Source organism: Apteryx mantelli, chromosome 17, assembly GCF_036417845.1.
Source record: "Apteryx mantelli isolate bAptMan1 chromosome 17, bAptMan1.hap1, whole genome shotgun sequence".
Classification (NCBI taxonomy): domain Eukaryota; kingdom Metazoa; phylum Chordata; class Aves; order Apterygiformes; family Apterygidae; genus Apteryx; species Apteryx mantelli.
The window spans coordinates 16,744,481-16,870,873 of record NC_089994.1 but is presented as its reverse complement, the minus strand read 5'-3'; the positions used below and the strand labels follow the sequence as shown (position 1 = coordinate 16,870,873).

General features: G+C 49.0%; 5 protein-coding genes and 1 long non-coding RNA gene across 8 annotated transcripts; 2 read left to right on the top strand and 4 right to left on the bottom strand.

Annotated features, from left to right (window-relative positions):
* Positions 1–254: 254 nt before the first annotated feature.
* Positions 255–21,450, bottom strand: BCL7A (BAF chromatin remodeling complex subunit BCL7A). The gene is made up of 6 exons (XM_067307077.1): positions 21,155–21,450; positions 13,050–13,131; positions 9,409–9,505; positions 7,821–7,988; positions 4,811–4,932; positions 255–3,837 (listed from the first exon to the last, which is right to left on the bottom strand). Exons 1-6 carry the CDS (start codon positions 21,244–21,246, stop codon positions 3,766–3,768), a joined length of 633 nt encoding a protein of 210 aa, XP_067163178.1. The 5' UTR covers positions 21,247–21,450; the 3' UTR covers positions 255–3,765.
* A 209-nt stretch (positions 21,451–21,659) lies between these two features.
* On the bottom strand, positions 21,660–40,042 carry CFAP251 (cilia and flagella associated protein 251). Its single transcript, XM_067307342.1, has 21 exons — positions 39,932–40,042; positions 38,930–39,016; positions 38,704–38,844; positions 38,457–38,566; positions 37,909–38,017; positions 37,430–37,510; positions 37,143–37,220; positions 36,812–36,856; positions 36,383–36,600; positions 35,587–35,772; positions 33,991–34,238; positions 33,750–33,898; positions 33,049–33,222; positions 32,571–32,755; positions 31,950–32,064; positions 31,580–31,743; positions 29,519–29,609; positions 29,169–29,312; positions 25,896–26,124; positions 24,556–24,657; positions 21,660–23,617 (listed from the first exon to the last, which is right to left on the bottom strand). Exons 1-21 carry the CDS (start codon positions 40,040–40,042, stop codon positions 23,466–23,468), a joined length of 2,919 nt encoding a protein of 972 aa, XP_067163443.1. The 3' UTR covers positions 21,660–23,465.
* Positions 40,043–42,713: 2,671 nt separating this feature from the next.
* Positions 42,714–47,309, bottom strand: PSMD9 (proteasome 26S subunit, non-ATPase 9). Its single transcript, XM_067307100.1, has 6 exons — positions 47,148–47,309; positions 46,311–46,413; positions 45,191–45,384; positions 44,544–44,645; positions 43,896–43,984; positions 42,714–43,549 (listed from the first exon to the last, which is right to left on the bottom strand). Exons 1-6 carry the CDS (start codon positions 47,259–47,261, stop codon positions 43,522–43,524), a joined length of 630 nt encoding a protein of 209 aa, XP_067163201.1. The 5' UTR covers positions 47,262–47,309; the 3' UTR covers positions 42,714–43,521.
* Positions 47,310–50,905: 3,596 nt separating this feature from the next.
* Positions 50,906–54,616, top strand: HPD (4-hydroxyphenylpyruvate dioxygenase). The gene is made up of 10 exons (XM_067306985.1): positions 50,906–50,920; positions 51,019–51,101; positions 51,444–51,533; positions 51,754–51,857; positions 52,251–52,328; positions 52,506–52,668; positions 53,059–53,130; positions 53,486–53,608; positions 53,788–53,904; positions 54,079–54,616. Exons 2-10 carry the CDS (start codon positions 51,021–51,023, stop codon positions 54,187–54,189), a joined length of 939 nt encoding a protein of 312 aa, XP_067163086.1. The 5' UTR covers positions 50,906–50,920; positions 51,019–51,020; the 3' UTR covers positions 54,190–54,616.
* Positions 54,617–59,975: 5,359 nt separating this feature from the next.
* SETD1B (SET domain containing 1B, histone lysine methyltransferase) lies at positions 59,976–111,964 on the bottom strand. Of its 2 annotated transcripts, none has more exons than XM_067306733.1 (18): positions 111,764–111,964; positions 111,326–111,480; positions 110,768–110,866; positions 109,998–110,268; positions 106,677–106,789; positions 102,595–103,770; positions 81,068–81,835; positions 75,134–75,304; positions 74,142–74,229; positions 72,889–73,106; positions 72,501–72,645; positions 71,337–71,804; positions 68,030–69,589; positions 65,429–65,595; positions 64,759–64,890; positions 63,736–63,855; positions 63,193–63,330; positions 59,976–62,488 (listed from the first exon to the last, which is right to left on the bottom strand). In XM_067306733.1, the coding sequence occupies exons 1-18, from the start codon at positions 111,834–111,836 to the stop codon at positions 62,315–62,317; spliced, it is 6,036 nt and encodes a 2,011-aa protein (XP_067162834.1). In that variant the 5' UTR covers positions 111,837–111,964; the 3' UTR covers positions 59,976–62,314. The 2 variants fall into 2 exon arrangements, with proteins under 2 accessions (XP_067162834.1, XP_067162835.1); XM_067306734.1 differs by lacking the exon at positions 111,764–111,964 and adding an exon at positions 111,622–111,632.
* A 730-nt stretch (positions 111,965–112,694) lies between these two features.
* LOC106495699 (uncharacterized) lies at positions 112,695–126,136 on the top strand. 2 transcript variants are annotated; one of them, XR_001294484.2, is made up of 2 exons: positions 112,695–113,858; positions 124,478–126,136. It is a non-coding gene; the product is annotated as an uncharacterized lncRNA (long non-coding RNA). The 2 variants fall into 2 exon arrangements; XR_001294483.2 differs by lacking the exon at positions 112,695–113,858 and adding an exon at positions 115,286–115,993.
* The last annotated feature ends 257 nt before the right edge of the window (positions 126,137–126,393 follow it).

Sequence of the window (126,393 nt, the reverse complement as noted above, 5' to 3'; positions counted from 1 at the left end):
TGTAGGTTCCTGTAAATACATTGGCCTTATTTATTACTTTGTTATTCTTTTTTTTTTTGGGGGGGGGGGGGCACAAAGTCCTGCTAAAAGGATACCAAGACAACATTGGTCCTTTGAAGTGAACCGTTTTACACATTACCAAATGAGACACCATAGAATGCACATTTAAAAAGACTATTCATAAAAACTGAAATTTATTTTAATTTTAAAAAACAAACTGAGATTGTTTCTTGATAAAAATTATTCACACAGCATTCATGTCGTGATTTTTTATTTTATTTTTGAAATGAAACCATTGTACATTGTACAAACCATAACTACCGATGGAATAAATAAGTGAAAAATTATACTGCTGTACAACACACACACACACAAATCATAAGATGGAAAACGATTAGGTATTGAAGAAAACAAAATTCTTTACACCTTCTAACAGGCCCTTAGATATAAAGAACATTCCAAAACATGACGATGTTTATGTATGAAGATAGCCACCCAAAACCAATATTTTTATACTGCCTTGTTGATCATTTTTTGTTGTTTTTTAAGTGCCAGCACTTTTTGGAATGTTTAACAACTACTTTCCCAAGCATAAAAATTCCAAGGAATAGTTCTGCTATAAAATGTTTGGCTGAGTAAATCGCTTATTCGGAAGGCCTTCCCACATGTTCCACCAACTCAGCTAATTTACTTGCTTGCTTCTAGTTTCTTTTGCTTTTGTAAATGAAGCTCCAACATTCAGCATTGTAGCAAGGAAGCACTTCTTGATATTTGCACTATTTCTAAAACATTAGCTGTATGAGAACTTTCAGTCATCTTGAAGAAAATTACATCTCTCCTTCTGCTCCACGTCTCAATGCTTTCAATAAACCCTTTTACAGTGAGTTCATAAAACAAGTTTCTGGTAAAGACAGGTCCAAGCCAAAAAAGCTGGATTTAGATCTGGTTTCAAACCTTACGTAGGTTTGAATCCAGTGTTCTGGTTTGGTCCCATCTGTACTTTCTGGCATTAAAATGTGTTTAATCACATCCATTGGCCCATAAATGTTATCAGGCACTTCAAGAAAAGACTAATAACAGTCTTATACACTATTTTGGATTTCTTCATACCAGATAATGTCAAAGTCTCTTCTCTTAGAGACTGACAATAACAGGTTTAAGGAACCCAAATCTATCTGCTTGTTCAGTTGTCTGTTGTCACTAGAATCTCTGGTTAAAAAAAAAGTTCTGAACATACTTTGTATAAGCTGTAAATAAAGCATTACTATTTTAGAAACAAAGCCTCTAGGAATATGGTTATGATGTCTTGTTTTTTAAGCCACAGAACAATGAACAATTCTGAGCAGAAGCCACAGGAGAGAAAAGGAAATTTATAATTAAACCTGTTGATGTCAATAATGCCAATAAATGCTTCTATCTAATGAAAAATTTGAGGTATTTTAGTGCTATTTATATATTTTATTTCTTCCTAAAGTACAGGAATTAGTTCCTAAACCAAAAGTCTATTTACTCCCTTGGAAACACCTACAAAATAAAAAAAAAAAAGCTTGCTGCGATGCACCTGAAGATAGTGATTAGTAAACATGACTACTTTTCAAAGGTGGCATCAGATTAACTTTATCATTAAAAATAAGAAAAAGCTAGTAAATCAAAAATATTTGTAAGTTTGAATCTTTCTAAATTTGCCCATTTAATATATCAATAGAATTTCTCACAAAATATCACTTAAATCTGAATGTAATATACATACAAATCAATTGTCATTGACCAGTTATCCACATTTTAGGCATACACACAATTCAAGAGAGAATTCTACCATTTCATTGCATATATTGTGCAAATATTTTTTGGCTCCTCATTTCCTTATTTTCAGAATGTTAATGGACTTCATGATCAGACCAGAAATCCCAAAAACTTATTAGGGAGCACACTGCTTTCATGAATGATTTGCAATCCAATTTTATTTAGTTAAAATCCAAAAAGTTTATTTCAACATAAAGAAGAAGCTCCGAAACTGAGTGTTGTATATTGTTTGGAGTTTAATCCTACAAACATTTTATGGAAGGTCAGTATTGGCTCCCCAGTCCTCCCTCCATTCCCTCCCCTGACTTCCCCATTGTTTTTCATAATAAAAATGGTAATTGCAAACGCAAGGCAGTAGTAAGTGCAAGCCATTTTCACTATTGGAGAATTCAGAAATAAATAAGCTTAATGAAGAGCTAATTATGAAAATGTATCAACTGGAAGCAGTTTTTTCATTTAAAAAAGTATTTACAGTTCTTAGCTTACAAACTATATGCAACCATTTTCATAGCTATGAGATCATAATTTAAATTACAAGTTCCATCTCCCAAAGTGAAGACAGACTAAGGGCCCAATCCAGCAATATGCATGTGTGTGTGTATGTGCGCGCACACATAAAGAGTTTTCAAGTGAGAAATAAGTGCTTCCCACCGACATCAGGTATTTATAACTGGGTGCCCACCCTGGAAGTACAAAGCCCGCTGTAAGATCAAGCCCTTATGACCTTTGCAGATGGCTCTGCACCTCTAAATGCCACAAATTTGAAGGGAGTTGCACATGCTCAGCGCCTTTCAACCAAGTTTAGCATAAGCATACTTCAACATAATTGAAAAAGAAAAGCATTTCTACCAATGATGCAGAAACTATGGAAACAACAAGGCTTATTTACGAGACTTGCTGAAAGGAAAAGAAAATCCCAAATACAGTATTGACCTGGAACATAGAAGTAAACATCTTATAATGAAACAGTACAATAAAATCCAGTTCAGTGAAAACCTGATATCAAAAAAGACCAATTGAAAATAAATTCACTGTGCATCAATCCCTTTGATCCTATTTATGTACATAGTGGAACTCTTCTGTAAAGAAAGTTGTACCCAGTACAGAGATCTGGACCTAATACGTAAGTATTTTAACTGTTGTGTTATAGTATATATTCAGATCTGGACTATAAATGGTAAACAGATGTTAACTTCTGATGAAGTTAAGTATTTAGAAGACCAAATTTACAGTTGCGAATGCCATGCATTCAATAAAAGATCTCCACTATAGCTGCTAAAATAAAATATCAAGCTCTTTTTTCTCCTTGGACTCCAAGAGTGAAAATGGCTTCCTGATCTGTATTTGTTAAAATTTAAGCACCAGGGATTTAAAATAAAAAAAGCAAAAAAACAAAAAAACAAAAAACCAAAAAACTCCAAACCAAAAAAAACCCAAACAACCAATCAAAAAACCTTACTACATGGCATTAATACAAACATAGGCCACTTTGCAAAGGAGACTGTTGCAAAACAACTTTTAAAAGTTAGCACTGTTTTCAGAACACAAGGCACAAAACAAAAGCAGACATCACGCCAGAACAATGAACTTCACATGAAAGCTAATAACTGACCTGTACCATCCTTAAATATCTTACATTGTTAAATAGAGAAATGAAAAAAAAATACAGCAGCAACATAATTGTAATTTTGACTTTAGAAACAGTGCGTAGACCCCTCCTGAGTTGTTTACTCCAACCATTTCAGAGACAGTAACTTAAAAGTTCTCAATGTTTGTTTCACAGGAAAAAGTTTTCAGTGTCTGAGAAGTTAAACCTTTGTTAGGCTTTCTTGGATTTTTGCTTGGTAACTTGAAAAGTTAGGAGTTCTGTCCTCATCCAAGAGAAGATGCTTAAGTAAGGTTGTTCTATAATTAAGCCCACTGATGTACCTTACATAAAAACTGACCAGAAAAATCTATAGTCTAAATCTCTTCAACATTTTGTTGGGAAGCCTCTACTTTCATCTTTTTAGAAGGTGGCACTCCTTCAGAGTCCTTAACAGGGGGGAAAAAGAAAAACAATCATGTTATCATTGCACTGAATCTCAGGTGCCATAAACATCAAACAAGAAGCAAGAGCAAATTCCCTGGTGTGTCATTTGTAAAATACAAATGATCCCTGGATATGAGAATGACGTGACAAGTCAATTTGCTTCCTGATATCACTCCTCTATTTCCACCTTCCCTCAACTTCTTTACACTTGTCATCTACTGACAAAGGGCTAAATTCTAGTGAATATTCCAAATGCAGCAGCCTTGATGCATGGTTATGCCTGGACTTCCCTTAGCTCCACACTCGAGCATAGCAAGTGCATGTGAATTTGTTCCAGCTGTAGCCAAAGCCATCCCTACAGGACAGAATGTGCAAGGTTTGGAAAGAGCAAGGAGTGCACTGAAACAAGCCAACCATCCAGAAGGAAAACCAATGGACTGATCAGGGCTTATTTGAGGATTCCAGTGTGAGGGGAACACTACAAGAATAGTCTCTCTCTCCACCCAGAATTTTTCAGTATTCCAGGAAGTGCACGTTCACTGAATTAACAAACACCCACTTTTCTAACTGCTATATATATTTACTTTTATGGAAGATATTTTACTTCTGAATGATCCTCTAAAGGCCTTTCCAGTAGGTTAGGTCCAAAAAACTCATTAGTAACATTAAATTTTAGTATTTCCTTACAAAACTAACACGGACTAGTATAGGCAACCTGAAAAGTAAACCAGATCAATCTAGTGTTACTGTTCAAGTTGAGTGAAATGCAAGAAGCCAACAAAATGAACCATAAGAACAGATACATACATATACATTTAATAGTCTACAATGTCCATTTAATACTCTACCACTGCTTTATTGTCATCACCTTAGGAAAGGAGCCTAAATGTACAAGTGGCCTCCTTACGTTTGCCTTTTAAGAAAAAATGTTCTCTTCCAAATTCCAAATAATCGGGCTTTTGCACTTAAGGTTACCTGAGAGTTTTTAGATGCCTCTGTGATTATATCATTTTCTCCAGAGGACTGAATTTCTGCTTTCTCTGAACTATTCATGGAATTTTCCATTGAAGACTGTGAATTCTGTTCATCAGAGGTATCTGAAATTTCAAGAAATCATTTTAAACAAACAAATGAAAGAGCTCAGCAGGAGCTTTTAGGATGTTTTCTCACTAGCAACATCCCAAACACAAAAATTTCACTCATCAGTAACCCATTAACGATAACATATGTAACAACACTGTAAGTTGTAACAAAGCTCAAACTCCAAAGCCAAAACCACAGGCTGCTGCCACTCGAGTGGCATGACTTCGCCTTCATGCTACCAGCAGGATACAATTGCCGGGATGGGTCCCTAGAGGGAGCTAAGCTCACGCGTGCCCTGTGTCACAAACTATCGCAATGCTATTTGCAAACAAGTTTCAACACAAACTTTGTAAAAGGGCTGAACTCTACGAAACTTGCTTCGAACCAGAAGTAAGAGGCAGCTACAGAAATCGCCAAATTGTGACAACAAAGGGACCTAGAACTTTGTGGCTAAGGAGATGGAATAAAATTATCTGAATTGAAATTCAGCCATATATTTAAAATCCACTTTTTCCCTTGCCACTACTTTGAGGTTAGCATTTAGAAATTCAGCAGGCCAGCCTAACCAGTAAGGGTGTAGGTCTGGTGCACGTGTGTGGAGAAGTTTTCCAGCTTGCTATAGTTCTTACCTGCTTCCAGTTTTTCTCCCCCCCCCCCTTTTTTTTTTTTTAAATCCTTTCCTTCTATCCCTCTAAAAACATGATTTACACTGCAGGACTCAGGGTTAAAGCACTCAATCCACTTTAAGGGAGAACAGGGGGACTCAAAAAGTCTTTACTGGTTAAATTTCACTGGAAGTTGAACACACTATGCTGAGACACAGATACATCAAAAAAATCTGGTACAAAACCAGTTATATTTCTTTCTGTATCCACACGAACAACAGTATAAAGACTGGAACTCACTCGTCCCTCCACCCCCTTCGACTCATTTAAAGATCTTTCTGACTTGAGTGAATTCTCAGAAGTATATGCATAGAGTCAGAGTTTATGCAGTGATCTCTTCCCATGTCCCTGACCCAGATAACTAATAAATTTATTCTAGAGGAAGAAAGACGCAAGATTAAGGTTGTTGGGTTTGGGGGTTTTTCTTCAATACCTGTGGTCAGAGAAGATGGCATAATGAGCAAGTGGTGTATATTTTTGTGGAATACTGCATAAAAAGCCTCACAAGTATTTTTGGAAGTTTCTGTGAACTTAACAAAGCGAACCCTACAGCAAGCAGTCTCAAACATCAGATTTAAGAAACTCTGGCAGAATGAGCTTCCCCTCCATGTCCCACCAGAACACACCTCCATACTGACTAAAGAAACAACTCTCACAAGTCAGAAGAAATTTGAATTTCTGTTGTGCGTGTCTCAGCCTATGCAGCAATTTGAGCTCGGAGGAGTCTGTGCTGTGCACTTCTCCCCATGACAAGAACAGACCTAGAGCAATTCCCACAACGGACAGCTCAGAGCTGCTGTTCCTCTTCCACTTGCTACTGCCTGCTACTCAAACTGCTACCGACCTTTGGGTAAAAGGATCCAGACTTGAAACCGGGAAGCCCAGAGCTATTCCAATGCCTGCAATGACTTGTTAACATAGATGCAATGAAATCTTTTTGCTGTTTTCTACTAAAAAAATCCACATGAGGTGTTTATGACCACTCAAACTGCACCTTAACTTTGAGGAACCTTCCTGATGTCAGTGTAGTAATGTAAGATGCACAAGGTCATTAACCCTATCCAGCTGAATAACGTCACAATTCAAAGGGTTTGATCAAACATCGCTTCTGGTAGATGAAGAATTATCTAATAAGTGTAAAAACACAGCATATAGTCATATTGATAAGGGGTATTTTTTGTCATTACTTCTTCACTTCATTTTATAGTAAATGGCTCTGGAACTAATCCAGAGAACCTGGTATGATTTTCCCTGAATCTAAATTTAGTCACAGGAGCATGTATGCTATGCAACAACCTTATACAAACACATTCAGACAATATTAAACCTAGGAGGAAACCCTTACAGGGTTTCTGATATATTTCAATTTGGTGATAATTCAGTTGTCAAATTTTAACCCCAATTAAGAATGACATCATGTAACCAAGATAAAAGGTCTAAACTTAAATATGTTAGTGGATCTGCTAAGCTAAGAATGGAATCAGTAGGACATAATTTAATTGCTTTGCTATGGGAAGAATTCTGCAATCAAATTATTAGAATGGTGTTAAGGACATCTTTTATCTGTTATAATAGGACGAAGAAACTTATCTTGTAAAGAATATAAATACAGAGCATGTTCCAATTACCCAAAATACCACTTAAAGAGCAAGGTTTAGCACAATCTCTTAAGCCCCATATACTTTAACCTGTGAAGAACTGCAGTAAAATATTCTAACTCCTTTAGAAAATTAGGACCGAATTCAGAGCTTTTGAGTAAGTAACTAGCTGGGCTAAGGAGGAGAAAAAAAGAAAAAAAGCTTAAATTGTAGTCTACACAATTAAAAAAAAAATCATTGCCAAGTATCTCACCTCCATTTTACTTTCATGCTAGGTAATGAATACTCCCAGATCTACCAAAATAACACTTCCCAGGATTTGTGTGTGATTAGATGGTAACAGCAGATTTTAAATGATTTCTTTTTTAAAGACTGAGATTATGATAGCGACAAACTGAGTATTTTGTTTGATTCCTCTCTAAAAAGACCTTGAATGTCGATCTGACCTCTCTTGTTCTATGGAAGGATCACTGGGAGGCAAAAGAGGCTTGGCCCATTTTCATAGAAACGTTGAGAATTCAGAAGCCATTTCTTTCAAACTGTTATTATTCAGTCTTTAAAATGGATAGGTAGATAAAATACATCAGAACTAAAGGATAACTTTTGCGTTCAACTTTGAGGACAGTCTTTTCAGCTTACCTTCTGAACCAGGCTGCTCCTTTGCTTCTGTCTGAGTTTCGTCGGACTTTACTTCAGTGCCATCTGCTTGTGTTGTCAAATTCTGTTCTGGTGCTGGACTTGAATTACTACTGTTTTCTTGTTTTATTGGAGAAGCATCAGCTATTGAGCTCTGGTTGCTATTGTCATCTGTTAAGAAAAGAGTTAAAAACAAGACACTCTATTTTAATAAGATCTGAATAAAAAGGACACCTTAATTCTTCCATATTTTAATTTTTCATGTATTATTCCCAGATAATGTAGGCCATAGTCTAGCTTGTTGGAGAGCTGAGGAAATCCAGAAGCATTTAGACTAATACTATGTTTAAACTTTTTCTGTACCACCACCACAATGATTTCTGCCCTTGCAGCCTATGCTATAATACTGGTGTTTTCAAGTCAGAACATTATTAGTTAAATTACATGCTAGGCATGCAAGCTGATCTACCTCACTTTGCGGCTGTATAATCATTACATCCAAAGGACTACAGGAACACATAAGCTGGTGATGGGACCATCCCTTTTCAGAGCAGGCTGAAGTCAGATCAAATTAAGCTTATCATGAAACTGTACAGTTTGGCTTAAAAATACAAATGATAAACTATAAAAAAAGAAAGTATTATATTCACTTCACAGATGGGGGAACAAGAGTTAAGAAAATTAAATAATCTGACCGAGGCAAAAGTTAATAAACTTGCAACACAGATCAAAAATTAATCCAGATCTGTGAATATCCTGCTCAATCCTTTAATCGCAAGGCCATACTCGCTACGAACACTGCAAAAGCCAACCACGAGGCAATAAAAATGCAAATAAAGCTGAAACAAAAAATTTACATCCCACCGAAAAGTGATCCTCTATAATCAGCTCAACTACTGCCACATTCTCAGCCGTAATTGCTATCCAAACACCTAGAAGCTAAAAAATTAAAATAGAGCTGAGCTGTGAAGGCTCCTCTGTAATAAATACCATGTTAACATTCAACAGTTCACACTTTTTTATTTTCTTAATTGATCTAATAGTGCCTGGCTCTGGCAAGCAAAAAATGTTTTCTTAACCCGTTAATTTCAGCAAGCTGAAAACTTCCCAGCAGCAGGAAGATGCAGCAGAACCACAGCTTGCGTTCTTAGCACTGACAGACGACTTCTGTCCTGACTCACCTGCAGCTGTTGAGAATGAATTCTAATACAGTCCAACAAGTACAAAGGCAGCGCAAACAATGGCAGTTTGGGGAGGGGGTGTCCTCCCCTCCCCGAAACAGCAAGCTCTACAACGTTACTACTTCACTTAGGTAAGCGTATGGCATTCTGGATGGTAGATATATGTATTTTTTTCATATTCAGCTCCAGAAACAACTTGCTTTCACACACAGCCCAAATGAAAATGGCATTTAGCAACTGCTAAGACATCTACAAAATAGAAGTCTAAGGCACCAAATGAATATCTGCTGTCATTCTCACTTTGGCTCACTCATGGTGCTGTCCATATATGAGTAATGGAGAATCTGACATGGTTAGCTTATACTTTCATAGTATAACAGGGTAATTGGGGCTGACCTTCTCCCACTCACCATGCATGTCCATCATCCCTGGAGAGGAGCTGTTTTCTGGAGTGGTAACTTCAGAGCCACATTTTTCATCTTTGCCTTTTTTCTTATTCTTATTTTTCTGAGAAAAAAAACAAGTACCCAAACAAATTAGATGATCACTAGGAAGAAAAATTCACGTTTCAATATAAAACTCTTCCTACTCATTACTTTGTAAGCATCTCACTTAACTTTCAAGTGAGAAATAAACCCAAGAACCACTGCAGCTATCAAGAATGCATTAGTCCCAATGATCACAGGGACATTTTTGTAATTGCATTCTTTGTGAGTATCACAAAGCACTAGAATATCTAGGTTTTTATCCAGAAATTCTAGTAATGGTTAGCACTTGAACATGTTTTTCATCTTCAAACCACTGCACCGTTTTCGTAAGACTACAACAGTCTCAGCGCTATCCCTCCTTCTACAGCTGTGGAATCCGAGGCACGATGACCGAGTGCCTTGCTGAAACCGAGTTAGAGAATTTGGGAGGTGCATGCGGCTAACTGTGCTCAGGCCAAAGAGCTACCAAGGCAAAGTCAAAAGAATCCCTGCTACAACAATTAAAGGGAAGAACATCACTGACCACAGATTCAGGAAACTATCTGATTTCTGAGCTCACACTTCTGCTCACTGTATGGTATGTATATTATGTATATTAACTCCCAGCTACAAAACTTGGTATACTCTCTCTTCTTTATCAGGAAGCTTGTAGAATGCACCTAGAAAGTATGCATGAGTGCAAAACAGGAATGATGAGAGAGATCTAGGATTTTAACACTAAGACAACAGCTATTTACCTCTTTCTCAATGACCGAGACTGCAGAGACCTCTTCCTTCCCTACACCTAATGCTGTTTATTCATTAAAACTAAAGGATGGATGAAGAAGAAAAATCAGACTGGCCTACAACAAAGAGCATAAAAAAGGACAGTCCTACATGAACAATAGGTCATAACATGCTCGTGACCAAAACAACAGTACAAACTGCAAGCATTAAAACAAAGGAAGAGACGGTGGCATCCATCACGTGGAAAATCTGTGTCTGCTAAGAGATGCAGCATTTTCAATTAAGAGGTGACGTAATCGGTCTCATAGGAGAAAGAGCCAGCTGCACTGCTTTTGGAGGATCCTGCATGCCTGCTGAGAAGACAATTAAGAGCCTGACTCTAGGAGGAATGCTCAGCAACCCATCTATTCAGATAAGACAATGCCCTCCAACAAGGGAAGGAAATAAAACCAGTCAAATATAGTCTAAGACTGCAGAAGAAATTCAACAAGTGAGATCCGGAAGGATTTTTCCCTCTATCTAGAATATATTATTTGACTTTTTTTAATTGCATTTTTACTTCTGAGAGAACAAATAAAATAACTCAGATTTTATTCCCATATATGGAACTGAGGTGAAAGCATATGGAGTTCTTTAACCTTGCAAAACTAAAATTCAGAGGGAACATAATTTCTCTCAGTGAACAACAACTTTTTTTTTTTTTTTTGTAAAGTGAAAGGCTACTTTTGGCACAAGAGAAATATTGATAAAATGAATGCAAGCAATTTAAGCTGAGATTAAAAAAAAAAAAAAAAAAAAAAAGAAGCTTAGCTATCAAAGCCATGATGTTCCATAATAGCCTTCCAAAACTAGTAGGAGGAAAGAGCCCACCTAACTAATTCTAGTTTTAAAAAAAGGTCAAAGTGGCTTAGGAAGAACATGCAGGAGGGAAGAAGAATCTAATCCACCGAAATTGAGCAGAGGAAAAGACTCCATTCCCCTATTCTAGTAAAAAGCAAGCATTCTCCACCTGCTCTTGTATACACAGATGAAGTCAGGTATAAAAGGATGCCCATAACCAAACAGCCAAGATGACCACTACCTGGTATTTATTTGTTAAATATATTCAGATTATTTTTGATGAGAACTTCCAGAGCCTACAGACAAACCTTATGACATCAAGTCTGCAGCATTTGCAGCAGCACAATAGCTTCTACTTGTAACAAGCAGAATGTGACTGTAGGATGCTAAAGTAACTGGTTTTGAAGGAATGTCCTAAGTTCAGCAAATTTGGGGCCTAAACCTAAAAATGATGGCTCAAATACTGCAATTAAACTCCGCACATACAGACCTTTATATAAACCCATGCTTCTTAAGAGAGAAGCTGACTTTAGGATTGGTAGCAGTCACTTTGAAAATTAATCCAAAAACCTCACTAGAAATTTGTTTTCAAAGTTCCATGGTATCCATCATGTAAGCATAGCTTGACTGTAGGAAAATAATTTTCAGAAATCCTTAAAATAGCAACCCACAAGCCTAAATATCCTAAAATCATGTAAATAGCACAGCCTTTTCCCCCTGTGTATCATAAATAATAAAATCAAGACCAAACATTTGAGAACTAGACAGAATGAACAAACTTCTGTTAGGAAACCAGGAAAGGTTTCCCAATTCACAAGCTTTGAAGGAACACAAGAGGTTCGCCATGACTCCCAGAATCAAGAAAATGTTTGGCACAACCAAAGGCACAGAAAGAAACAAACTCCGCCTGAAACAACCCTATTCAAAAATAGGTCCTGAACATGAACTTTGAATAAGGCAAGTCCGTGACACCAACTCTTCTGAAAACTATTATTTTACACATTTATTAACCGAGAAGTGTTCTTCCAAATAGGGCTTAGTTCACATTTCAAATAAAGTAAAACCACAGGACAGCCCAAGGAAAGAGTACCAAGCTAAGGATATATACCCAATTGTGTCATTAATTTACTGTTGCATCACCAATTAATATTCTCTCTATAACAATTTCTCCATTTATAAAACAGGAATAACATTGATAACTAAAGCTGAAAACAATGTGCAGGTGCTGTCAACTTTGATTTTTATACTTGCTGTTCTTACGCCACACGACTGTGTCATGGGAAATAAACAGTACTTCCCCAATGCACATTAAGAGTGTAAATACGACACACACACAAAACATTTACCATGAGAAAACAGACATTACAATAGAAGCATCTGCTCCACTGCTTGAGTTGGACATCTTAAGCAATATAGATGATCTCACAGTTCCACAGGATTTTCCTAGCCTTACTTCAATGTTTTGTGCCGCTTTTTGAGCAAAATGGCAGTGGTGCTTCATGATGCACAGATAGAAGAATGCATTCTCTGAACAGTTTCATAGCAACTACTTTCCTCTAAAGCATCAGGCAGAAAAAAGGAAACTGTAATTTATATATATATATAAAAATATATACATATAAATATATATGTATAAATTAAATATTTATACAAATATATTTATATAAATATAAACACACATATATTTCCATTATTATGTTGGGAAAAAGTTTCGAAATCAATTGCAAATAAACTACAAAAATTCTACGTTTCAAGTCCAGCGTTTAATAGTTACCTAAGAATTGATCCAACTTGACTCAGGGAAGACTGCCACCTACTAAACCATCAACATCACTTTCTGTGAAGATCAACATTTCCCCTAGAGCTCTCATACTCAAATGCTGGCAAGATCCACACCAGTCTTAACTTAAAGGCTCAAAAAGGAGCATATTTCTTTCAACCTTCCCTAAAAATGATTCTCTACATCTTGAAAAAGCAAGACATTGCAGGATACTTACATCATCGACTTTAGGCTCTGTTACTGGTACCCATTTGTAAATCCTTAGGGATGTGTCGCCAACTGTCACCCACTTCTTCTCCCTATAAAATTATAATGCAGGAGAAGTTAAAGTTAAACTTCATATTCAAAATAAAGTGATCTACTATCGTAAGTTGTCAAGGATTTAAATAGGCTATTAGGTAGGATGATCTCTATTACATCGTCTTTAGTGCTGTACTGTGCAAATTGCTCTTTGCATTTCAAAAATTTGTTAGAGCACTGCTAACTTGCAGAATTCTGAGGGCTGTTACGTGTCTAGGTGAGTAACTGCAGTAGCAGTAATGAGATCTGGATTAAAGGTACAGTTAAGAAGAACAGCTATTCAAAATGCAGATTTAAGGCTTACAGTTTTCACTCAACTTTCTAGAGAGAAGAAGAGTTTTTAGACAGACCAGCATGTTTTGGTTGTCATGAAGCTGTTTAATGGTATTAGAAATCTAAACGCACTTTGACCATCTGAGGTTTATTTTTAGATAGAAATCTGCTGTTAGCAATTTAACATTCACTCAACGCTCCTGTCAGACAGTTCTGAAATTTTAGCCTTAGAACCAACAGCCTTATTGGTAGCAGCACGTGCTGCGATGCGGAACTGAGGTCCAGGAGAGCCTAGCTCCCTCGGACGGGGAAGGCCGAGGGGGCTGTGGGAGAGGGAAGCAGCGTAACCTGCGGCACTCGGGGCAGCCCGGCCGGCCAGCCGTCAAGTCGGGACACCGACGAGTCGTGAAGGAAATCTGGCCGGCGGGTGTCACTACATCAGGGGATCATGCGGCCACAGAGTGCAGAGATGGGAAGGAGGCTGAACGCCGAGTTGAGGGATGAATTCCTTGAGCTCTTTATGTCAGAACATTAAAGCAAGGTCCATAATGCCAGAGAAATTTCACCCAGTTTCTGTGATCAGTTTTCAGGTCACAGATTACCACTGCTGGTTCCTGGGTTTGCAATATAGCTCTGCAAATGGATCAATTAAAAGTTAACGACACAGACCAATTCCATTAACTATTCAGGAACATCTGAAATTAATTTGGCATGAGATCTCAAAATAAGCATTTTTGTTATTTCTTTTTTTTAAAAACACATTTAAATAATAGATTTGGAATCTAGTTACGAATTAAAAAAAAAAAAGGTTCTTTGCAGGATGGGAGAAGCTGGATGTGACTCCAAATACATATGTGATATCTTCGTTTTTAGAAAGAGTTTCCAGAGTCAAAAGCAGCCACATTGTACAAATGTCACAAAACACCTTCCTGATCACTTGTTTTAGCTACTAAAGCCAATCTTATTTGTTTTCCCTTTAGAGGAGACACTTTCCTGTTAAAAAAAAAAAAAAAAGGCAATTTGATAAGCTTTGGATCTGTCCACAAGGACGTTTTAATTAAAAGTATATAACTATTTCAGATTCATTTCTTTCCCACTGCACTTCCTGGAGCACAGTTTTTCTGAATGTGTTTAGATTCATCCATTTAGGTACACTAGATAGCTAAAGTATGTCAAAAAACAATTTTATGCTAATTTGGAGCTCTATTGCTAGACATGATAAAAATGACAGTGGAGATGAGGGCATGTAAATAATGAAAGCAGACTTAATTGTGAGGAGATGATCATGACATAATTTTTTTCTTTTCTTTTTTTTTTTTTTAAATGGATACAAGACAAACTAAACTTATTTCTAGTTAGGAAAACCTTTGAAATTATGGAAATAGAACCAGCTGGGGAATTTTGTTTTGGGAGGGGGGAGGTGAATAAATGTTTTAAAATCAAGATTTTAGTCTTTTCCTACAGCAAAATATTACTTAGAGATGCTGCACTGGAAAACCAAAAGTTCAAGATACCTGTTAGCATCTCAAAGCAGCCTCACACAGCATCTTCACTGGACAGACTGTAGAACACAGGAGGAAACCTATATTAGTAACTTTTTCTTTCTAGTATTAAAGTTAGCCCTGACATTTTAATTCTTTTGAGCTTCTTAAGTACCCCTTTAAATTTTGATAATCTTCAGCTGTAGGGATTTTTTTTTCCTGATTTCAATACACAGTATTTCAGACAACAATGGGAATAAGGATATTTTTGATGGAAGTACACCAACATCCCAGTCCTGCAAGCACTTATGGTTAAAAAGAAAACCCAACATTGAACTGCTACTATTCAAATATTTCTTACATATGTAAGCATTTGCAGTATTGAAACTTTAAGACCATAAAAGCATTAATAAGAAAGCAGAAGACAAGCTCCTCTAAAACTCTTAATAAAATCACTGGCAGCATAAACAGAAATTTGTTAACGAAGAAATGTAATGGAGTTTCAGACATTTAAGATCAACAGGGTAAAATAACTTCAGAATTTAAGAGGTTTATTGCAAATGAAGCTTAAAATATTATCTGTAGTATTTACTGCCTTTCTGTTTCAAAAAAGTCCACAAAAAATAAAAATAAAAAAAACACAGTTCTACTCTGAACCCTCACTTTTTTTTTTTTCTTCCCCCCCCCCCCCCCCCCCCCCCGCTTCTTTTGTGCAAAGTCACGACCCCAATCTGCTGTTCAGGGACGTTCCTTTTTATTTAGTTAGAATCGACAATTTATTTATGCTGCCCATAACACTAAGTTTGCTAAAAGCTGCACAAACTACAAAATATTCTAGTTGACCAAATGCCAGAGTCGGAACAAGGAACTCTGGAGCTCTCGTGTGAAACCCTGGTTGGATTCTCCACGTCTCCCTGTCTGCAAAATGGATCTGCTGTTGAATCCACTCATCTTGAGACGCTGACCAGAATCCCACCCCAGGAAAGGCTGTTCCACCTTTGCTAGGCGATCACTAGGCAATACTTTTTATTGCACTGTACCCTGTCACACTGCACAAGGTGATCTCTGTATTGACTGGTGGACTGGAAGAGGCAGAGGAACACCATCAACCTGAGAGCTATTCAGGCTAAGCATCTGGCAATTACCAAATTCAGTTGCCCGTGTCTACCTGACAAACTCCATAGCTCGCTCGCTCTCTCTCTCAAAAAAAAAAAACATTTTCCTGGTTTTAAACCTGTTCTTCCATAAATGACCCAAGCATAACAAAAGGGAAATGTCAAAACACAAAATATATACAATACTTCTCAGTATGGAAGATTAAAACCAAGAAAATGAAATGATCTTAAATATTTTAATTATAATAAATTCAGAAACTAGTCAATGCAACAGAAAAAAAGCCTTACATTTATCTGAAATTGTGTTAAAGCATTCTTACATTTTGAACCACACCATTTTAAGGACAATCAAGGATATGTACGGTAAGCATTAATATCAACACTTTTTTAGTTCTTATGCCTGAGGCATACTATTACCCTAGAACTTACATAATTATATACTAAATTCCCCCTTTTAAATAACCCAAGATCTTAAGTATATTTATATTTTGAATAATAACACTAAAGCTCCAGAGCTGAGCATCAAATTCCGTGTATAAAAGTAATATACTGGTGAGCAAACACAACAGTGTATATTACACTTATACATAAAGTGTCAAGGCAGCTTTTGCAGCAGCAGCAGCGAGTGCTAGAAACATTCGATGGCAGGGAAACAGAAAGCCTTTACTGCCAATATATTATCATTCAAGAAGAGGCTTTCGCGCTTGTTTGGCTTTTTACCATGACTCCCATTTATCATAGTGATTTGCAGTTACACGAGGATTGGCTCCCACATACCCCATCTTCCGTTGATGATCACGAAGTGACGTCATAATGCTGAATTTATCACATCACACTCACTTGCATTGCAACAGAGTTTGGTGAAAATCACAGAATTATGACCTCCCTGTGGGATCAAGCAAAGGAGAAAGGGGAATGGGAAAGAAAATGCCATTATTATACACACAAAGTGCTGTCAGATGCAGAAAAATTTTTTTTTGTTTGAAATGTAGGCTTGCTTTTCAGAGCACGCCTATTGCTATTAGATGTTTGTCTAGCGACTAACATGAAGCAGCCCCAAATATATATGGCATCTCTGGATCATGCTGCAAATACAATAAAATATAATGTAGCATTAAAATGAATGGAAAAGACTAGTGGTTAAGGACAACTCTCTCTTGCAGTTTATTTAAGTACGTTGCATTACAAGAGTCCCCTTTAGCTTACACATGCCAGCATGTTTTTAAGCAAGTTCTGCTAGGTTCCACATTGCAACAAGCACCTTTTCTTACAGTAACGAGAAACATGGCTTTACATATGATAAAACTCCTCCTTTACATGCATCCAACTTTCACTGAAGTCAGAGAGCATGTCCTGGCTCAAAAAGAAATAATTATGAGCCAGAAAAACTATCTTGCAATTCAACCATGATAACTGTGTTTGGATAACTACAATAATTCAAAGTAGTTCCTCTGCGTACACTAGAAGATTTTTAATGTCAGTCACCACTACATGAAGTATAATCTTAGCAGAAAACCAAACGCAGCCAATGTCTTAACAATCATTAGCCTGACTAAAGTAGAGGGACAATCTGGTAGCACCAGTCAGTCTTTTCTAAAGACATCATGTTAAGAAGTTCTATGTCTTAACTACTTTTCAGATTGAAAATCTATTGCAAGAAGGAAGCATGAGCAGCAAAACCTGCAGAAGCTCAACCTCAGAGCATTACATACCATACAAAAATATTTTACGAAGTCTGAAAGGAGACAATGAACAGAAAAGCCACAGTCGCATTGCCTAGAAACTCTGCTCCCTAACTAGCCACAGCTAGAGATCCCAGCCAGTGTTATCTGGGAAGGTAACATGAGCTCACTGCCTATGGTCATTTTGCTCCTCAACTTTTACACAACACGCTTTGTTTTAAGCTACATCCCAGTCAAGCCTGCTTCAACAGCTGATTCTCTTCCATAATAAATATTTAGCACTTTAGTAACTACCTCCATCAGGTCTCCAAGTTCACTTCTTTATGAAGTGCTACCACTATCCCTACATTACTGCTTTGATAAACGGGGGAGAAAAAGGTAAAATGACTTATGTAAAGACACTGCAATTCAATGACAAGGCAACAGAATAAGATTTCCTCATTCCTGGTGCATTCCCCGGATCAGGACACCTATCCCAGTCGGCCACACCGTGCTTCTATCCTTAATGTTTGCACGGATGTCCAAAAGTTCAGAAACCCTAGGTACCCAGGCAAATTATTTCACTGCCTCCTAAGACATCGAGCTACGTACACTTGTAGGCCGCCCACTACGTTTTTTCCAGTAAAACTCTGCATTTTCTATAATTTAATAAATCTGACTTTTATTTAAAAAAGAGCATTTCCATTATTTCGTAATGCTGGCTGAGAACACAACAGTTTTTGCCCCTTTCTTCTTGGGAGCCTACTTAGAATCTACACGTACTTGTCAATGAAACAAAAAATAATCCCATACTGTTTATAATTCATTCAGTTAAATTTAACTCGGATGATTTTTTAATAGACTGGAAGAAATGTGACAACTATTGTTAAGAAAAAGTAGGTCTACACTCTTAGCCGTGGAAATACAGCATTCTGCCACATAAATACAACACAATCATGTATTTTGTAGGATACGTACTAGGTGTTTTCTAAAATAGATGCTCATTCGTGAGAGTGATTTAAACAAAGGAGATTAGTTTTACTCTTGAGATTTATGCAACAGCAACAACTTTATCGTTTACTACTATAAGCTAAGCTCCAGTAATATCAAAAGTGCTAGGCAAGATCAAACACGCATGACGATGGGTACCTGCTTCAAAGGATGGATTTGTGTCTAAGAAAGAATTTCTATTTTCTATGGGACAAACCTGTACTGACGGAAAGTCACTTCAAGTAGGCAGGCACATACGCATGGCAATACAGGCATACAACAATATTCCACAGCAAGGCTGCGCGCACCTTCACGCGCTGTTGGAGGTGCTGGCCAACATGCACCGGAGCCACTGTCAGTTCAGAGAGGTTTGCAACACGGTCTGTCCCGCTCCTGTCTGCGGTCCAGAAGCGCAGCGCTCAACACGTACAAGCCTCAGAGAATCCTATCCTATGAAACACTGTACACAAGGTATTTTAATCCTCAGTGGCTGCATTTCCACAGAAAAGCTGTGGATGGCAACAAATTGCTCCTATTATGCAAATGAAACTGCACACTGAAAATTGCCTATGTGGCTCTTCATAAGATGTAGGAATTGCTAGTGTATAAAGTTCAATTCCACAAGACAAGTCTTCTCAAAACATTTGAGCCACAAAACACAGAATCCCTCTTGCTAATTTTCAAATGTACTTGACTGCAAGCGAGCAGGGAAAAAAAATCATGAGATTTATCAGCAAATTATGATTCCTTTAAAACTATGAAAAATGGTTTGTGTAAATATTTGCAAGACGCACACGCAAAAAGCAATATGAATACTTCTGACAGCAATCAGAAGAAACACTTTGCATGATTCTGTACAGTAACCTTTTCAAACAAGCTCTCTCTCAGGAGGGTTAAAACGTACAAAATCTATTTATACCCTAAGATTTCTGTTTTATAGGGGAAGCCATAGCAACTGACATGATGGCAGAAAGCTCTTGCCAAGAAAAAAAAATTAGACGTTTTGTTGAATGGCCAAGCTCCTGCCTCTACTCTTCTCTGAAATCCACCAACTAGGATTCAAAGGAAACATGCTGCACTCATGAATGAAATATCTACAAATAAAATAGTCCCACACATCCAACAATGCTACTCTTTGATAAAAAGTACTGTCCCATCGCTATATAGTTTTGATCCTTCATAGCTGGCCAAAAAGCCAGCAAACAGCACTTAAAAACGCCACCAGAGAAGAAGAGAGTTCCTGCAATCAACAGAGCTGTAATGCTCCGACTGCTTCGCTCCCTGCACAATGGAGGGATTCTCCGAAATCCCCATCTCGTGCCCTGCATTATCGGACACACATTTTCATTCTTTGTCCAGTTCAAGCCAACTGGCCCATTCATGTGCTCAAGACCATTTAAAATGCAACAATCCATTTCGCTAGGATGACAAACATTTAATTTCTGCGTTTTGCTGGTTTTTTTTCTTTTTAATGAAATCAAAGCATTTAGCTGTGGATTACAAGAAAAGTGCCCCCTTATTTTATCAGATCCAAAACAGCCCAGCTATGCATATTAATGCTAACCCAAGAGATTTTCTTTGGGTTTCACCCGTTTAAAAGATGATTTTAAGGCACATGCACAAAGACTACTGAGCAGTCTACTTGCTGGAAGAAGATCCGTTCTCGAGCCACACTGGCACCGCTCCTTATCCCATCCAAAACCACTAGACCAATCGTGCGGCACATTGCAATAACTGTGTTTCGCTGTATTGTTTAAACGCCTCACGTTGATTTTTCGTAATAAAAGCAGAAAAAGACAAAAGCGTAAAAAAAAAAAAAAGCCAAAGCACTTTTAAGGCCTAACAAAAGGGAATGATTTCACGGGTGGGGGCACAACCTTTAGTTACATGATTTGGAGCAAATGCAAGCAGCGATTACACCCTCTCCGGCTCCCCCTCCGCTCGCCACGGCGTTAGGCGCAGGCGACCCCGCGCAGGCTTGCTGCGCTTGGGCGCAAAGCTTGGCAACTTGGGGGGGAAAGAAATTGGGGGAAAAAAATTTTTTTTTGAGTTGTACAGTGACATTCTTAACGTGTTTTTTTTTTTTTTCCTCCCCCAACACTTCTGCGAGCGGCAGCTGCGCGCGAACCCGCCGGGCGCGGAGCTGGCCCGGGCCGCTGCTCGGGCCGCTGCTCGGGGAGGGCGGCGGGAGGAGCCGGGGCCGGCGCCGCGGCCAGCGCCGCCTCCCCGCTCTGCGGGCCCGGGAGCCGCGGGGCAGCGGGCCGGGGCCGGGCGGCGGGCAGGGGGCTCGGCCGCACAATGGAGCCGCCTCCGGCCCTCACACGCCGCCGCCGCCGCCGCCGCCTTCATGTGACTCGCCGGAGCGAAATGGCTTCTGGGTGCCGCCGGCTCCCCCGCCCCCCGCGGCCGCCGGCGGGCTGCGGCCCCGCGCGGGGGGGGGGGGGGTTGGCTGGGGGGGGGGAGGGCGCGGGGTCCCGGCGCGGCGCGGCGCGGCCCGCTCACCATTTGCGCACTTTCTCGATGGCCGCCATCACCCGCTTGATATCATCCTTCGCCCGGCTCCGGGTCTCGGCCCGCACCGACCGGCCCGACATGCTGCTGGGAGGGGGGGGGGAGGGGGAGGCGGCGGCCGCGGGGAACGCGGCGCTCGGCTCCGCTCCGCTCGGCGCGGCTCCGCTCGGCGCGGCTGGCGGCGTCCGTCCGTCCGCCCGCACGCACAATGCTCCCTGGGCTCGGCTCCGCTTCGCTCCGCTCCGCTCGGCTCCGCCCGCCCGCCGGGGCCCGCGCACTGCGCACGCGCCCCGCGCCGCCGCCGCCGCCGGCAGCCCGCGCGCGCGGGGCCGAGGGGGGAGGGGGCGGCGCGCGGGAGAGGCGCCTCCAGGGCAGCGCGAGCTGGCGGCGGCGGGCCGGACGCCTGGGCCCTTTGTTGGCGGGGGGGGGGAGCCGGGTCGGAGGGATAAGGACGGCGGTGGTGGTGGTGGTGGTGGTGGTGGGGGGGGGGGGGGGGGGAGGCCCCGGACGCCTGGGCCCTTTGTTGGTGTCGAGGCGCGGTGAGAGGGGGCGGCTCGGACGCCTGGGTCCCGCGCGTGTCGCCTCAGCCCCCTCCCGCCCCCCGCGTCCCCTCAGCGGCGTCGCCCTGATGCCGCCCGTCTCCACACGGGACCGCGAGCCCCAAGGGCAGAGATCGGGCTTCCGCGCGGTCTGGGTGGCTGCGTGGAGCGGAGTAGCCCCCCGGGGGGTGCTCGGTCCGTGACAAAAAATAATCCCGCTTGCTCTTAACTTTGTTCTTAGCGCACCGGATGCCGGAGCGTCGCCTCCCCGCTGGGCGTGAGAGGGATATCCGAGTGACAGCCGCGTCCAGCCCTTGTGCAAGAGGTTGTGACACCGTTTTGCGGACCTCGAGCGTGGTGGCTGCCGGTGCTTCCTGTTAAGCAAAACATCTGCTTTGTTAAACAGCATTTTTAATAAATCCACAATATGCTCATCTTCTTGTGGTGTCTGTAAGGTTTCTCAGCTGCCTAAAATGCTTCCAATAACTTCCATGGAATTAGGGTGATCTAAAGTAGGTGAGGATCTGATCCAACAAATACATGGGAGTATTTGCACATATAAGTAAATGGGCAAAGAGAGCTGCGTGAGAAGTCCTGCTCTGCAGAAAATCTCTCACGTCACATACCCAGCATACTCTGGCCCCTGCGCTACTGGACTTCTTTATTAACTTGTATCTAGTCGTACGTCTTGCTGCTTGTGCTAATTGAACAACCACAGATACTTCCACGGTGCATAACAGCGATCTCTATTTAATAAACATTGCCGCTGAAAGGAATGCTTCTTAAGGGCCTACATTATTATTCAAATTGATGCTGAGGATGATGTAAAGAAGGAAGCATGTTCAACAGCTCTTCACTGATCTTTCTACAGCAACTTATATCTGCTTCATTATGCTGTTTATACAAACACTGTAAAATGCTGTCCCATTGGTATTACACTACTAATTGGAACTACTACTTTCAGAAAGAAAAACACAAGTTGTAAAGACCAAAATGGAAACCTGGTTTTAATTTGCATCTCAGTGTTCCTTTCTTTACTGAGGGCTGGTGGATTTATTTGTATAATTACAAATCCATTCTGATGTATCCAGGCATTCTGTATATTACATTTATCAATGTATATAATCAATACAATACTTTTACATTGCTACTTTACTGTCAGGTTTTACAAATAAATACTGCCTTAGCATGATGAAAATAGACTGCATCAGAGTAGCTTCATCTGGCATAAACCAACCCTAAAATGAATTCTAGGAAGATTCTAGCCAAGAACAGGGATGATCAATGCAAGAAGATAATGCACCGACTACTCTTTTGTTCTTTGCAGCTACCCGTGTGTTTCTGTACATGCTGATGGCTCACTGGACTACAAAATAGGTGTATTTACAGCAGAGTCTTCATGCTATTCTCCCAGAAGATCATTTCAGGACAGCATCATGTTCATTTAAATCGCTGTTTATTAACTACCCTGTAGGAAGGTATTAAAGGTGTTAGCCATGCCCGAACCGCAGAAATACTTCCACTGACGATCTCCAAATCCAAACTTTCCACACTGGCAGTACAGAGCGTAAAATACTAGGACCATGTTTGATTTGGGAAACAGATTTGATCCAACAGGTTTGTGGCCTGTGCTAAAACAGGGGTTAGATGAATGTTTGATCAGTCTAAAATTATATTGCCTTTATTTTTTAATAAATGCAAAAAAAAAAAAACTTCACAGACACTTGAGATTGCAAAGTAGGAATGAGTAGAAAACTTTGTAGCTATGATTCAGAGCCTTCATGGATCAAAGATTGATCTCTTTTTTCTGTTTTGTTTTTTTCTGGTTCAGGAATTGGTAAGCCAAGAATGTCAGCAGTGAATATCTCTGCTGTGATTTCATCTGGAATTTCTTCTTCCAGTAAAGCTGCTGCACCTGGAGAGCAGTAACAACAACAACACAAAACATACAACAGCAACATAAAAAGGGGTTTCCATAGAGTAAGGTTTATAAGCGGCAGTTAAGCGGATGGAATGTTTTAAAGATGTATGAAGTGATCGTGAAAAAGGATTAGCTTAGCTTAATACTTTATGCATCCTTAACAGGGACAAACTGTCAAATCTGTGAGGCTGACAGTCTCACCTTGCAGTAAATATCTACACAAGAACAACGGAACTTTTACATTCCGGGGATTTCACTTGGTTCTAGGATCTTAAGGAATCCAGGGATTGCAAAGTTGATTTACAGGGCTAGGCAGTTCCCTCGGAAGATGCACCTTCAGTGCACACAGGTCTGTTACAATCAGCCCCGACCGGATGCCGTTCTAGGCTGGTGTGGACCGGGACATGAACTGTATAAAACTGTGGCACTTAGCAGCAGTTCCAATTAAAACGGGCAATGCTACTTGGATGAAATCAACACTATAATTTGCTATTCTAGACTGGTGTAGACTGGGACATAAATTGTATACAAATGTGGTAGTTATCAACAGTTCCATTATAATGGACGTTACTGCCTGGATAAAATCAACACTATAATTTGCATATTCTAGGATTTCTTTTTGCCTGTGGACTTTGGCGTGTAAACCTTCCACTATGTGTTTCTAATTTCAGTTCCAAGCCAGCAGATAAACAGCAACGTAATCTTGTCAGGTCCCAGTTACATTTCATTGTTCATTTATTTTTAGATACACCCATGCAATTGTTGCAGGGATCAAGGACAATCTATAGCTCTGTGGCTATTTTTGCAGTCCTGTCTGAATATTTTTGACAGCTCTTGGCCTAACAGGGTAATAGGTTTGCAATTTAAATTACTCTGTTTGGGAATCGAAGCAATTCTACCTCTGTGTTGTGTAGAATGATAATCCTGTGTACCTGAGGTATCGCAGGTGCCCGGTTCAGATATTCCTCCCTCTGGATTCATGCCCAGCAAGGTGGTCAGACATGCTGCCAGCTCTTCCTCTGTCATACGCTCGCCTGTGCAGTAAAGCAACACCAGTTTCTTGGCTATGGTATCATTAACACAAAAACTAGCAGACCGCTCTAACAAGAACAGCGTACAAACAGAGTAGGTAGTTCAAAAGAGGGTTCGGCTTCTCTGAGGTGCAGACCACATCACCAGTCGAAATGCATGATCCCAACACAGGAAAATGTTGATCCTAGGGAAAATTGTTCATGTATACTGTGTGTATTTGGGGCAAACATATTTATCAAAGGGAGAAATGCTGTTGCAGATGGCTTTTTAGGCTAGATTGCACTTGCAAGGGCTTGTGCTTCTATTCCCACCGAAGCGCTCCCGGCACAGACCACGGTCCAGGTAGCCCCGTGTCCGTGGCAGGAGCCAGTTCCACCCAGAGGAGGAAGAGGAAGGTGCGGGAAAGTCTTTAATATAGTATCCTGGAATAACTTGGATGTAGCAGTTGTTCCCAGTTAGCGGTTGGCTCATGCCCTGAAGCATAAGGTTATAGATCCGTTATGAAACTGTTCTATCCTATCTAATGTGTCTATTTATGGGTGTTCACACCATCCATAGAAACAGCTAACCTTTCTCACATTGGCTGAATCCTTGGTTTCCAAGCATCTTTATGGCAAGGAGTTTTACCGGTTAATGTACTGAATGAAACAGCCTTTCCCTTTTCCTGTCTTAATGCTCAGCTGCAATAAATGCTCCTTGTTCTTACAAAAGGAGCAAGATAATACAAGTACTTTATTTACCTCTCTACAGCACTGCTCATTAGTATATTTACACATGCCTTTACAATGATCCCTCTGATTAAGCTAACCTAAACCATCCCTATCTTTCCAGACTTTCACACATAGATTCAGTCCAGGACTCTGACCATTTTCATCCCTCCTTTCTTGTCCCTCTCTTCTTCAGCTTTGTATTACCTTTCCGGACACTGTGTGACTAGAAAAGAAGACAACAGTTCAGACAAGAGTGTGCTGGAAGAAGGGTATCGTTGCCGAGATCCATGCTCTTCATTTGACGGACAAGATACTTCAGGTCAGCAGAGATTTCCGAAGCAGTAAAGAAAGTGCAGCCGAGACGATAGATGTGATTGCTCAATTTAAAATTCCAAGACAGGCGGCTCCACGCGCCTGCCCTGGTTACCAAGCTATAGTTCCAGATTAATTTTTTGCTGCAGTGAATACATTCTGAAATTGAAGACAGAACTAGCAAGCATGCAGCTAATATTAGAAAAGAAGTAACTCACCTCTGCACTGAAGCAGCGACAGTAAGTCTCCTCTGTCAATAACTTTTTCTCCGTTCTCATTATCATAACCAAGGACCTGAAACGCTCTCCGTATTTTTTTCATTGACAAGCCAAATGCAGGTCGATGGTTTATATAAAGTTTGATAAAATCCCCTAAATTGATTTTTGTCACTTGTTTTCCAGTATCCGCATACTCGCTGAATTTCACTTCATTTATCATTTCTTCAATCTAAAGATCAAGGCAAGAAAGACTGTTACAAATTTTCCTGCTGAAGGGCATCAGGCCAGCTTCTGATCTCACGAAAGCCAAGGCACTGTAACTGCGTGCGCTGGCACCACAGATGTCATTGCTCTACCCCAGCCATGAGCAGGCCGTCAGCAGCTGAGAATGGACACAGATAATGGTTAGGAGCCTGTTGTTATGACAATATTAGGTGAAGACGAGGGCAGCAGATACTTAGTCATTCTGGGTTTCCTGCATTTGCTTGTGAAATAGTTCCCAGCAGAGCCAATGGCGTCACTCTAGATTTAGGTGAGCATAACTGAGATGCTGATGCTCAAAATCACATTAATGCCAGCAGTGTAATTCCTGCAGTATTCTGGCATATCTCTCAGATAAGCATTTTGCCCGGTATGTTGCATGTTACTGCTATGAGGTGGAGAAGAAACCGTCCCCCGCGGCCTGAGCGGCCAAGGCGCTCGGTGACTTGCAGCTGTTTGCAGTACCTTTGCCGCAGCTGTGCCTCCGCTCGGGGACAGCGGGCAGGCAAACCACAAAGCGGTAAATATACCACCCGGCTACCCAGCTGCGTGCACGGAAGTCCCAACATAACCAGGCTGCGCGGGGGCAATGCACACCGGGGCCAGCACAGGCGACCTCCCCGCTCGCCCTCCGCTCCCCCCCCCCCCCCGACGTGCATCTGCTGCAGCTCCGTCGCTGCAAAAAGCAGAGCTCGGCTTTGCTCCGCGGGGCTCGCGTTCTGCCATCCCTACCGCCGGCTCGCTCTTCTGCGGGGCGAATGGGCCGGCGCTGGCCGCGCTTCATCCTCGTGGCTTTCCTGAAGCCCGGCGCTGAGAGTCGGCCCGGGGGGGTGCAGCCGCGCAGAGGTTTGCTCGGGAGGAAGGTCCTGCTCCAGGCCTTCCTCGCCCTCGTGCTCGGGGAGGCAGCCCCCTCGCAGACGCGAGGGCAGCGAAAGGCCGGGAGAGCTCCCCGTGCCAACGCGTACCGAGCATACCGCTCCCGGGAAGGGGAGCTGACGCAAGCGCTCCCTGGGGAGGACTTTGCATTCAGCCCTGGGCCTTTGTCCTCCTGTCACAAGTTTTTCCACTGAATGAAGCCCGGGGAAGATGGAAATCTTAGCCTTAGATTTTTTTTTTCCTGTAGCAAATGTCACACCAAGCAAGAGCAGTCAATTTTGCTCAGCTCTGGCTGATCTGGGATTAGGTTTTATATCAGCCCCACCGAACTACAAAAGAAAAACACCAATTCCCCAAAGCTTTGTTAGCCCAAGCTGCTTTTTCTCCCTCCTGGTTTTTCTTTATGAAAACACTCTGGAGAGAGATGAACTTTCTGTGGTTTAATACTGTCCTGCCTGCTTTCAGAACAGATTGCAGGTTGCCTAGTTTCGCAGCAGCTTAGCACCTCTGTTTCCTTGCATAAAATGCTGTTTTGATTTTGATTCTTTTTTTTTTTTTTTCCCTCAGTTAAGTTATTCTTCCAGAGACGTTTCCCAACAAGCACACATCAGAGGACTACGTCCTCTCTGTCCCAAGGGGCAGAAATGTAATGAGCCAAGGAAAAGGTCTATCAAAGGACGAGGGCACACAACCAAAGCGTGACACAAGGGCAAAGTGGTCCCAGCTTAGACTGACACGGACGGGGTGCAGGAGCTCCAAAGAAAGTCTGTTAGGTGGTGGTTGTGGTGAAGGTGCTGCCTCCCATCTGCTGCCTCTTCTGGCAGAGAGCATGGCCGGGCAGATGGGGTGGCGCCGACTCGAGCAGCATCTCAGCAGCCCGCGGGGCTCCCGTGCGATCAGCAGAGACGAGCGCAGCCTCCCCCGCAGAAGCATCAAGGGAACGCAGCGATGCGCCGCTTCCCTTGGGAGAACCCCTCCTGTGCTGAAGGCCTGGAGCTGGTGCAGGGAGGTTGTTATTTAAATCGCCTTGCATCAGATTCGGGGGTTTTTTGTTTTTTTTTTCTGTGTGCTTTTAATTACCCTTCTGCCAGGTTGCAACATCGCAAAGGAGGTGTGTGCAAGGGCAAACTGCCTTGGGGATACAGCTCAAAAAGGGGAGAAGCAGCACCCTTATTAAATCGGTTGTCTTTGACTGCTGTAAATTTTGAAGCTGAGAAGCTCTTGAGAAATGTTTGATAGGGAGCCCCACCACTGCAACCTGAAAGGCAAGCTCAGAGAGAGCCTCTGCAGAGTTATCAGTTACGAAAGAGCTTTAATTCCATGGGAATAGAAGCTGCCGTCTCCATCTCAAGTCGTTCTTTCATCAGGCCAAGACAGATCAAGAGAAAGAGGCTCTGTTACATCCAAAAGAATCACTGCACGGAGCTAGACGTCCCCCCCACACACTTTGGTGTCTTGTGTTATTTGACATGTGTAGGAAGCTTTGGCTGAGCCTCCATCCAACCTGGAGGGACTCCTTACGGCCGAGGTCTCAGCCCATGGGTCGCCAAGCACATGGTGCCAGTAAAGAAGCTCAGACATCACTGGAAGTCACGGAGACACCAAAGGATAACGCTGCCCACAGCACAAGGTACTTTTGCCCGTCGACCATGGAAAGCTGGCGAGCACTGCCCTTAGGAGCCAAAGGAGGATTCGTTCCTCAGCTTCCTCAGTTTATCTTCTGAAGCAAGCCGGCTCTCTTCAGGGGTGGCAGCTCCAGGCGTTGCGTGATCTGGGCGCTCGGTCTCCGGAAGATCTCAGGTCACCTTTCCTAGAGCGCGTCCCAGCTCTCAAGCCCCGGGTTCGTCCCCACCTGCCCCGGCAGCCGTCCAGCTCTGCAGCGAGGGATCGTGACTTCTTCAGAAACATGCCCCCAGGCTCTGATCACTCCTTCATTGACGCAGACCAGGTAAAATACATTTAATGTATGTATATATACATACATACTTATAATGTATGTAGGAGCAAACGTACTCCGGACCCACGTGGCAGGACAGTGGTGAGAATCTGGCCCGCAGGACACTTGGTAAATGCAATCGTTCTCGCTCTTTTTCCTTTTAATAACAACAACAACAACAGTAGCAACAACAGACTGACCTTTTCCTCCGATGGATAAAATCCCATTGCTCTCATTACGAAGGGAATTTCCTCCAAGGGAATGTGCGCTGACACCTGTCTGGTCTCCATTGTATCGATGCCGTGGCTGCGCAGCTGCGCGTAGTAAAAATAGTCTTCCAGTTCCTGAGAGGGATTCAAACGAAACGCTGTGAAGTTCAGCTACATGCGCAGCAGATAAGGCTGCTTTTTAGGTTTATTAACAGGCATATCAATGAGAACGTTGTTAAAGGCGATCGGGACCAAAAAATAAAGAAATGCCAGGCCTGTATAAATGAATCTTAAACTCAAAGCAGGTGCTGCCGCCGAGCGCTCCCGGCGAGCGTAGTTACCCTGAAGAACTCGCCGTCTCTGCCGCCGTCCAGCAGGTTGTAGAAGGGCACCAAGTCCTCCCCGCCCAGGGGCACGGCGGCCTCCAAGGCCCTGCAGCCCGCGGAGGAAGGAAGGAAGGAAGGTACGGGAAGGGGTCATGCAAGGAGACGCTTCGTGCTTCCCTTTCTAGTCGCTGTCCGGAGGCGCTTTCAATAAATACATCAAATCCCCGGGCCTCGGGACGCAGGGGAGCAAAGGGTGGCGGCGGTGGAACTGCGCGCGATTTTGCCGTCAGCCTGCCCTTCTGCCGCGTGTTTCATACCCGGGTTTTGCATACAATAGCGCAGTGTGGGAATTATTACTGAATGGCGCCCTTGTTTAGTGGAATGAGCGCAGGGCCAGGAGCCAGGAGCTTTCCCATGGACTTGAGCTCGGTGCCTGGCATTTTGCTTTTCTGCTTCCTTATAGAGACATTGCAGGAGACGAATTAGCTGGATCAGCATTTTGACCGTGCGGAGGGCTGGGGCTTGGCGTTTGCAACCCGCCGCGCGAACCAAAGCTCCCTCTTCCTTGATCCAACACGTTCTTCCCCAACAACTCAGGGCAACCCGCTGCTCTGCATCCTCCGCTCTAGTGGATGCCCGTCGCAGGTGCAGCGTACACTAACCTAAAAAAGCCTCCGCGCCACCGCTCTGCTCTTTGTTTCAATTTCGCAGGCAGTTGGGGCCAAAAGAATCAATTCAGTTTGCGCACGTGAAAAAGGGAACGGAGCCCAGTGCTGCAATCACAGCGTAGCGTTGCCACATCACGCCCCACGTCGGGCAGCACGGCTGCAGCTTTGCTGCATGCACGCCTCTGGAGTGCTGCTTCCACGGGGTCTGTGCAAGCTTCATGCTTTTTTTCATAATTAAGTTATTTGGGCATTAAACAGAGTGGAGATGCGCAAGATGCCAGAGGCAGCAATAAAATGATAATTAGCTCATCAAGAGCTTCGCTCCAAAAACAAATTACATAGGAATTCAATGTTGCCTGGACTCTGGCCAGCCATTATAAAGAAGGATCATTTATATTCTATTGCCTTCCTTAAAATGTCGCTTATTCTGACCCCCGACTGCTTAAGCCACACAAAGTGGAAAAGAAAATAAATAAGCCCATTGCTCTCCCACCCCGGTTTCCTTCGCCGTGGCACGTGAAGGTGAGCTGGCTCAGCACCCCTTTGGCTTTCCTCTGAGCGTGCAGTACCTGCGACAAGTGCTCTTCCCAGGGCCAGCGCGTGCCTGAGCCACGACGCCGTTATACTAGGGAGACGAGGGGGGACTCTGCGTCACGGGGTCAGGGCGCTCCGAAAGGCAAAATACGGGTGAGGGCTGAAGCCGGGTAGGGATCTACCAGGCACCTGGAGCCGCTCTTGCAGGGCAGAGCCCGCTCCGCCCCGCGCTCACGGCGCCACGAGCAGCTTCGGCCCCTGACTTGCAAAGCCACGCGTGCAAACGCCCGGCCACCGCCGCCTTCCCCGCGGGAGCCTCCGGGAGCACGCGTTCCCCTCGGGGCCGTGCCCATCCGGCACTGCTGCCCGGGAGAGCTGGCGGAGGGAAATCCCACACTTGCAGCCGGATGCAGAAGAAACCTGGCAAAGGAGTTTATCGCTGTCGCTCCGGCCAAAGCCTGGAAAGCCTCATGTGCGAAAGCAGCCTTCAGTCCTCCAGCCAGCCCGTTTCCCGCAGTCCGTTTGCTCGTGTAAGCAAAGCTCCGTAGGATTAAGGTGGCTTGCCCTAAATCCAGCCTTCAAATGCAGTGGGGATTTCCTAGCGAGTGCTACCCTATCCCGTTGAGGGAACGGACATTTTTGCACCGGCTGGCTCCCCGTGTGCTCATCCCGCAGCCGACGCCGCTCTTCCCATCCTCTGCTAGCCCAAACTATCCCCCACCGCGCCGGCCTTGTGGGGACCAGAAAATCCGATTGCTTAGCGCCTGGGCAGCATTTCCCAGCTTAGCACAGCCTTTCCTTGGGCTGCGCTGGGCAGGGAGCCGGGAAAGCCCCCCCGCGCGTCCCCCGCTCGGCTCCTGCCCGCGGTACTCACGACAGGTTAACCTCCCACTTCATTACAGTGCAGTCGTCCCCCCCCGCCGTGAAGACGTAGCGTCCGTCGTAGGAGCAGGCGAGGTCGGCCACGCCGCCCGGGTGGCAGATGAAAGCGGAGGACTTGTGGGGGTTGCCGTCGACGGGCAAAATCTGCACGCCGACCTGCAAGGGAAGAGGGAGGCGGTGAGGACCGGGGCTCCTTTCCCCGGCTCCCCCGGCCAAGCCCGGAGCACGCCGCGGACACTGCTCCTAGCACCGGGAACGCGGGAGCCCTCGCGCAGCCAGCGGCTGCCGAGCGAAGCGGATGCAGTGCTGGTGCAGGGACAATCCAGCAAGCTCATCCAACGCAAGCAGATGGGACTCCGTACCTTGTCCTTTGTAATGTAAGCCAGATAGCGTTTCTTGGGGTCCGTCAGGTTTGTTGTTGGGAGGATTTGCATCTTCTCCAGAGGGGAGCCATAGGTTGGTCCCAAAAGGGTCTTTCTAAAAGGCAAACATCATCATTTTACCCTCTGAATTGCTGTTGAGCATGAGAACGGGTGGCTACGGGGAGGTGCAGTGGGTGCAAAGGCTGTAGCGCTGGCCGACAGGCCAGGCCGGGCCAGGACCCCCGTCTGGAAGAGCCCACGCCAGGGCTGAGAGAGGAATTTAGTGCTCAAGGACGACTCGGTCCTTGGGTTTTGCTGAACCCGTGCGCTCCTATCTCTTTATCTTATGTCCAAATGCTGCGTCTCTAGTCCAGTGTGCTGGGCAGCCTGAGACCCACCTGCAGCCACGAGAACCTTCCTAGACCGACACGTTGGTAAACAGCATGGTGGAGACAAGGATGGAGCACCCTGGGGGCACCATCAGCGTTGCTGGTGGGCAAACGCATGGTCATGAATGGGAGCAGGGCAGGCATTAGGAAGAGGAAAATCCAAAGCCAGGATGGGGCTCCCAGGCAGAAGGTGAGAGGATCTGGGACTGCGAGGGCTGAACCTCTCCTCTACCTGCACATTTTGGTCGTGGTGTTGTAGAGCTTCATCTTGTAGCAGCTGTTGGCGGTGAGGATGAAGGACTCTGTGCTGAGCTGCGGGTACCAGGCCAAGCACAGCGGCACAGCTGCCTGCTCTACCCGGTCCCGGCGCAAGACCACCAGGTGGTCCTTGCTGCTGCTGTTTAGGTCATATTCAACCTGGAGGGAAGACAAGGAAACGCAACGACTCCCCTGGGCTCAGCCAGCAAATGGGACCTCTGTGGATCAAGTGGATCCGGTGTCTGTCACTGGAGCCAGGGTGAGCAGCCCACGGGCACAGAGACTCAGCCTTGAGCCCTGGTAGACCAGCCTGGAGGCCAGGCTGAGAAACAGCCCCTGCGATAGAGCCGGAGGGGGGATAAGGAGCTGGAGAGCCAGAGACTGAGTCTCCCTCGATGTTCTTGCGAAGCCCCCTGCTTTAACCGCCAAGCTCCACTTGCCCATCGACTCACCAGCTGCCTGTCCTCCCCGAGGCTTAAGAGCCTGGGCTCGTCGCTGTCTAGCTGCACCCCGAAGAGGATGCTCCGGATGGGCTTGTAGTGGGAGTGCAGCCCCGCCAGGTGTTCCCAGCACCTCTGCCCGTTTCGCAGAACTCGTCTGTAAACCGTCACCGAGAGTTTCTCGTCCTGGAACGACAGCACAGAGGTCAGCGAGCTGCCAACCCAGTGTGTCCCCTGGCTGGCAGCAGGTGGCTTTGCATGTCCCTGCCTGGCTTTGCTCAGCCCTTGCAGCTGCACAAGTCCCACCAGGAGGGCTGCAGCCACAACCGGGGTAAAACACCACGTCTGGCAGAGAGACCCCAAAGGGCAGCGGTGCCGCAGAGGGAGCAGCTCCCCATGGAGCATGAGCCAGAAAGAAACCTCTGGTCTAGCTGCTTCCACAGATGGATGAAGAGCTAAAGCTTGTCACTAAAGTTAGCGATGGGGCTCTGCCAGCGGCAGCTCGGTGGAGCCACTGGGGCTGGTGACATTTTTACCGAATGACTCTTCGAGGCAGGAAAAGCGTTTCGGAGTCGCAGAGCCCCTGGGGAGGGACAGCCCTCCCCGCTGCTTGCTCAGCGTTACATCACAGGATGGCCGGCAATTCCCAGTCCCACCAAAAGCTGCACCACGAGCAACACGCATAAATCACAAAGAGGAAAAAACAAGCTTACAGCGGTTGCAAGGTATTCAGAGTCATGCGAGAAGCTAATATGAGTCACGGGGCCTCGCGAGAACTTGAACTCTTTGCAGTTGGACTGGAGAGAAATAGCGTCGAGGATGTAAACGCTTCCATCAGTAAAGCCGGCTGCCAGGAGAGAACCTGGGAAGCACACCGGAAGAAAATCACAACACGACCACGCATCCTGGGAAGCCCGGCACTTGGCACGCAGGGCGATCACGAGCCCAGAGTACCTTCAGGGTCGTAGGACAGGCACTGGATGCTGGCCTCAACGAATATCCTGCTAACGAGGTACTTAGTCTGCTCGTAGTCCCACACCTTCAGCAGCCCGCAGTGACTCCCTACAGCAATGAGCGCTCGGCTGGGGTGACACGCGATGGCGTTCACGGCTCTCTTGGCCTCCTCCATGACTTTTTCATATTTTGTCCCATCTGTTGCAACATGGAGCACCGTTGCATCAGCGGTTGAAAGGATGAAGTTCCTGTTTAGTGTGAAAGAAACAGAATTTGATGAATCAGACTAGCTGGCTCATCTCCCTCCAAGCTACACAACACATTATTCTCCTAGTGGCAATTCAGCTGGACAATCGCTTATATTTTGCGATATGCAATATGCAGACACTTCCCAACCAGGAAGGCAGGTGGCACTTTGTGTTCATGACCTGCTAAATCTCCACTTGAAGACACTGGAGCTGGTTACATTTTCTGCTTGGGTAGGCAAGTCAGAAGACGAATGACATCTGGGTAGGTTTTGCCATTTGCAAGTCACTGGTGTGTGAGATGGATAAATGAGCAATTGAGGATATTCTGAATAGTCCTTTCACATGTCTCCATGCCACCATTGTTAGTGGCCGCATGTTGACTGTGCCGCGACGGACAGGGTCAGAGGAGAGCTCTGGACCCGTGGCGCAGACAGAGCGGCCGTCTGTCCGCTCACTCGGCCACGCCGACTGCAACGCGGCTAAGACAGTCCCGCTGCCGAACTGGCGATGTGTAACGAGGACATCTGAATAATTATGCACGTCGCAGAACAAATATGTATAGTCGCCAGTCAGCCTGAGGACTCAAAGTCTGAGCCCAGTTAGAGGGCCAGGAGAGGACCACACAGAGACCTAAATGCAAGAGCTGCCCAGCCAGGTGTGCACGGCTGCCGGCGCGCGGTGCTGACGGGGAAATCGCTGCCCCTTTTGCCCACCCGCCCCAGAAAGTGCCTGCTGAGCCGGCTCCTCACCCAGGGCTCGGGTCCCTGCTCCCTCGGCTCCGTCTGGGGGGCACCAGCAGCCCGTGAAACGCTCACGGGGGCTGCAAGGCTTCCAGAGGAGTCCTAGGACTTCTAACGCTCATCGACAGCAGTGTTTGAAAGAGCTGCTGTTATAATTGCGGCCCCTGCGAGCCCGGCCCCGGGCGTGCGTCCGTGCTAGCCATCGGTCCCGGCCGAGGGAGGACGCTGCAGCCGCCCCTTAGCAGAGCTGCTCAGCGACGCCCGGTCCCGGGAGCCTGGCGGGACGAGCAGCCTCTCGGCTTCCCCTTCGCTTTTCTGCCCGTTTTGCTCCCCAGAACGGCTGCAAGTGGCAGCAGCTACAGCAGCGACCCAGGAGGAGGCACGAGACGACAGCGGCTGACGGGGACCCACGAGACGCACGCCCGGAGAAAGCCCTTTCCCAGGGCGCCGTTCCAGAGGAATCCGTCCCGCGCGGCTCTTGGGGCTGGGCTCGTCACGCGGGGGGGCAGCGAGGGGCGGCGAGCCCAGCCCGGCACGTCCCACGCTTGCTGAACGCTTCCGCAGCTTTGAAGCCGCGGGGCAGCCGGAGGAGAAGACGGGGCGCCCACCTGACGGCGAAGGGCTGGCCGCCGACGGTGCGGGACCTGGCGTAGTCCGCAGGGGCGCTGGGAGGGGATCTGGAGAAGGAGATGGAGCGGATGGGGCCCGCGCGGAGGTGGCTGTACCAGTCCAGAAGCTGCAGCTGCCCGTCGTAGAATTTAACGTCGCCTTTGACATCACACGTTACAAAATAGCTGAAAGGAAGGCGAAAAGCTTTGTTAAGGGAAAGCGTTGACGAGCAGCTGGCCTGGCCCCGTGAGCCTGGACGCGCGACGTAAAACCCCCTGGAAAGCTTTTAATCGACGTGTTGGTGGAGAGCGCTCCAGTGCCTAGCGGAGATAGAAGCAGACCTTTTCCCACCGGCTTTTTCTTTGCCCGAGCGGGTGAGACGAGCCCCGCACCAACGTGGCCGCGAGGGCCGGGCAGCGCGGAAGCTGCCGGGCGCTGCGGGACCCTGCCGCGGTCCCCTGCCCGCGCCCGGCGCTCCCTCTGCCGGCAAAGGCTCGGAGGCCGGGACGCAGCGGCGTCCTCCTCCGTGCCCACGCGCAGCCTGGTGCCTGAGCTGCCCCAGCTCCCGGCATCGCATCGCCGTGAGCTTTCAGCTGTTTTTTAAAGGAAGGAAGAGTGTTTCAGCCAAACTCATTGCTGGAAAAAGCAGGATCAGAGCCTCACGGATCAGCAGCGCTTTCCCGCATGAGCTTGCCTGGTCCTTGCACGCTGCCAAGGGACTTAAAACTGCAGCGCTCAGCTCTGACATCGTCTGAGGGTTGTACCGACGGCTGCCGAAAGCTGCGGTGGCGTTACCTCTCCAGCACGGTGAGCACGGTAAGGCCGTCCTTCTGCATGGGCATCAGTTTGATGGCCTTCATGGCATGCGGCTTCGCCGGCGGTTCCCGGAGCCGGGGCCGGGGCCAGACCGCGTCCCACAGCACCAGCTTCCCCGCCGAGGTGCCCGTCAGGGCTTGCGAGTCGTTGAAATGAAAAACGGACTGGCTGAAGTGCCCCACCGCTTTGCTGAAGGTCTGCAGAGAGAGCAGAGAGGCCGCGCGGGTCGGCGCGGGCGGCTGCTCCCTCGCCAAGCGCGGCCGCTTCCCTTCGGCCACCGCGGGAAAATCCCTCCCCGGCGCACGGCAGGATCGTGGCGACGCGCCGGGAGGGGAAGAGCCTGGGGGGGGGGGGTGCGATAGAGGATGCTCTTGCCGGGGGGGCACTTTTGGCGCTGCAGCTACTCACGCTGTCGGTCAAAGGCGGCGCGCCGTACTGCAAACCGGCGTCGCTCTGGGGAGGAAACCGGTACGTCCGCCTGAGAACAACCATTTTATAACAGCACTTTGCAATCCCGGCACATCCCTTACCCATTAGCCGGACCACGCTGTGCCGACCAGAGTGGGGCTCCGGGGCCGCAAAGGCTGCAGGACCCGCCGCAGGGCGCGAAACCCCCCTCCTGCGCCCGCCGCCCTCCCCAGGCTGCCGCCGCGCGTGCGGGGAGAGGGGCGAGATGCTCTGCCGGGAGCTCCTCCGGCTCCGGGGACGCAGCATCCCGCTCCCCCACGCTCCTACTTACCCACAGGTAAAATATCACCTGGGTTTTACTGTTGCTGACAAACTCGTAGGGATTTTGGGGGTTAAAAACGACGTAATCCTGAAAGAAAGAGGCGAGAATTGTGTTGACCCCAACTTCCATGCAAAACAGCTACTTTGATCCCAGACGTGCTTTGCCCCCCGCGCCGAAGGAGAGGCGGCTCCCCGGGACGTGCCGGATCCATGCGCCCATCCTGAGGCAGGGCAGGGAGCTGGCACGGCGGCTGCGGCCGGGGGCTCCTCCGCGCGGCCCCGCGGCCGCTCGCTCACCTGGCGCCCGAACTCGGGCCGCAGCTCCGCGCTGCACGCGGGGGCCTCCGTGGCGTAGGTCCACTTCCAAACGCAAACTCGCTGGCAGAGAAGGGAAAAACCGAGGGGCGCTGGCGGCTTTCCAGGGGCGCCAAGGCTGCCTGGGCAAAGCCCATCGCCTCCGGCTGCAGCGGGCACCGAGGACGGGAGCGGGACCAACCCCGCGGGGCCTGATTTCGGTCAACAGCGCTAGAAACAGCTTTAATTAAAACGCATCAGAGCCAGAAACTTTTATCCCAACCGAAGACGCGCTTTCTAAACTCTGCAGCGCTCGCTTTGATGAAACGCAGATCCACCTCCCGCAGCCAAACCAAACCGCCGCCGTGCAGCCCGGCGCCTCCTCGCTCCTGCCGTCCCCATCCAAAACCCCTCAGCCGCGCGAGCGGGCGCTTCGGGGATCGACCGCTCGGCGCTACGGAAAAGGGGGATCGTTTCCTCACCTGCACCGTGCCGGCGCTGATGGTCGCCAAGTACTTTGCGTCGCGGGAGATGGCGATAGCTGCGACCCCGTCGGCCGGGTGGCTGTCGAAGATGGTGCGCACGGGAATCCTGCGGGAGAAAACCCGCGCGGGCGTTGGTGGCGGCGCCATGGCTCGCGTTTTACTTCCTCCCAAGCAAAAAAAAATCTGGAAAAGCGACTCGCCGGCGGCGCTTTACGGAAACGCTCTCGCTCGGGGACGCGCTGCCGCCCTTAGTCTAGGGGAGCCGCGTCCCATCACGCAGGTCCCCCGGGCGGGCGCTGCGACGGGGTGCTGAAGCCCTCGGCTGGGTTTTGGCTCCTTCGCCCCGCGCTCCCTGCCTTTCCCTCATTCCCGTCTCCGCTAAGGCAGCAGGCGGTTCATCGGAACCACAGATCCGGAAGGCGCCTCTCCCCAGGAGACGTCCCAGGGTGCTGGGAAGGGGCCGCGGCCGGGGGACGCCGGGGCAGGTGCTCAAGGGCAACCGGAGGGTGCGGGCGAGGAAGCCCCCCGCGCTCCCGGGAGCTCACCCGGAGAAGGAGTCCCACACGATGACGAGCGCGTCCGGCCCCCCGTCGGCCGTCGCCACCCAGCGCCCGTCCTCGCTCACGCAGAGGCACGAGATGACGTTGCTGTGACCCTGGGGGAAGAGGACACCCACGCTGCCGCCGCTGCTCACGAGACCCCCCCCCCTCCTCCTCCTCTCTCCCGCGCATCCTCCGCTCTCGCCCCTCCAGCCCAACTTTCCCGGCCGGTCCCCCGCCGCCCCGGGCGCACCTGCAGGTGGGCTTGCCGGTTCCCGAGGACGTCGTGGAGGACCAGGGTGTTGGAGCAGGCGTAGAGGAGCAGCGGGGCCTCGCCGCCGCCCAGGCTGTGCACGGCCAGCGCGCCGCTGTAGCCGAACGCCCAGCGCAGGCGCTGCGGGAGAAGGCCAAGAAACGGCACCTGGGTGAGGGCCGGGCGCCGCGGGAAGCGGGGGGGGCTCCCGTCCTCCGGCACTCACCAGTGGGTGCGCACCGCTCCGCTCGTCCTCCTGCCAGAGCCGGCCCGGGGCGGCCGTCCACACCGCGCTGGCCGCGGCGGCCGGGTCCTTCGAGAGGGAGACAGGTTTCCATGCTTCCCCCCCGTCCCAGGGCTTTTCCCCCGGAATTTCTCCAGCAAAACAAACTTTTCGGTCCTTTCTAGGCTAAAACGGGCCTTTTTGCTCTCTGTCCCCTGACTATTCTGCTTCACGCGCACCCAATATCAGTTGTTGCACCAAGGCTGGCAAGGCAGTGGTGAGGAATTGCTTGCAAATCCAGGATGGATTGGAGGGGGTCAAACAGGAGGCACCGGGGGCGAGATGGACGCAAAGGGCTCACCGGAAAACCCAGCCCTGCCGCCTCCTTCCTCAGCCCCTCGCCAGATCGCTAATAAATATATTAAATAGCCCTGGGGCGTCAGAGCCGGCGGCAGCTCCCGGACAGACTTCGCAGCAGTCCGCGTACCGGCTGCTTAATCCTAGTCTTGGCGCTCGGGACCCGCATCGGCTCTCGCCTCTTCCCACGGGGCTGCTTTATTTTTTGTAGCCGTCTCCCCTGCGAGATGTAAGCCTAGTTTGGAAGCCGCCGCCACTGCCGTCGCTGAGCCGGGCATGGTAACGTTTCACCCGAGCGCGGGGACGAGGCCGAGCTCCCTCCTGCTCGTATCACCCTCCCGACGGCTCAGGTGTCCGGCGAACGCTCGCGGCCGGATCGAGATTAAGCAGAGAAGGCTCCATCCCAACACGGAGCGCGTTTAACGGCACCGCGAGCAGTTGCAAAACGGGAAACTGCATGGGAACCGCCACCGCGGGCGCTGATTGCTCCCCTCGCAGCCCTTCTCCCCGCGCCCATCGGCCGGCTTGCGCGTGGCAGGGAGCAATCCGGCCCTGCGGCTGCTCCTCCCGTCCCGGGGACATCCCTCCTGGTCCCGGGGATGGGGTCTCCGTTCCCGTCATGACCTGGCCCAGGGACCCCGACGGTACCGTTGCCTCCGGAGGTGTCTGTCCGTCCTGGCACATCCCCTTCGACGCTCCGCTTGCTTCCACTCTGCCCTCGCTGCCTTCCTCTGGGGTGGCCTCGCTCGGGCCGTCCATCCTCACCTTCGGCTTCCTTCCGAAACACGCGGGGTTTGGTGAAAAAGCCTCCCCCTCCCCCTCCCCCCCCCCCGAAACGCCAGCTCTCGGGGAGCCCCTGTGCCAAGCCCCTCAGGCCGGGGCGGAAGCTCGCGGGCCCGGATCTGAGCCAACGCCGCCGTCCCACTCACGGAAAGCTTTGGCGCCGGGAGCTGCCGGCACCGGCCACGCCGCCGGCCTCAGCCTCGTCCCCTGGCCGGGCCCAAGCAGCGGCTGATCCCAGGCATCTCCCACCCCATGTCCTGCTTCCCACCAAGCTCCCGGGGCCTCCCTTCACCCCGCGCGGGGGCCAGCGCCGGCATCCCACCTCCGCTCCCCACTGCTGTTTGCACCGACTCCGGTTCCCCCGGCAACGGCAACCGCCGGCGACGCGCCGGAAGCACTGCGGAACGGGGGGGGGCTCCCGGGGAAAGCGCCTGGCCCCCGTCCCCATCCCCATCCCTGTCCCGCCACACGAGCCAAAGCCAGGGAAAGCAGCCGCTGCGGCTGCCCGTCCCCGCAGCCCCGGGGCCCCCTCCGAGCCGTCGCCTCCTCCTCGGCGGATACCGGGCTCCAAGCTCTTCAGCTCCGCTATTAAGCTCAAATAACAATTTCTCAATCCAATTTGTTTTTCCTTCTGCCCAGCAGGAGGCCGGTACCCTGCTGGGAAAGGAAAGCGGTTTCGTCCTCGTTTCGCATCAGCCCCTCGACCCGCAGAGGCGCTGGGTCTCGCCCGCCTCCTCCGAACTCCGCGTTGGGAGCACGGCCAGTCAGATTGGAGGATTTTACGGCTCCAGGACCAAAAACCTGATTAAAGGGGGGACACGAATCAAACCGCAGCTGGTAATTCACGGCCACCTGCAACCCGCAGGATCCCAGTCCCGAGTTTTGCAAGAGTCACCGCAGCCCTCGTGGTTTGCAGACCCAGGCGCTGGCCCCCCCGCTCCCCCCCTGCCCTGGGAGCCGGAGCAGCAGCTCCCCCGACTCGCTCCTGCCCCTCCGGGCTGGCTCCTGGCTCGATCACAACCAACCTGCCGCGGCGACGTGTGCCGGTCTCTGCTCCGGCTCCCGGCTCGTCCTCTCCAGCTCTTGGCCACTTTCTGGAAGTTGCAGCAATGACCACCTTTGGACCACGGCCAAATTTTCAGTCCCCCCCATCCAGCGCATCAGCACACGCACGTAAAAGTTTGTTCAAAACAGTGAATTTTTTTCACCCAGCAACCTTCTGGCCCCGTTCCCTGATCACACTGCATGCAGAAGTCGATCTCTGCTTGCCACCAGCACAACCTGCCTTGCGTTTACTCCCGCAGCCCCAGCAGACCGAGCAGCACCTCTTCTGCTGCAGGGGGTTGAGCGTGGCCTAAGGAGGACATTCAGATCTTATACAGCTGCAGCAGGTTTTGCAACATAATCCGTGCTTATACTTGCTGGGATTGCTCAACCTTTTCTGCTCCAGACACACCAACAGTGAGTGGGCCTGGGGATACAGCAGTTAGCTCCGCCAGGCTTTTGTAGTAGCGTGTGTCCTAGGAGCCCTCTGAAGCACGATGTTCTCCACTGCAAAAGGGAAACGAGCTCCTTGACAGCAGGAATTAACTTGACTGATCCGGGCTAGACTGATGCACTGATTCACTTCAGCCAGAGGGGAGAAAGCTGGAACTCGGGAGGCCACTTCATCCGGGGAGCACAAACGCCAAGGCCTGGAAGGACACATCCCCTGATCTCAATATGAGATTTGTCTCCACGCTTACAGCTACGTTCTGTTTTACAGGGACAATCAGGAAGAACAGCTCACATACATACCTGAGTGCAGTCACATACGTTTAGAAACTGCAGCAGCACCCGTCTTACTTGCAGGTAAGACAACTTCTTTTGCAGAAAATCTGGTACAACATGCTTTTAAAAATTCTGATGTCATGCAAGTCTATGTGCATGGGACCACAGTGTCAGGAAGAGTCAATCCTGCTACGGAACAGGGGCCTTAGAACAACTCCGGTAGAGCAGAAGCAGGATTTACATGCAACAGAGGGTGCCAGAATGCCTCCCATTCTCAATTATTCTTCAAAAGAGACTGAGCAAAATTTTGATGTTTTGGCCCTTTTAAAATTACTTGAAGGGACAACACAGGAATTGCTAAGGTAGAAACCAAGGTTAGACCAAGTTTGATGGGGATTATATAGACACAATCTTATCCAAGGAACACTTCCATAGGCTGCTGCAGTAATACTTCCCCCATAGCACCACAAAGTCTGCAGCAATCACTGAGCTTTGCTTTGAAGCTTTGCCATTTCAGCAAGAATCTGCTCTGTCAAACCGTATGCTGAAATACAAAGGCTTAGAATATCAAAAGGATAAAGCTGCTCAATTTAACAGAGACCTCAATGAATGACTTAAAAGCGTGCTTATCAGTCCACTTTTTCAGTCTGTTTCGGTTCTGGTTATTAACATTTACGGCAAAGTTGCTCATTATGTTTGATGTGTTACTTATGGCCACAACCTGCTTACAAAGCACTAATGCAAGACTTGTATCTTACCTGGGCTTTGGCACTGGAAGGTCAGCAGTCATGCTTTTGTGTCTAGGCAGACCTGCTTTTAACCCGCCCAACTTGGCCCACAATTATTGCCCCAAAATAACAACTTCTACAAGAACGGAGACAGACGCATTACTCAGGTTTATTGTTTTGGGAAAGTACTTTGAAGTTCAACTGGAAACAAGCTTAAAACAAACCAATCACCTGCAAAATCCCCTTATAGAGTTCATACACCATAAAACCAACTACAGCAAATAAACTGGAAAAAAAATTTTTTTTAATCAAATTAGGACTAATTTTACATAGTCATGACTATAGGAAATACTAAAAGTAAAGAAAAGTAGTATTATAACCCCTATTCTTTATCCCATTAAGTTAAAATAGAGTTCTGAAAATTCTTTCATATTTAGCGACTTCAAAAGTTGTAGTAACACAGGGAAGATCAAACTTGCACTTGCACATTTCCTGACTGTGACCTATTATTATAGACAAAACGAAAGTGCCCCAGGACTTCTTAGCATATTTTGTAAGATTTTCAGTGAGAAATTTTAGGGGGAAGGAAAAAATGCTTTGTTATCGGCAAATCAGAGTATTTCTTGTTTTCTTAGAATCTGTATCAAGTCCTTCATTAACTGAAGAATTTTGCATCTCTTTATAGCCTGATTCCGAATTGATATGGGGTACAAGAGATGAGAAGCCATATCCTGCAACCCTACAGGCTACTCCTTACAAACCAGCGCAATTCTGAACTGCGCCAAGGCCCTGCTCCATCAGAGCGCCTTCGTACCCTGCGAGTCCGGCACCTGGAGGTCACAGCCTCTGAAACACTTGTTTCAGCAAAAACACGAAGACTGTAGGGGAAGTTTTCAAATCAGATCAGAGTCCAGAAAGCAGGCACAAGCTTCAGCTTTACTGTTTTCCAAGCAATGGTCATCTTTGCAAGGGAATGATATTGCAGCTGAAAAAGAGTGTAGAAAGAAACATTAATGTCTCAGCTCCCAAACACAGAAGATCTAACATGGCATGAATCAGACCCTCCACATCCCTCTTCTGTTGGTTTCCTTTACTGATCAAACTGGCCACTGAGATCTTTCCCCTCGTGCTCTCGTTTGATACAACCCATCTACTCATATCACTGTGCTAAACCGTCAGCCTCCAGCTCTCACTGAGCACCGGCCGCTGAAGTACATCAGAGCAGGCAGCAACACAGAGAGAGCAAAGCCCAGAGCTGGCCCTGCCGCAGGAAGCTTGCTCCGAGCTGGGCAAAAGCTGCATCCATACTGATAAGCAACACAGCAACTTACCCCAGAAGGCCCTTCCCAGCCCAGCGCTTTGGTGTCAGCCCCACGTGCACTTTTTTGCCGCTGCGGATTACAGTCACACTCAGGGGTCTCTGAAGGGAAAAAAAAGAAAGAAAGAAAAACAAAAACATGGCAACTTTCCTTTATCAAGTCATCCCTCTTCTCCATTCTTCTGCTGAAGTACCAGAGGAAGAACATTTGGCCCTGGGGGACCTGCCATCTTTGGCAGTTCCCATTCCCACCCCTGTAGCTAGAACTGAAAGCCGGGAGTATTCGGTGGGGAGACAGCTCAGCAAGATCTGTCACTTCCACTATAAGGTGCTCGATGGCTGTAGTAGCGTCTTTGGCCAGTCCATGAGGCCACGTGGGTGGCATGGCAATAAGCTCCTACTGCTGCAGGGAGGCCCCCAGGGGAGGAACAGAAGGGATGATATCCACAGCAAAGGCCATGCACCTCTTAACTTCTGCCTGGAGAGCTGGACAGAGAGAGCTATCTCAGTGCTGTGGAGGAACAAGGCTAGAACAGCACAGACTGAATTTAACATTGAGATCATCTCTTCCATGTCAGAAACAGAGATCTAAATTCCATTGAAAAACCTGCAGCTAATAAAGACAGTCAAGAGAATACAGTTACAGCAGAAACTAGCTCACCCCTTCGCTGTGCTGCACCACTGTGGCAATGTTCTGCAGGTTCTGGAAGTTGTGTACGTTGACAGAGCCAAACTCCACAATCTCATCATCGACCTGGAGCCCCTGGACAGTGAGAGAAGGCAGATGAGTATCTGCATTCTCCAAAGACAGGCAATATCTGCCTGTTCACAGGAGCATCCTCCACCTAGCCACATGGAGAGAGGTGTGCCAAGACCCTACTCGTCTCACCATTTAGGCAACTGAACTACATGATATCCTCTTCATGTCCTTAAAAAGAAGCAAGTACTCATTCCTTTATCCGATTATGGAAGGAGAAATATTGAGGCTAGAATGATCAGTGAGGTCTTGCACATGAGCTGTGTGGTGCAACAATACAGCTGAGAACTTATCTATTTACAGGACATCCCAAAGTGACCCTGGCATTGGCATGCAAGGGTTGTGTCCGCCATAGAAGCTTTCAAGAATAATTATGGCAGTGGAGAAGGTTACTGAGCATTTAACTAACGCTTAAGGTGGGGTGGAGGTAACCCAAGAACCCACAACTTATTCCCAGTTGTCAGCAAGGAGACAGAGCGAGCCATCTGCCACATCTCCCTTCCGGGTCCCAAAGAAGCTCTCCCTGTCGGCTGTCAGACCGCACAACTCACCGAGATACTTGCAGGAGACCCTGGAGTAACTGCATTAACTCTGGCAAAAGCCTGTGGCAGGCTCTGGTTCTGGTTCATTGCCTCAGCCAAGGCTTCTGCCTCATCCTTGGCATGCTTCTCCTTCTCCCGGGCATGCAGCTGGTGAAGAGCTTCCTCCACTTGCTTCATCAAGGCCTTGTGATCATTCTGCAAACCTGTGGGGGAAGACCATTAGCACAGAGATAGCAGGAGCAAGTTCCATCCTAAGGGTTCTTTCTTGGCAGACACATCTTCCTCCACAACCGAGCTTTCACTCGGAAAACAGTATTCTGGGTCTCTTGGATCTCAGCTGTGGCTAGCAATAACTTTCTGTCAGCTTATCTACTGGGTGCTGGTGACAGCCCTGCTCACAGCCAGGGCACTGGCTATCGATATAAGTCAGGTGCAGAGGAAACCACCCTACGAAGTTCAGTAAAAATGCCAGGAAACAGTAAGGGCTAGGAGGCCCAAAGTAACCTAGAAATCATTAAGCAGCTGAAGTCTTTTTTCCATCAAATCATTTCCTGTTAAGTATCTAGAGCAAAAGCCATCCCAAATACAGGGCATGAGGTAAGCCTGAGCGGAAATAAATGCCAAGCTATTTTTTACCCAACGTTTATTTTATAAACGCCACAAAAATGCTTCACTATTTCATGAATGCCAAATAGGTCCACAGCAGTAGCAGAAAAATTTCAATGACTCTGCAACAGCACGTGGACAAAAGCATTTTACTGACCAAGTCAATCCCTGTTAGCTATGAGGACAGAACAAAACATGTTAAAAACAAAGTCAGACCAACCCTGTTTTTCAAGCTGAATGAAACATTTGCAGTAAACAAACAGCTCAACATGATGTTTCAGTTACTTAAATAGCTGTACAGTTGTTACTAATTGTTACTAACAGGAATTAAGGATATTTGTCCTTCCAAATAACAGAAGCGTGCATGTCTCACACAGCTATATTTTCACTTTGGTTTATTCCTGGTTGGTGGGGGAGCTCCTCTCCCCTCATCTGTGCACTAGGAGAAAGACTTCTCCCAGGGAGGCTCTGCCTCACCCAGTCCTGTCCTCAGAGAAGCGTTACCAAGAGAGAATCCGCTCACAGATAATGTTGTGCCGGGCAGTGCGAACTTGGTAGAGATCAATATCTGCACGAGGAAACCCTTCCACATCAACGAGCGGCTCGTTCATCCCAACGCCCTTTTGCTGCGGGGAGAAAGGCAGTCATGGAGCTGCAAACCACCCTCTTTGCTTCTAATTGCACAGAAAGAGAGAAACGCGCCTATGCATTAAAGAGACGTTTAACTAAACATCTGGAAGGTAAAAGCCTATTTAAAATGCCAGGGCAGCTGCGGGAAGTGGCTGACAATAATTTCTTGCATGGCGACCACTCAGAGGAGATGCCCACAGGAGCGGAGGCACCCAAAGGCGAGGGATGCTCGAGCCCTGCCTGCGCGGGGCACCTCAGCGCCGCACGGCCAAGGCCAGCCCAAGCGGGGCTGCCACAGTGGGGCTGCCAGGGGGGTACAGCCCACGGCGCCCTGCGGACCCGCAGCCCTCCGACACAGGGCAGAGGCGGCCCCCACTGCAGCGCTAGCACCGGGGGCCCTTACCAGCACGGGCAGCGTGCCCAAAGGCTGGGGGACACGCGGGGCAGCGAGGCCAGAGGGCTGCAGGGCCCGCGCTGTGCGTGGGCGCCCCATGTACCCCGGCACGCTGCGCCCCCGCGCGCCATACGCCCCCGAACACCAGTGTGCCCCTGCACATCATACACCCCCGCACTGACGAGCACCTGCGCCCGCGTGTACCCCCACACACCCACCCACGGAGGCTCACGGGCATCCCCGCGTGCCCCTCCCCCCGCGCCGGCGCCGCCCGCCGCGGGGCCCCGAAGGGCCGGGCCCGGCCCGGCCCGGCCCGGCCCGGCCTGGCGCACTCACGTCCTCCAGGACCTCGTAGTAGGCCTTGATCTGCGCCTCGATCTCGTCCTTCTTCCTCACCAGCTGCTGCACGTCGCTCACGGTGACGGCGCGGCCGCCCCCGGGCTGCGCCATGGCGGCGCCCAGCTGCGCAGAGCGGCGCGAGCGCGGAAACCGCCGCTACGGGCAGCGACGGGGGCCAACCCGCGTCACAGACGGCGAAGCGAGGGGCGGGGACAGGAGCTGCAGCCCCGCCCGCTTCGTGGGCGGGACCTGGTGAAGGGGCGGGGTCGTGGAAGAGGCGGGGCCGAGTAGGGGGCGGGGTCAAGAAAGGGGGCGGAGCCGGGCAGGCAGCTTTGCTTGGCTGCGGCCGGTCCCTGCGCGCGTTTTCACGTGCTGGTTCGTCCCGGCCTCTGCAGCAGGTCGCCCAAGGCCCCGCACTGCTCTAGGTGCCTTTACGATAAATTTACACCCCCAGCCGCAGCCCCGCGGCGGTTTGGAGGCGGCGAGGGCTCCACGGCTGCATTTCACAGCCGGCCTCTCCAGGTCTTTGATTGAGAGCGCATGGAAAGGGCCGACAGCTGCTGTGCCGCTTCATGGGACGCTGGTATGCAGCGGAGTGGGGCGAAACGCTCCCCCGGCCACACCCCATATGTGCACAGAGTTGCAGTGGTGCTATTTACACCCTGTTAAAGCCTTTCATGCTAATCTTTCCCTTGCTTTATTTCTGGCGAGTGCCTACAGGCAGCTTTTGAAGCATGAGGAGTTCGTGCCGTTCTGGTTTTCCAATCGCTTCCAGATGCTGCGGGCTGGGGGATGTGTGCGTGCGTGCTGGTGTTTTACCCACTAGCGTCTATGAAAGGTTTTTTTACTTCCTCTGTCTTTCTGCAAACACTTTTAACCGCTTGCAGGCAATTCACCGTTACTTTTTTGACCTTCACAGCATTGGTTTCTCAGAGAGAAGAGCACGGGCACTGGTTTAACTGTAAGCGGATGGGCGATGGGATGGCAGTGTTCCGGAGGAACGGACATGCCTGCGCTCTCTCCTGGCTGTGCCGAAAGCCCCGGGGTGGAGGCTCAAGCCTGTGCTGGGCCCCGGGGGCCAGAGGCCTCCTCCCCCGGGCCAGCGCGGAAGAGGGTGAACGGCCCCGCGGGCAGGCGGTGGGGCTGGCGGGGCAGGTGCCAGCAGGGAGGTGCTGCCTGCTCTTGCATCACCCTGCAACAACCATGATGGGATTTTGGGAGACCTGACGGGAGGGACAACCTTGGGCTTGCACGGAGGCGAGCTGTACCTGCTGAAACGCGGGTGGGCCTGGCACAGACGGGCATCCGCTTGTGCAAGCGTTGCTGTGTCCGTGCCTGAGCTGTGCCGTGGCTCAGTCCGGTCCCGGTGCACGCCGCTGCCGGAGCGGCTGCACCGCAGGGTTTAGCAGAGGCACCAAAGAGGAACGTGCTCGTGTGCACGCTGCGGTGTGCATTTAACCTCTCTGTGCTCTGGACCAGAAATGCAAACAGCCTCAAGAGGGGCCGCGCTGGCACTTGTACACACCGACTGCATCGGCTCCAAGCCAAAGCCTCAAAGGGACTGAGTGACAGACAGGCCAGTCCCGGGGGGCTCGTCGGACACGAGCGAGGGGCGTGCGAGCCCGCGCCACCAGCCAGCGCAGCGGGGAGCCTGCCTGGGCTGCGGCGCGATGCCGCGGTCAAGTCTCTCGTCCCTTAGGAAACCCAGTTCTACAAGTCGCAAGTCCTTAGAGACCGCCTCGCATTTGGCAGCCTGCACGATGCTGACCCCAGGGCCCCGCTCTGTCACCTCTCCCCTGGGACAGGACCGGTTCCAGCCCAAACCAAATAAATCGTTGGGTTGCAAATGGTTCGGGTTGCTGGTGGGAGAAGGTGGGGCCGAGGAGGAGCTTTCTGTCACTATATTAAATGCTCCCGCAGACTCACTCGCTCTTGCCGCTGTCACAACCGTCAGGTCACAAAAATGGTGAGGGTCAGAAAAAGAAATTTGAACCACGCTGATAGCACGGGGGTTGCGTCTCCTCTGGTGCATAATTTCCCAAGAGTGCTACTCGTTATTCTTTCTCTTTGAATGGGGGCTTTTTAGCGAATATGTTGGAAGTTGTGCAGAAAACGTGTTCTTTATAAACTGACCTTTGGATTTCAGTTCTCTAGGGATTAACATGCCGCTTTGAAGTGCTAACGTGTCTCTCTCTTAATTCTCTCTTTTCAGACAACTTACACAGACAAGGGAGAGAAGGTAAGAGCGGGTTTGTAGGTGGTGGTTTCTCTCTGCCGCTTTGTGTGAAATACTAGCCATGTTAATGCAGAGTTGGTAATATTAATTCTTTATTCCTCGATTACCTGGGAGAATTAAAAGTGGAATTGCACGCTGGCTGGGCCGTACTGGAGATGGTTTCTCATTGCAAATCAGAGTTAGTGACAGAAATCTTTTCTTTGGCTTTTTGTTCTTGATTGGGAGGGGAGTGAAAAACAGGAGGTGATGGGTATTTACCAGTTAACCCTAATGCCTAAGCAGAAGCTTCACCTGTTGTAACATTTCTTTCTAAACACTATACCTATTCGCAACCTTTTTCCCATTTAAAGTGTTTTCATTTAAAGCGTTTTTGCCTCTTCCGAGGCCGCGCATGCGTCCAGCTACCGGCCGGGGTTAAACGGGCGTCGCAGGAGATAAAAGTGCTGAACCAGAGCCAGGGGGCTCGCTGGAGTCTCCCTGCGCGATTCGTCCCTGCGCCGGCCCTTGGGCAAGAGCGTTTCGGGGCAGGATTAATCTTTAACGCGACAAGGTTGGCGAGACGCGCCAGGTCCAGCGCGGTGGCGGGCCCTGTGCCCGGTGGTGCTCGCCAGCCCCCACGCCGCGGGTGCGTTTAATGCCTCCGGTGGTTTTGCCGCTTTTTATGTGGAGTAATTCCCCAATCTTCACTGCTGGGCTCACGGAGCAAGGTCTTTGCAGGCGGCGGGACGAGGCCTTTGCTCTCCAGCTGTTGTTTCCCCCGTCGCAGGGCAAGGCACAGCCCCGCAGCGCTCTCCCGAGGCTTCTCCCCGTCCTCCGCCGGCTCCTCAGCGTTTCGCCAGCGCTTCCCCAGCCCTGGCGGCTTTGCCTTGCTCCCCCAACGCTGCCGAACGCTTTGCGAAAGCCTTGTTTTGGGGCAAATCCAGCAGTTAGCCGGGACAGCAGCGGCGTGAGGGAAGGGCGCTGCCGGGGCCACGGCCAGCGCTCCTCGCCGCGGCTTCGGGAAGCGCAGCTAAGCCGCCGGCGCCCTGGCATCTCTTGTTTTTTTTCCCCCCTTTCGCTTTAGCCCCCGCGGGGACGCTTCATCCATTTCCACTCCATCACCTTCTGGGTCGGGAACGCCAAGCAGGTAGGGAGCTGCCAACAGCGGTGTGGGCCCAGGGGGATGGCAGCGGCAGCGGTGCCGGGGAGGCAGCCATTTCACGGCCAGGCAGCGGTGGCGGCGGCCATTTCGCGGCAGCCTGGCCGGGTGCCCTGGCCGCCGCTGCTGCCTCACCGGGGCCCTTCTCGCCCGCTGCAGGCCGCCTCGTACTACTGCAACAAGCTGGGGTTTGAGGAACTGGCCTACCGGGGCCTGGAGACCGGCAGCAGGGAGGTGGTGTCGCACGTCGTCAGGCAGGACAAGGTGGGGCAGCCGCCCCCGGTGGGTCCATGGCGCCGGCGGGGCGTGTACAGCCCGCGCTGGGCCGCCTCACCCACCTCCTCCATTTCCAGATCGTGTTCGTCCTCTCGTCGGCGCTCAACCCAGGGAATGAAGGTAAGGCGGCTCCGCGGGGCGCACGTGAGCGGGGCGGGCGAAGCGGCCCCACCGGCGCCAGCGGGCCGGAGACCGAGGCGGCCGCCCTCTCCCCGCAGAGATGGGGGAGCACCTGGTGAAGCACGGCGACGGCGTGAAGGACGTCGCCTTCGAGGTCGAGGACTGCGACTTCATCGTGCAGGTAGGCAGCGCCTGCCGGCTCCCCGCCGAGGGGCGGTTCGGCCGCGGCGAGGGTCTTGCCCGCGCCAAACGGCGCTCGGGGCCCCGAAACGGTGAGTTACGCAGGGAAACGAGCAGGCGATGAGCAGGCGACGAGCAAGTCTGGTCGCGCTGGAGCAGCCCTTGGGAAAAATGACAAAATAAGCCAGCACCAAGGCCCGTGTATGCTGCCTCAGCGGTTTCGGGGATCTGTGCCCACCCATGCAGCTGGGTCCTGGCGCGGGGGGATGCTCCAGGCCCTCTCCCGGCCACCCGGCCCCAGCCTGCACTGGCGCCAGGACGGGATTTCTCTCCTCCTGCCCAGAAAGCCAAGGAGCGCGGAGCAGTGGTTGTGAAGGAGCCCTGGATAGAGGAGGACAAGCACGGGAAGGTGAAGTTCGCCGTGATCCAGACGGTAAGTGGCTGGCACTGGGCTGAGACCCTTCTCCCTGTGTTTCCCGGCTGGTGGCTCCAGCATGGGGTTACGCTGCCGGGAGGAAGAGGCACATCCAAACCACCCCGAGCCTCTGCCAGGTGCGTCTCGGCACCCACGGCTGGACCTCGGTGCTCAGGGCCCCGCAAGGTCCCTGCAGGGAGCAGGGTTTGCACACAACGGCTTTTGTCCCCTCTCCCAGTACGGCGACACGACTCACACCTTGATAGAGAAGCTCAACTACAAGGGGCTCTTCCTACCCGGCTATCACGCGCCCCTCTTCAAGGATCCCCTGCTGCCGAAGCTGTGAGTATTTCGCAGAGGGCCTGGCCTGGCTCCTTCCTCTTCCCACTGCACACACCTGTGGCTCCAGCTCGGATGTGACTGGAGATGGGCCACGCTGTCACGCAGGGAGGCTGGATCTGACCTCCACCAGTTCCCTGGGTCCACAGGTCCATGGTTCAGCTCAGTAAAGGCCCCCGAAATGCAGCCCCTCTGGCCTTGTCTTACATGGTCAAGATGCCTACCCACGTTCAGAGCCACATGTTACCCTGAGGGGCTCCCCGGGGATTTGAGTACTTTTCCTGAGTGGGAGCTGGGTGTCAGGTGAAAAATCCATGTAAGAGCCTAGCTGGACCTGCCCCTGCTGTCGAGTGCCCCTTAGCCTGGCTGAGAACTGACCTTGATTTCCTCGTGCAGACCGAACGGCAAGCTGAACTTCATTGACCATGTCGTGGGGAACCAGCCAGATCTCCAGATGGTCCCAGTGGCAGACTGGTAGGACTGGGGAGGGCTGGCGGAAGGTGTGACACAGCAGTGGCACTGTTGGGCTGGTCTCCAGCGTCTCAGGCATTCGTGGCTGAGGGCCAATTAAGCCAGAGCAGAGGGTCGTTAATGTGGGGCTAGACCTGTGACATTGCGGGATTTAAACATGCCCTTTGTGGCCTGGGGCAGGTACCAGAAGAACCTGCTGTTCCATCGGTTCTGGTCCGTGGATGACAAGCAGTTGCACACCGAATTCAGTGCCCTGCGCTCCATCGTGGTCACCAACTATGAAGAGACCATAAAGATGCCCATAAACGAGCCAGCTGCTGGCAAGAAGAAATCCCAGATTCAGGTGAGCACACATGAGCTAATGCTGGCAGTTGATGCATCAGGCTGCCGTCGACTAGAGGGGGTCTTTGACGAACCAAAAGGGCAAGGGGCTCTGCACAGCCAGCGGACCAGCGATTCGGGAGGGCTTGGGAGCCGGCACAGGCTTGCAGTGCTGACAGTGGCTCGCTGGAAAGCAGCCCCTTCTCTGCCTGGTCTGCAAAGGGCTGTCAAACCCTGGGGGAGCCGCTTGCGTTCCCACAGGGCGCAGAGCCAGTTTGCCCTCGATTTCACAAATAAAGCATCTTTTTCGCTTCATGGTGTCCCTGAGTTGATTTTGCTTCTAATGTTTTTAAGCCCGTATTCAGCTGTGGGAGCTGCGATACCGCTAACAGCATGGACTTTTTTCTTACAGGAATACGTCGACTACTACGGCGGGGCGGGAGTCCAGCATATTGCACTGAACACCTCCGACATCATCACAGCAGTGAGTGTGACGCAGGGGATTTAGCCCAGCTGCCTTTGAGCGTTTGGCTTTGGGCTCCCTCATCAGACCGCAGGGTGAGGAGCCTCTGGAGGGGTTAGGGGGCTGGCACGTCTTCAAGCAGTGGTTGCTGTCAGACCTGGGTCATCCTCCGGCACCATTCCCACAGCCTGCCCGTGGGCACAGACCGGCTGGCTGCACACAGAGGGGCCCTGAGTAAGGGAAGCCCCTCTGGGTGAGGACAGCACAGGCAGGGCACAACCCTGGGTGTCCTGGAGTCTCTGGCCTGGAGCTCCTCACGCCCAAACCAAAGCGAACCCCAAGCCTGACCCTGCTCGGGTCTGCCCCTGCGTTACAGATCACCAACCTGAAGCAGCGGGGCATGCAGTTCATGGACGTGCCATCCAGCTACTACCAGATGCTGCGGGAGAGGCTGAAAACTGCCAAAATCAAAGTGAAGGAGAACATCGATAAGCTGGCGGTGAGTCCAGTCAAGTCAGGCACGGGAGAGAAAAGCTTTGAACTTCGGCCTAGCATCTGCAGTGGACCAGCTCTCCCCATGGCGTATCACGGGAAGCATTTCACAGGGATGAGGGATGCATGAGGGTCCCTTTGCTCCTCAGTGGTTCTTCCAGCTAGCTTTTTACTACTTTTCTCCAGGAACTGAAAATCCTGGTGGATTTTGATGAGAAAGGATACTTGCTCCAAATCTTCACTAAACCAGTTCAAGATAGACCCACGCTCTTCCTGGAGGTCATCCAGCGGCATAACCACCAGGTTGGTTTGAAGATTTCACTGTTAAAGATAAAATGATCTGGGCTTCAAATTGCAGCCTCAGTGGCATCAAGTACCATCACCCAGACTACTCCTATCGCTGTTCTTCTACAGCCCCTTTAGATCTAACGAGTCTGTTGCCTTGTCTGCAAGGTCTATAACGGTCTGTCTCCGCAGGGGTTTGGCGCTGGGAACTTCAAGTCTCTGTTTGAAGCTATAGAATTTGACCAAGATGCCAGAGGAAACCTGACTGTCTTGAATCCCAGCGGGGAGACAAACCTCCTCTAGAGCACACGGCTGGGTGAGCAGCAGCCGCCGGTGCTGGCAGAAACGCAGCCTCCACCCTTAGCAAGCTGATTAACACACGAAACCAGGAAACAGCCCATGCTTTGGTAAACAGCCCAAAACTAAGTGTCAGAAACCCAAGAAAGTCACTGCCAAGGTGGAAATGTAAAAGGACTCAAACCTCTCCTGACCCAGCCCAGATACTGCCCTCTGGTGACTTCACGGGAGAGAGAAAATGGGAAATGTCAAACCTGCCAATTTAACCTAATCCAAGCTACTGAAGACTACGAGGCTTCTGTCATAGAAGACATTAAGTTATGGAGGAGACAGAAGAAACAACCGGGAGTGCTTAATTTTAGTCTGTCCAAAGTTTTCCATTAATTTTAACTATGCAGAAAGGCTGAGATAGGAAAGCCGAGAGAGGAAAGCATGATGGGGTTTGCCTCTCTGTGCATCTCCTGTTTTATAAGATTTTTAAAATTACTTTTATATTCCATCTTGAGTTTGAATTTCCTGCAATTAAACACTTGGTTTTAGGGTAGTTACAACATTCCTGGAATGAGATTTAATCTAAAATTTATGTGTTTCAGCCTTCCTTTCAGTGTAACGTAGCCTTGCTCTAATACCTTTAAATTCCAGAAGTGATGAACGGTTGGGGTTTCTCCAATATTTCATTCAGACTTGGAGAAGTAATTGCTGGAATTTGCAGTGATTGCCTGGCTCAGATCCCGGCTGCACGGGAAAACTCCCCTTGGGCCATCGCTCTGGGCACTGTCCCAGGCCGACCCAAGGGGACTTTCTCCACCGACACAATAAAGCCCGTTTCTGTCACTGCTCGTGTGCCTGGTAAGTCAGTGCTGGCCGGCCTGAACGCTCTGTACCACATTTTCCTCTGCGGCTGCAGGGACACGGGGAGGAACTGAGGCTGCAGCAGACTGAACAACAGCCTCGTGCCGCTGAGGTGGCTCCAGCAGGAGCTGGCGCTGGAGCAGAGGAGGCAACCGGAGGAGCCAAGGTGCCTTTCCAGGTGCCAGAGGCAGCACCACAGGTCTGCTGCTGAGCTCCACATTCACAAGAGCGGCTTGTACCCCCTGCAGATGGGGCTGGTCCAGCTTCACCACGTCTGCCTGGTACCAGCGCTGCCCCTGGCTGGAGCAGCAACAGCCCAGCCAGACCTTCTAAAAGTGTCTGCAGAGCCCAGTTGCTGAATGCTTGGACACAGATAAGGCCAAGAGAGACCAAAAGACTGCAAATGCTCCTTGAGGAGTCTGCAGAGCTCATTTGTGACTGCTGGAGAAGCTTGCAGGGTTGCTGGTGCCCTGAGTCTTCCAATGTCGCAGCTCTGCCCTCCAAAACCCCTGCCCACCCACCGCTGTTCACTGATGTCACCAGTGAGGAGCACTGAAGCTGCTCAAAACCTGGAGCAGCAAAGGCCCTCGTTCCCAGGCCCAAGCCTGAGGCTCAGGACAAGCCCCTCAGACTCAATTCCCACCAGCATCCTGACGTGGCGGAGGTGCGGAGCAACACTCACGCCTAGTCCAGGCAGCAGAGCCTCGCAGGGATGGGGCTACCATGGGAGAGGAGCTGTGGCCATCACCTTTGGCTACCAAACTTGGGCCTCTGGTGGAAGAAACATGAGGCCAGAGACTAGGTGCGGGGACCCAGCGGTGGCCAAGACCTGGCCCTGACCCCAGCTGTCCTCCAGGTTTAACCCTGCTCTCTGCTCTCGTGAGGTTTGGCCTCCCGCTGCATCCCCCTTGCCTTTCCCGTGCCGGCATCAGCAAGGTCCCCGGGGAGCCAGGCTGAGCGCGGGGAGCATGGAAGCAACCCGCTGCAAAGCTGGGCTTGTGCCCCCCGCACAGTGACCTCGGAGCACGCAGCTCACCCTGCTGCGGGATGAAATCCCGGGATATCCCACCAGCGCCTGGTAACCTACCCCCAGCTCAGCCCCGGCCCCGGCGGCTGCCTCCCCCTGCAGCCCGGAGAACCTGGGGCCTCGGAGGCAAGTCGGCTTCCGAAATGCCTCGTGCAGCCACCAAGAGCCTCTAACAACCACGTGGACTGCTCGCTTCTCCCGTCCCATTTCTAAATACTTTCTGGCCACTGTGGTCAGCTGTAAAAGCAGGGATAGTGGAGAACTGACCTGGGAATTGCCTCTCACCTTGTGACACCCTCCGCAGCAAAGACCCTCCCATGGGTTCGATTTTCCCCTCTTTATCGGCTGCTCCACTACTCTCTGCCTTCGGTCTCTCTCTCTCTAAACTCGGAGGAGCCACTTCAAACACCGCCACAACACCACAAACCTGCAAGGGGAGGCAGGCGGCTGCCGTTAGCTCAGTAAGCGATCGGCATCAAACCTCACGCTTTGGCTTCTCCAGTTCCCTCTCCTGTTAAATGCAGATAATAGAATTAATTTCAGATTTAAATAAAAAGCAATTTAAGAAAAAGTGATAAAAAAAAGTAATTTAAAAAAAACTAAAAGGCTTTTGGCCCCCTGGCAACCTTACAGCATCATCTTAACCAGCCACAAAAGCCTGGAGCAAGCCGTTATCCCATGGCAAGCCTCGACACCAGCCGCATCCCGTCGGAGGAGACGGCGGAGCCTGTCACAGCGCCCGCAGCACCGAGCCTGCTCCAGGTGGGTGATGGAGGGAGCAGGCGCCTCCCACCCCACCAAGCAGCACCGTGCTGGGAGGTTAAGGGTTTCCACCTACCTAAGGTCAAAAAAAGACACGAAAGGCAGGAATACCAAAGGAGACGGGCTACGGCGAGGCTGGAGGAGCAGCGACCCTCTCGCCTGCCTGGGCAGTGCTGCTACCGCGATCAGTCTGCTCTGCAAAACCCGGGCTGGGGAGCACGGGACAAGGCTGAGATCTCTGCCCAGGAACCGGGGACAAATTACCTCCCTCCGCTTCCCGCACTTTAGCAGGCAATTTGCACCTCCGCGCACATGGCAAGAGGCTCCGCACAAGCTGCTGCTCCTCCGGCACCGGACTCGCGCTGGGGCTCTGGGTGCCTCCCACGGCTGCGGCGGGACAGGCCGGGCAGCCTGGCCCGAGGGGGCTGCTCCTAATCTCCTAAATCTTGTAAGGATTTCAATACTAAGATCATTTTCTTTGCCAAGCTTATAAACTTAAACTGCTCGTGTACTTCTTCCACACAGTATTTGTGAGCTGTTGCTTAAAAGTCATCGCCTGTACACCAGGATGAGTGTTCTCAGTAAACTTCCTTTAAAACCAGTTCTTTGGACTGTTTTTCTGGATCCGGCTCCTTGAGCTCTCGGTTCCTAGCACGGGTCCGAGAAACAAAAGCAGCCATAGCTATACATTAAGCACAACATCATTTTTCTGTAAGAAAAGTCAGTATATTTATGGTTTGCTTTATAAAAGTTACTATAATACAATGGTACATAGTATTCAATTCACAAAAATATGAACAAATATATACAGCATGACACATCCACAACAAAAACACTTTCTTCAAAACAAGATACATACTGATGACAGATTCTATATGCACAAAACATCCCTAAATTTATAAATTTGCTTAACAAAAGAAAAAGCAGAAATCCTAAATCTTCAAAGCAGAGATTTTTTTTTCTGTAAGGAACTTAAAAAAAAATAAGGTTTTTCATTCATTGCAAACCATTTTACCTGCCTCCTTTTAAAGGAGGCCCTTTATTTTCATACTGTGAATTAAAACAACCTGTTTACAGAACTGGGAAACTGCATGGATCAGGAGCAGGGTGTTCTTTGATTTTGCTTTTAAAACTGCTCATTCATTTGAGAGTGTCCTTTATAATGTGTTTCTTTTCACTTGGACAAATACTACAGTGGCAATTAAGGAGGAAATTTGTAAAAACAAAACAAAAATATTAAATTGAAAAAAATCCAGTTGCAGACTCGCTTAAATACATTTTAGGTTGTCTATTAGACTATACACATTTCCTCACTTGAAATAAATAGATTTTGCACATTAGGTTTCAGACTGAGGGGGAAAAAAAAAAGAAGCCTGACTTGGCAATTTTGTCTTCAGTTTCTTAATGCTTCTAATTTCATCTATTTATTTGACAAAAAAAAAAAAACAAACTTATTTGTACAGAATTTACATTTTACAAAGCTTGACACAAGCTGTAAATGCCACCAGCTCCTTTGCTATACTTAGTCCTTCCTTCCTCCCCACCTTCTTGACACGAGTTAGAGCTGGAATCTGTTTAAAAAGAACTCCAAATTACAATAGTCACTTTTAATAAATTATTTACATGCTCTTGAAGTACAAAGAAATCAGCAAAAAAATTTCAACATGTTTCTACAAGAAACAGTGTTTGAAGAGAAGATTCTTGAGTTTGCCTATGTACAGAAGATGCATTTTTTTATACTTCAAAATCCTTTTTTCCTTAAATTTTTATTTTATACAGAAATGCACTGAAATGATCCCTGAAAAAGGTCACAAAAACCGGAACTGAAACTACTGTATACTTTGTTGGAGTTTAAAAATGTTTTTCTTGTAGAAATAAGCTGCTCTATACAATATAAATATCTGCAAGATGAGCCCCTTCCCCCCCGGATCCCGGCTAGGTACAGACCACTTTTGGGACCACGCTGGAACTGGAAACGCGGGGGCGAATCTAACAGCTCAACGGAGACGTCGGGCGAAGGCGCGCGGGATTCACGAGCAGAGCGCGCGGCCGAGGAACGCCGGCGGCGAAGGCATCGACACTCTGAACCAAAGCCAGCTTATTCATACCGGGAGACCGAAAATTTAAGTGACATTTCCAAAACTTTTGCACTGTTCTCTAGGATCATTCCCCCTAGCGGAGAGCCTGAAGTGAGATGCAGTTTCGCAGGGAACACAGCCAACGTGTCTCTCTCTTTTTCTTGTTCTAGTTTTCAATTTAAGTCAAAGCAAATTAGGGAGACGCTTTTCAGGGAATGAACTACGTGGGTAAACCTCTGGGGGAAGCTGCACGCGGGGTCTCTGCGGCACCGGCGCGGGCAGGGGGCTGCCCCGAGCCCCCCAGCTGCCTTTCCCCTTCCCTCCTCTCCTCTCGCCCCGTCTAAGTCCAAGCCAAAGCATCGCAGAGGGGCGCGAAAGGCACCTCCGGGGGCTGCCCGGCCCCGGCGAGCCCCCGGCTGGTCGCAGGGAAGCGCCCGAGGCGCGAGCGCCCGCAGCGCCGCAGGGAAAATCCCCGGGGCCGGCTGGAGCCCTGCGCCGGCCGAAGCACCTGCCCGCGGAGGACCTGGCAAGCCAAGATTTTGGGGGAAGAACAGGGAAGCCTCGCGCTTGGCTTTGAGCCCAGAGGAACATGGGTTTTCAGAAGTGCCAAGCGTTGCACAGCTCCCACTTTTCCGGGGGGTTACAGGGAGCTCAGCGCTTCGGAAAACTCACGTCGTTTGTCTGGAATCCTAAAACGGGCTGGTTACGGACATTTTGGGGAGTGCCCGTGCCACCTAGGTGCTCCTGAGCTTTGGCACCCAAATCCTTCAGTGCTCTAAAAATGAAGGAGCCAAACTCGGAGGTCTCGGTTCAGCAGACCACGGCCGGCTGCTCCCCTCAGTAAGGGTTAAGGCAAACCGCGGGGGCTAATCCTGTCCCACCAGAGCTCCAGAGCACACGGACAAGCTGGGAAATACAAAATCATCAGGGGCTACTTCGGGGCTGGGCGTTTTCCCCACAAACCCACCTTCACGCGGGGGTTTGGTGGAGCAGAGAGGAAGAAGGCCGAGAACGTCCGAGCTGCTGGACCTGGGGGCTCCAGCTCGGAGACACGGGAAACATCTGTGCATCTCCAAAGCTGCGAGAGCGTAAAAGGCCAAGCCGGAGAGGCGCCACCCGGGGCTACTACGCAACTAGAGGAACCACATTAAAAAAGAAAAAAAAGAAAGAAAAAAGCAGCTGGTTTAATTCCCAAATGCTCCTGCCATAGCTGTAGCTACAACCAACGCTCAGTGACAGAAACTATTTGTGCTTCTCATAATTTTAGGTTCTGGGTCATGATTACCCGCTTGCTGGAGAGATTTACAAAGAGGGGGAAAAAAACCCAAACCCAAAGGAAACAACAAGCAAAACAAAACCAGAGATGAGACTACAGACCGTCCAGTCCTAGGGGCAACGTCACTGTCCTCAGAGAGGAACACAGGCGGCATTAAGGCAGCTCGTAGCAGTCGGTGTGTTCCTGTTAGTTTAGGCCTTTTGTTTGGAGAAGAAATTTGGATACGGAGGTCCAGCCTAGGGAACGTGCTCCGCTCCAGAGTACAGGCCTGGCAATTCCAAGTAATGGCAGGAAAAACTTCTGGGAAACTCTCGGCAAGGTTGCAACCCCTGATCGCGGAGCTGTCAGAGAGTAAATGTCACTAATCAGAACAGGGTACCGATGACAGCTGTCCAATTTACTTTGCAGGGAAAAAAACTGTAGTTTTAAGTCATGCAGATGTCTGCATTTCATAATCACATTGCAATTTCCCCCGTAAGCCAATTAAAAAGGTTTCATATAACTAATCTCTACTTTTAAAGCCAGAGAAATTCAATGCAAGCCGAAACACTGATCCTGTCTATCCCCGAATGGTCGGCTAACGTTTCCAGATCACATCCAAAGAAGCGTTTCTTTGGCGTTTTGGCCCATTTGTAAACGGAACCTCTCGGAGAACTGCAAACTTCACCTCGGTACCTCTACAAGGACAACGCAGATTGGAAAATGAGTTCGAAGGATGCCTTCCGAATTTGAAAAAGCGTCCATTCTCACACTGCGGATGGGGGAGGACAGCGCTGCCGCCGTAACTTGCACTTGGGAACGCTTTCTTCTGCGTTTGGTCTCACGGGAAGGACGGGCCCAGCCGAGGGCGAGTTACTGTGTAACGGAGGGAGGGGAGCCGCGCGGCAGCTCCTCTCCTATCACGAGAGGCGTCTCCCCCATCCAAGGCCAGAGCAGATACTCCCCCCGCGAACGCTCGACGGGCAGGGAGATGCGGGTGACAAGGAGAAAAATCAATACGAGAAACGCATCAGCTGGTTTCCCACCACCAGGGAGAAAACCGCAGCCCCCCGTTAGCAGCGTGGCGTAAACAGGATGCTTAAAGGGAGGGAAGATTTCTACAGCGTAACCGAGGGCTGCGCTGACCACTTAATTTCAGCCTCAGTCTTTTTTTCCCAACGCAAGACAAGCCAATCCACAAGAAACGGGCACCCGAAAAGGCCATCCGCTGCGCCGCGATCCTACAGCTACAAAACCGACTCAACTTCTTACTCCTGGTGACTGCGGTATCCAATGTTTTCCTTGTACGGATGCTGAGGTTCGGATCCCCCAATATACCAGCACGGTGTATGAAAATTAGAGATGAGCCCGAGGCGCTCGAGCTGAGGTCTGCGGCAGACCCGGCCGGGTTCGGGGACTTGTTCGGGCTCATCCCTAATGCAAAGGCAGGACAGCTCGCCTACAGTCTCACTGTGGACACGTCTCCATACGCACACACGCACCCAAGCACACGCATGCAGCCCACTCACACCCCCTCAAGCCTCTGGCTTGCTCTGTAACATCAACCTTACATTTATTTACAGCTTACTCTGAGAAGTCTGTGCAATTGCAGCCAATCAAGCTCCCAACAAACCTTATATGGCATTTTCAGTCTCTGCTTCACATTTAAACGTTGAATGTCTTTTTCAACCAACAAAACTGATGAGAAAAAGGTAGCAGCATTTACGAAAAGATGAAGGTTTATAACAACAATTAAAAAAAAAAGAAAAAAAAAAAGGTACCATTATCCCATTACGGAGCATTAATGTAGGGACCAAACAGAGAGAAGCTAGTGTTTGGATAGACCATGCCACAAAATGGTAATCACCTTTTTGTGTGCGTGTTGGATCTGAAAAGGAAAGAGCACCTGAAACATGAACAGTCCTCGTAAGCATGTGCGCTTTTTGCTTTCATTCGTGATCCTGGCAGAAGTGCGAAACTTGCTTGGTTTTCTTCTTCTCTTTTTTCCTCTCTTTTTTTAATATTTTTTTCTTTTTTAATTTTTTTCTTCCTTTTTTTTCTTTTTTTTTTCCCTCTTTTTTTGGCAAAGTGCAACCACACCTGGTTACCACAGTTCTGACATGGCCGAAGGTGCAAGTGTGATGAGAAACCTCAAGTTCAGTTTAGGGTTCCCCTGCAGTTCTCAGAGCCACATAGACACGGGATTTTTACATCCTCTATCGGAAACTTGTAGTCGTAGGTAATTTCCTCGTTCACATTGATGTGCTGTTTTGAGTAGATGACGATCTTCTTTTGAGACTCCACGGTGATCACTTTAGCATAACAATTTGGCTGCAAGGGTGACAGAACAGGGAATGATTTAGGCTCCCCATGGCCGTGGCTTCCCAGCCTCCACAGAATTATTCCAAACTAAAATAGAGGGGCCGTTCTTTCCCTAGACAACCTCCACCACATTCCCAGAGCCTGGACTCAGGGGAGCCAGCAGGAAGCCAGGAGAGGGAGGCATGAAGCCCGAACACAGCACAGCCCTCCTTGTGCTCCTCCACAACATCCACGTTCTGGTCATTCGTGGTGCAGAAGACCCTGGATGATGCTACACTGAGCTCATCACAGGCTAAAAGCCTTCTCCGCTCACAGGCTAAGAGCAGCTTCTCTGCCTACGAGGGCAGAGGATATTTTTTCCATGCGGACAATGAAAGGAGACTGTTCCCACAGCAGAGTAACAGTGCTAAGGCTTGTTCTGTTTTAAGGAAATACTCCCCAGATGTGGTTAAACAGCGTCGATCAGGGTCCCCCAACACAGTCGAGAGATTCTGAGTGCACTATCTCACTGCATGTTTAATTTCTCAGGTCTCTCAAATCTCTTCCTTACGCTAGTTTAGACTCTGCTTTGATCTACTGCAGGTCCTTAACAGTTAATCATAACCCTGCAACACTTTGCCGCTCCTGAATGCGGCCCTTGTCAGAGTGAGAGAGGGCTTGACAAGATTATCACTTCAGCGGAGCACAATTATATGAAGAGATGTGATACTTACATTGCAGCTGTGATTAATAAACCTGGCAAAGTTTCCGCACTTCGTGGCATCGATGATGGTGTCGTGGTCGACTCTGAACATGTAACTGCTCCCAATGCCTTCATCCTCGTATCGCTTTTCACGCATGTCAGCGATGACCTACAAGAAAACCCCGTGCTGTGTCACAACGTGCCACAGAGATGCTCAGTAAAGCACAGATCTACGTTGCACTAATCTCAGCTGTGCTTGTGTCACTCAGCTTTTCAACAGACGTATGATCTCAAATACCCCAAGAGAACATAGACTTAACTGAAATCACAGAAGTTCAGGATGGGCTTTTCAAGAGCTTATTTCCTGAGGATTTGGGTGCCTAATTCCTATGGGTCATTGAAAATCCCACCCTTTCACCTCCAAACCATATGCCAACCTCTGCCTAGCTTACGCAGCTAATGTCTTACAGCAGGGATTCCAGCCCAGCGTGTCAGACTCGGATAATCCACTCTCTCAGGACTGGTTTGCTCAAATTTCACCCTAGCCCAGTCCCAGCCCCACAGTCCAGCTTACCTGCCTGATGTTCTGACCCACGTATTCAATCACCATCTCATCAGCTGCAATGGGCTCCATAGCAAAAAGGCCCCAGTCATGAATGTGGCTCTTGCAGAATTTTAGTTTTTTCTTCCGGAACTGCATGGAAAAAAACACCCCAAAATCCCAGCTGAGAATTAGCCACAGCACAGAAAGGTGATCCCTGGGTCCAGCACCCCCAGCACATTCCCAGCCACAAGCAGTGCTGGGGTGCGTCAACCCAATTCAGCTCCCTTCTGTCCCAGCAGTGACAGGGGGTGACAGTGGGGACGGGGAGACAGGAGGTCCCACAGAGTTGCAGTACTTGTTTTTTACCATTGACCATGCACCATTTGGGAGAACGGATGTTTTGGGGCCACCACAGTTGCTTGTGTGGGATGTGATTCCCTCCACAGCTTTTGCTCTCAATGGGCACAGTGCAGGGATGGTCGATAACCAGTTGCTTGTTACTGATCAGTACACCTGCAAACACGGTCCCTCTCTCCGTTCTGCACGTCTCATGGTTTTGACTAGGGCTCAAGCTCCAGAAGTTCATTTATCAAGCAGCTCATGTCTCTGTTCCTCACAAGGGACCACACAAAGCTAAGTGTCACATTTTCCCTACGATTGCTCTGTGTCTGTCTTTTTAGGTAAATTAGATCACAGAGGTCTTTGAGCTGTATTACATGGAAGTGCAGGAGAGCCAAGTGCCCCAAAGACACTCTACACTGGCTCATCCCAGAAGAGAAGCTCTTCTGCTCCCAGGAGCTGCTACAAAAGCGTAGGCTGCAGAGCCCAGCTCCCCAAAGTACTTCTGACCTGCTCTGCAGAGATGATTTTGCAAAGAGCTGAGGAAACACTTCTGCGCCCCACTCAATCCTTTGGCACACACAAAGGTGCCCAGCAGGAGATGACCATGACCAAGGACAGGTAAAGCTGGCATCCATGGCTTTCCCCCACCCTGGCTTTGCCCTGCTCCTTGCCAGCCCCTGCACAAAGCAATAATTGTATGGTTTGTCCTACCTTGAGTTGGTTGAACTTGAGGAGGTCGCTGTCACAGCTACCGGTGAAGGAGGAGAGGAGTCTGCGTTGCTCTGACCGCCTCTCGGAGCCAGCCCGGGTGGAAGCGTGAGGTTGGGCAGGGATGCTCATACCCTGGGGAAAGATGGGTGGTCAAAGCTGACCCCATGGAGCTGACACCCCACGTTCCCAGCCTAGCAATAGCCTCTGCACCAGGCACAATCACTTATGCTACAGCACAACGCTGCAGAACGCGCGGCCTCATAAAACACCCCACAGCAAACACTAACACCAGCCCAGCAACTCCCAAACAGCCAACTCTACACAGCCGGAGCGACGGATTCACCTCTCCCCTAGCCAAAAGGTAGGAAGACACCCCTCTGCATGACACTGATAGCTGTACAGGACAGCTTGGGAGTGGAAACACACAGTGCTGGGCCCCAATTACTCAACAGGGAAACCAAAGCACTTCTTCCAGCTGGAAGCTGGACAGGATATGCTGGAGAGAGTCTCATCTCCATTCACACAACAGGAGTTTTGCCACGATCCCTCTGAGTGACGTTAAGTCCGGGGCACTGGCTCAACCCCATAATCACAGGGGACAGAGTGGCTCTCGGGAGGCAACACTATGTTTAAAACCAAATCCCAGCAGTCAGCAGAGGCATACCCTCACCTGCGTGTCAGCTGGAGGCTCCTCCGCAAAAGCTCGGCTATTGTTGAGGTATTTAAGTTTGTCCTTCTTATCAATTTTGTAATAGCCTTCACTTCGTGCACAGCCCGTCACATGCTCCCGCATCCCATCATCCCGCTTCTTTTTCTTGGGAGTAGAAAAGCTAGTTGGTGGAAATAAGTTAAGGAGCAACACAGCTACCTGTGGAAATCAGACGATCTGTCACGGTTACATGGAGCTACCAACTAGGCAATGCCAGGCGCTTGGAAAATCAGAAAGGTTTTTGACGTTTGCAAAAAAATAACAATACTATTTAAAAAAACACCCAAACAAGCCCACATGCCTACAGGGAAGCTGAGCACAGTCTTTTCTTCTTAGCTGGATGCTTCGGGAAAATGAAGTAAAGACAAAAAGAAAGTTTAAACAAAAAGGTTAAGCTGTCAAGAGAAACCTGTTTGGAAAAGGATTTCCCCTATGTGCCGGCCACGTACACAGACAGCAGCTGCCCAGCCATCTGGACAAACTGTTTACTCTGTGTTTTCAACGACACGCTTTCATGTTGCTTCCAGAAATTCCCTGCAGCTACCCCAAGCCCTGAGGAGACAGCAGCGAACTCACTGCAGCAACCACAGCCACGCTTTTAGCGCTGGATGCTGCACAGACGGGCATGGAGGCGCTCCTCAGCCCCAAGGGCTCCAAGATGCTGCTCTCCCCAGCCTCAGTCAATTGGCTCCTTCAGATCCTGATGGGAAGGGGACGAGACCCTGCACAGATGTGTTAAAGTGGTCAAGCAAAAGTGCAGCCAGCCCGGCAAGGCCACGTACCACACTCCACAGGCAGAGGAACCATACGGGTGCAGTTGCCTTGGCCTCTGGAAGGGTGGTAGAGCCGCACTCCTGACAGCACATCTCCAAAACATGGCCATGAAGCCCATGAAGCTGGAGGTCTACCCCAAAACACTCCCTGCGAATCATAACATCTCCTTAACACCAGAAAATTGAAGCAGAGGGCTCATGAAAAGCAAGAAGCAATGGCCTGGAAGTCAGCCAGAGAGCCGAGGTGTGAGCTGGCTGCAAAGCAGGTGAGCCCTGCAGGTACTTTCACACCTACCGCAGTGTAGCACAGGATGAACTGACAACTGGCTACAGGCTATTTTTACATGGTTTAAAAAGTGACTGTAAATTTGCTGTTACAATAATCCTTATCAACAGGGGACAAGATCTCAAATATTTCCATTATGTAAGTTATGAAATGCCACCACACATAAAAGCATCCTCAGCTACCCTCAGCTGCCCTGTTCTGCCCTTCACTGGCAGTGGTTCCCCATTACTGTGCAGCCAACTACGCCGGTCTTCAAACCAATTTATTTTTGGAACTGCTTTCTCCAATAGTGCAGATGCAGACTCAAAACTACTGGGGAAGATGCATTTTGCCATTCTTTCAGAATATTTCCTTCGAACAATTAAATAAATCTATTTTGGAACTATTACACTGGTATGAAAAGGCAGAAAATTATAAATTTAATCTGACACACTGTGCTTTGAGATGCAGAGAAAGAAAGCACTAAAATACAGCTCAGCACTGAGCTCAACTTGCTTTTGTTAGTGAGAGTCATATCACTAGCTATTTTAAGTGGTTTGGGTTTTGGTTTTTCTTTTTTCTTTTTTACTTTCACAAAAGGTAAAAAAGCAGTATCTTGCAAGGAGTCGGGTGACAAGATATTTTCACTCCACACAACCTGTAGCAGTACAGGAGGCGGTGCGTTTTGTCTTCTACAACATATGCATTCATATTTGCTTCCTAAAAAAACTACTAGAGAGTTTTTATATTGTGGGCACACCCTTTTGGGCTCTGCTCTGGAGATCGATACTGATGGCTGCGCACACACAGGTCCTCGCACTGACACAGCTTCTGCGTCCCAACGATGCTCCCAAAGATTCAAAGCTGCGCCCGGACTGCTGCTTACCAGATCGCGGGCAGGGAGGGAGCGACGAGGCCAGATCCTGACCCTCGAGCACCAACTGGTGCTCCACACGCTCCTGGACGACAGGGCCCGGCGGCTGCCGCCAGCCTGCGGCCGTGCCTGTCCCTGATGTGCCACGTAGAAACCATCACTTTTATGGTTATTTGTATTTTGAACTCAACACTAGTTAAAGCTGCTAGCGCCACTGACACATCGTTTTAGGCACAGATGGTGAGATTATTTTTACAGCAAGTTTTAGCCCCGAATAAAAGCCCTGTACATGCAGACTAGTAACTCCACAGGCAAGCTGAAAAAAAAGTCTAGTTTAAATGCAGACAGAAGCTCCTCAGACTAGCAAGGAAATCTCCCCCAAAGAGGTGCATACAAATTTTCCCTGCAGTCCTAGATCGAAAATGCAGCAACAACAGCCACTTCTGCAGTATTTTTGTGCTGCAGCTTCAGTGAATAGAGTCTAAAATTCCCTGCTGACAAAAGCAATTGCTATTCTAGTAAGTGAATGCTTCTTCCACCGACTAATTTAGTCTTCTGCAAGATAAGTCCTACTCAATGACCATCTAGTGTGTCCCCGCTCGTTGTGTTACGCCTTGTGTGTAACGCAGAATGCCAGTGAGAAAGGATATAAGGATGGAATACCCACAGGGTGTCGTTGAGCCAGTCCATACCATTGTCCTGCTGTAACAAGCGGTCGTATGTGATACACATGAATTTGATATCTTCCTCATCTATGCCTCCATTCCAAATATCATACAAAATGGTCATCTCCTCAAACTCGGAGCGTGGTCTGAACTGAGGCCGGGGTGGGGAATACTCAGGGGAAGGAATCACTGGGATGTCCTCAGGTGTCTTCTTCTGCCTTCGCCACTGTCTTTTAGGTTTCACATGAGCTTCTTCTTCTTTGAAGTCTTCATTCCACTGGTTCTCCAGTTCCTTAAATGGCAGTTTCTCTGTGACCGTCTCAGCTGTTATTTTCTCGTGGAAACCGTCATTCCTGAAATCCAGGGTGACGGCTTCAGGGTCTTTCAGTCCATAGAAAGCATCAGGATGTCCACTTAACAGCTCTTTGCTCACAGCACTTTCCACCAAGGCCACTGGGACAGGAGGAGGTTCTATGGTTTTGCCCGAGTAGACATCCAGCGAGAGGACAGAAGGTGGTGACCGTTTCGGCCGACCTGGCCTCCTTTTGGGAAGAACAGAAGGTGGTGGTGGGGGAGGAAGAATAGAAGCACCCGTGGGTGCTTCTGATGAGAGCAAAACAGATTTTACTTCTGCCTTGCATTCCTCGATGGCCATTCTTCCATCTCCGGGCATGCAGGGCAGGGCTGCTACAGGTATTGGCTCATCAGGTGTCAGGCCCATGTCTGTGTGGAAATCTGCTTGTGGGGGGCTGGCAAAAGGGATAGGGGAAGGAACACTGTTCATGCTGACCATAAGGGAAGCACCAAGAGGCTCTTTAAAGGGTTTCTCATCTAGCTCATCCTCTGACTGTTTCTTGCCAGACAGAAGGCAAGGAATGGTAGCACCAGCCTCTGGGAAAGTAGGCGTGAAATTGAAATCTCTCCCAGGAGTCCGAGGAATGCCACTGTTAATGCCAGGAGATTGGGACGGGTAGGAAAAGGGGCTCCCTGGGACTTGAGGAGAACTGAGGGTCAAGCTGCTTCCCGTTAGGGGAGCATCGCTTCCTGGGGTGGCTGGAACAGTGTCTGTGCTCTGTGACTTCGCAAGGGGGTGTGAAGACTTGGCCAAAATGTCCCGCCCAGGAGTCCTAGGAATCTCCTCTTCCACGGGTGTTTTGGTCACCATTAACTGTTCAGGGAACTTTTCTGGAGGGACTAAGGATTCCTCTTTACCAGGAGTCGATGGTAAGGGGAGCGTGGAGGATGGCACCTTGTGGGCTGGAAACAGAAGAGTATCAGTCTCTGAATGGACCACCACCTCCCGCCCAGGCGTCCGAGGCAGCCGGTCTTCTTCCTCTGCTGCAGAGGGCAGTTTTGCTTTAACACGGGCTTCTAAGTTGCTGTCATCAGACTTGCTAAAGAAGCTGCTTTTATTGGGTAGAGGTTCTCCAAAGACTCCCACTGGAGTCGAGAGACAGAGCGCCGCTGCCTCCTCATCTTGAGATTCAGGCTTCAGACCTTCCTGTACCTCTGGCTCTAGCATGGTAACTGGTTCGGACTCTTCCTCTGGAAAGGGGAAAACAGAAAAGAATCAGGAGCTTTGCTTCCACTCGGTTACTCGCCACTTCCCAGCAAAGGCATGTTTAAGAAACTGCAATTACAGAACAGCTCGATTCCACTGGGAGGCTTTAAAAACTCCAATGCTTTACATTTTGGAGGCACAGAGTGTGGAGTAATTAGACGCTACCACAGACATCCCTAATGGACCATTAAAAAAAAAACACTATTAATTTGAGGATTAGCTACTACACAGGCCAGAATGAAGGTTTTCTGCTTACAAAACCCCTGACCGCCTTTTTTACAACCATAAAAAGCATTAGTGGATTGTGGGCTGAGGAGGCTGTTTGAAGGAGAGCTGTCAGAGCCCCAAGCTGTCAGCTTTTCTAACGGGGGAAGGTAAACTAATTGCAGGGCCAAGAAACACCCTCTCAGCTCTCCACAGAGGGGAGCAGTGAAGGGAGAAGTGTAATGCTCTTGAACACGACACTGAGGAAAATGGGAAGCCCTTGTAATGAATGAGGATACACTTGGGTGGTATCAATGAGGCAATTTATATGCTGCGCTCTCTGCAGCAGGCTCATTTGTCTTGAGTTTATTTACCTCCTTAAGGCCAGGGCCAAAAGGAACCAACAGTGAATTTTCGTAGGCAGCTCAAAATAACATTTTCAAGTGGGACAGTTGGAGCTCCCCATCTGTGCTGAGTGAACTGGAGAAGGGTCAGACTTGTTTAACTCCCGTATGAGCAGGCTAGGCAATTTGAGCCTGTTCCCACAGTCCACCTTTAAAGCTCATTCCACATGTCAAGGTGCCCGAATGCAGCTCTTCCCAGACTCCTGTTCTCCTGGACACCAACCTGTTCTGGAAAGGAGCAGGGCAAAACAGATCTATCTTTGCTCTGCCTGACCAAACCTTTTGCCTCTATAAATCTTTCAGATTTTGTGACAGCCTAGGAGTGATAGCTTGGGCAGGGACTGGATCTCCAGCTCTCCAAGAGGCAAAACACTGCACGGTGCCCCGATCAGCAGCCCTTGGACACCAGCCCTGCCCAAGGCTCACATTACAGGCCACACTGGATGTGCTCTCCCGGTTGGTTCCAGTTTTTAACTTGTCAGTCCTCCCTGGATGCTGCAGTATTTGTCAAGCTTTATGCACCTCACTCCTCTAGGAAAAGGTTTCTAATTTCCTTGAGGATGTCTTCATGGAATGGATACAATTCTGAATTTAAGGAAGACAATTTTCTTTTCCCAGAAAACCAGGGGATATCACCCATTTAAGAGGACTAACTGAAAAACCACATAATACTACAGGAACCTGATATAATCCCGAGACTCCACTCCCTTGCCCTATACAGCTTCCCAGCCATGTATCGTCTTTGGTATCCAAACTGACAATAGCCAGTATTGACTCATTCTGCACAGATTCCTGTTCTGTTTTAGCAGCCTTGGCTTTTCTGTCTTGAGCTTCAGCCACACTATCACCCAGTTGCTCACCCTCAGATGATGACAACTGTTCAGTTCCTGCAGGACACTAATTAAACTGGATAAAATAACCACAATATTTTTAGTAGCAGAAGGCCTGTGTGGAACTCCACAAACTTTTCTCTATGCTAGGTTAATCCCTAGCACAGAGCTGTGACTGGAGGAAGAGAGAAAAGGAATGGACAAGGTAAATATCAAAAATAAATAATGGATGCCGTGAGAATGCTGTACTTGGACACATGATGATAAATGACAAACCAAATAGAAGACCATACCTGGCCCACAGATGGGAGACAGCGCAAGTTTTGTCTCCTGGTCTCTTTCTATAACCAGGAGTGTTTCAGCAGCAATAGATTCCTCTGGGACTTCACCACATTCACTTTCCCCTGCCTTGACTTCTTCCATGCCTTCATCTTTTTCTGCCAAAGCTGGCTCTGCGAGTCCCAAGCCTGTTGCATCCATGAAGTCGTCCACAGGATACAGATCCAAAATGGTCTCCCTCTCGTCATCAGGGACCTCATGACTGGCAGGTTCATGCTCTGTCTCAGCAACCAAGGCTTCTCTATCTTGATCTTCAGCCAGCTCCTCCTCGTCCTCTTCCTCCTCCTCCTCCTCCTCTTCATCTTCATCCTCCTCCTCCTCTTCATCATCTGAGTCGGAGCTCGACTCAAATTCAGAGGAGTCCTCACTTTCGTCAGATGACTCAACTTCAGCCTTGGAAGATGAGGGACTTGCTACATCTTCTGCAAGAAGAACAAGTTATCATTAGTTCCCCTTTCTGACTTCATTAAACAATCAGGACCTGCTACAGGAACAAATATAATTTCCATGCTGTAACAGGATCCACAGCAGAGCATATGGGTTTGAAGGAGTTTTCTCCCAATTTATTTATTTTTGCAGAGAAATACAAACCAAGTGTTTGGATGCTTACAATAGTCGTCATACAAGAGGCAGTTCCCTGAGCAGCAGAACTAGCACTGCCTGGCACCCTGCTGATGCGGGTCTCCTGGTGGATTGCCTCTTCAATGGAGTTATACTGAGAGTTTATGTTGCATTCCCAAACAGTTTTAAAAAGGGGGAGCTGCTACCTTCCAGAGCAGGAATTGTTCAATAGGATGGAAAAGTTATTTGAGGCTAAATTACCCATTTGAAACCTGGTCTCTTTTCTTCTCAGCCACACACATTTCATGAAACAGGCAGGACTTTAGCTGGCTTTGAGACCTCTATCCCCAAGCTGGGCTGAAATCACCCGGGGCTGAAGAGCTATCACAGAGGAACCCACAGACTGAGGGATCACAGAAGGCTTTCAGCTACCTTGCGTAAAACAGCCCTCATTGAAAGAGGGTGCAAAGATAAAAATCAGCTCACAAAAAGTGCAAAAGTGAGACCATACCTGAGGTGAAAGTTATGCGCTTGCTGATCCCCCAGGAACTGCTTACCCTCCTCGGAGTCCTGCTCTTCTTCCTTGTCACTTGTTTCTATTCCTGTCTCCTCATCATCATCCTCTTCATCCTCATCATCCTCTTCATCCTCATCATCCTCTTCATCCTCCTCCTCGTCCTCATCCTCATCCTCCTCTTCCTCCTTTGCAAGAAAGCACTGATGAACGTCAATGGTGTTTGGCCCTTTCTGAGACCTGACTGTCACTGCAGTAACCACCAGCGACTCCCAGAGACGCTGACCCGAGAACCTGCTGGGTCAATAATCCTGTTGGGATTCTCTTAGGGCTCATCTTTCATAGAGGGCAATTTTGGGAGCTGGAATTACTGGACCCCCCCATGTTTAATGACAGACAGCATTCAAAACAGAGCAATAAAACCAACACACCTTGCCAGGTGCTGCTTTCACCAAGCTTCCCTCTTCCTCCTGCTCTTCTTCCTTCTCTGAGGAGGATTCTTCCTCTTTACCCGATGTCTCGTCTCCCTCCTCCCCCTCGCTGTCCAGCTCCAGAGGCCGTGCTGGTCGCCGCCTCAACCCCACTGCTTCTGCATCCTTCTTTGACAGATCAGATGTCACATCGGAAGCATCTCTGTCCCTTTCCGATTCTGGTGAGTAAAAACAAGAAGGAAATAGCCCTCACATACCTTGCAAGTGAAGGAAAGAGCTGACTGCATCACACACACTTTTTCTGCGGGAGGACTGAGGTTGGGAGCCATATGCCCCTGTGGTGAGAGGGTCCCCAAGCTCACAGGCGCCTGCTAATTTTACAGGGCAAGTGAAGACGAGATTGGGCACAGGGTGCTGAAAGCCCCAAGGCAGGCACAACGCAAGAGGCCAAAGCTGACAACGTAGGCAGAGCAGCCAGTAGACATAGCACCACAGAGATCAGAACAGGAAAGCAAAAAAAGGCCTTGCCAAAGGGTTGTCTTGCTTAGCCCTGCCTGGAGAAGGGAATTACAGTGTCACCCTTGAGAAGGATGCACTTTGGGGGCAAGGGGTTCAGACCAGCATGCAGCAGAAGAGGGTGACACACGCGATATAGGGACATATTGCACCAGTGGAGGTGTGCTTCCCCATGAATCAGAGAAGTAAAGCAGAGTACACAATTCATATTTGGAAACTTCCTGTGCTCCTTCCCTTCCCTAACCAGGGATGCATTAAGGGATATGAACACTTTAACAACTCTGGGTTTAGCTTACTCTTTGAAGAATGGATTTGTGCATTTAGTTATGAGAAAGATGGCAAATATATATATTTTTTAAATCGAATGCAGGCCAAACTGGCTCTCACTTGCTCTCTCCCACAATGTACTTGGTGACTTACAAGCACAGCTCTGGAACATGGTCCATGAACTAATCTGAGCTCCCTCTGCTGGATAACCAACTCTGCATCAGCAAAACTAAATTATGAGTTATTCATAAAATGCGTGTCTTAAATTTCCCGCCAGTGAATTTAAGATAACAGAATCCAGAGGAGACATCTCCCAGCTGACCGGAGTTTTGTGAGAGGCAGGGTTTTGGCTCAGATCCTTGACTCTGTGTCTAACTGCAAGCGAGCACGCTCTTGTGAAGTTTAAAAGAATTCAGCTTGCATGTGGTTTGCATCTGCTCTTGTGTTTCAAACAAATGTGCTTTGCAAACCTTCATCTTCATCATCAACAGAAGTAGAAGGCCGGATTCTCTTCTGATCTCCTGCTGAGGCAGCTTCAGGTGGCTCCTTTCTTTTCACCTGAACAAAAGGCACAATTAGCATTTCTAAAAGAGTTTAAAAACAGCAGAAAACCACTTCTTAAGCAAATGGCTACTGTTTTACTTTGCCAGGGTGACTTGCACCCAGAAATCAAGGACTACTTCCCCACAGCTCCTGATTCCTTTATTTGCTTGCAAACAAAATTTCACTGTCAATGAAATTCTACCCTTTCAATTTGCATCAAAACACTCTCAGTACCAGCATGGTGTATGCCATCACCAGGTACTTTGAAGATGACAGAGAAAACTCTCGACAAACCCGTGTGTCTGAGATGTAGGAAAACAGAAACAGAACCAAAGCCTATCACACCTTAAAGATCCCCTAAAGCAAGCTTAGTTCTAAAATCAAGGCAGAATCTTGTCCTCAACCTTTACTTGCACTTTCTGTGCATTCACACTCTTCATTTCTGGGAAGTCCTCTATATCCCATCTTTTATTACTATTATTTTTTTAAGATTCTTTTCATTTTTTATGCTTCCACTTCTTGGCAGGAAGCACAAATGCTCTTTGAAAAAAACATGACTCTTCCTAAGATTGCAAGTCTGATTTTGTAAACTCGCATGAGGCAGAGAACCCTTTTAACCAAACTTCCAGGCAAGACTCAGCTGTTAATCTGCAAGACGCTATAACTTATACAAGACAGTCAAGCCTCAAAATCCAGAGATTCTGCAATGTTACAGGCCTATTATCAATGGTAAATCCAGCTCCAAATAAGCTTTGTTTAAACAGAGTTCTAAGCAGAGAAACAAGAGTGTAAACTACTACTAGCGTAAGCATGTATTTAAAACCACACTGAAACAGTGTCCTAACACAGGCAAATGCCCAATGTCCTCCTATTGCTCCTGTAGGGAATGCTAGTATCTAAGCGATATCTTCATTTTTACCTTGAAGGATGGCAACCGGATGGCCCCTCGTAACCCAATGCCCAAGCCGATTCCTTCATATCCCAGGCCTTCTCCTTTGTTCCAGTTCTCCAAGAGACAAGATGTGATCCGATCCTTCGGCTTTGGTTTCTCCTCCAGTTCTCCTCCAGACTTCACTGGAGTGAGAGATGCCTGCAATTGGGAAAGCACACTTAGAAGAGGAAAAGCCTCCTGAGGAATACACAAACTTTGGAAAAAGCTCAGATAATTGTGGTTTGTGAAATACCGCTCCCCCACCCAGGCATCAGTTTCTCTGAAGGCAAAAGCATCTTGAGATGCACCACATGGCCATGTGCACTTGAAAAGGAGAAGGTGAAGGAGTTCTTGCTAACAAGGCCCTTCCATCTCTGAGAGGCCTTCCACCTTTGCATTTTAAGAAGCCATTTTTTCTGCCCAAGGCACTAAAACTTCTGGAAACCAAACCTGCTGGGACTCCCAGAACAGTGGCTTGGCATAGGACACCAAGGCATCCTGCACCTGTAGCCATTGTGTCATGAGGTATCAAAGCAGCTCATGCTCTTGCTTTCTCCACCGTGTGTTGTAGAACATGCTCTCCATTTCATTCATGTGTAGCTTGACGCAGGCCAAAGTACTTCACAAGTGAAGGAAATGAGCAGCCCCACAAACCCCTATGGCACATTTCAAGTGTCCCCAGTGCCTTGTGAGGGGACCACAGTGACCACCTACAGAACAGCCAAGAATCCAACACCCATGGTAGGAACCAAGGGAGAAAAAGGGAGAGAGGAAAAGGGAAGAAAAGGTGCGGACATGAAACCAGGACGTGACAGCCCGAGCGAACACATTCCTCCGCCCAGGCAGAAACTACATAGCGCTGAGGAGCAGCTACGGCACAGGCTCCCTGAGCTCTGGAGGGAACACCCGGAGCTGGGATACACCACCATCTTCATGCGGCTCCCTCTGAGCTCGCAAACACTGCAGGAGCCCTTCTCGTCCGATGAACTACATGAGAAATAGAGCTACACATGTACCTCCTACAGAGCTACTCAAACATACTTTGGGCAAGTTAGCCTAAAACTGTGTTATTTGCCTTCATTTGCTAACCCACATAATTGAAAGCAACTTCAGACCTTCTAGTTAAGGAGACTTTTTTTCTTTTTAATGTAAGGCACAATATAACAGAGTCAAAATCACATATGCCCACGTGTTCACTTAGCAATCACAGTCTAAGTCCACAAAAACTGTCAGAAGACTCCCACTGCGGATAACAGAGGAAAAGCAAAATATTTAGGCAAAACACCCAAGGACTACGAGATTTGATAACTAAACCCACAGCCTCATCCCTGCTCTAAACCCCTTTTCACCTGAGCTGAGGGGCAAAGGAAGAGAAGGAACAGAAACCCGTGCAGGCCGGGAGCCGCCAGCCTCCTGGGAGGCGGCGAGTGGGGACAGGGCGACGTGGAGGCGCACGCCACGCGGCTCTTGAGCGAAGGGCATCGGAGGTAACGTTTACTCTAATCAGCCGGTGGTGGTACACGGTCTGAAAGTCGGTTCCTTTTACAGACATTAACAGAGCTAATTTGCTGAAGCTGAGTGTAATCACCGAACAGGAAGCATCAGCTCAGCTCTCCTGCTAATAAGGGACAAGACTAATGGGAATATCAAGCCAAGAATACATGGCCAGGGATGGCTGGGTATTCCTGGCAGGCGGCTTAGCGCATCCTCCTCCGGCATTCACACTTAAGCCATCACTCAGTTCAGGAGCAGAGAGGAGTTTTCCCTGGGCTCCGACAAACAGGGGCCGTGGGATGCGCTACCTTCCCGAGCAATAAGCTCCTCTGTAGCATCCACCCACCACATTTCCCGCCTGACCCAGGACGCTGCGTTTGCCCTTGAGCTTTCCTGCTCTTTACCTGCGGCACCCTAGCAAAAGCAGCAGCCAAAAAACAGAGAGAAAAGGGAGAAACCGAGGGCTGGGAGGTGACAAGCGCGTTGTCCTCTCGTGTGCTGTTACGGTTCAGGGGCTGCCAGGAGCACTGTGCAGATAATCCCGACTGTCCTATTAAACTTGAACTTTGTAGGGCAGTAAAGGAAAAAATGCCGCAAGGCTTCGTGCTGTTGGGCTCGGGGAGGCCAGGGCGCGAGCAGCCCCGCGCAGCCCCACTTGACGAGCGGCACACCTACCGCAGGCACTGGCACACGGCGGAGCTCGCATGCTGCTGCGGGCGAGGCCGGCTCTCTCCCGCAAAATAACAGGAAGGCTGCTGCTGCAGCTGATGGTCCCAGGATAAGAGATATTAAAAGATACTATCTCTCCCCACAGATCTGCCACGCTTCTTTCCAAAGACAAAAAAAAAAAAAGATGTTAAACAAGCACATATGTTGCCTTATTTATTCTCCCAAACCTCTGAAAATAATATCAGTTGTTTCATTACTATTAGTAAGGAGGAATCATATGGGAAGCTCCAATTAAATCCATTAGGAGGGAGAAAATAAGGATGCGGGGTCTGTTTTGGAGGGTCATTTGCGTGTATTCCCAGCTCAAAGCCTGGCGGTGCAGGAACGCAGGGAACCGACCTCCAGTGCCAGTGGCAGCGAGGGGCCACACAGCTCACCCTCGCGCCTTCGGAAAGACACCAGCAAAGGGATGGTACAGCTGAAGTCGCACACTCATATTTCATTTTCCTTTTCAGCCACTTCCAGTTTCTGTTATTAAGGATTCCTTCGCATTGCTTTGCTGGAATAAAACAGTCGCTTTTGTTATAAGCGTAAGGAGAAGCCGGCCAATAGCAGGTATTCAGCTTTCTCAAGGCATTAAACGCACATACATCGGTACAGCAGACTAACCCATTTCTGCAGACGTCTGCTACTGGAGACACCACTGGGATCCCAGAAGTTAGAGTTTTACACAAAACTGCAGGAGTCAAACTGGAGACCGATTCTGCTTCTACTCAGAGAGGTCGCCACTGGCACGTGTTATTCTGTCCCACCCGGGCAGAAGCAGACAGCTCAGGACTGTGAGCAGAAGCCCTGTCCTGCCACAGCATCGTGCAGCAGCCAGACCTGGTGGGAAGGAGGGCCCGAGACCAGGGCGGCTGCCCGTGTGCAACCGGTGCACGGCCCGGCAGAGGCTTCCCGAGGCAGCGCCTGGAGCAGCAATGGTTCTGGCATTTGCTCCTGGCCAGAAAGCACAACTGTTTTCCCATGTGGCAATTTTATGCTTTCAATTAGGCTGCTCACCCCCAGTACAACCTGCGGCAAGGACTGTGGCACCGGGCTGAGACGCAGTCGGCTTCCCTTACCAACGCGGGCTGCGAATTCCAGGGGAGGGAGGAACGTGCTAAATCCAACCACAGCACCGGGTATAAAACGCCGAGCAGCCACCGGAGACCTGCCTCAACTCGCTTCTGCTTCTTCACTGCGGAGTCTGGTTTAAAACCGTTTCTTGGGTACTGAGGCTGCTGCTTTTGCAGCAACTTGCTGCCTGCGTTTCCCTCGCTGCCCTGGAAGCAGGGGCCTCCGTTTCTGTCGGCACACGCTCGCTGGGAGGAGGCACAAGCCTCGAGCGTTAGTCAGGAGGAGAGGGACTGGGTTTCTCGCTGCGTGTCACGCCAGGCAGCTCCAAAACAGAGCAGATTACACTGTGTCATAAAACAGCTGTTCAGGAGCAACATTTCCCGTGTCTCTGGGAAGCCGAGGAGCTCTCCCAGGCACGGGAGTTAACACGCGACCAGCTTACAACAGCATGTGTTGAAGACACCAGCTCTGAAAACTGCTATCTGAAACAGAAAATGTATCTGCAGCTTGTTTTTTAAAACAACTGAGTGCAAAAGTCATTTTGAGGTCTGCGTTAACCTTTCTGTAACGCCAGCTTTTCTTTGCAGAGTCAAATTCACCACGTATTAGATCACAGAGCTGTTCACTGGCTAAGGTACACTTTAAATTGGCTGAGAAACGATCAGGCAGTTCACGCAACGCTATTCCTTAACCAGTGCCTGGGAGTCCTCGCGCAGCTGGCCAACGCTCAGCCTTTGCGCCTGCTGCTGCCGCGCACACGCCCGGGGAAGGCGGGAGGAGGGCAGGAAAACGGAAATACCCCTGGATCTCGCCACGCAAAGTGGGGAGGCACATAATTTCAGCTTGGTGGTTTCAAACACTCATTTAGCATCTGACTTGGGCTTCTCGAAGCCAAAGTTCAACTTCCTCTTCGGCTCCAGAAGCCCTTGTGCACCAGCTCCACGAGCGCAGGGTCACCTCCCACTGCAAACCCCTTGCTGGAGCGAGCAGTGCCCCTCATCGCCAAAAAATAACCAAACGTCTCAAATTTCAGAACCTGCTGCACCGAGGGAGAAAAGGAGATGAGGGGAAGGCTTTTAGGGTCTGAAGACAGCAGCCCTCCCAAAGGCTCGAAGGCTTTCCCAAAAGGAGAGCAGCAGGGAGGATTCTCCCGGGCTCCCCTAGCTCTGCCTAGCGGAGCAGCCGTCCCTGACTTATGACTACTGCTCGCTGGAGCCCAGCTTTAACGAGAGCGCCCAGGCAGCCCCACCGGCGTGGGAAGTCTGCAGAGGCAGCGCCCCGGCTCTGCGAGGATACTCCGGAGGTCACTTAGTCCACGATCCTGCCGGGGGCAGGATCAGCTGCAGCTCTGCTGTTCCTCAGAGGCCCATTTAATGCCATTACAGCCCTTCAAAACAGTCTGAAGACCCGCAGCCAGCGGCGAGCGGAGCGGACACGCGGGCTAGCTCCGGCACGGAGGACAAATGCGCTCTGCAAGACCCTTGCGACGGGCGAGCGCCCGGGAAGCGAGCAACCAAGGCGCGAGACGCGCTTAGTCCCTCGCAGGAAAATGGACTGCCCCGGAGTGGGCTCCGAAGCTGGAGGGGACAATGAGGAAATCCAACCCAAAATGAAGGCACTACGGTGGGAACAAAGTGCTTCTTCCCCACTTAAACCAGTGGGACGATGCAACAGCAAAGCAAAGGAGGACCCGGGACCCTCCGGACAGCACCAGCAACTCCTAGGTGAGGACACGTTCAGAGGCTGCTCTGCGCAGGGCACCTCCATTACACACGTCGTACGTAACAGTTCAATCAGCCCCAATAAACTGGCAAATTAAGTTATCTCTGTGTTAACTTAGTTTAATCTTTTAATTTACTGCAGTCACTACCCGTAGCTCCCCGTACCCAGCGCCCGCTGACAGGGCTGCGGGGCCTCTCTCCGCTGTCTAGGAAGAAGTAAATCAAATTCCCAGCCCATGTCTGCGCTGGCGGTAACAGCAGCGCGAGGTGCCTGGATACGCAAGGGAGTGACGCCACAGAAATAAGCCAGGTTTTACCCACGGGCGCTAACCTGTTCCGAACCGGGTGCCTGCAGCGGCCGAGCATACAGCACGTATTCATGGCCTGCTGCTTCCAGCAGGCTCCTGCCACGGCTCCCAGCACGGAGAGCAGCCCCAGGAGAGAAACTCCTGCCGAGGCCAGGCAGCTCCGAGCAAGCCAGCTTGGGAGTGCCTGCAGCCCACTCCCGGAGCGGGGCTCTGGGGAAGCGGTGATGCTGTGGGAAGGCTTCGAGACCCGCTCAGAGAAAGGACAGCTATTCCTGAGAGATAACAAATACCACCAGTTTACTCAGGTAGAGTGTGGTTACAGAGGCCTGGTGCATCCCGCTACGGCCTGTTATGCCTGTCCTGAGTCAGAAAGAGTTTTCCAGTCAACATCTGTGGGACAGGGACAGGACTGTGCCTCCCAGGTAATTTCAGCAGCCTCAAGCAATGGGGTTCCTCACAGCAAAGCTATTTTATGGCTTTATTTTTGGTTCTATTTTAATTACTGTAACATTTGGGGGGACTTAATTCAATTTTAGAGCCCTGCTTACCCATGCCCTGGCCACAGTCAGTTCTCCCCTGCACCCACCAGCACAGAGGAAACGAAAGCCTACCTTTGCCAGACGTTCTTTCTTGTCCCACCAGTCATCAAACGCCCGAAATGCTACCACTTCAACCATCTTCCGGTTCAGGTCCCTTTTCATGATAGCCTTTAGTTCCTTCACTATGACCAGGAGGACTCCATCCACAGTAGCTTTGTGGGGATCCTCCTTCTTCGGCTCGTAACCCGGTGGTGGAACCGAGGGGTCAAACTTGGGCAGTGGTGGCCACTGCTGTCCACGACCAAGCGCTGCTCCCATTGAGAAGGGGCGGTAGGGCGGAAGATTCAAAAACTGCATCCGGCCCCCCATGAAAGGCGGATACTGGTACGTGTTTTGTCCCTGCATCATGCGGCTCAGCATCTGAGTTTGCATCTGGAAGGACATTGGCATGCCACCCCACTGGTTGCCCAGGACACTTATCATATCCACTTGCATGACTGGGAACATGCCAGGGTGGAACGGAGGAAGCGGAGGCAAGATGTGAGGCGGAGGGACCCCAGGGGGTGCGGGCAGCGGAGGCGGAGGGACGGTGACGGCGGGGTGCGTGGGCGGAGGCGGCGGCGGCAGCGGCGGAGGCATCGGGAAGCCTGGCTGCGGAGGCGGCGGAGGCGGCAGGGGAGGAAATCCCGGCGGGGGCATGGGGATCGATGGAGCCATCACGGCTGTGTTGCTGACGGAGGAGTTCACCACAATGGTTTTGGCACATTCTGCACTGGTGATGGGCGCAGGATTCATCTCGTCGTCGGAGATCTCCATGTCCTCCCCTGAAGAATGCTGACCCTGGGACAAAAGAGAGCGGGAAAGGTGAGGAGCACATTCCTTTTGCATTAAATACCATTGCGCTGGCTGCTTCAAACAAAAGCTAAGTTTAACACACGTTTTAATTGGGAGCAGAGAAAAGCGAGCGATGCTCTGAAAAGACAGGGCCCACGGAGCAGCTGGTGCCTATTGAAGCTATTCTGTGCCATGTTAGACCTCAGGAAGCAGCGAGGCAAAAGCTTTCTAAAAGAGCATCGGTACCAACTGAACAAAACCCTCTGCAGCTACGGAACAGAAGCAATTGCTGCCAGGCTCGGAGAAATACACCCAATGCAAATGTCTCTCACTGCAAGACACATTATCTCTTATTTACATCTAATACTGACAGGTGCATTACACCATGGGTTTTTATTCTTTAGTTTTCACCATGCACAAAGAAAGAATTCCCTTCTTTTTTAAATTATAATCCCTGGCTCATTTGCTGTCAACATTTAACCTCTATTTGTGGGAAGACACAATACTTTCACAGTAATGGCTGCCGCTACTAAAACTTGTCTCGACTAGGCCAAAGCAATTCACACTGGAAAAAAAGACTCCTGAATCTGCTTAAATTGCTTTTATTCTTCACAGATTTTCCCTCTCATAAATGCTGGGATTCAAAGACACAGCACATGCCAAGCTTCTAAGCAAAATGAGTACTTTACTAGCCACGAAAAATGCAACTATAGGGTTACATAAAATGCAAAACGGATGTCCTACCTCCAGTGTCAAAGAGATGGAAACTGGATTAAAACGGAAGGTGCCTGCTTGCTCAGAAGCCTCAAAGCTGCCTGATTAGGCTTAGTACAACACGATGGCCTTATCAGCTAGCTCCATCCCCGATATACATCGAACGACCACAGCTGCACGTTATACTACGTATGGGCACATCAGGCCTGACGACCTCCCCGGCACAGAGAAAGCCCATGTATGGCTGTCATGTCCCTCAGGTGTTGTTAGAAGAAAACTTCCTTCTTCCAGCTAAAGATGGCAAAACCCACCACCCCTGTGACAGCAGAAGGCCTCCTGGCTGTTTGCAGGAGTGAGAAGCAGAAGCACTCATCACAGCCTCCCTCCTGGGCGCACCACGAGCATGACTGGCCTGCATCCTTCAAATGACTTACAGAGGGCTTCCTTCCTCACCACAGCTTTGCACGAAAAGGCCGGGCAAACAGCTTGCACGTTGCCACCAGCGGATCTCAATGCAGAGCATCTCGCCTCCACTGGCACAGGGAAAGCAGAGGACAGCAGTGGTGGCCCCACTTCCACCGGAGCGCTCCTGCTTGCTCTGCATACCACCATCCCTGGCCCAGCCGAGGAAATAAGAGATCGTAATCAAGTGGTCTTTTTAAGTGCCTGTCGGTGTCTCAATCCTGGCAATAACTTTGGAACCTGCTGGCTGATTTCAACCAAATTTGACCGAAGAGCTCAAAGATGTTTAGTTTTTCCCTGTTTCGGGCCAGCAGATGCCTCTTCTACCTGCTCTCCTACTAGTCCTGATCTGAAAGAAAAGGGCAATAAAGCTCAGCCTTTACCAGCCACTGGAGAACCTGCCCAGGCGAAGCAGGCTCGGCTGGCAGTTCTCTTCCCGAAGCTGCTGTGATTCGATTTTTAACCTGGCAATTTTGCACAGGGGTAAGGGAGGGAAGCAGGAGCAGCCGAGCTGACGGCAACGCTGTGAACTGCAGCTGCACGAAGCTGAGCAACCACAATTAGCCAGATCAAACCAAATGCTTCACATTTTATCAAAGGTCATCTCTGCTACAGCAGCCGCCGCCAGAGAGCAGGCTGAGCGCAACGCCGGCAACGGCGGCTCTGCAAACCCTCCCGGCCTGGCACCTCCCTCGTCCGGGCTTCCCTGCCTTCCCTGCTGCAGCCCGAGCCCTCCGGCTCGCGCGGCGCCCACTGCACCTGAGTTTTTTCAGAGCTGCATTTTATCCTTCCCTCCGTGGACTCTCCACCACTCGCTGTCTAGGGTTTCCGGTGGGTCTCTGACCCTGCGCCTTTTCCCCGGCCACAGCACCAAGGTGCTGGGGAAGGAAGGGAAATTCTGCAGCTCCAGCACGAGGGGCAAAGGAAGAGCAGAGAGGGAGACTGGGGCAGGGGTAAGGAAGTTTGCTGCGAAACGGACCCCGTTTTCAGTAGGTGAACACAAGAGACGCTGGTAAAAGCACCCACTCCAGCTGCGAGAGCTGGATGAGGCTAAACGTCGGTGCTGGACAGGAGGCCAGGAGCATTCAGGCTACTGATCAAAGACACAACTGGCTTCATGTTCTGCAGTCGCATCATCCTGATGAGGCCTGGAGGAAAGGCACCCCGTGAAGCCCAGGGGGGCACCAGCACCAGGAGTGACGGGGGACTCTCGTGTCCCCAGCCGGACACCCCCTGAACCCCGGGCCCTCTTGCAGGATCCCGTGGCCCACCCTGGTCTGAGCCACCACTGAGGACTGGTCTCTGCCAAGCCTGCGACACCAGCCCCAAGGACCCTGTCCATGCCAACTTGTCCTCCCTTGCCGGAGCATCAGCAGCCCAGAGCAACCTAGTTGAGCCAGTCCAGGCTCTGGAGACGTGCGTGAGTCTGCCCAGAGCCCAGAGCCCGCTCCCGGTCAGGCCAGCCCTCAGATGGTCCCTTTAGTCACAGCTTCAGTACCAGCAATCCTGCCTCATGAACGAGGTCGTTTTTCCCTCTTCAAGGAAAGGTCAGGTAGGAAAAGCCATTCCTGAAATTATGGAGAGCTGGCAGGACTAGCCAGACTCCATGTTCTAGTGCCCAGGAGCTTTCTTCATTCATGGAGGCATTTATTCTTACTGAAATGAGAACTGCTAAAGCAACACCTAGCATTTCTGGAACACTAAAGATGGGCTTTTAGATGCTTCTGGTGCTCAGCTGGGTCTGCAGGAAGCAACAACAGATGCCCCGCTTCCTAGATCGTCAGGGCTGACGCCTCACCTGCCCTTGCACACCAAACACAATCTGTGCTCCAATTTCATCCCGAGCAAGGTGGAAAGGGAGAGAGAAAGAGTTTAAGCTGTAGGGAGAAACACGCAGAAAAGGCAGAAGAAAAAAGAATACACAAGGTTAGGAAAGAGGTCACACCAAAAGAAAAACATCTAGAAGGAGAAGTCTTTAAAGGAAGTTAAAAGAGATGAGTATTTGAAGAGGATGAGCAGCTACAGAAAAGTTATATCCAAGGGGGAAAAACATAGGCACCAACTGAGTGAGAGAGATCAAGCTGCAAAAGCAAAAACCAAGGGGAGACACAGAAATATCTTTTGTTATACGAATTCCTTTTCATTCACCTTTCTGAATGTGGATTGACTGTGGTTGCTAGCAAGTATGTCTCAGGGTAGAGCCAAAAAGTAGCTATACTACCTTCCCAAAGAAGCTGCCTTTCCGCTGGCTTCCCTACTTGTTTTTACAAAAAAAAAAAAGGAAAAAGAAAAGAAAGGGAGCTGATACCCAGCATACGTACTGCAGTGAGGATGTCGTCTCCATCACTGTCAAAACCCTGTGTCAGTGAGCCCTGGAGATCACCTGCACACTTGTGAGGGCAGCTGGTACAAAGCCTTCAGAAAGCCTCCCTTCAGCCCACTGAGAGAAAAGCCATTTGCAACTAAATTAATTTGCGCTGCCATCTTCACTTTGCATTAATTAAATTAAGAGTTAGCAAAACAGGTATTTAATTATGTGCATGACACATTTTCCAAAGGTGTTTTAACGACGCAAATTTGTCGGGAGAGACTCACGTCAGCGTAACTAGTCATAAACGGCCTCCGTCGCTGTTCGTCCAAAGTGCTAACCGCCGTATCTCCCACTGGTGCATTTTATTTTAGCACAGGCAGAGCCTCCGGAGTCAAGCAAAGGGAATGCCCCGAGGTCTCATTCCCGATCAGCCCGGACAGCGGCAGGGCAGGAAGCTACTGAACGTGGGGTGCTGCTCTTATCTCAGAGCAATACCCAGCATTTAGCAAGCGCTACGATATTTTGTTTGGCACCAAGTCAGCTATATTGGGGGTAGGCACCCTGCCTCACCGAACGCAGCGACTGCTCTGCCATCTCCTCGCTGAGCCCTGGCGCACCACAGCAGCGACACGTGGGCTCAGCGGCGTTCAGTGCGGTGCAGGGTCCGTGGCGCTAGCGAAGGGAAGCACTGCACGCTCGCGAGGAGCGGCAGCCTTCCAGCCCCCTGCAACCGCACGCACGGAAAACAAGCGGCAACGGAAAAGGAAGAGCAGGAACCGGTTAACTTTCTCCTGCAGCAACGTGCTTTGGAAATAAATTGTTCTGTTAAGTTTCACTTTGTGGTAAGATCTCAGGAAAAAGACGAAATTTAAACAACTACTTTAAGGATTTTGTAAGCATGGAGGTGAATGCATAATATAATCAAATGATATTATATTTGTCAATCCTAATACTCTTCTGTGAGATATTTAAGTAATCATCTGTCTTTACCAGCACTCACTGGCGAATGGCACCAGTGGGAGCAAAAATCACTCCTTAAACCCTAAAAATTCGAAAGCTCCACATTTACATACTACCAATTTCTGCCATTCCAAAAGTTAAGAGGAAGCTTTTCAGCAAAGCTAGAACTAAAATCAGAATTGCTTCTGGGAGAAAAAATTATCATTAACCCCACAGACTTCTAAACTGTCGCCACTTGGTTTGGGATTAAGGGTCTAAAAAATTCGTAAGTGAGCAAGTCTCATCCATATTTACAAAAAGTGGGGAAGAAAAACCCTCCTCAGGTGAGGGAAGAGAGGCAGAGAGAAGGCAACGGAGTGACTGACGTTGCCCAGAGAGTCACCAACGGGGCAAGACCAGGCTCCAGCCTCTCCGATTCCTCCAGCTAGCACTGCCTCCTCTGTCGCGCTCGCGCTGCCCGCGCTTCGCCTTCAGCAAGGGAACCAGCCCCGGCTCGATACGCTGTGCGCTGGGCATGACAGCGGCATGTGCTGCCTAATGCACCCCTCTCTCCCTCGACTGCTTCTGCAGAAAACGTTCAAGAGAAACAGATGTTTCCAACCTGCCGCTCGCGTTTCTCACGCTTACGTCTCTCACACTGCCGCCCAGAACGAGCGGGCAACGTGAGGACGCAGGGCGGCCACCCACGACGCTTCCTCCACGGCACGATGTCAGTGGGAAACTCCTTTAAAACGAAAAAACGCAGATCTATTCCAGTTTGGCCCGGCGAATGCTACCGTTCACACTGCTAACACAGTGAAATACGTTTTGCCGCGCAAGGCAATCCCACCTCGCGGCGCTGGGCACCGGCACGACTGACTCGCTGCCATATTCATCATGAATATTTTTACTTTGCTCAGTGTGCCGCCGCTAGCGCCTGCGGCAGCTCCCACAGCATGGTCGCTGCCTCCTGCCCGGACACGCGGGCGCCTCGGTTGCATCTTTGCTCTGCTGCTTACCGTCACGGGAGCTTTAAATCGCCAGCTCTTTGGGACAAGGAGAGTTTTCAGGTGCATTTGTGCTACCATAACGCCCAGTTCAGGAACAGGCAAATTAGAAGATTGACACATTCTGGATCAGTGATTATAAATATCTTCAGCAACTGCCTTATTTTTATATAGCTATATATTTGTACAGCACTTCTCAAATGCAACTCTCAGGCAAAGGTTGCAAGTGAAGTAGAGCCAAACACAACAGACTGACCAAGGCGATGGACTCACCCCCCTTGTCCCGTTTAAAACGGGCACCAAGAAGACAAGCTGCCAGTGGAGCAGGGATTTTGTGGAGGAGGCAGGAAATCACTTGGGTGTTTTGATTTCTTTATTGCTGCCGGCAAAAGTATCTCTCCCTACTTGACAAAGAGAATTCAAGCTCTAAGTGATGACAATATCCTACCTGACAAACACCCTGCCTTGGCTCGGCTTGTGTTTTGCTCTGGTGCTTATCCGCAGCACTTCTTTGGCACAGAGCATCCTCCCCACCCCTGCAGGGCTGTGCAACGGGTGAAGCAAGTGACAGCAATAATCAAGGGCTCGTGGTAAACAACCAGCATCTGCCCGGATGAGAGGGAGGGGAGAAAAACACCCCCTTTTTTTTTTTTTTTCCTTCTCTTGCCCAGAGGTAACTCAGCTGATACCTCAAACCCCGAAAGGATAGAGGGAAGATTCCCCAGAAGCGCGGGCCGGTCCCTGGTCCCCAGGGCGAAGCAAGGCCACCGCAGTGCTTGTTTGTGCCTCGCAATGTGCCGGTCCCCAGGGCCGGTCCATAATTAGACCCTCCTGCACACGGGAGACGCCGCGAGAAGGGGCTGGAAGCCGTGCCGGGAAGCGGCTCTCCTGGCCTCGGCGCCCAGCGGGAAGGCTCCCGGTGGGGAAGCACGTGCCTGTGCAGTGCCGCGCCAGCAGCCTCCCGCAGGCTAGCTCGGCTAGCTCGAGCACCCGAGACGGCTCTCGACGCTTGGTGGCACCTTCGCACACCCCAGAGATGACCCGCCGCCTGCTCCCCGCAGCACAGCGAAATAGCACCATGGTCTCCCCAGAAAGGGACGGAGCAGTAGCTTAAATCCGTATTTCCTAAAGCATGGCCCCAGGACAACTGAGAGGACACAGGGCATGCAACGGTGGTCCGCAAAGAAATGAGAAATAGGGGAAAATAAGTGCAACAAGTGAACATGAGAGGTTCAGGCTAACTTTTACTTGACTATAAACAGAAGCCCCAGTGGCTACAAGTATGGATTTTTCTTTCCAAAAGGTGAGAGGGACCCTGGAGTAAAAGACATCCCCTTAGCCAGCTTCTAGGCGTCTCCCTGAAGCTAGGACTGTCTTTGGTTTAGCAACAGATGTAGGGAGGGACAAATCTGCATGAAGCAAAGGGGACTGAGATGGAAAGCAAGCCCAGCGCAATTAGTGGTCTGAGGTAATTAGGTCTTCACTGATCTAGAAACAGGGAGACTTGAGAACTGCAGTCCCAAAGGGAGAAGACTCAACCAGCCTCCAGCACTTTCAGAATTGCTTTCTCTTGACAAGGGAGCACCGTACTTTAGTTTCAGCAGCACTTTCAGGAGGTACGAGCTTCCTAGGGTGGCAATTCCCAGAGCCATAAATTAACCCTGCGGGAAAGCGATGCCAGATTTGCCTTAACAGGAGGCTTGAAGAGTTGAGATGAATTGGCAAAGGGGACAACAACTTGCTGAGAGGCCTGCTCTGCTTCTTAGCAAGCGCAGCGGCCTCCAGAAAGAGTGATGGTTTCATTCAGGTGTGTCCTCCTTCAGAAGGGGAAAGGAAGCTCCAAGCTGCAGGCTTCGTGCTATGTCATGTGGCGAAGCTGCTCCAGTTGACAAGATCGCCAAAGAGCGGATATTTGGAGAAGCCAAATACTTCCCCTGAGTTTCCAGCACGTACAAGGGTCTCCCAAGCATCCACGGGGTCAGCTCTAAGAAAAGCAAGAGAGGGCGAACACCCTCCTTCAGGCTCCACGCTCATGAACATCTGAGATGCAACCACCGGACCCCGCGAGGGCAGATCTGGGCTGAGTCAAACGTGACCATCCAACCAGTCAGAGCGTGGAAGACGGTGACTGTAGGAGATGGGGCTCAGCCGGCCCCCAGCACAGAGCCAGCCTGGAGGCAGGCGGCAGGGACAGAGCCTGCCAGCCACTCGCCCCTTCAGCCGTACGGGAACAAACCTGAGCCGGCAGAGCAAACGTGTGCCACGCCAGCGGCTGTGACAGGCAGCCACAGCGCTTTTCATCGTGTATGAAACACCCTAAAATTGGATTTACCATCGCATGGAACCATGGTCTTTTCCATTGAGTCTTAAGTAGGGAGTTAAAAAAAAAACAGAGGTTTCTTCATGGGGAGAAGTAGGGAAGAGGAAGGAGGGAAGAAGAGGGAGGTGTTAACACTGAGGAGCCATGAAACAGGGCTGTACATGGCAATGGTTGTTCTGGTTTCCCTATTTTGGGGGGGGGAGGGACAGCTGAAGAGCTATTTGCAATCTAACTTCAAAGGCTTTAGTGGGCTGGGAAGCTAAGTCATGCATAAAAGGATGGGAGAGCGGCAAGAAAACACCCCCTACGGATAAATTAGTCAGGGAACGTTCTCTGCTTCTCCTAACAATTTTTATAAAACCAGCCTGTCTTTACCCAGGTAAAGCCCTTTTCAGACACCAGGTTCAGGGAGTGATTCAGAGTCCTGGGAACGAACCAAACAAATCCAGACAGAGGAACTAAACAGTCTCTCTAAAAAAAGAAAGAAGAAAGCAAGCAGGCAATGGGCTTCGCTTTGCCATTTTCTGCCATCTCAGCTATTATGAGCAGATTTGAGTCTAGGGCTTGTCCACACACAAAAGATCAGGAATCTGAAACAGCATCTCTCTAAAGCAGCAAAACAACCCCAAGAAATTTGGGAGAAATTGCACAAGACACGGAGAACTCGGTTCCCAGGCGATTCTGCAAGGCTCTGCCCCGTGTTCTGCACAGCGGCGTGCAGAAAGGCACCAACATTTCTAGAAAACAGAAGGTACTTTACAATCAGCGATAAAGAAGGGAATTGGCTACATCAGATCAGGGTCCAAGTAAGAAAGAAAAAGGGCGCAATAACTCCGAGTTCGCAGAGTGCACGGACACCTTATAGCTTAGTGCCAGGCAGGAGCTCAGGTGCCATCCCCTGCGCTTACTCTCTTAAACCTTAGGTCAAACGGAGCCATGAATTCAGATTTTGCTACCAAGAGAGTGATAAGAAAGTAGATAAACTTGAAAACCAGTCTAGTTTCCCAGCTGATAACAGCCTATTGAAGAATAGGTTGTATACCTACTGTATTTAAACAAGTTCTAATCAGCGCATCTAGGCCAATTTGATATTTTTCCCCCTTTTACACACTGCTGCTATACCCCAGAGTATCTGAAATCATGTGGCTATTACCATTATGGCAGCATTTTCAGTGCCCCATTTGGTACTCTGCATTTCCAGTGTCAGCAGCAACAGCGGTTTAATTTATAAGACCTGCGTGCTCGTAACAAAGCCTGCACAACGGGGAGCTTCCTCAGCAGCAAGATCAGAAACCAAGGAATCGGAAAGGTCTTGAAGGACAACAACTGGCACATGAAAAAACGGAGTGCTTTTGTTAATCACCCATCAATATCATCCTTTAATGCTCTTCTGCTCGCAGCAGTCGGCTCTCGGAGCAAGGTGCAAAGACTGTCCTGAGGCTGCTTCCGCCCTCCCTCTCGAGAGGGTTCGAACGACGAGCCTGGCTCCTCTCTCCCCTCTCCGAGGGCCGGAGCCACTCTTAGCCCAAATTTCTAGGGTGCAGCCCTGGTTTGTTCGTGCGGTTGCAAAACAAGAGGCCCAAATGCTTCTGGCCCCTGTGAGAAAACCGTGGCACCTGTGAGCCACAGCTGATGCAGGTAGCCCAGACCAGCCCTCTCCAAACAAGTCCCACTTTTATTCTCCAAAAGGTGTGGAGCGAGCAGGGTGCACATCAACTGAGGCATGTAATATACTCATTAAAGCATTAAATATCCTCCTCATTCTAACACAAAGCCTAAAGCAATACACAGCCAAAAATACCTTCAAGTTCTCCCTCTCCAAAACCTGCCCAGGGAGGGAAAGCTCTGTCACAGCAGGCAGCTTCTTCCCCATCCCACTGCTCTCGGGTGAGGGAAACGTAACCCTTGTGGTTGGCAACTGCTGACGCATTAACAAAAATAATCCGTGCTCAGAACACAGACTTTTCATGGACTTCCAGAAGATATCAAACTTCTTCAATTAAGCTACTCTCACTGTATGCGAAATACATTGTGCAACCGCAACTGTTGTAAATTACCGGAGTGGAAATACCCCACCGCTGGGCGGCATTTCCACGGCCATTTGCTCAGGCATAAAACATTCAAAAAAAAAAAAAAAAAAGGCGCAGAGGCAAACCATGCTGATTTCCCCATTTGTCCTCTAATTATCAAGCAGGAGGCCGACAACAAATGCAAGGAAACACTGTCCGTACTTCACATTTATTCCAGAAATAAATTCCAGAATTCAGTTGGGCACCTTGTTGCCGCAGGATATTGCAAAAACTCAGAAGTACAGATGGGTTTAAAAACAGATCAGACACGTTAGTGGAGGGCCAGTCCACAAGCACGGCAGAACGCCGTGGCCCAGGAAGCCGTTCTGCAGCCAAGTCCTACCGCACCGGTCCGGAGGAGCTGGAGAGCCCTGGGAGAACCACTGAACACCTGCCCTGCCACTGATGGGGCTTTTGCACGGCATTCAAGGCAGCACCATGAGATAGGCTCACCTCATACAGAAGCTTTTTTGGTAAACTAGAAGAAATAACCCCCTAACAACAGCCAAAGGAAAGCAAAGACAGGCCTTCTCCTTGCTCGCTCGTGAGATGGTCCAAAGTCTCCTTCTGTTCTCACCAAGGGGAAAGACCGGGTGCAGGCAGGCAGCGCTGGGCCGCAGTACGGACAAGGCCAGACGAGCGGGCGCTGCTCCCAGCCAGGCTCACCTCCTCCCCGCACCTTCTGGCTCCGACTCTCAGGCCTCTGGGTTGGTGATACTTTCTAGCTTCCTTAATACTTAAAGAGCTTTGCTAAAATGATTCAAACGCCTGGAAAGCCCTGCAGAAGCATGCGGTGGTACAGCAGCAACGTGTCCCTCCAGCCCACCCTTCCTGACGCCAGGCTGCATAGCGGGACCCTCGTCTCACCCAAACAGAAACCTCCCTTTCAACAACGTTGGCATTCTCTCCCACGTACGTTTTCAATGCACGTATACAGACCACTTTCCGAGTCACATGGCTTTTATTTTCTTAAATAGCTTTCCCGTTAGATCGGTTCAGTAGTTTGAAGCTACAGATGAACTCCTGGAAAGGCAGGTTACTCACTTAAAGAGCTACACAAGACAGTTGCGAGAAAGGCCACCGAAGCGACTGAACGGCTCTTTGCTCACGTATGACGTCCCCCGCTCTTTGCTTCAGCAGACCAGCTGGAAGGGGCGAGCACCTTTTGTGAGCAGTTGTGCAGCTTTCCTTCAAGAACAGCTGGTTCTGTGGTTTTCAAGGAAAAGCTTTTTACTTGAGACAGTTTATCATCAGCTCCTTTCGAAGCACCACAGCGGCTCCGCAGCAGCAGGACTGCACAGCCCTCCGTAACAACACGTACCGTAATCAATAGGCCTCACTTACCGGGGACAATATTAAGGCTGAGCCTCACTTAAACACAGTCACACTGTACCACAGTGTTGATGCCACAACTTAAAAAAACTTTATGAATTAAAAGGGTAGAAAGACTACACAGAAAATTGGGTCACAACAAGGACGCAGCTTAGGTAAACCGAGTTGTAACAAGGATGAATCTAGCCCAATATCCATTTACAATCAAATCTTGTCCTAGCAAAATCTCCATCCCAATTCACAAGTGCAGAGACTATTAAAAACTGCTCTTTTGAGTGGTGTGGGTTGGTTTGCTTGTTTTCCATGGCACGATACTGTCTAATGCTCACATTTTCTTCCGTTGGACACTGAAAGCAGATCTCCACAAACTCTCTCAGAGCAGACAGAGGCACGTGGGGAGGCTGCACCTACTGCGCAGTGGATGACCCTGAAAACCCAGCGCACACCCACCTGCAAGCGGCCCCTTGCACTCCCCTGGCCTGTCTCTGCCTGCTGCATGGCGAAACGCGGCCCGCTGAGCTGGCGGCGGTGGCTCCCCGGGGTGCCCGAAGGGCCCTGGACCCAGATCGGCCGAGCCAAAATGCGCTTTCCCACAGCAGCTCTGCTCCGCTGCCCTCCTTTGGTAGCACATCCCAGTGCTGGGCCCAGACAGGGTCATGCAGCGAGACTGCCAAAAGCTGAGAAGCGCGAGCAAGTGACTGAGCAGCGATCACGGCTTGTTTCTGGCTGCCCTGCAGCGGGGCCGGGTGCAGAGCTGGGTGCAGAGCTGCGATATCCCAGACCTGCCAAAAGCAGCTCCCAGGGGAATTTCAGAGCAACCACGGGGCTAGGTCCCATCCCGCAGCGGCGCTCTGCCGGGGCCAGCGGCCTCCTGCCCCAAAGCCAGGCCGCCCTCCTGCCTGCTTGTCGCTGACTCGCATCTGCCTCAGGTTCGCAAAACTGGCTGCTGTCACCATTCTCCTAATGCAACGTGGGAGACGGATCCCACCTGACACGGCATTAACAAGCAAACAAATCCATTCAGAGATTCCCCTGCCGAAACGCACTCTTTTGCACACATCTCCATGGCTTGTATTCGACTGGTAGATTGCCCTGTTTCATGGAAATTTGAATAATTTTGTGCGGTGCTAAGGATTTTCATATTCAAGTCATTTTTTTCCTGGACAATAGTAAAAGGCTTGTAGCACCGTGATGACAGTTGCTCCCATTTATTTGCATCCTTCATACGCAGCTTCTCCATTACCTGCATGGGGAACTCTCGGCCGCATCTGCTGACCAAACCGCCACGTTCGGCAACCACTCAGCAACACGGACCGGGCTGCAAAACTGCCCCGTTGCGGGCCAGCACTGAAGCTGCTCTGTGCACTCTCAGTTCAGGCCTCTGCTGAATATCGCTGGCATCACCCAGAATAAAACTTTGTGGCTGGGACACACAAACCAGGCACCCACAGTAACAAGCCCCTTTAAGAGAAGTGAAAAAGCCACTTCAGAAATCCCTGCGTGGACTCCGAAGGGAACACTGTCCCGAGGCCTTCAACACACGTCCATCCCGCGCAGCCTGGAGAGGACACCTCACTTGGACCTAAGCGCAAAACTACACACTGCTCACCATGAAGCACAGTTCCTTCGGGAAAAGCCTTAATATAAGAAAGTGACTCATTTCCACATCACCTCTGAAAGCAGCAGACATCCGACTGCTTGACCAGGCCAGCAAAGGGCTGTTTCAAGCCACTTCCTTCACACCACCCGACCGGCACCATCCTAACCCTCCTCGCCCCGGGGCCCAGCTCTTCATTGCACTCCTTGGGGCAGGGAATTTGGGCAGCGGTGAGCGCAGACACCCCCTTGCAGGCATGAGCATGCACACAAGGGAGGCAGGAGGGGAAGGACTACTCCTCTTCCTCCCCACCGTTCCCAGGCCCTTTCTCTCACTCTCTGACTTGCTGCCTGATATGGGTAGAGATATTGGGCAAAATGGAGGTGAGACGGTCAAAGGTGTGTGATAAATTACACTTAGTACGTGGTTATCAACTCCACATAAATACACCCTCTACAGAACGAACGTGTCCGAGCAGCAGTAAATCCAAATCCCTCTAACGAGCGCCTACGTCAAAACAGCAGAGCCCCAAGGAGTGGAAATCGGAGGTTTCACTACAGCTGCTTGATCCTTCTGCAACGAAACCTCCAAACCAGGCGAAACGCTGCCAGCTCCCTTTCGCGCAGCAGTTTCATTTCCCGGGGCTCGCAGTGTCCTCTACGCGCGGCGCGATTGCCGAGGCCCCGGCCGCGAACGACTTCCTCCGCCGCCCCGCTCCTGCGGCGACGCTCCTGCAGTGCCCGGAGGAGGGAGCCTGCTCCAGCGCGGGGGAAGTCAGAAACCCCGGGTTGCCATCTCACTGTTTTTTTAGTACTTCTTGAGCTCTTCAGGCCTGTCTGCACTGCTGGAAACTTTTGCAAGCAGCCACTGGCTTTAGTTCAGCACTTAGCAGACCAACAGCGTTTAAAGAAAAGCCTGTATTTTTAACCCCCCCCCTTTTTTTTTTATTTCAAAGATCTTGTTTTTAGGAGCTGAAAAATTTGAGAGAGAACTTTCTCTCAGGGTGAACGGGCATTTCCAAAAGCAAGCACTGCAGTTTCATAATACAACCTGAACCAGCAGCAATGAGTCCGGGTCAAAGGAGCCCTCGTGGGCAGGTAGGTGACGCACAGAGCTAACGAACTTGCTGGTTTCGCTTTGAGTTTTGCCTGGCCTTCCCGAGGCACAAACGAGCACCCCAAACCGAACGTTAAATGTAACGCAAGGGGGGCGCAAAGCCCTGGGACTGCGAATCGATGCGTATGCAAAGACTGTTCGACTGATGAACCGAGTCTATTTAGAGGACTCCAGGAAAGGCAGCAGCCGACAGCAATTTGAATAAGCGCTTCTCTGTTCACTGCTCCGTGTCTCGCGCACGCAGCACAGAGCACAGCGGCTGCTCCGTTTTCTTCAAAATCAAACCCAGAAATTAGTGCTCTTCTGGCGGCTGCCAGCACAATATGTTAATAGAATTATTTTCTCAATATTTCTGCTGATTACCTAATACACTGGCACATTTTCTCGGTGTCACTGCGTGTTGCAACACACACTGCTGTACAGTAACTCGCCTGCATTCCCTCGGTCACTTTGCACAACCATCAAATGCAAAGTGCAGCTAGAACGATAAGGCATAGGAAAAACTGAAGAAAAACACGTCACTTGAACGTGAGGCTTCACAGCCTGCATTTATGACATCTGAACATTCGGCATCACCGTCGTTGAAGTCTGTGTTGAAAAGAATAGGAAGAACTCCACAACCAGCAAGAGCAGAGATGCCAAAAGCTCTCCAAGTGCAAACGGTCTGCAGAGCTCAGACTTGCAAAGCTTATTCCTCCATAAACTATATGTTATAGTTAAACACTGCAATTTGGACCTAAGCTTTCAGAGCGCCAGAACATCTACAGGTTTCACAAATACAAAAGTAGTACTGTTCCTACTTACTAACAAGCCATTTAGTTATATATATATCCAGTCCAGCAGGAGCTGAAAATGTGCAAAGTCAGCGATGGTAAAACAAAGAGAGAACCGAACCGGTGGCAAGAGAATAATCAGCAACAGTGATTTATAAAAAGGAATGGCAATGTCATTTCTGTGAGATATGCAAAATGTAAAAGCCTCAAAGCCCCGGCCTGAGACGAGAGAGTGGAAGAAGCACTCAGCCTCCCAACCACAGCCTGCTTTCTATTTTTCAGTTACACTCCAGAGCATTTCACCATTTCTAGCTCTGTTGTCGACAAGACACATGTTCCCTCACTCTTCTAAGGTAGTTAGGTATCAAAAAAACCCCAAACCATAAACAGTCAAATATTTCTCAGTGTATTTCTTTCCCCTGTGAGCATGCATGTGCAAGACCGCGTACCACCAGGAACACCTGGCGACTCCTATGCCGTTTTCCTCCAAAAAGGGACTGTAAAATAGTGACACTGGGTTCGTTAGTGCTCTCTGCTTCCCATGTCGCGCACGTGGGGGCGGCCAGGTCCTCTCTTCAGTAGCCCCCAGCCTCACGAGCCCTCCACGAGTCATACTGGAGCTTCAGCCAGATACAGCTCAGCAAACGCTGACCGACTTCTCTGCTTCACATAAATTTGGGTAGGAATAACAGGCTGTCACGTGGTAGATGAATCAGATGTACGAGGAAGCAGACCCTGCCTGTGGTCTTCCAGTACCAGCTCTGAAAGGATGTAAAGTAACAGCTTGTATTTCCACAGCAGTCCGGAGAGGCGAATCCTGCGGGAGCAAAGGGGCGCAGGTGCCTGCAGGCTCCCTCCGCGCTGCCTCGGCAGCCCCGTACGCAGGAGCCAGCCCGGAGCCCCCCGGGAGCTGGGGTAGGTGCTGGCCCCGCGCGTGTGGCCGGGTCAGCCTCCACCAGGTCCTCGCGGGGACGTCACCCCAGCCACTCGGGACCCTGCACATGGTGCTTATGAGGCCAACGGACCCGTCCCAAAGCGAGTTGTTCAAACAGAACCACGTGCTTAGACTAAACAGATCCCCGAGGTCTCAAAAGAGTCAAATGTAATGTTGTATTTAAAGCATCTTTTCTTTTTTCCCACCGCTGCTTTGGTGGGTTAGGGAAGAGCAGAGCAGAACCGGTGGTTTAAGCCGCTCGCTCTCTCCTGTTTAAGTTGCACAGGTTTAGCCCTACAGATACAGCTCACCCGCAGGACCAGAGCAGCCATCCCCATCGGTGCTGCCCGGGCATTGGCTGGCTGCATTTCTGGAAATTCGCGGTCACAACATATACCTATGTCTTGAGTTTCCATTAGGAACCGGTTCTGTCAGGCATGATCGCATTCACAAGAGCTCCGGAGGCAGGAAAATTTGAAAAAGTGTTTATGAGATCGGGCATAAGACACAGCTCTCGGAGGATTTTTTCCTCCTTTCCTCAATTAAAAAAAATAAACTCACAGCAACCACTCCCCTCATCTACTCCTCCCTACCTCCCTCCAGAAACGAAGGATCCCACTAACTGTAAATTGGATCCCAGGTGTACCCATATATATTATACATACATAACAGCTACTTATAGGCAGAAGGGCTCTTGCACAGTTTCTGTGGAAACCAAAGTATCAAATTTCCTGGCTCTTAGGCTCTACATTCTCAACCTTAATGTGCATGTACCTGCAATAAATCACTTCTGCACCTTGCAGCCCTGCGACACCCTCCCTCGGCAGCGTGGGTTCGGGTTCGTCTTTGGGGGGCCCCATTTAATGGGCTGGCGATGCCCGGGGAACCCTGCATCACCTCCTACCCTGCACAACCACGCGCAGGAGCCGCGCAGAGGAGAAGGCTCCTTGCGCAGACCGCAACCGCTGGTGGGGAGGGCAGCCTGCCCGGCACGGCGAGCTCACGGGCCACCGACCGCTCCTGCGGCAGCGGGTGCCGCTGGCAAGGAAACCTCCGCGGACGCCCGTCGCTGCCAGGCAGCGCCGGTGGCACTGCTTTCTCACAGCGTTCACACTAGTGCAGGCTGAACTCAGCTCTGGAGGAAAGGGGACTCATTTCCTCGCTCCTGAACCGCGGCCAGGTCTGCGCGGCGATACGGCAGCAAGACACGGCGCTGTGCCTTGAGGAGAACGTCAGCACCTCCTGCGAGGACCCCACAGGGACAGTACGACACTTCGACACAAATTTCTTCCAGTTCCAGGTGTGACCACACAAGAACCCAAAGACACTTCAACGCAAAGTGCAAATTCAGCCCAGACGTAACCCTGGGGACTTCGGCAGAGCTGCACTATAGGGACAAGTCCAACTCACCTCACCTATGCTTAAGTGTAAGCGCAGTTCAGAAATCCTTCCAGGGTAATGGGGGAAGGATCTGCTGCGCAAGCACAGCTTGTCCCAGAGACATCAATGGTGTCCTGCAAGCAGCACCTCCGCGTCCTGCACGGCAGCAAAAGCATCGGGCGGTGCTGATGGCAGCGGGGGGCAGCAGGGGCTTTCAGACATCTTTAGCGCTGCTGTGCACTGTGTGGCTCCCAGTTTTCTCCCCAAAACATTTGCCAAGATTCCCACCAAGCATCAGCAGAAGTGCTCGCACCTCACTCATGTTTCAGGATCTTTATTTTTAAGATTATCTTTAGCATTTTATGGCACCCTTCCCACCACAGTAACTACGTGCTTATCCAAGCCACCAGGAAGACAGGAGTTTGTTAGTCCCTAATTAAAAATATTTTTGTCTTTGTAAATCTGCAAAAATACCATTTTCAATCATATGGTCTTCCTACTACACACAAACTATACACACAAACATGTTCATAAAGCTGAAACATGAAAGGCATCATCAATTTACAACAAAGTACCTCGTTATAATCCTGCCACCCTCCCCAACACACACAGGCAGGGCCTCTTCCTGTAACAGGCCAAGCAAAAACAAGACCTGGCTCAAATGGGATGTCAAAACGTCAAACGGTACTTACTTAACCTTTGCACTTTTGAAACAGCAAAGAAAAGCTCCTATGAAAAAGAAATCATGATAATTCCTTCCTTGTTATCTCTCAGCAACATAGTAAAGAAAGTTTGCACATTGCTACCCTCAAAAAATTCACTAAAATAACAATACATTTCTTCACTGCCATCTTTTGTCTTGAAAAACCCTCTCTGCCTTGTCTCCCTGGCTGTCAGGTTGTGCTGTTTGTAAAGGATCCTTCCTTCCCCCTTACCTCGGACTGCCCACATCCCACTCTCCGCGCCCATGCCTTGGCAGAGCTTAGCAGGACTTTCTCTGCAGACCATAATCACTGTTGGGAGATTAGTCGGAGTTAGGTGTTGCAGACAGACGCACAGCCCTTCCTCTCCCACACCCAAACTCCCTGCCAAGCTCTGGCTTAGGAGTATCATACCGGATCTTGTAATCAAACTCCGGGGTCTTGCATGAGAAATCAGTGCAATTACCGGGGCTTGGCTCTACCTTCTTTACTTACGGCAAGTCTGGGTTTGTTAACTTGCTTGACGATTTGACAGCGCATTAGCTTTATAGAACAAATGTTACTCTCTTAGCAATTGTTGACAAAAATTCTACTCGTTTTGATGGGAGCAGGAATAGGTCCTTGAAAAGCTCCTATTGTCTCAGACAAAAAACTTCCCTGCAATTTTGCTGCTGTCCTTAAGAGTCCTGAGACCTTCCCAGCTAGAGCACACACCCAAAGAGAGCAAGCCCACGGGCTGCTCAGACCCCTGAAAAGCAAATATGAGGTAAACAGTGGTTCAAACACTCTGCCCTTTATTGCTTCCTTATGATACTTAATTAACCCTCCCCACTCTAACATATCATCTCTGCTCTGCTCCCCACGCCACAGTCACCAGAAATATTCGGGCCTGCCTTCCCTCTGTTTTGCTGGAGGATTCTTTAAAGGACTGAAAGTTGAATAGTGGTATCACAATAGGCTGAAGCCGAAGGTTCAGCTTTCCAGCCCTCAGACAGGCTCAATGCCCCTCTCTAACTCAGTTGGAAAGCCGCAGCTCAAATTTCAGCCTATGTTAAGTCACTGTTCAGCTCCCCTCCTTCAGCAAAAGAGAGGAAAGCCAGGAGAGCCTTTTTCTAAAGCAAAAAAAAAGGGGGGGAGAAGGGCGGGGGAAGGAAGCAAAAACACATGGAGATCGTTTTTTGTACATCAGAAGGAGCAATGAAAGGCGCAGGCAACTTTTCAAACATGCCAGAATAGCTTAGTGTGATTTGTAACTAAGAGGAGGGATGAATAAACAGATCCAACAACAAACACCAAGCTTTTGGGGGGAGGAGACAATTAAGGCAGCAACGACCTGCATGGAGACACCACTACCCCTTTTTCGACTTCTGCAGAGGATCAAGGTATTTATTTCATTTTGCATCACAGAACCACTGATGTGAACTTCCGACACCAGCATCTCATTAAGGGGAGACAAAGACTTAACACGGGCTTCAACGTCAGCGTGCGGCGGCCCCATATCACAACCTGCAAACACAACATCCCGGGCAGCCCTCCGAGGCTGATCGCAGGTATGGAGAGAGCCTGACCCCATGTACCACGCTGGCGCTTGTCCAGCTGCCTAAATATGCTCAGAATTGGCTGCATCTCTCCGCACAAGAGTAAGGACAGCAGAGACAAGCCCAGAACGGCAAGGAGACAAGGGATGCCTTCCTCATCTTGTAAGCAGACTAGAGTATCCCCTCCCAACCTTTGGTCGGACCAAGCTTAAGGAATAGAAATCCACTTTCTAATACATCGTGGGTCCCACCGGCCAGTGACTTGCCTCCAGGGAGGGGAGCCTGGGCCAGCCTAGATAAAGAATGAGACCTCAAGCAGCTGAATTGCTTTGAAGGCTGAATGCCAGCTGCAAGGACAATCAGGTTTGGAAAGACACTTACAAAAAAAAGAACGCAAAACATCCATGATAGTTACAGGGGGTTTTTAATTTATCACCGAGACATGCACTGTGCTACTGCTGCAATGTTTTTCCTCCAGACAAGCACTCTGCAAAGTCTCTACCTACAGCGGCGGTTCCAACCTTTCCTGAAACACAGCCACTTCTGGGGTGAAAACCTCACAACTGCAAACCACTGGAGGGAAATGCATTCTGCCAGCTTAACCACAGCAAACTTGTATAAGCAAATTTAATTGATCTATTACACTCAGGTCATTTACACGAGCGGAGCACTCCTGAATGGTTGAGGTCTCCCTTACTGCAGACTTCTTGCACACCAGGGACAGCAATTTCATCTGTTTGCGTTACTGTTATAAATACCGAGGAGAAAGGGTCTGGCACTTGCAGAGATCTAGATTTTTACTATTCCTTGACACAGGAGAATAGGACCGACAGGTCCACTGCAGCGATGCTCACATTTGTTGCAACAGACGTCCCAAACAGACACACCACGCAACATGATTTCTCTGTCTGCTGGCACCCTTCCACACCGCTAAGCTCTCGCTGTCCCTTCAGCCCCAAATGCCCCAGCCGAGGCAGCAAGCTCTGCTCTATTATTGGAAGACTCAGTGGAGCACATCCCCCACAAGCCAACTACCTCCCTTTTCAACTGAGCAAAGAGAGTATTAAAACCCAGCAACTGTCTCCTGTTCAAACCAGATGGCATAAATAGCTGGAGAGCTATCAAACAAAGTATACATTCAACACTTCGGCGTAACATGAAAGCCCCTTTAAGCAAGCATGCGCACACACATACACCCACATTCAGGGACCTAAGCAATGGCAGAAAGTCCTCGATTAACTGCTCTAGTGGCTTAAGTGTCTGACGACACTCAGGACACTCATAGCATGAGCAGTGGCCAAACTTCAGTGGCTTGTTTAGTCCTTGAGCTCTCCTGAAACTATAAATTGCAGCAGGCTGCTAATAAAAACAAGGAAACCTGTAGACTGGCCAGTAGATTAAGACCGTCACTTTGCGTCACATCCAGCTGATTTCCAGCTGCCTTAGAGAAGAAAGAAAACCACCAGAAACCCTATGCTCTAAACAGCACAAGCCACAACAAAAACACAACAACTCCCTGCCCAACTCTGGGGATATGCACGGAGCTCGATACCTCGGTCCCAGCTCACTTACCTCATCCATTTTTTCTGATGTTGGAGTCTGGTCACCAGGCACCATTTCTTTAACCTCTGAGGTCTCAGTTTTGGAGGTCCTGCTCAGGGGATCGACAGGAGTCATGCTGGCCTCCGACGCTGCCCTGGAATTCTGACTCAGAGAAGCTGTCCCAGGGATGGGCTCGTCGTCATCGGAGTCAGGCAGCGGCGTTGGGCTGATGTCCTCCAAGCCCGTGCTGGAAGGGCGCGAAGATGGTGTTTGAGCTCTGTAACCAGGCTGAGAGTTCGAACTGTACATTGGGATGGGAGAAAGCTGGGAAGAGGAAGAGGAGATAGGGCTACCTTCCATTCGGACCTCATTATCTGAGTCATGCTCATTAAGAAAGGGTAACTTTGTTCTCTGCTCTTTTAAGAGCATCTCAATCCTTGAGTCTAAACTGTTATGCTGCATTTCCGATTCCATGGTTGGGGTGCCGGGGGTCTCACTCCTCTCTGGAGTCTGAGAGAAGGTTGCTGTACTCGATTCGGGAACAGAGTTCGAATCTGGCAGGGGTGGAGGTTCCTCCTGTTTTTCCTTCACCGGAACAAAATCAATATTAGTGGCAGCACTACTTTCTACAACCATCTCAGCCGGAGGTGGCGCAGGTCTTCGGTACTCTGTTTCCCTCGAAGTTTGGGGAAACTGTTGCTCATCAGACTGGGGAAAAACAGCTGGTGCTTGGTAGGGAGAGAAGGCAGATTTGTAGCTTGAAGAACCAGAGTGGCTCAAGGGAGGAGTGTGAGAGAACTGAACTGGTTCTTGCTGATGAGATTTGAACGTACTAAACTGATGCTCTGTCCCTCGGAAAACGCCTGCCGAATTATGAACATAGTGATGTCCCGGTCGACGGTTGTAGGCATCTGTAAATTTTGTTTCATGCCTCCTGGGTTTGTACCCACTGTCCTGCCCAAAATGGTACACAGGCGTTGTCTGACGACTAGAATAGGTGGAATCTTGGGAAAACGGCGTCCCTAGCCGTGGGGTGTGAGGTGTTCCTTGGGACTGGGGGGTATATTGGCTGTATGAGTTTGGGGTGTCTTGCCGACAGCTGGAATAGGCTGTGTCATGGGAAAACGGCGTGCTACTGTTGGGGGTAACAGATGATCCCGCAGAAGAAAGACTACTGTCTTTCAGGCGTTTTAGAGAATCCGTCAACTATAAAAACAGAAAAGAGAAAAGCATATAAATACAAACTTTTTAAAAGCTATTTGTCTAATCTGTTTGGTTTTCAGAGAAGCTGAGTACCCAGGAGTTTGCACTGATTTCCATTGCAAAAAATGGGTTCTAACATCCCTGAAAACAAAAAACATTATCCACTAAGAACAGTTCCCTTTGATAAAAAAGAAAAGGCTTGAAAAGAGGAACTTGTCTATAAGAGGAGGAGAAAGAAAGAAGATATATACTGTTTATTCTTTATAAGCTATACACAAGAGCATCAGGTGAAGAAGAGACTTCCATGAACACTTTTAGCTAAAAGACTTTCAATTTCTCTCAACTATGTTAGGCTCATCTAAATTTCAAGTAGGGAAGGAAATGGCAAAAACCTGCACTAAACCCAGAAAAAACGAGAGCACTTCTGAGATATGAAACGATCAAATTAGCTTATCTGTGAACAAAACATACAAATCGGCACACTGCTAACCTGCAATCAAACCTGCATAGCAAACCCTTACTCCAATGTGGAGGCCTGCTGAAAGCAAGAGGGCTTTGGGCAGACCCACCATCCTCTTTATCAAATGTTAATCTTCAAAAAGGAGGGAAAAGCCTGTATAATACATAGAAAGAATTTCTCTCCACTGCTGAACATACCATGCGTTTGTTTTAACAAAGACAAATGATCAGGTAGAGCACTGCCGATGATGGCATTCGAAAACCGGAACCCTACAGAGGAACCAAGTGATTGCTCCGCAGTTCACCTCCCAGGCACGTTCAGGGATTTCTAGGAGCAGTTCTGCTCCGACTCAGGCACTGCTGAGTCATATCAGTGCCACACTAACCGTCAGAGCCAGAATCAATTTTCTGTAATGCAAAGCAAGAGCCCAGTGAAAATTCTCCTGCTAGCAAGAGGCAAGACTGAGCTCCAGCTCCCCCAAAGCTCACTAGGATATCTCACAGCTGGAACTACAGACTGGCTGCTGCTCTCCCAAGCACTGCTAGGTAAAGAGAGCCTTAACACGAGCTGCTTGTAACATGCCAGCACCATCACACCTAAGCTCAGCTCTCATGAGCCTGCTACACTAACACACATCTCGCCACTCATGTAGATTTGCTTTGGTGTGACCCTTAGAGACCATGAACACACAGACGTCAGGAAGCTTCCTTCCTCGGCCGTTCCAGTACCCTCAGAAAGCCACAGAAACCAGCCACATCATGCCTCCTGCTATGATCTGCATCTCTGCCTATTTACTGTACGTTTGATGTGGACTGGTGTTCAGTGGGGTTTGGATGCGGCCTCTGGGAAGGGATTGCGGCTCATGGGACTGCCATGTCTTTCCTTTCTGCATGAGGGGGGAATCAAATGTCAAGAATATTTTACTGAAACTACAACAGCAAACTAACAAGCTTTTTGGAAGATCCTACAGACAGCAACGTGATGTGAACAGTTAAAGTTATCCACAAAGCAATAATTCTGGTGGTAACTGGGAAAAAAATCAAATCAGGATAATAATATACGAAAGCCCAGGAATGCAATATATAGAGAAACAGTTTTGAAGATAATTACGGTAGGGACTACTTTTGAGGTTACATCAATTAAATGTTTTGCTGTTACTTCTTTTTCACAGTTAACAGCAAATCTGGCCACTTCTACCTGAGATACACTGCAACAAGAAGTGAAAAGCCAGGCCCTGCTCATCCCTCCTGAGGTCAGGTGGAGCAGATACAAGCACTTTGCCAAGCAGGGCTCCCAGCAAAATCATCACTCACCTCCTTCCCACACCCTCCTGCCTTTAAAAAGGACCTTGCTGGGAGGTAAGGACGAATCAGCATCTACATGAGTTTGTTTAGAGGTTACTTGGGATTTATTTTGCCTTGTTGCTGTTGCAGGGATTGGTGGCAAAGAGGAGAATTTTGCTTTCTAGATCAATGAGATTTTAATCTTCATTGCACAGCTCTTATCTGTCCTGAAAACATCTGATCCCAGAGTTAATAAAATTATGGCTTTTTAAGAGTCACAGGAATGCAGAAAAGTAGAGAGATGAAGAAATTCACATTTAGCAGATGTAAAACTCTCTGCCAGATCTCTTTCAAAACTTGATGCCTTAAAGCGTGTTCCTAAAGCCATGATCAGGAGTCAAAGTACGTACAGACAAGCAAAGAGGGCTCACAGCTCCACACAGCCGGGCTCCACTTCCCCCAGGGCCCCCCTCACTTCAGTGTGGTTTGGGGGGCTGGGGGGGGCAGTATCAGTACAAAACCATTTACAGTATCACACTGCAAGTCCTGGGGAATGCTTGGGAGCATCCAGAAACACTGCCCACTGCTTTTATTAGCACCTGATTCCAGCGATTAATTCGGATTCTGGAGAACTGATGCCTAAGATCATGACGACTACGAATTGTTGCCACTATTCAAGATTTGACACCTCCCTTCTTTTAGCCTTTAAGCAAAACTGCAGAACACACACGCTAAGGATTACGTACTGCAGACACCAGGCCAGGTGTACCATTTTAAAACATTCCCTGCCTTCAGTGGAATAATCTCATCTCAGGGCAAGATCCAGTCCAGTTCTCTTAACTGCAGGAATTTCCAATGTTAATATGGTACACAGTGAAGGTTCTGTGGGCATCTTTCATTCAGAAAAAGACAAAAATCACTTACCATGCTGTGCAGGCATTGGTATACAGATCAGCCACACGCACCATATTTGCAGAGAGTACATTTGCTATGGCAATTATAAGTGAGTTATATTTAAATGTGAATCAGTAACATCCACTGATAAACTATGGCAGGCCAAAAAAAGTCAGAAGCTAAATTAAAAGTGTTAAAAAGCCAACTTTAATGAGACATTTGTATGGAATTTTCTAGAAAGTTACTCTTTAAAAAGGCCAAGCAAACCATACCTGCAGAGTTTCATTCACAGTTGGCGACACGTCCTGCTCGGTGCCTACGGGAAGGGTCTGAGGAGTGTAAAGACCATTAACTAGCAGTTCATAGAATCGCATGCGGGTTTCACCTGCACAAACCACAATGGAAGAGTTTATTAAACAGAAATAGAGCAGCCTGTGTCAAAATACATCATCCAACTCTTGACGCCTGCACAACAGCCTCTGAGGCGGGTAAGGATCATTTCAGAGGGGGCAAGCGAAGCGAGGTGCCCCCCTCCCCAGCCTGGGCCAGGTTTCCTAAATCTTTTCTCCTCTTCTCCTTCTGCACGGCAGCTCTGCTCTTTGCCACGCTTTCTGGAGACCTGCAGGTTCCCTCCTCTCTAAAGCGTCAAACAAATAATTTGCACATTTTAGAAGTGAAACTCTTAGGAAAGGGACAAGCCTCCGCAGAAAGCTCTCCCTGAACACCCTGCCCACAGAGGCCGGCTGTTACTCATGCAGCAAGGTGCATGGCAATGCCACGCACAAAACCGTGCTTTTCCGAAAAGCACTGCTCTTCCAAAAGGGCACCGACTAATTGTTATTTTTCTTTTTCAGTTTAAGGTGTGCTCAGCAGTATCCTTCAAACGATATAAACCAGAGAAGCAAGCTGCCCCTTACATTGTTACTGGGCTTTAGCTTTCTTCATTCCTAAATTCCTGAATCCTAGATAAGACCCAGTTTCTTAATACTGGATTTTTCGTTACTGCAAAAAGCCAGTCCTACTCATTTTGCAGTCTGTAAGAAATTTGTCATCAACTTCAAAGGAAACAGAATCAGACCCTCTGAGACTGCGTGAATTTTGCTTATATAATTTGGATAAATGGATTTGATCTTGTCCTTTTACTGAAAAATAAAGAATATACAGAAAAATGGACAGAACCCGCACCTGAGCCCAGAGTATTGAATTCAAGCAAGATCTTCCCTGAAATGGGACTACTTTCATGAGGAGGTCCTGAAATCAAACCTCAAACTCCCTGTGAATCACTCTGTGCGATTTAAAACTAGAGCATCTTTAGTCTGATCCCGCACACTGAAAAAGACCCTTTTCTCTCTAATAAAAGCTGCAGGTGAGGTTATTTGGTTTTCCAATCTCAATTCACACACCAAAACTTGAGCCATATTCTCAAATATTCAAATGGTTATAGTTCATTTAAAGTCATGAAAAATAGATCTCTTCAAGACAAAGCCCAAAATACTTGAAATATTAACACACACACACATCCTGCCAGGAGACTACAATGTCATGGATATGGAAATGCTAGACCTACTTTGAAACTGATTTTTAAATAAACATAAATTGTTAGAAAGTTTCATAATTCTTCCTGGTTCCCCAGTACAATGTAGTAAAATTGACAACTCTATTTTCAAATAACTTTATGAATGTAAAATGATTCTTAACTATCACTATAGAAATAGGTATTCAGTGAGTGTGTCCATTCTGCAGATGGATAAACCAAGGCAGATTGGTTAGACCAGGGAACATCTAGATTTACTAGTTCCAGATTCCTAGGCCTGTGCTCTGACCAGACAGATAAATCAACACTTTTGCTCCTAACATTTATTCTCCTTGACTATGAAAATCAAGTCTTTAACTAAACAGTCATTTTAACAACATTCTGGAAAAGCTGAATAGAAATTTTAAACATTATACATATATATTTTAAGAATACCCTAACCTGCTAATGCTACTTTGGGAATAGTATTTTTACTTGATTCCACCAGATCACCTAATGCTGCCAATCTTACTCATTAAGAATGAAATAGGTACAACTGTGGAAAAAAAAAAAACTTTAGAAGCACACAGATGGCAAACAAAACAAAACTGCAACTTAAAACTAAGATCGTTCAATGTTTTCTCAAAAAAAGATGAAAGGCATTAAAAAACCTCCTTCCCTGATGTGCAGCTAACTTTCCTGAACAGCTGCCTGTTCAAGACTTGCAGAGTAAATTATGAATGGAGGAAAACAAAGAGGAATGTACTACAGTCAGCTTGCTCAGAACGTCTCTCATCAAGACCTCCTCTGCACCACTTATGAGCCTGCTTTAATTTACATTATTAAAACTACAAATGGTTAATCTCTTGTTATATGTAATTTTACTTTCAAATTTCAAAGTAACCAGGAGAAATAACCTATCTGTAAAACCTGATACTAAAATTTCAAAAGTATACATATGTAAAGTTAAGGTTAACTTACAATAGAGAATACTTTAATACTACTGTGATTTTTCTTTTAACAGAGATCAGTGATGTCAATAAACATCCTACTATACCCTCTTATCATGTGTAGCATACCAACTGCTGTACAAGTTATGCACAAAATTTTTGAAATCTTTTAATACAGAACAAAAATATCAGCATTACACTTTTTTTTTTTTTTAAGAGAGTGGCGTTAACAATGTCCTCTTCCTCAAGAAAGAGTGCAGCAAGTCAGCTTTAAACTAGAAATGCCATGTTTGCAATGCAAAAAGAAAAAGAAAAAAACATACAAGTGGCTATTTATCTACTCCTTGTTTGCTACACCTCTTCAGTTTTAGACATTTTCTAAAATTCAGACACATTTTAGTGCAGTGCCCAATGCTTGGAGAAAAGAGAAAGTTTTCATACTTCCAGAAACTTTATTGGCTCCACAGTGCTCAGGTCTGGGACTGAGAGCCAGTTACTTCCAGGACTCGGAGCTCCTGTCGCTTTAAGAGAGACAGTCTCACACTTGCACACACACACACACACACACACTCGCACACACACACTGTCAAGCGCTGTGCACTCTTTTACTGCCAGCCTTGAGTTTGCTGCTAAATATCAATGAAACACCAGGCGCCCCGAGGACGGCACCTAGCCGCGCTGCCACGGCCCGAATGCAAAGATTTGGGTCCCAGGAACCCCCAGGCTTCTCCAAAAACGCCAACTTTGCCAGGCGGGTGCCAAGGGGCCTGGGCAGCTGCGGGAGGCAGCTCGCGGGCAGGCAGCAGCTCGGGGCAGGGAGACGGGGTGCGCGGGAGGCTCCCAAGGGCGGCGCTGGGGGCAGGCGAGCAGGGGAAGGGGCAGGAGCCGGGCAGGATGGCAGCATTTTGCAAATTACAGGGCTGTCTCCTAGCAACAGACAACACATTTGGCTCCACGTGACTTCCCAAGGCCCCAGAAACCAGACACGCACGCAGGGGAACAGGAGCACTCACTTCGTATTTTTAATCACCGAGCCCTTCCAGCCTGCAAAAGCGCCGCATTTTAGGAGAGGAAGGAAGGACACGGCAGCTGCAAATAGCAAACCGGTGAAGCTGAGATCTGCCCCTCACCTTTTGTATCCAGCTCCACGTGGATGATGTTGCCCATGACGGAGGTGTTGTGAAGGTGCTGGACGGCCTCCCGGGCACCCTTGACAGTGGCAAAGATCACTTTGGCAATGCCCAGGTGCTTCTTGTTCTTGGGGTTGTAGAGAATCTCCACCTCTTCCACTTCGCCGTATTTCTTGCACATGTCGGTCAAAAAGTTTTCGCGGATGTTGTCATTCAGCTTGGCAAAGGTGACCTGCTTGGGAGGCACTGGCCCCACGTAAAACTCATCGATCTGGAAACAGGCACAAGGGTGGCAATAAAAATCATTGCCAGCATCAGAGGGAAAACGGCGTGAGGATGGCATGGAAAGGAGAGGGTTAAAACGTCCTGCAGAACTTTGGGGAAAGAAACTGCCTCCGAGGCTCTCGCACCAGCCCCGGGAGCAGCAGAGCCCCTGCCGTTTCTGCCATTCATTCAAACGGGTTCCTTTCTCGGCTACAAATATGTATTTTGAGCAGGGCTATCAGCAGACAGCCCCCCTCTGCCGCCCACCCTCCTGAAGAGAAGCACCCAAGACACAACTCCAAAACATTCAACCTGATCTTATTAGACAGATGTATTGATTTTTTGTTATCTTTATGGAATAGGATTATTGTTAAACGGCTCGCCAAATAATAATGTTAATAGGAATATGACTGTCATTTAAACGGTTCATTAAACTATCTGGAACACAAGCTTCATTCCCGGATAAACAAGAATACAAAGCTAAACCCAAAAGACAGGGGCAGTACCTTGAATTTGGGGACAGACAGCTCCAACTCCTTAGTTTTGGTCCATATTCGCCCTATTCTGGGATCTCTGACACAATCCACAGGAGCGATTCCCGAGTTCTGGGAGGAGGAGAAGAAAAAGCACAAAACCGGCAATAACACTGCTTGAAATTTAAGCCACAAATAGAAAATAAATAAAATAAATAAACCCCGACAAAGCATAGGAAGTCTCCAGGGAAGAGAAAAGCACAGACACACACATACACACACGTGTCAAATTGCAATACTGCTGGGAAATGCACACAGATTGGAAACACAGACATAAAGCTGCAGGTTTGGGCTCCTTTCGGGGCTCCTGACAGTTGAATACATCGTGTCAGGTGGCAGTAACTTTGGTGGCTGTCCGTGTTCCCCCCCTCCCCGAACCCCCTGGCAACACACACGGGCTCCGGCGGGGATCGCCAGGCCCTGGGGGGGCCCCGGTCCCCGGCGGCTTGGACAGGGGGCAAGGAGCGTGGGTCTGGGCTGGGGGGGGGACACAACCCGACAGGGGAGGGACACAGAAATTCCCACACTCACAGGCATGCTAAAATGTTGCCCATCATAACGATAGAGTTTGTGCTGTCCTTTTTTCAGAGCCGGGTCAATAATCAACTTGTAACTTCTCCAATGGTGATTTCTTTTCTCGACAGAAGTGCTGGCTTGGGTGCTGTTCTCCATTCCGTTGATCCAACCTGGACGGGGGAGGCAAGGGGAGGAGGGGGGGGAAAGAGGAGGGAAAAAAAAACACACAAAAACCCACAAAGTTAAAAAATATTCAACAAAGACCCCCCTTTTTTTTTTATTTTTTTAAACGAACCGCCCGCTCAACACACCCAGGCAGGGAGGAAATCCACCAAGAAGCAAGCCCTAAAATGGGGGAATTGCGAGCCGTGTCCCCCCCCCTCCACCCCAGCGAGACAAGAGGCAGAAAGGGAGGAGGGAAGAAAAAAAAAAAAAAAAAAGACCCAATCTCACTTGAACTCTGCTTTTTGCCATGATCTTCAGGGTGCTTGGCTTTTTCCCCCGCCTTGATCTCTCGGAAAGACATCGCGTTTGGCGGCCGATCGTCTCCGGGCGGCGAAAGGCGAGCTCCCGTCTCACATGGGGCCGGTTACCGGCGCGGGCTGGCCGCCAGGCTCCTGCCTCCCGTTTTCGCGAGCCACCACATATTGTGTGTGCTCGCTGCTGGCGGCGGCGGCCTCCCACAATACACCGCTGCGAGCGCCGCGAACGCCTAACCGCCCTCCGCCGCCTGCACATTCACGGCGGCCGCGCCGCGCAGCCCCCGGCCCCGCGGCCGCCCGCCGCCGCCCCGCCGCCGCCGAGCGCCGCGGCATGGGCCCCCGCCGGGCGGGGTTTTTTTTTTTTCCTCCCCGCCCCGGGGTTAACGGCATGCGGGGGGGAGCGTGGAATCTGCCCGCTGCATTTACCTTAGCGCAAACTGTTTCTAAACAAGATGGACCTAGGTGGGACAAGTTTTGGGGGAAGACTTCGGCGAGCCCGCGACGGCCGAGCGGGCGGGCGGGCGGCCGCGGCTGCGGGCGGAGCGCGGCGCGGCGCCCGCCGCCCTGCTGCGGCGGCGGCGGTGCAGCGAGGGGGGGAGGGGGGGGACCGCGCGGCTCGGCGCCGTTTGGCGACACTGTGGCAATTTCACACGATTGGGGAAGGAGGGGGGGGGAAGCGGCAGTTTTGCTTATTAAAGGTCCGGGGCTGGCGGCAGCCAATCAGCGGGGAGCTTCCATTTTGTTTTAGCTATTAAAGGCCGCGCGGCGCGGTCCTCCCGCCGCTCGCCGGGGCGCGGAGCCGGCCGCCGCGGCGGGCGCAGGGCGCGGGCGCGGCTCCGCGGCCGCAGCTCGGCCGCGGTCGGGTAATTGGCTGGTTAAAGGCACCGGGCGCCCGCAGCCAATCGGCGCGCAGCTTCCATTTGGCTTGAGTTATTAGACGCTGATCTAAAAACATCCTTCAGCAGACAGCTAAGGAGAGGCCAACAGATCAGGCAGCCATTTTTCTGCAATGGAATTAAATGGCCAACTGGGTTTTCCTTTGTTCCAAAAGGGGATACTCCATTTGAATCCACACCATCCATTTCAGGACTGCTCAGGGTTGTGTTAATGTCTGGCAACATGCTAGAGGACTCACTGAAGAAGGAAGACAAAAAAGATTCGGATTTTTCCCTATGATCTGGAATCCATCTTTGTCTTGTGTAACTAGGTCATGGCACACCCTATGTCAGCAGTAACAATTTTGAATGCAAAAAATAAGTAAATACATGTTTTTGTTTGGGGGTTTTTAAGCTTTAGAGCTATACGATGACTGAACAATAAATTTTAAAAAGTATTTCCTATATTAAACACTTAATTCCTGGCCATTTTTATTAACTCCTTTGGTGCTTATAAGGTAATGTTTTAAATATAGACGTAGGAATAGTGAATTCTGGCAAAAAAGCAATTTTACTATGATAAGCTTTTTTTTCCTCTCTTATGTTGTAAGTACCCAATCCATTCTGTCCTTACTAAGTGTAGTTTTCATGTTAATGTTACTGAAGTGGTCCTTATTTCTAAGCCTTCATTTGCATGTGTTATGTTTTTGTCTGTTTATCTAAACCAATTTATGCTTTTGAAATATTTTACTTATATAAAGCAAAATATCTAGCTAGAGATGTTTAAAGTTGCTTACAAGCAGTAAATGTTAACCAGGTGTTTTCACACTAACATGTACAGACTAAAATATTTAGGAAAACATTTTTAGTTTCTGCGTACTCTGTGGAAAAACACTGAATGTCCTTTTTATGTACAGAGTAAATCTCTCCCGGGAACCTAGATTTAAGCCTCGAGTAGAAATCCTAACTGGATACTGTCAGTCAACATAGCTGGACAACATTTTCTAGTTTTTGGGGGTTTTTTTGATGCTAGAGCATTGCCATATACAGATCTGTAAATATCTTAACGAGATCCGTTTTGACTTGCAAACTTACAAGAGAAGTGGTGATACAGATCATATATATTTATAGCCATATTTTAAAAAGCGTAACAACTTCACCTTCAGAGCTGCATTCAACTATGGTGTGCGGGTAAGTAAAGCCTTTTGCCCTTGCAGAGAAACATATAGACCAGGCCTATGCAGCAAATGTTATTGTCCTAGACAGAGAGGTCCTAACGATCGTCTGTAGAAACGGTAGCTATCTTGTTCTTGCTAGATACATATAGAGCATATCTTAACGCATATTTTCAGAGAGTGATTTTCTGCACAAAGCGCTTTGTTGTCCGCAGCCCTGCTTTTTGCAGAGAGACGCTGCTGTGAATCCATGCAGGCATTACGTGGCTGTTAAATTGAACGCACAAAAAAAAAAATCTGCCTACAAACAGTAAGATATTACTAAGGTTGATTAAAAAAAAAAAAGCGAAAAGACGGCGGTGGTGGTGGCGGTGGGATCCCTTACATGTTTGTCCTTCTAGTTACAGAAGCATTTGGTTCGACAAAAAAAAGTCAAAAGCAACAAAATGGGGGGGGTTGTTTTTCAGGACGGTGAGCGTCTTAATGGAGAATGTCTCACTATAAAAGAACGCTGTAAAATCCTTCATACCGAGAGGCAGTGGCTTGGAGAGGGGGGCAAAAGGAGGTCTGAAAGTAAATCCAAAATGAGGGAGTTTCCTTCCAAGTGAGGGACCCTTTGCAGCCTGAGTTTTACAGTTGGAAAGATGTGACGCAGTTGATATTCACAGCGGTTGTGCTTTGGTGCAGCTACTCAGCACGTGAAATGGCCTCCCCGCCGACGGCTGGTGGTTTTATTGTGTGAAAGCCCCGCGCCTGGCGTCTCGGGTGCCGGCAGGGGCGGCCGGCGGCAGTTGCGCGGCGCTCCCGGTCGCGCTCCATGTTGTGCGAGGGTAGCGGCCATCATGGCTTCTCCTCCCGCGCCGCGTTCTCCTCAGGGCTGGGGCGGCGGCGCGCCGGGCTCTCCCCCGCGGCCTGCCGGCGCTCCGCGTCCCGATCACTGCAGGGAAATGGCCGTTTCTCCCCACCCCACCCCACCCCCGCCGCTTTGTGAGGGTTTGTGGACGGTGAAGCCGAGGAGGGAAGCGGGGGGCCGGCGGGCTTTTCTCGCCGAGGCTGCCGCGCACAACATGGCGGCGGCGGGGAGCGCCCTGCAGCAGCGGGAGGCAGCGCTGCAGTCGGCGGCGCTGGCGGCGCTCCAGCCATGGCGGCCCGGGCGGGGGCCGGGGGGGGGGGGGGCCGCGGCCGGGCTGGCAGCGCGGCCGGGCGGGGAGGACAAAGGCAGTTCGCATAATGCAGGCGAAGCCCTGGGTGCCTATAAATAACGCAGCCCGCCCTCGCCTTCCTCCCTTCCCCCATCAGCAGCCTCCCGCTCGCTCGCTTGCTTGTATAAATACCAAAAGATGAAAGTAGCCTAATGCAGAGGGAATTTTTTTTTTTTTAAAGCGCAACAGACAACAACACCCCAAAAGTCGAAGGGGAAAAGAGGGTGGTGGTGTGGGGGGGGCAGCCAGGCAAATGAGCAGGCAGCGCTGGCTGCGGGAGGAGCGGGGCGGCGTTGGCAGCCTCCCCGTCTGGAGCGGGCTGCGCGGGGGCCGCGGCGGGGAGCGCCGCCGCTCCGCAGCCCTCGTCACATGGCTCTTTGTTGTGCTCCTTCTCCTGCCCCTCCTGGGCTCCCCCCCCCCCTTCGCCGCCGTCTCCGCCGCTGCCCTGCCTCCTGCCGCCCGCAGCCGGGGGGGATGGCGGGGAGGAGCCGCCGCGGCCTGGCCCGGCTCGCCTCGGCTCGGCCCGGGTGCTGCAGCGCCGAGCGCCCCGCTGCCGGCTGTGAGGGGGGGAGGGCGGCCTCGCCGCGGGCTGCCCGCCGTGCGAGCCGCCATGGGCGCCCTGAGGTGTTACACGTGCCTTTTTTTCTTTCTTTTTTTTTACTTCTTTTTCTTCCAAGCAGATTTTCCTCCCGCTTGCTTAGGGTGGAGGCGTGTGGGGGTTATTTCGGAGCTTCGTGAGCTCTGCGGGGAGTTAAACCTTGTACTCCACTGCAGACTAAAATTAGCTGAGCTAGGAAAGCCGGGCTTGAGCAACCATTTCAGAGGGCAGGACAGGGAGGAAAAAAAAAAAAAAAAACACCAAACCAAACAAACCAAACAAGTCGTAGAGGTGGCGTTCCCGGTAAGGCTAGAGCAGGACCGTCCTGTGGACCTTGTGGGAGGGAAGAAGGTAAGTGGCTGCTTGGCAGAGGTTGCCGAAGGGAGGCGGCATGTGCAGGGCAGGGTTCACCCTGCCAGGGCGTTCATGTGTCTCAGGACGAGTTGCTCTGTGGTTTTGTAAAAACTGTGCTGTGGTATGTGCTGAGGCTGGAGGAGTGTTTTCCTGCGATAGAGCAGGGTGCTGCTGCAAAGGAGGCACTACAGTAGTCCGCTCCTTTCGCAACAGCCTGAGCGTTCACGCTCATTTCTTAATTTAATTGCTTTTCCTTTGGTCTTGAATGTTTCCACAACCTGAATCAGGCTCTGTTTAGAATAAGCAACAAACCCGTCTGCACAAACATACACATTTCCACCGAAAAGATGTCTCTAAATTGCGAGGCCGGCTTTAAAATGAGAAAACGGGCTCCATCCGTGCACTGATATTGGTATCTTTTAGTTAAGTGCCCCTCTAATGGGGCTACAATGTTTTTAAAAGCTGCCCTTCCCCCTTCCCGAAGAGAGCCTCCGGAGCCATGATGTTTTCTAGCTACGTCCTTTGTATGGCAGCGTAGGAAACTGCCTTTCCTGGCTCGCTCCTGCATGCGCGGAGCATATTTATAATCAGTGAAATCTCTCTCTGTTAGCAGCATGTAAAACTCGAGTTCTCATTAAGTGCTCGATCCTGTGAAACCTTATTTACATGCATGGCACTTATTTATGTCAGTAGTGCAGCTGCCTTCCTGTTTTACAATTGCTTTAAATAATAATACATGAATAAAGAAATTTGCATAAACTGGGACATTATTCTTAGTTAAAATGAACCTTGTTAAAATGTTCCTCTACTATTTCTTAATACAAGTGAAAAACATTTTAACCGACTGCAATAGGATGAAATGGTCAAAAACAAACAGCTTAGAGATCAAAATACTGGTCTGAATAGGTCTGTTCTTCGTTTTGCATTTTTTTTTAACTGTAGTGACACAGTTCTAGAGCTTGCATCATATCGAGTTAAATCAACATGTAAAGCGATAAGAAAAGTACCAGATTTAAACAACGTCTGTTAACTTTCCTGGGGACTTTAAATTGATGTTTAAGTAGATACCTGGATTTTAATAATATCTGCATTTTAAGTTAAACCTTAATTTTTGTTTTGTTCAACACTGAAGCAAACTAGTTCTGCCTAATACAGTCCAGACTTTGAAATAATGCATCCAGACCATAATACTGTGGGAGCCTACCCAGCTTTGTCTGCACATGCACCCTTCTGCATATTTTTCCAGGTCTATAATCCCTGTGTGCAATTAATCATTGTTCAGAATGGCCATCTCCGAGGCCAGAATTTATGAACTGCTCCAGCTGGGAGAGTCCTCGAACGTGTGCCTGAAACTGTGAATGCGCAAACAAGGGCCAGAAATTGCTGGGGCAGCAAGTGTTGTAAAGCTCGCTAGTGGTACCAACCTAGCGAGTTGTGTGGGTCCTCAGCACCTCTGAAAATTGTTCTTGCAAGTCTGAACTGAAAACTGCTTTACTTTTTTAGAGTTTCTAAATGACTGTTATGTTCAATGTAGCTTAAAAGTCACCAAGGCAGTTGAGACCAGTTGCACTCTCCGGAGTGGGTGGTTTAATGGCTGAACATCATATCTAAAAAGCTAGATGTTCTGGTACAGCGTATTTAAATCCCAGAAAGGTCAAACCAGACTTTCATACTTGAGTTAGATTGACCCTGGCTTACTGCATGACACTCTTTAGAGAAAGAAAGAGATCTTTCAGGGGGAAAAAAGGACAAAAAACAAAAACCAGACTATTGCCCTGAATGGCCTGTGGTGACTGTATGCACATTCTTGAAGCAACAGAGTTTGTTCTTGCCCACAGTATCCCTCTACTTACTTTATTGTTGAGCTGAAAACTCTGTGCTAATTATTTTGGTGTCTGTTATCAATAAGAAGTGATTTAATTCCTTTGGCAAAGTGTTGCAACTAAAGTAAACTAGATTGAGAGGCAAAGTGAAATAAAAAATATGCAGCTGTTCTGCCAAACAATGATTGTGACTGTTTACAACATTTTGTTTTAGACTGGCTTGTACACAGAATCCTTTATATTGAAGGTTTTCATGTCACAATCCATTGCTTGTCTAAGCAAACTAGATTAATAGCTTATAAAGGACAAAAGAGACCTCTAGGTTCATTTGGTCTGACTTCCTGCAGGTCATAAGACTTTTGTGCATTAATTGCTTTTTCACATCTGAAAGATGTAGTTGAACTACAGCATACCTGTATCTTAGAAAGACATCAAATCTGAATTTAAAAGTGGCCAGTGAGAATAAAGTAAGGGCTGGTAAATTGTTTCCATCAAAACTCACCGGATAGACTAGAAATTAAGACACATTTTTAAACTGAGTTTTGTTTACCTTCTGCTTTCAGTTATCGGACCTTGTTATATCTTAGTCTTCTTGACTGAAGAATGCCGTATTATCAGATTTCTGTCCCCATGTAGCTGTGTACAAACTGATCAACCAAGTATTTATCATTCCCTTTGGAGACCTGCAGAGCTCCCTCCGCAGTCCATGCTTACTAATCCTGTAATTATTTCTATCATGGTTCCCCGTGAATACTCTAGTTATTCAGCGTTTTGATCAGGGCAACCAGAACAGGACAGAGTATACCAGCTGCAATCATACCAGTGCTGACAGCATTCTCACCTGAGATTCCTGTTCCGCACCCAGGGATTACACTGGCCCAGTATGAGCTGGTTTTCCAGCATGGCTCCTAAAATGCTATGAGAACTGCTCCTTCTCAGGATGGTGTCCCCAGCCTGTTGGCTTGTGCTCCTTGTTCTGTGTGTGCTGCTTTACACTTGGCTCTCTTGAAAAGGACAGTGTTTAGACCAGTATTGCTCTATGCAATGGTCTTTATATTCAGCACCCCTCTGCTACTGTTGTGCCTCACCTACAAACTTAAATGGTAATGATTTTATATATTCTTCCAGCTCATTGATAAGCATTGCTTCTGTCTCTGCTGTGGCAGCTTCCCAGTTCCAGGTGTGCACATGTCCCAGTCCTGTCAAAATTGTGTCAGGAGGAGATCTGGATCTACACCATCCTCTTGCCACAGCTCAATTCCATGGGAAGAAACCCCCCGTTTAGGAGCTGGAAGGGAGCCTCAAAGCGCACTGCAGCACTTGCGTGCCCAAGTGTCTAAAATGTAGCCGTTAAATAATGGGAGGCCGAAAATGGATGATTGCCAGACCCTTAACAGAAAGACAACTGCTCTAGGACACGCTGATTACAATCACATTTTGAGACCTTCCCATTGGATGGATTTTCATCCATTTGATCATGCCTTCTTGATTTTATATTCAGTTCCCCTGCTCATAATAATGTAAATGCTTCACAGAAACTGAGTATGGCCCATCAACACTCTTGAGGAAATCTCCTACCAGTACTATTACCATTTACCACCTAACCTTCTAATTTCTTCAGTTTCTCTCAGCAGATAAACTCATGCAGCTTTGTTTCCTATGGATTTGCATCCAGAAATTCCCCAGATTAATCTTCCAGCTCTTTCCCAGTCTTGCTTTCCCTGCTTGGCTGAGCAAGAGGTAAAGACTGGTCGGGAGCTTCCCATGGGCCAACTAGCCAGTTGTTGCTGCCTCTTGGTAAGGGCAAGGGCTTGCCTTTCCCTGAAATACTATGTACTCTACTCAGCTTTTCATTCAAGACCTAAGTATGTTTGGGGCTTTGGCCTCTGCCAAATTCAGTTGAGATGGGAGGAGGGAGAGAAAAAATGACATAGAACAACACAGTCACATTAGACTGTTTTATTTTTAGGAAACCAGACTAAAAATATCAATGGAACATTGAGTAGGACTATGGACCAGGTATTTGCTTGTTCACTGCTTTTGCTCTGACATTTTTAATATCCTCCTAAGTATAGCAAATGATACAGCTAGGGAATTTCTTAGACAAAGTATGCAGCCTCCCGACAGATTTCACCTGTGATCCACCACACTCAGAGTACATGGGATATATGCATTGAAAAATGACCGGGAATCGCTAGTCTGCTGTGTTGTTTTGGCTACCTGGATACAAAGACATGTACAATGATGCCTGAGAGCGGAACAAACACATTCTTTTTGTTGTATAGACTAAGATCCATTTGACTTTTGATGGGCATCTTGGACATTTTCCAGGGCTGTTTTTTTTCTAAAACTGCGTCTGTTCGTTATATTTCTGTAGGAATTACGACAAAGCCACCTCTGCAAGATAGATAGAGTGCTTTTACAGATCTAATCATTCTTGAGCTATAAAAGAAGAAAAAAGCTATTTCAACACCTAATTTGCAGAATGCTTTGTGTCGCTTCTTGCCATTGAAATGCAGCTACTATTGAAATGCTATGATCCCATCAGTACATACAACCAGTTATTTTTTAGAATACTTTCAAACTTACAAAAATCATTAAATAAGAAAGTTGGCAATTTTCATCAATATTCTAAAGCCATCAAATTACTGAACACTTTAGTTCAGTACTTCATGGCCTATGCAATACAGTCTTAGAAAAATAAAAAACGTTTTTTAAATTCTGGCACTCAGAGCTTGCATCATTGAGAGGAAATTAAGATATAGATTTATAAGTAGTAATCTAAAAGGATATTTATGCATTAAAATACTTGTGTATCCAGATTCCTATCAGTAAACAGTCTAGATGTGATGGTAGCTGGAAACCTGTGAGCCTTTTTAACAAATGTAGCACATACAGGGAATATTCGAGTGGTGGATTATAAAATGTTACAGCCTGAGAAGTAGTAACAGATTTCAAATGGAATTAGTTTAACGTACACATCTGAGCAGTTTCTAACTGGCATGATGCAAACCATGTACAATACAAAATCAAGACAATTTTGCCCTTGACATTGTCACCATTGCTCCTGAATCTGCAGTTAGAAATCAGTGTTTTGATTTATTTTTTGACAGGACCGGTCAGGAGTACCCCAGCTGGTCCACGAGCCACAGTTTTCAGCAGAATGGGCCCAAATACGCAGTTAGTGAATGCTGTGCCATCCGCTGCCGCTCTGCACTACCGCAGAACAGCAGCTCACAGTTGCTAAGCAGCTGCAGAGCCGTCCTCGCCTTCGCTACCCATCAGCTGTTGTAGGGAGCAACATGGGCTCCCTGGCTGGCGGCGAGGAGCAGGCAGCATGAAAACAGGAGCCGTGGCCATAGCAAAATTGTCTCTTTTCTGGCTGGCTGATGGGCCCCCTGGCAAAAACGCTCGAGCGAAGGGAAGGGACACTTGATGGACCAGAAGCAGGGGGTGGAGAGGAGGGGAGAGGGGGAGCTAGCATATGTGCACAGCGGCGGTTACAAAGACAGCAGATCTTAGCAGAGCAGGGGGGACACACTGAGGAGAAAGAAATGGGAGAGAGGCCAACTGCACAGTGCAGAATAAAAAAACCCCAGGAGGAGAGTGCAGCATATGGAGAGGGGAAATAAAGCAGAACTTGCACAGCCTGCAAATAATTGAATAGAAAATACAGAAAGAGAGGAAGAGAGCTTGATTCATGACTGCCCTTCACCTTGTGGAGACGGTTACACCCGAGAAAAGGAGGTGTGGAGTACACGGCATCTTTGATGTGTCTCAGTGAACTCTAGGTTTTACATTTCAACCCATGTCATTTGTGGTTTTCTACCTGGATAGCCTCTGCCTTTTGTTTACATTTGATTCTTGCATGCTCTGTGCTTACTTTGCCTAGTTTCTAGTTTATTTTCATAGCTGTTCTGGCTTTTCTGTTTTTTCAAGGTATGTCTTAAAATAGCCTTTCCAGATATTCTCATTGTTTTAACCCTGAAGAGCTGCTTTCTGCCTGCAGGACATTGCTAATCCCCAACTGAAGTTAGTTTCCACTAAATCCACGAAGCTATGTCTGCTTTTCTCCCCCTTTCTCTCCAGGGAGTTGCTGATGGAGGACAGGGTTCCCCTTACTTCCCGACACCATCCCCTGCACGCTCTGTCATTCCTTTTCCCCGCGCAATGCCTGTCATCTGTCCACACAGACTTGCTGCTCTCAGTGCACAGGAAGTGGTTCCTGTGGCAGTAAATTATCACATACTACTGCCATATTACACAAGGGGTTAAAACACGTCATGAGCATCTGCAGGGTTGTTCTGACCAAAAGCGATTCTAGTCCCCCAGCTGTTCAGCTGCCCATATGAAAAAGATTTCATAGTCTCAGTGCCTAATACGCGATTGCCAGCATTATAGGAAATGCCACTGGCGTTGGCAGAGAAGCGGGGTACCTGCATGTTCCTCTCTCCAGCTCCTCCAGGCGGAGGATTGAGGGGCACATTTGTACAGGAAGGTGGGGAGAGGAATTAAAGCTCGTGCAGCTGTTGCCCTCCTCCGTCGCCAGCCCTGCCTTGCTTGGAGGCCTGTCAACTGAGCACACTTTTCCCCAGGTCTGAAACTGAGTTATAAAGGGAAACTAGAGTTGCCCAGACCTCCAACGGAAAGGATTAGCTATGAGCTCTGTGTGTATGTGTGTTTTTCAAGCCAATACAAAACTTGACAAATAGGCAGCCAGATGTGGTTTAAACTTTGAAGATTTTGTCTTAAGATATCTGATTTGGAGTAATTATGCTTTGCCTCCTCCTTCCATTTGTCTGGTGTCCTGTATCTGTGCCTGTCTATACTATTGTTAGACACTAAGATCATTAAAGGTCTAGCGGCATTGACATTTTACAAGTAGCTTCAGCTGCCTTTCATGTAGGGGCTTCTTTAGCATTAGGGGACATGTAAGTTTAATTAGAATGGTTTTAACCAGGAAATCTCCCTGCCATAAGAAATCAGTTACTACCCTATTCCAAGGAAATAACTGGGAGCTTTACAGCATGCCTGTGCTGTTACAACAAGAGTCAGGAAGGGTGAAATGTGTGTAGGAAGAAAAAAATTGCACAGGAAACATGCAATCAAGGACAGCGGTATCAAGCTCGTGCATGGCAGAGAGCCAGGCCCCAAGTTTCAAGCGACCTGTGGGCTGGAGCAGCCCTGGCCGGTTGCTGCCCTCTATGTGCCTGCGCGCAGCAGAGCAAGCTGCCGCAGCTGCTTCGCGAGCAAGCTTCAGAGCGGCGCTGGGGCTTACAACTAGGCCTTCCCGCCTGGCCAGGACGCACCGCCAACCTTCCCACGAGCGTGGCACAGGCCAAAAATCACAGTTCTAAAACAAACGTAACTTTACAACTGGATTTAATTCTCAGCCTTTCAAGTTATGAGTTAGCCTGCTCTGAAGCCTCGCTGTTGCTTTCAGGAGTTTGCCCTGGCTGGTTTACAGGCTCCCTTCAGGTCTGAGATGAACTCAGCCTGGGGCTGTCTTGTGTCTAGGGATGTTCTGACAAGCCACAAACCTTCCCGGTTCCTGCCAAACCCCTGTCCCTACGTGTGAGCTCCTTCCCAGCCGGATACAAACAGGCACCAATGCTTCCTGCGTAGTGTTTCCTTACACATAGCACTCAATGAAAAGCAGGCAGAACTGATGGTGTCTCCCATGGGGACATAAACAGAGGATTTTATCTTCTCTTCAGTCTGCAGTTTGTGCCCTCCTGTAGGAAGTTTGCACAAAGATCAGAGAGAGGCGACACACTTTGCACACTAACTGCCCTTTAACGTCAGTGCCAGGGGTTACTCAGCAAAAGCCTGCCTCTCTTTCAGCACAGTCCTCTCCCTCACAGCCTCCTCCATCCATTTTGCTGTCCTTTTTTCTCCCCCTATGAATATTCTCCCTTTGTTCCCCTGCATTTTTGTCCAAAAGCTTTCTGAGAGCTTCCTGCCTAGGCCCGGTACTAAAGTGATGGGTACTGGATGGCTGACAGTGGCAATGAAGTGTGAAGCCTGACTCTTCCAAAGGCTCTGAAAACCACTGCTTGTTCAGGTGGCTTCGTGGCTCACATGGAGGAAGGCATATTTAGTGAGCCAAATCTGGGATCATTTGAACTTGAAGTTCTTGAAAGCCTCACAAAAAATGCAGTTCTACGTATTTCAGGATTAGTGGAATCTACCAACCAAGCTTTTGGGGAGCTTAACCCAGATTCAGCCATCCACAGTTCATACAAGCTGAATGCATCTTGCGTTCATGTGCTGTGGCCATCCTATTTAACGTATACTCATATTGGTCTCAGTCCTCACCTTGTCTCTGAATCAGCAAGTACATTAAAAAAAATCACTCTTTACCAGGAATTAAGTTGGGAAAGAGAAAAGAAGGGAAAAGTAATCTGAAGAAAGCAGACAGTGCAGAAGGCACTCTGTTTTTGAAAAAGACCACCACATCTCAGTGCTTGCTGGGTCAGGTACAGTGTTCGGTAATGAAAAGAGTGGAAGGCATAAGGCAGAGGTATTTCAGGGGTGTATACTAGAGAGAGTGCTTGGATACTGGGAAAACCACATTGTGTTGCAAGGAAAGCTACATAGAACCACTTTGCCTATGTTTCCTAAAATTATTTCCTGATGGTATTATTTTCTGCTACAGATCTGGACACAAAAAAGCATCTGATGCAGATTAATTTCATGCAATTCTGCAGCAGAGCCCTGTGCTGTCACTTAGCCCCGAGCAAGCCTGCGCATCCCTCCAGGACCCGCTTCCTTGCGATGGTTCCCATGCGAAAGCCAGCTACGTCTACCAACAGAAATGCAACCTGCAGACCTGGGCTAACAGGAGGCATTTTGAATCTTTCTAGATTCACCTTTAAGTGCAAAGGTGGAGGATGAGATTCAGCGTCACTGATAGCTCTGCCAGCCTTTTTGGACAAATTTCTCACCATCGTTCAATAAAGCCATGCCGCCTCTCTGGGGGACCTGCAGGTAATGCCCAGATCTGTGGGAGCGGAGTTATGGTGGCAGTGGTAGATACTTATTTCATGCTTTTCAGAGATAAGTCATTGAGTTTGATGTTCCAGAATGGCATAAGATGATCTTAACCTTTTGTTACCAACATTTTTAACAGAATTTGGCTTGAGAATTGACACTTCAGTGAGGAATTCAAGCAGCTGAAACTGCAGGTAGCCGCTTGCTGCATCAGGCTGAGACTTTAATGTGCTGATCTACACAGCGTTCAGATTGAGAAAGCTTTTTCTCACAACTGAAAAGCCAGAAACTTACAGTTTTTAATGAAAGGTGAGATTCAAAATAAGGCACATTGGCCACACACATATCAGGTGGGCCAAATTTGGCATCACATTTGGCATCCCTGATTTAAGACATACCAAAGAAAATAACTCAAGAAACAGTATGTGTTCCCTATAAATAGTTACTCTCTAGGTAGTTGTCAGTCTGTGGTTTATGAACAAAATCTGTCCAAAGTTTCTGAACATTCACGGCCTGAATTTGCCGAGTTGTATGTCTAATTTGTCTAACACTTCCTGTTACAGAGAGTTGTCCTGCTTGCTTCTATAGCCCTCTAAACTCTGTGGTAGCATTTGGACAGTTTTTATGTAGAGTTTACTGAAAGTTTTTTGCACTGATTTAGTGCATGGGGTACTTGAGCCAAGTGAAACAGGAACTATATTCCTAAGGCATGAAAAGGCAGAAAGAGAATTTTCTTACTGAAATTTAGTTTTTCCACATTACTTAACAGTCTAGGAAATTAATACCCTTCTGGCAGCACTTCCCACTGGAAAAAAAATATATGTAGTTCCTACTCAGCCAAACAACAATGTAGTAATGTTTTTGATTGGGCTAAACCTCTTAGAAACTGGCAGGTGTCACAGCCACCTTGCCTTCAGTGAAAAAAAGGCAACTGGGATCCCTTATGAAACAAGGGATTTATATCAGTAGGGGCTATTACACAAAAAACAGGCACATGGCAAGGTTTGAATAGATGGTGAATCATGTGGCCCTAGGGATTTTTCTGGATTTTGGGGGCAGGGGGTGTTTCTGTGTAAAATATCAGGCCACGAGGACCAGATGGTAGAGCTCTGCATGTGCAAGAGAAACAGCAAGAAACACTACACAAATGGATGCTGAGAAGCAGCTGAAAGTCAAGGAGACTGGGAGCTTTGATTTTGGAAAAAGACACTTCTTGAGTTGAGTGATGGCCGAAAGAGGCTTGGGATTGTGAGTTTTTCTGGGTTGAAAGATACAGAATTTTGTGTATTTGTTTTATGAATAAATGGAATTAACCTTGAGTATATACCTAGCTTCCTCATTGGCTTCACAACCTGATACTGTCACCAAATACTTTGTCACCAAATCCCCTCCCTATCTGCCCCATTCATTCATACTGTAAATTCTTTGGGTCAGAGATTATTTTTTAGTAAGTGTCTGTGTACATTACAAACAATTGTGGGACTTGTATAACATCTGAAATTCATTGCAAATTCATTCTGCTTACATACGAAGTCCCATTCTTTTAGAGTCTGTCTTTGCAATGAGACTGTAAGCTCTTCA

Excerpts from the sequence above, each read along its gene's own strand:
- BCL7A (XM_067307077.1), bottom strand. The coding sequence starts at position 21,246 with ATGTCGGGCCGGTCGGTGCGGGCCGAGACCCGGAGCCGGGCGAAGGAT. Across the intron at positions 9,506-13,049 it reads CAGAGCCTAAAGTCGATGAT|AAAAATAAGAATAAGAAAAA; the intron begins GTAAGTATCCTG and ends TTTTTTTCTCAG. Across the intron at positions 7,989-9,408 it reads AGGGATGATGGACATGCATG|ATGACAATAGCAACCAGAGC; the intron begins GTGAGTGGGAGA and ends TTTTCTTAACAG.
- CFAP251 (XM_067307342.1), bottom strand. The coding sequence starts at position 40,042 with ATGGACGGCCCGAGCGAGGCCACCCCAGAGGAAGGCAGCGAGGGCAGA. Across the intron at positions 38,018-38,456 it reads GTGTGGGACTCCTTCTCCGG|GATTCCCGTGCGCACCATCT; the intron begins GTGAGCTCCCGG and ends TTTCTCCCGCAG. Across the intron at positions 35,773-36,382 it reads GTGCTCACCGTGCTGGAGAG|CTATTTTGTAACGTGTGATG; the intron begins GTAACGCCACCG and ends CCTTCCTTTCAG.
- PSMD9 (XM_067307100.1), bottom strand. The coding sequence starts at position 47,261 with ATGGCGCAGCCCGGGGGCGGCCGCGCCGTCACCGTGAGCGACGTGCAG. Across the intron at positions 44,646-45,190 it reads GGTCTCCTGCAAGTATCTCG|GGGCTCCAGGTCGATGATGA; the intron begins GTGAGTTGTGCG and ends CTCACTGTCCAG. Across the intron at positions 43,985-44,543 it reads TGGTGCAGCACAGCGAAGGG|AGACCCCTGAGTGTGACTGT; the intron begins GTGAGCTAGTTT and ends TTTTCCCTTCAG.
- HPD (XM_067306985.1), top strand. The coding sequence starts at position 51,021 with ATGGGGGAGCACCTGGTGAAGCACGGCGACGGCGTGAAGGACGTCGCC. Across the intron at positions 52,669-53,058 it reads AGAAGAAATCCCAGATTCAG|GAATACGTCGACTACTACGG; the intron begins GTGAGCACACAT and ends TTTTTCTTACAG. Across the intron at positions 53,905-54,078 it reads TCCAGCGGCATAACCACCAG|GGGTTTGGCGCTGGGAACTT; the intron begins GTTGGTTTGAAG and ends CTGTCTCCGCAG.
- SETD1B (XM_067306733.1), bottom strand. The coding sequence starts at position 111,836 with ATGTCTTTCCGAGAGATCAAGGCGGGGGAAAAAGCCAAGCACCCTGAA. Across the intron at positions 81,836-102,594 it reads CATCAGAAAAAATGGATGAG|GGTCAGCATTCTTCAGGGGA; the intron begins GTAAGTGAGCTG and ends CTTTTGTCCCAG. Across the intron at positions 71,805-72,500 it reads AGAGCAGGACTCCGAGGAGG|AAGATGTAGCAAGTCCCTCA; the intron begins GTAAGCAGTTCC and ends TTCTTCTTGCAG.